Genomic DNA, 144,179 nt, shown 5'->3' on the forward strand with positions numbered 1-144,179 from the left:
CCAAATGCAACACATTGTATCCAGGAGTTGCTTCTTCCTGAACACAACTCCCTTTATTAGAGGGGTAAGAGGGGTTGGAAATTTAGGAGTTGTTTTTCATCCTCATAATGAGGTGAGAATAATTTATTGGCTTATATTGGGCATGGCCAGGAATGCTAAATATCTTGCAATACAAAGTAGAGAATTAAATTATCCATGTAAACCAAAACCCAAAGCAAACCAAATAAACACATGAAAAATATCTGAAATAATCTCCATCCTTAAAGCTGCCACCCACCAAGGAAACAACAGACATTTGCTTCAGATCTGATTCTGGCTTCTAAGCCTACACCCTGGCGCTCCTTCCAGGCATAGATAGTAAGATTGTAGCTTCTACTACCTTACAATTTAAGCACAGCCGCATGGTTTGTTTGGACCATTAAAATGTGAGTGGGACCTTTGCAACAGCAAGGGTGGACCTGAAGAGCATAATGTGAAGTGAAATAATCCAGTCAGAGAAAGACAAATAGCATATGATCTCACTAATATGTGGAATCTTATGAACAAAATAAACTGATGAACAAAATGGAACCAGAAACATGAACACATGGAACAGACTGTCAGGTGCCAGAGGGGACGGGCAGGGTTGGGGATAGCTGGATAAAGAAGAAGTGATTAGCTAAAGAACACATATGCATAACCCATAGACATGGACAATAGTCTGATGAGGATGTAGAGGTGAGTGAAGGTGGGCAAAGGAAGGAGGATACCTGTAATAATGTCAACAACAACAAAAAACTTTTAAGATAAAAACATATAAAGTTAAAGAAAAGAAATGTGAGTAGAAGTTAAGTAAATTGCAGTCAGAGAAAGCTTTAAAAACCTATGTACAATTTTCCAAGTTCCCCTTTGGCTGCATGTGTCAAGAAAAGGCTCTGACAGGATGCAATATACAGATGATGTATCTTAGAATTGTACACTTAAACCATATAACATTTTATTAACCAATGTCATCACAATACATTTAATTTAAACTTAAATAATTATTTAAAAATATAAGGCTCTGACATACTGGGTCTCTAAGAGAACACATGAAAAGCTTCTATCAAGACACACTGTGCCTAAGGCATGACCAAGAAACAAATGATTATTGTATTAACTCACTAGATTTCAAGGTTGTTACAGCATCAAATCCTAGCTTATCCTGGCTGATGCTTTCCCATTGTACAATAGGAGTCAAGCTGCCTTTTCAGAGGCTCTAACCCCCAATGTGACTATATTTGGGGACAGAGCCTTTAGAGAGGTAATTAAGGTCAAATAAGGTCATAAGGGTGGAGCCCTAATCCAATAGGACTGCTGTGATTTTAAGAGTTACCAGGGATGTGCATAAACAGGAAAGCCCACATGGTCATATGAAGGCACAGGATGAAGGCCACTATCTGTAAGCCAAAAAGAGGCCTCAGTAGAAATCACACCTGTCCACAACTTCATCTTGAACTTCCAGCCTCCAGAATTGGGGGAAAATAATTTTCTGTTGGTTAAGACACCCAGACTGTGGTATTTTGTTATGGCAACCCTAACAACTAAAACAATCTCAGTTCCACCTTTTTCACAGTGTTTGTTTGTGTGTGTGTGTGTGTGTGTGTGTGTGTGTGTGTGTGTGTGTGTGTGTTGTTTTGTTTTTTTTGTTTTGTTTTTTTCAGTTATACCCTCAGCTATCACAGACCAGTCTTTTCCTGATCTGACACTAAGCCCAAGGTAACCAGGGTCACTCTAGTCTCCTTGCATAGGAAAGGTCCTCCAACCTGGTTTGAATCCCAGCTCTCCAATGTGCTGGGTCTGTACTTTAACTTAGCTATTTCTTAAACTGATTGTGGGACCTTGGAAACATTACTTTATTTCTCTGTTCCTCACATTCTTCATCTTTAAAATGGAGATACTATTACTTCCTTCCTCATAATGTTATAGAGAGGATAAAATGAGATCATAAGAAAAACCACTTAGGGGAGAGATTTCTTTATAGTGAACATATAAATGAATATGAATTTTTATTTTTATAAACTCTAAATTGAAAGAAGGCTCACCATCACCATTTGCCAGAATCACACACAAAAAAAAATCTTGAAAATAGGCTAAGGATTGGGGTAAAGCAAGTGGGGAACTGAGAGGGGGCAGCTCTTAAAGTAAAGTGCTTTACTTTAGTTTTGGCCCTAATAAACCTGACAAAATTGTCTAACGTGGGTCTCATTTGCCAAGTTCTTTTTCCATTATTAGCCTCTATAGCAAGTGGATTTCCTGAGCACAGAGATATGGGCATTTTCAACACTGCCATTGTTAACAATGTGGTAGCAAGATTCTCATATACCTTACACTCAATCCCATTCAATGTATAAGGTAGGCTAAGACATTTCACTCCCCTAAACAACAATGAAGACAAATTAAAGTTCAGTAGGCAATTTACGCTAAAATCAAAGAGCTTGTAAGTGCCCTTAGAACTGCTTGAAAGAGACAGAGCATGCAGGGTTTGATAGCAAAATGTAACCAAATACTTTATTTGAATTTTATATCAAGAAGGTAAAGGCCACAGATGTGTTCTTTTTCCCACTAAAGGAAATAGCTTCTATCAGTTAGAAGATCAGCTCCAATAACTTCGGGGCTCTCTTTGGCTTTATTAGGTCTGTTGCCAGCGTGATGGGCTAAGAAGTTTCTTTTGAAGAAAAGTAATTACTGTACCAGAGCCCCTAGTCAAAGAGATGCAATTGCCTTTAAAAAATCCACTTGCTCAGCACAATGTAGGCTCCCTGTGCCTTTCCTAAGCTGGATCGATAGCTAGCAGATATATAGACCTCCATGGTGGCTAGAGCTTAAATCCTCCACTTATATTTTATTGTGATACTGAAATGAAAGAAAAACTGATATATGAAACCTACTTCCTAAAAGCTATATGAATGCTTTATCGCATTCACAAAGCAGGATATTGTATCATCAGGATATGAAGCAAAAAAAGTGTAGAAGATAATATTTGCTGAACACCTACTTTTGGCCAGGCACTACAATATGTGATATATCTGATTTTTATTATTTGAATTATATGTTGCTCATTGTTACCACAGAAGTATTGGTGGATAATGCCTGAACCATCCTCAGTGGGATACACAAAGATGAAAGAAAAGGAAAAAAAAAATGAATCATTGCAGAATAATTACTATATTTAGGGAAAGTTTCAAAAAATTGATATTTGCCTCAAACCTCTGTAATGTATTCCTTACAGCTGGTATGCATATATACATTTTTCTACCTAGATGCTCAGTGAACTATATATAGTTTAAATATGTTTCTTAAGTAAGCCCTTGAAGCCCCTTTGAACACCTCTTACCTATTTCAGAGAGATACTGAGACCAGATAGATGCATACAAGACCATGACTGAAATTTTCAGGCAGTATCTTTCACTGAGTGGTAATTGAAGAGTTTTATTTCTGACAGCTTCTCTCTAGAAAGTCCATATCCTAAAGTGAGGGAGACCTGAAATAATTATCTTTAAAATTGTTCTTGACTTAGCCAGTTTGGCTCAGTGTATAAAACATTGACCTGTATGTAGAATGAAGGATCTTGGGTTCAATTTAGATCAAGGGCACATGCCCAGGTTACCAGCTGGATCCCCAGTAGGGAGCGTGCAGGAGGCAGCTGATCAATGATTCTTTCTCTCTTTTCCTCTCCCTTCCTCTCTGAAATCATTTGTTTTTACAGAAGCACCACCATTTCCTCAGTGTTGGAAGATTTACAATGATTTGTAGTCCCGAATTTCCTTCCAGCCAACAAAGCAAGAACCTGTATTGAAAAATTAATGCAAAACAATTTGAAGACTTAACTCTCAGGATTCTGAAGTGGGAAACACAAATTAAAAGTCAAATGATATCTTCTCTGATGTTGTGCTGTGGCAGACTTTGATTTGAGGGGGGAAAACCCATCTGGCCTTAATAAAGATGTGAGCCTTCTGGGTTGTTGGGGTATATTGTTTCTTGTACATTTTTAGAGTGAGGGCTACGTTTTAGTGTTGTGGAACTAAACAATTTATTCTATTTTTTAAAATATATTAGTCTAATTGATTCCATAAGTCTTCATTAAAAATAAATGAGTAAGTGTTGAGTATCTCCTCAGAGACAGTGGGAGACATCCTATGCCCAGAGAGAATGAGATGGGCTGGCAGGAGAGAACCTTCATCCAACCCGCAGGTGAGACAAAGCTCCCCAGAGGATAGGGACCTGGGCCAGATTTTGAAAACAGGCAGCAATTACCAAGATGAAGAATGGAAAGAAGGACTTTGTGGGCAGAAGGAAAGTGAATGCAAATCCCATTACTGCACTCTGATCATGAAGCATTTCCATATACATCTTGTACTTTTTCAGATGTCTCCCAAGCTTCTCTCATGGGCAACCTTGTACACGCAAATGTTGATTTCCACCTGGATTCCCCATTGTGGGCAATGGCACTGTGAGTGAGTAACTCTCTCCATTCCAGAAAGCTTGAGCACAACTCACTTCTTCCCTCTTTGTTCATTACAATATTGAAGGAATCATCATAGTTCTCTATTCTATCTGCTGGGTATTTGTTGAAGCTGTTGCTTCCTCTTCATCTCTGGTAATATTGACTTGATGAACTGCATTTTTCTCTTTAGTCTGAACAATGGATGTAGCCAGTTTTTTTATTAAATAATTATCTGCATTTTAAATTCAGCAAGTATTGGCCGTTACCTGAAGGTATATTCTAAGTGTTGGTGATACAACAATAAATGTGACAGAACCAAAAACACCAGTGATATCATATCTGGTGGAAGAGAGAGACATTTGTCAGTTCTGATAGTTTTTGGTGGAGTCTTTAGGGTTCTCTATATACAGTTTCATGCCATCTGCAAATAATGATGGCTTTACTTCTTCCTTTCTAATTTGGATGCCTTTTGTTTCTTATTCTTGTCTGATTGCTATGGCTAGGACTTCCAGTACTATGTTGAATAAAAGTAGTGAAAGTGGACATCCCTGTCTTGTTCCCAATCTTAACGGAGTTGAGGGGATGGAGGGATTGAGTTAAAAAAGAAGAAAAATCTCATGGACATAAACAACAGTGTGGTTATTTTGGAGCGAGGGCATGAGTGGCGGTGGATGAGAGTATAGTGGATGAGGGTATAGTGGGATAAATGGCAATGAAAAAATAAAATTAAGAAGAGATCATTTTAATAAAGGTATGTTTAAAAATGGGCACAATGGGCATATGAGGAGCAGAGGGGATGACTGGCAAGCCTTCCTTATGGATTAAAACCCTGTGGTGAGACTTCAGGATGAAGAGGAAACACCACAGAGAAAAAATTCCAGAGAAAATAGAATTAGCAAAGGCCTGGATATAAGACTGAATCTTCTGTGTCATGCTAAGTAGCAACAATAACAGTAATTATATCAGTTACTGAGTGCCTATGATATTCCCACATGACTATACACATGTATATTTCATCACCATACTTACATTTTCAAAAAGGTGCTATTTCCATTTTACAGACTTATAAACAAAAACTCTTATATAAGTTCAGTTGCTGATGGATTCTGAGGCACTCAAATTCAAATATGACCTACCCTACACTAGCCCTCTTTCTCATGTCTACCTTTCACAAAAACTCTTCAACTTATTTTCAGATACTTTTGCTTCTAATTTCAATTACACCCACCACCAATGGGATTATTATGTCATTCTCCTGGCTTTCCATGGTCCAGTTAGCCTTTTGTAGAAGTTTAGCCTCCTTGGTGTGCCTTTCAGGATGGTTATATATTTCCTCCTATATCTCAATTTTTCTTAATTTCTTAAATTTCCCTGACCATATCTGTACACTGAATGTGCTGTTTCAGCTTGTTCAAATGCCTTCTCTTACCTTATATCTTCCATGATCCCTGGAAAATATGTATTTATACCCCTGCACCCCCAAAGGAAGCAAATCCCATGTTCATTTTATTCACAATGATATATCATTAAAAAATGATGATTCAATTTCAAATATGTAAGAATGATGATGAAAACATTGAAATGCGATATTTAACCAAAGATCATATAAGAAATGTGGCCTCCCATAAAGTCACTAAGGTAAGTGCAGGAGAGAGTATAATAGATGTATTTTCTTTTTACTGGTCCTCCAGGGAGGTATAGCCATCCTCACTGATATATGGCTGTCTCTGATTTTTCCATGCCTATGTTTTATAATCTAGGTACTTAGGAAGATAGCATGTATGGTCTAGCCAAAGGCACTGCACAAATCAAAGCATGACCCATCCATTTCTGCTCTGTCATGGGGAGATTGCAAAGGCTGTGCTTTTCATGTTTCCCATTATTAGGATAGTCTAATATCAGATTCAGCTGCATAGTGTCTATGCCTGAAGGTGGAGGAGGGAATTGAGATGTTCGAAGGTGTGAGTACATGGACAGCTGAGTCACAGGTGAAATGTCATTTATGCTCCTCAAGTGCCTATTTATGGAGGACTGATAAAGTTCCATGTTACCTAGAATAGAGACATAATACCAAGTGTCACACATAATAAAACTCATGATCTTGTTGGGGAGACACAACTTACTACCTGGAATATAAATAAGATACTTCATTCCACAGAAAATTGTATTAAAATAAGAAGTTTAAGATAGCTTATAAATAATGCAAAGAGCACTGGAATCAAGTTTGGGATCTTCCATAAAGTACCTCTATAATATACAAGTTACTTAAACTTTCCGACTTTTGGGTTCAGGGAAATATACCTGTAATGCCAATTTCACTGGGCTTTGGAAAGAATCCAACAAAAGTGCTAGACTATAAAAGAATACACAGATCTGTGATGCAAGATAATGCAGCAAGGAACAACATTTTAGTGGATCATGTACTCAGAAGTCTCTACAAGTGTTTTCTCCACTTAATTTCAAGTTGGGTTGTACTTATTAATCACTCGATTAAATGATTGTTATTTTATCCAACAATGGTTTATTTAGGAACTGTTATTTGCCAGCAATTGTGTACAATGTTGGGGATCCAATCCCATTTGTTATCCTCTTCATCAGAGAATCTTATACAAGTTCTGCAATTTTTTGGTAAGTATTGTGTCATTTAACATCACTTTTATAATCAGGAACTCCACTTTTCATTCTAACTGGTTGAAAGAAAAGACCCTATTCTACTTGGAGTATTTACCATGTCATAATTTAAATCATGCATCCTGTATTATAGAGTAAAAGAAGAGTGAAAGAAATGTCTATATAAGAAAACTGCAGCACCCTTATAATATGCATCTGAGCTTGCAGGAGCAATGGGCTAGACCTGGTACCAGACAAACCAATGTGTTAACCTTGGTTACTCTAGGCTGGGAGACATGGGGTGGGTGGGAGGTTGAATCACCTCAATAACTTAAATAAACTCATTTTTTAAAAAGTTTTGAGAACAGAATAATAATTTAGAAAAACAATGAACATTCAGTTTAGAAGAGTCTGTAGATTTGCCAGCTTTGGGATTTATAGACATGAGGCCTTGTTGCTATTGTTGGTAATCTATTTCTGCTAAGTTCTTAACATTGTTTTTAACAAATAGCATAAAGATAAATGGAAATTGGCTGAATATGAGATGGAAATTTGAGAAAACTGACCACCCTTTCAATGTTACTATTTCTCACTACTGTCCCATCTTCTTCTCTTGCCCAGAGACGTATCTAGTACATTGTATGAGATTACCTTGTTGCTTTCTCATTATTCCTCAGCACTGCGGCCTCATGTGGCCAGAGATGTCTTTGTTATTTACTCTTTCCTTCCTATATATAATTAGGAGTTATAAACTAGTAGGGGTTAGCCCTAGCCGGTTTGGCTCAGTACATAGAGTGTCGGCCTGCAGATCAAAGGGTCCTGAGTCTGATTTCTGTCAAGGTTTCATATTTTGGTTCTAGGCTCCTCCTTGGTCCAGCCCTGGTCAGGGTGAGTGCAGGAGGCATCCAATCAATGTGTTTCTCCCAGATCAATGTTTTTCTCTTTCTTTCCCTCACTCTTCCGCTCTCCCTAAAAATCAATGAAAAAAATATCTTTGGATGAGGATTAAAAACAAAACAACAATAAACAAACCTAGTAGGGATTCAAAAAAGTATGTGTTGTGGGAAGGCAGAAGTAAGAATGAGGAATGGTGGGAAGACACAAAATACCGAGCACAGTGCTTAGCATGTGCATAATCCTTACAGATGTCATCACCTCTGCATCCCTTTTTCACGCTCCAACCCTCTTCCCCCATTCCCTTAGTCCTAGGTATTGTTCACTTTCCTGATTCCTACACCACACCCCGGCAGCAGAGACAGCTATCCAACCATTTATCAATTCCTCACCTCCCAAGCTTGGTTTTTCTGGCTGCATGTCAGCCCCTGGTGGGAGACCCACAGCCTTTGGCTCTGCTTGCGGAGCGGCCAAAGAGCACATCTGGATTGAGCATTTCATGTTCAATTCAAACCTGGTTGCATTAATGCTCTGTCATACTCAATCTATACCAGGCAGCATGCAGCCCCCTGGATCTGGATGCTGTGGAAACAGACAAAGCCTGACATTGTTGAGGCTATACCAGCAGGGGGTATAACTCTTTGTAAAGCTGCATAATATGTCCCAAATATATTGCAGCTGTTGATAGGTTTTATTACATTTGCAGTTAGGGACAGTGTTCTATTTGAAGAAAGGATTTATTGTATTTACTTTTATTACTTTAGAGTTTGGGGGCTATTTTCATATTTGTCATGAACCTATTCCATTTTTGTTCATGGAGTTTATATCTCAAGCCCGCCACATGAGCAGCGGTGAATAATTTCACCTGTTGTCATTATACCTGCCGTCAATTCTCATTACCGCCGCACTAATACTTCACAGCCTTTGCAGGTGCTGCATAGGACATTAGAGGCTTGAATATTTTAAAGTCAGCAATGACGGGGCAGTGCAGCCAGCTGAGGAAAGGGCACAGACCTATGAAACGCTCAAAACTCTGGGCAGATGGAGGTAAATGTGCTGGAGTTGGCTGTGATAATGGGACTCGTTTTAGGGAGGACGCGCCCAAAGGACTTAAACCTCAGTAGGATGTGCTCAGGCTCACGAACCTACAACTGTCTTTATATCTTACTGCTTCAAATGTCTAACATTCTTCCACTGAGTAACTAAATGAAGGTAAGAACCAAAGATTGAATGTGTCACAAATTTATGTTTTCAAAGTGATTCCTTGCCTGGAATACCTTTAGCTTAAAAGGCTGAAAGATACTCAGATAAAACCACATTGTACATGATAATAGCCCAGTTCTTAGAATTAGAGGCAGAATTTGACAGCTCAGGCATCACTCTAGGTCCCTGTTCGGCAAACAGTGGCTCATGAGCCACAAGCAGCTCTTTGGCCTCTTTGAGTCTTTAGCAAAGGCCAGCTTAGGAGTACCCTAATTAAGTTAATAACAATGTACCTACCTATATAGTTTAAGTTTAAAAATTTTGGTTCTCAAAAGAAATTTCAATTATTGTACTGTTGATATTTGGTTCTGTTGCCTAATGAGTTTGCCAACCACTGCTCTAGGTTTTCATTGGTTATAGCCACTGTAGTCTGTTAATAAAAGGTCACTGTAACCCCTTTTTGAAGTTATATGGCTCATCATTGATGTTAATGGGACCAGTAAGAGAGGCAGTTTGGGCAGGGGGAGACCTGAAATAATTACAGTACAAGATGGTAGCAGCAACTGCAGAAGGAAAATTATAATAATCATAACAGCTTAAGTTTATCAAGTGTTTACTACTTAATAGCCATAGTTGTTAAGCACTTGTATTAAATTAATCATCATAACAACCCTATTAGATGTTTACATAATTAGCTCCATTTTACGGGCAAGAAACTGAATCTCAGATAAGCTAAGCAACTTGCAAAGGTCACAAAAGTAGGCTGCATAGAACTAGGTGTAAGTCCAGGTACTTTGACTTCAAAGTCTAAGGACTTAATCCCTGAGCCATATTAACTCCTAACACCCCAACTAGATCAAGGAAGACTGCCTCCTATTACTTAGCAAAATAAAATTTTATATCCTGCTTTTAATCTTTGTGAATTATTCTACGTTTACTGGACTTTCTCTTGATCTATAAATACTCCTATATAACCAATATTTTAAATTAAATACTTTCTTTCTAATTATACTAGAGGCACAGTGCATGAAATTCATGCAAGGGGGTGTGTGTCACTCAGCCCATCCTGCATCCTCTCCAATCGGGGACCCCTCAAGGGATGTCCAACTGTCCTCTCACAATCTAGGACTGCTGGCTCCCAACTGCTCACCTGCCTGCCTTCCAAATTGCCCCTAACCGCTTCTGCCTGCCAGCCTGATCACCCCCTAACCACTCCCATGCTAGCCTGATTGAAATCTAACTGTTCCCCTGCCAGCCCGTTTGCTCCCAACTTCTCTTCTCTGCTGGCCTGATCACCCCTAACTGCCCTCCCCTGCAAGGTTGATTGCCTTCAACTGCCCTCCCTTGCAGACCTGGTCCCTCTCAACTGCCCTCCCCTGCTGGCCATCTTGTGTTCACACAGGGGCAGGATCTTTGACCACATGGGGGCAGCCATATTGTGCGTTGAAGTGATGGTCAATTTTACTAGATAGGATAGAGGCCTGGTACATGGGTGGGGACAAGCTGGTTTGCCCTGAAGTGTGTCCCAGATCAGGGTGGAGGTACCCTAGGGGCTATTTTACTAGATAGGATAGAGGCCTGGTACATGGGTGGGGACAAGCTGGTTTGCCCTGAAGGGTGTCCCAGATCAGGGTGGAGGTACCCTAGGGGCTTGGGGCTGCCTGAGGGAGGGGTCTGTGGTGGTTTGTGGTTTTCAGGCCAGCCACTCCCCCCAGCGACCCAAGCGGAGGCCCTGGTATTTGGGATATATTTACTTTCTACAATTGAAACTTTGTAGCCTGGAGCGGAGCCAAACCTCCTGCTCGCTCAGTGGCAGCAGCTATTTCTATTTGGATTTGTTTACCTTCTATAATTGAAACTTTGTAGCCTTGAGTGGAGGCTTAGGCCAGCAAGGGCAGGTGGAAAGTTTGACTTCCTCTTTTGCTGGGGAAACACCTCCCTCCTGCTCTCTGTGGCTGTAGCCATCTTGGTTGGGTTTATTTGCAAACTTGCTCTGATTGGCTGGTGGGCGTGGCTTTGTGGAGCAGAGTGATGATTAATTTGCATATCACTTTTATTGGATAGATGAGAATCTATTAGTTTATAGAACTATATAATTTCCTCTCCATCTATTTGAATTATCTGGAATAAATGTAAAGTATAAAAGAAATCTATATCAGTCTTGTAACCATTCTGCACTTATAAGTAGAGACCAAAGAGCTTGCTTTCTCCTCTGCACCATCTGAGGACACAAGAAGATAGCCATTTGCACAAGAAGGGAGCTCTCACCAACAATCAACCATGCTGGTACTCTGATCTGGAACTTCCCAACCTCCATATGGTGAGAAATAAATGACAGCTATTGAAGCCATCCACTCTACAGTATTTAGTTATAGTAGCCTGGCAGATATAACAAAATGTGTATCTTAAGGCAATTAATCTCAAAGTTTAATGCATGTACACATCACCTGTGGTTCTTGCTAAAATGATTATTTTGATTCAATAAGTCAGGAGTGGGGCCTAAGAGTCAACATATCTAACACAATGTCATGGTGACCATGCTTTGAGTTTCAGGGTTCTAAGAATGGCAATTAGGGAAATAAAGTATCTGACTGCAATTTAGGATTCTTCATGGCTATTTTTGTGTCTTCCTCACCTTACGATCCTGAGCCCTTCTGCAGTGTCTGGCACATAACTATTTTAGGAAGAAATGGGTATATGAAAGACTGGCATTTGAAAGCCTTCCTTTATGATTAAAGTTACAAGTCAGGCACCTTTCCTACTAGAATGGCAATAGTATCCTCATCTGGGTTGGAATATGAAGAGGGAGTAGTATGGAAGGAAAGATTCATATGAGGTAATAGCTAGAGGGTAATGATAGATGATGAGTAAGGGTTCTAATGTCAGGTCAATGAAGGGTCTGGTATGGTCACAAGTGGGCATAGTGATGGGACATTAATATGACTCAGAGGCAATGGTTTCCTAATCTTCTCAGGCTAGTGACCTCAGAGCAAAACAATTCGGATTTCTGAAACCACTGCTCTGGTAGCTCATTTGAGAAGAGATTCTTAGCTGGACATGGAGTTGAATATCAGAATCTCAATATGAGCAACTTATTCTGAAAAGAAACTTTCACTTCCCCTCATTCTGGTATGTGAACATAGTCTTTACTAACACACACTTAAAAGCATTGGTTCAAAAACATGGGGTTTTTAAAAGATAGTGCTTTATAGGGTAGGTTCTGTTTATTATCATAAGCAATCAGTATATTCTAATCATCATCATCACCATCAAAATAAGTGGATGGAGAAAAACCATGCCAGCTGCATATTTATAAGAGCATCTCTTTCTCACTTTTATATTAGTATGCAATTAATGAACATTACTTTCTCAGCTTATTTAAGTTTTCAGTGCATATTTCTTCATCTAAGAAATGAAGTTCAGAATCACAATGTTATTTTCTTATAGAAGAGCAGTAATGTTCTCCTCCTCGTGTTTCTGGGTAAAGAAACTTCATCTGAAGATAGTGGCTCTGTCCCCACTCTTCCAATCCTTCCAGTAATGGGAAAAGTCAGCCCCTGACTGGAGTGGTTAGGAACAGAAGTTGAGCATTCCTGACTCAGTCTCTCCCTCTGTTGTTCTTGTGTACTCTCTGGGGTCTTCTTGCTCACATAGAGCTGTATCCTACTCTTTCATGGAGTAAATATTTTAGGAGGTGGGCCCTAACAGGTTAGGCAAAATCTTCAAGAATACAATACTGCCTGGGCAGGTGGCTTTTGCTGATCAATTCAGGAGTAAAGTAATAGCAAGCTCATGTCCTAGAGATACACAGCTGGGACTACCTTTACTTAATGCCAGTGGCCTTCATCAGGCATCTAGAAAGATTCAGGAACCTGGTAAAGGGCTGTGCATAAATTAATCAAGAGTCCAGAGACAAAACATAATTTTGAAAGGCATCATGGGGAATCAGAGAAGATTTAGCTAAAGGAACTAAGTTTTCCTCATCTCAGGACCCCTTACTTTTTATTAACACAATTTGTCCTAAGAAGAGGTAGATATACACTTCAAAGGGTAGGGTATGTATACACAGTCCATTGTCAGATTGGGGAATTGCCTAGACTGTTCAGGTGTTTGGCCAGTAGGAGGCAATAACATGTAGATTGAGATGCCCTGAACTGTCTGGCAGCATGTGCATCCTTTTCAGGTTTGGGAAAATGCCCTCAGCATTTCCAGATGATTCAGCCCTGCTAACATGCTGCAATTGGCTTCCAACATTTACTAGTACCTTAATGTCAATAAAGCAGATGCCCTGTATTTCCATATCTCTCTCCTGGATTTCACATTGTTCTGAACTAAGATTAGGAATCAGGTTATTATGAATTAAGGTCCCCCTGTTATGTGCATGCATTGGTTAGGAACCTTGAGAGAAGGCCAGAAGTAGCATTGGGGAACAAAAGACCATAGAGAGAGAATGGCTGATAGCTTTAGTCTTAAAGGCTTTAATAAGTGTGGCCTAAGTGGAAGTTTGTTCTTGGTGAGTCATTATGGTTTATGGCACCTTTGTTCACAGGCAAGTGACTTTATTGATATGGGGAGAGCTATTTTTAGCAGGCAGAGCTCATAGAAAAATGTAGATCTTTTGCAAACAAGCCTTGCAAGGACCTTTGCAAACTTAGACAGCTCTGCCTACTGGGCAGCATGTGTTGGCCTTGACGATATAAAGGTGCAGTTGGATCTTGAACTACAAGAGTGTGATTTGACCTCTGCTGACATCAGCGAGGCAGTGTAACACATTGCTAAGGTGGAAAAGCATGAGACTGAAAAGTTTGACTTGTAGTCACCTTCTAAGTGAGGAGAGAAAGGCAGAGACACTGGCTGGGAGTTCATGACTGGGAAAGGAGGCATGGTGGGCTCAGTCTTGGTTTGTCAGTTATTTGCCTGCAGCCCCCCAATTAACATCAAGTAGAATAACTCTACCTGGGTTGTTCACGGCTTCAGAGAGATCAAATGGAGAGGCAAATTTAGAATAGCCTGGCTTATGGATGGGTTAAAAGAGATTTTGCAAACTGAAGCTAAGGATCCACCGGGAGAAGGGTCATACATTCTACTAACAAATGAAAAGTGTTGAACAGAATTCAGGGAAGTGATAACAGCGATATTCTTATCCCTGTCTGACAAATTACTCTCTCCCTGCTGGTTATGAATTCAGGTGGAGCAAAAGGGGCATTATTTATTGAACTCCTAAAACATCAATAATGGAACATAACTTACATTTGTTTTCAAGTTTTCAGTTCATTTTTTCCAACTTCATTGTATCCTCACAACTGCACTCACTAACATATAATTGTGATGATGATTAAGGGGATAAAACAACAATGCAAATAACTTGATAGATTTCACAATATATGTTACAACCTGGGGCTATGGAACTGGCAGACACACTGAATGGGAGAGGAGAGAAGAAAAGTAGTTAAGATACCTGCTGGGCTGTAGTCTTAATTAATTACATAGCTATGATTAATTGAGATGGTAAATAACATAGCAGAACAAGGTTTCGGGGTAAGACAGAGCCTCTTCAAATCAGGTATTTACTTAGCTTTATTATATTTTCAAATTTGTAAAATTGGACTGATAAATGTTTTATCCTCCAAGTTTTACCATTCTATGGAAAACTGCAATGCATTATGAAAATACAAACTCTTACCCTACCTAGTTTGGCTCAGTGGATAGAACATCAGCCTGCAGACTGAAAGGTCCCAGGTTCAATTCCAATCAAGGGCACATTCCTGGGTTGTGGGCTTGATCCCCATTAGGGAACATTCAGGAGGTCAATGGTTCTCTCTCATCATTGATGTTTCTCTCTGAAATTAATAAAGATATATTTTTTAAAAAATACAAACTCTTATCTAAGGCACTTATCTAGGTAGTAAAAAGAAAATATAATTGATTTGTATTCCAAATTTTCTATAGATGTTGGGAATAAATTTTAAAAGCCCCATTTTTTAAATTTTGTGGAATTTTTCTTTGGCTCTCAAAAGCTTCAGAATGCAATGATTTAACAAAAATGGCAATAAAACCTTCTTTACTTCTCTTTTTAAAATAGGATGGATAGGATAGGATGTGTACCATGAAGAAAGGAAGTAACTATCATATACCAGACACAGGCCATTCATTTTACAAGTATTATTTTATATTTAATTACAAATCTTCACATAAACTTAGATCTCTTGTCATTATGCCCATTTGTCAGCTGAGATTCAGAGAACAATAACTGGGACAAGGGTACCATGTTAGTCTATAAGCAACTCCAGGATTTTATCTAAAGTTTGATAACAAGAAAATGCATTTAGTTTAACAAATAGGTCTTAAGAGCCCGCCATATGCCTAGTGTCAAGGCCTGGTTGTTTATCACAGCAAAGTTTCCCAGTTCTATAAGAGGAACAAAAATGAACTGGAGTTAAAAAATGGGAACAAGACCCTCGGCCATAATAAATATTCACCACAGCCTCTTACCTCCAGGAACATGAAATCTTGCTAATGCAGACAAAATCGTGTTTGGTAGTGATTCGGGACCCTAAATCTAGGAGTAGGGCTGTATGTTTTTTGTCCTTAGTTTAGCTGATAATTTTTCCTTCATTTTAGATAACCAACTTGCCCAGCAATTACCTACTTTGCTGAGTTTATTTATACAGCACAGTTGACAGCATGTGCGGAGAGGCTGTGAGGGGTGGGGAAGGTGAAAAACTTGTGTGCTTTGCAAGTTTCCTGTAGTCCTGGGTCAGGCATGGAGCAGAGTGATGATTCAGATGAATGAACCCACCCTCCTGCCTACAAATAGAACAACTTATAAACAAGTCATCATTTTCCAAAAGGTGCCTTTCAGTGCATTCCCCACACCTTGGGATAAGGGCAATGGAGTGTCTACAAGTATATGCAGAAGCGAGGTGTTGTTTAAGATGCCAGGTTCCTCAATTTAAGAAAGAGAGTAGAACTTCAGACCCCTTCTGATCAGGAAGTTGCTCCTCCTGGATGTATCCAAAATCCACTTACTTTTTCTGTGATTGTGCTATAAGTCATATTAAAGCAGATGATTCTGAGGATGTGAATTGTGACAAAAAGATTACAGTCTAAGCAATATAGTGGATGCTAATTAGATAACTATAGGTTTTATAATTAAAAGTTACCTTTTATTTCCAGAGTGTTTTTCCGCTTACAAACCACTTTCTCTCTTTTTAAAATATATTTTATTGATTTTCCACAGAGAGGAAGGGAAAGGAATAGGAAGTTGAAATATCCATGAGAGAGAAACATTGATCAGCTGCCTCCTGCACACCTCCTATTGGGAATGTGCCCACAACCCAGTTACATGCCCTTGACCAGAATCAAACCTGGGACCTTTCAGTCCACAGGCCGATGCTCTATCCACTGAGCCAAACAGGTTAGGGTGCAAACCACTTTCTTTTAAAATAGCATAGTGACCTTTGGTGGTAAATATATATATGGCAGATATTATCATTTCTATTACACAACTGGGAAAATGCTTGCAGATCTTGAAATCACACTTTCTGGGCTGTTTTAAAACAAAGTTAAAAGTTCTGCATTAGTCTCCAGTGAATATATTTGCTCTGAGGAGGAAATATTTATTCATATAAGTATATAAATAATTATCACTATAAGTAATATATAGGGCATCCCAAATATATATATATACATTTTAACAGCTGATTCCATTACATTTTGAAAATGAAATGTATACCTAAACCAGTTTGGCTCAGTGGTAGAGCGTCGGTCTGCGGACTGAAAGGTCCCAGGTTCGATTCCGGTCAGGGGCATGTACGTTGGTTGCGGGCACATCCCCGGTAGGGGGTGTGCAAGAGGCAGCTGAATGTTTCTCTCTCATCGACTTTTCTAGCTCTCTATCTCTCTCCCTTTCTCTCTGTACAAAATCAATTTATATATATATATATATATATGTATATATATATATATATATATATATATATATATATATATATGTGTGTGTGTGTATGTATGTATTTTAATATACATTGTCTTTATAATTATACAAAGTATGTATACATTTTGAGGACACCTCCATTATAACTATGTAAATATAATTATTATTTATATGTCCTAGTTTGCTCAGGGTGCCATAACAGAACACCATGAACTAGGTGGCGCAAATCACAGAAATTTATTTTCTCAGTCTGGAGGCTAAAAGTCTCAGATCAGGGTTCTGGCATGGGCAGTGGCTGAGGAGGGGTCTTTTCCTGGATAGTGGACCCTTCTCACTGCATCCTCCCATGGCCTTGCCTTGGTGCCTAGATGAGGGGGGGAGGAGCAGTCTCTTCTTAGAGGACATAAATCCTACCATGTCCAGGGCTTCTCTTTATAACCTTATTTAACCTGAATTACTTTCCAAAAGTCCTATCGCTGTTTACAGTTACATTTTGGGGGGGATTAGAGTTTCACTATATGGATTTGGGGAACACAATTCAGTCCATAGAACTAATACAGTTAATAACACTTATTTTTCAAGCATTCTTACAGTAGTTTTTTCAAGTCATCTAAGGGATAATAAAATATTGTATGGTAATATTACTCTACATTCATTTTTACCTTCTAAAAGCTACTTGATCATTTCTTATATTACTACCAAAGTGAAATCTTTTTTGGTTTGTTCAAATTATGAATATTTTTCTGTTTGTTTGTTTTGATTCAATTCTAAATGGTAGATGAGAAAAATGTTAATTTTCTTTTAAAATGTAGTTTCCTTATATTTTAATTAAATGTGAACTTTTAATTTCATGCTTATAGAAAATTGCATTAACCTTACGGTTTATGCTCAGGGACCAAAGTAAAAAACAAACAAACTGACTAATCCAAAATAAAAAGCATATTTTATTTATTCAAATGACTTGTATAGACAAAAACAGGAAAGGAAAATCATAAATGGACACAGCAGAATGATTAAATTCATTGGTACTAAAATGCATGTGAATTAAAAACAAAAAGCCCATTTAATATCTATCAAATGACTAAAAACCATAAATCCCCAATGATGATAAACTTAAAAATCACATACTACTATTTATATTATATATTAAGAAGACTTTCTTTTAAAGTCATAAAAATATTCATAACTTTGATCACAGAACTCTCTACTAGAAATATTTCATAACAATAATATTCAAACATTTTTCTATGTTAAGTAAAATATTTTTATGTAAAAATGAATGGAAATGCTGTACAATTTTATCTAAAAATTATGGAGTCATTTAGGTAATTCCAAAGACTATACTAAATGTAGGATAGTTTATAATATAATAAGTGAAAATCAAAATACAAAATTATGAATACACCCATTATAAGAAAGAAATATGTATATTGTCAAGAGCAAAAAGGCAACACTTGAGTGGGTGTATGTGAGTATGTACACACCCATACATGCTTGTGCACAGACACACAGCTACTGATTTTGGGTTTTTGGATGATGAGTCATCTAATTTAGTTTCAAAGAAAAGAAACCACTTTCATATCTCCTCCCAAATAGGTCAAATGAATATAAAGAAAAGAATAATGTAAACATTAGAATCAGATATAGTAGGCTCACAATAACATTTGCTAAATGAATGAATAAGTTAATGACTAAATGACTAATAAGTTAATTACTTACTAACTCTTCTTTATATTGCTCTTCCTATGGAGTATTCCTGTGAAGTGATTCTTCTATATATATATATATATATATATATATATATATATATATATATTTCATTGATTTTTTACAGAGAGGAAGGGAGAGGGACAGAGTTAGAAACATCAATGAGAGAGAGACATCCATCACCTGCTTCCTGCACACCCCCTATTGGGGATGTGCCCACAACCAAGGTACATGCCCTTGACCAGATTCGAACCTGGGACCTTTCAGTCTGCAGGCCGATGCTCTATCCACTAAGCCAAACCGGTTTTGGCTGTGAGGTGATTCTTAAAGTGTGGTCCTCAACCTGCAGCATTGATACCACCCAAGAATTTAATAGAAATGCAAATTATCAGCTCATTCCAGAAACTCCGAGAATGAGCCAGAAATCTCTGGTTTGACAAGTAGTCCAGGTGACTTTGATATATGTGATGCAAACTCAATTCGGGTAACCATTTACCTAGCCCAATTGATACTACTTAGACCATATATTCCACAGCCCCTATCCCAAGAAAACAAGAAATAGGAACTGAGTTCACAAAACATTCCCTAATGATATTATATGATGGTCAATGTGAGATTTAATTGTACACCCAAAAGCCCATCTTCTTTAAGTAGAGGTCCAATAGCACTTCAGTTAAAGGAAGGCATAATGTATAGCTTTAAAACATAAAAGATACGGAAAGCTAGTATGTATAGGAAAGCCCTCAAGCAAAGAAAAATAATTAAAGACTATACCTGAAAACAAGGTGTAAGTAATCTCCTAGGTCAACACTCTATCAAAGTGTAAGACAAATACTTCTCTAGCTTGTCAAAGGCCAACCAAGGGGGCCTCCTGGGAAGAAAATCTATACTTTGAAAACTTATAGAAAAAAATGAGTTTAGAAATCAACTTTGTCATTCATCATAAAATTCACACAAGGGAAACTTTATAAGTATTTCTTTTGTGAGAAAATTTTCAGAGAAATGTTTAAATCCCATTTCTCCAGAGAATTCATGTTGGGGAGGCCAATAAATGTGATCAGTGTGGGTAAGTATACTGCCAAAGATGATATCTTCACACTTACTCTTGGGTCCACACAGGAGAGAAGCTATATAAAGTAAAATCAGTATGAGGAGGAAAATGTAACTAGACATCTCATGCAAAAGCCACATAAGACACATTCCTAAAACACATGCAAGTTAGTTGTGGGTTGCCTGCTCCTAAAGGATTATTATGCTACTATGCCCCTTGGTTGCTGGTGATAACTGAGTAAATTCTATTCAACACAACAAAAATCAGAATTGTGGTTATTGGTTATTATGTTAAGGTCATTGTTAAAAGTCTATGAAGGATAGCCGAAACCGGTTTGGCTCAGTGGATAGTGTCGGTCTGTGGACTGAAGGGTCCCAGGTTCCATTCCGGTCAAGGGCATGTACATTGGTTGTGGGCACATCCCCAGAAGTGGGTATGCAGGAGGCAGCTGGTCGATGTTTCTCTCTCATTGACGTTTCTAGCTCTCTATCCCTCTTGCTTCCTCTCTGTGGAAATAAATTATATATATATATATATATATATATATATATATATATATATATATATACACACACACACACACACACACACACACACACACACACATATATATATATATATATATATATATATATATATATATATATATATTTTTTTTAAGTCTATGAAGGATAGAAAAAGCAAACAAAGAATAATGTCTATCCTTCTGAAAGGCTGCAATCAACCCACAGAGACAACTCAAAATGTAATCTTTTTTTTTTTTTTTTTTTTTTTAATAAAATAGGTGGTGTGTTTAAAAAGTGACAAAATACAAGGAAATGATGAATTATTTCCAATGAGTAAAATTAGAAGAGGGAGTTGAGTTTAACATGAATTTTGGAGATGGAATATGGGTAAGGTTTCAAAGGGTAAAGTGGCTTAGAGAAAACATACTTGGATGGGAAGGAAAAAAAATGGAGAAATAATAAGCAGGAATCTGGAGAGAGGAAAACATGGTATAGCCGGCAGACTAAGGCCCCCTCTCATGCATAGCCACATTCTAATCCCCAGAACATGTGACTATGTCAGTTTTCATAGCAAAAGGATTGTAGCTAGACGTAATGTCACTAGTCAATTATCTTTAAGATAGGGAAAGTATCCTAGATTATCTGAGGATCTCAATGTAATTATTAGAGATAGCCAGAGGAAGAAATAAGAAAAAAAGCAAGGTCAGAGTGGTGGAAGATGGTTTTGAAGATGGAGGAAAGAGGCCACAAGCCAAGGAATATAGGCTGCCTCTAAAAACTGAAAAAGCAAGAAAATGAATTCTCTCAGCCTCAAGAAGGAAACACAGATAGGTCAACACCTTGATTTTAGCTCGGTGAGACCTAACTGAAGTTCTGATCTCCAGAACTTATAAGATAAATTTGTTTAATTGTAAGCTACTAAATTTGAGGTTACTTGCTAGAGCAGTGATTTTTCAACATTTTTCATCTCATGGCACACATAAACTAAATATAGATGGCCAACAGACATATGAATACACGCTCAAAGTCACTGATCATCAAAGAGATGCAAATTAAAATGACAATAAGGTATCACCTCACACCTGTCAGAATGGGTATCGCCAACAAATCAATAAATGACAAGTGCTGGAGAATATGTGGAGAAAAAGGAACTCTTGTGCACTGCTAATAGGAATGCAGACTGGTGCAACCACTAGGGAAAATAGAGTGGAGTTTCCTCAAAAACTTAAATATGAAACTGCCATTTGTCCTAGTAATCTCACTTCTAGGAATATGTCCTAAGAATCCCAAAACACCAATCAGAAAGAATATAAGCACACCTATGTTCAGAGCAGAGCATTTTACAATAGCCACCAGCTAGAGGGGGACTGGGTCCCAGGATGATCCAGGGACCAAGAGCTGCTCTACTTATTGGAACAACTTCCGAGGACAGTCACGTGAGGAAGAGATATGACAACATGCCACTGACACTTTCTTCTCATAGTTGAACCTGCCCTGCCAAACACATAGTTTCTGGCACAAAATGTGAGGTTAATAAATGCAGTTGTTGACTTTCTTGAAACAAAGTCAAACTCTACTTCAGCAGATTTAAACATGATGGTGCACACACAACTCTTTCAACCATGGGATTCTAGCTTTTTAGAAACAACACATAAATTTAGATAGAAGACATATCTGTATTAAACGAATTAACAGGGTATGAAAAAGAACTAGCTCAAAGAGAAAGTGAAAAAAAAGCAAGCAGCAGCAAAAAAGATGGTTACCAATTCCCCAAATGAGAAACCTCCAGGAGCCTGCATCGTCACACTTTCACAAACATGAATTCCCACATCTAATATCACACATAGATGAAGGAAATGCCCCTGTTGTCATCTCACAGCCAGTAATAGTTCCCTACATGACCTGGGGGTACCACGTGGCCACATTTCTTTAGGATGACAAAGGAGGACCCAGTAGATGGTTTTTAGAGGAAGATTTTTTTTTCTGGACAAAAACTTTGTCTACTTTTATATCTTTTCAACTGAACTACAAATGTATCACCTCACAGCTCATTAGGCTCAGAAGGAATATGTTAGCTAATCATTCTCTAGCCTTAATGGTGCATGGAAATGGGCTGAGCTCAGCTCCAGGCAGGCTGACCTCGGAGGCCGAGCAGACAGGCCATGCAGCCATGTCCAGCATCTGCAGACCAAGACTCACATCACTGACAGCAGAGGGCAAGGAGGGCGGGGGGGGGGGGGCGAAGAATCGTTTTATGCTCCAATATTTCAAAATTTCCTCATTTTCAGGGTTGTAATCTAACATAGGATTAAAGTGAAAAATAACTGGGTATTTATTTGTCAGGTAGGAAAGTGATTAATCTGAACATTCTCTAACTCTAGGATAGAGAAAAGAAGGAAAGGTGAATACTTACCAGGTATCTAATTTCATTTCTTATTTTTATTTTTTTGTTAATCCTCACCCAAGGATATTTTTCTCCACTGATTTTTAGAGTGGAAGAGACAAAGAGACACATAGGTGTGAGAGAGACACATTGATTGGTTGCGTCCAGCACGTACACCAGGCCTGGGATTGAGCCTGCAATAGGACACGTGTCATTGACCTGAATTGAACTTGTCACACTTTAGTCTTGTCACCCTTTAGTCCCCAAGCTGGTGCTCTAACCACTGAATAAACCAGCTAGGGCTGACTGGGTGTTTATAAAAGATGATTTATGCAGCCAGCTTTGCCACCCTGCCTTAGTTTATAACTAGCATATTCCATTTCCCATCTTAGCCTCTCCATCTCTTTCACTGGGTGAATTCCAGTTTTTGCTTCCTGGCTTATTACAGGTGCTTGCTGGTTACTTTCACCGCTCTTAGCACCATGGCGACAGAATTTATTTGTCTAGTTCCTGAATTGGACTGTATGTTTTATATAAGCAGGAAATATGTTTCACAACTGTGTGCCTTACTCTCCTCTCAGAAAAGAAAATGTTAATTATAATACTATTACTAACCTTACAGGGTTGTCATCAAGGTTAAGTTGGTTTATACAAGCAAAGTGCTTTGAATTGCATTTGACATATGGAAAGTGTTCCATATATATTTGCCATCATTGTTTTTTATCGTTATTTTAAAAAGTTAAAATACAATCTTTGTCCATAAAGAGTTTCAGTCTATTTAGATTACTGAAAATGAAGTATTTGGTTCTTCAGTCACACTGGCCACATTCCACAGGTATAGAACAGAACAGATTTAGAAATAGCCATCTATCACAGAGATACTGCTGAATCATACTTAGTCTCTTGTCAATTTCCAAATTCCCTTTCTCTTTCACTAAAGAGAAGGGATCATATCAATTTCACCATCATATTTCTAGCACTAATACATTTTTTTTGATTGAAAAATTCTACAACAGTCAGCTTAGCCTATAAATTCTCGCCCATGTTCAAAAAGCAACCCAGCCTGGCCAGTGTTGCAGAGTGGTTGAGCCTCGACTCATGAACCAAGAGGTTACTGGTTCAGTTACTGGTCAGGGCACATGCTCAGGTTTCAGGCTCAATCCCAACTCCAGTAGGCGGTGTGCAGGAGGCAGGCGGTGATGTTTCTCTTTCATCGATATTTATCTCTAGCCCTCTCTCTTCCTCTCTAGAAAATAATAACAAATAAGTGTTAAAAATCAATAAAACATTATTAAATGTCTTTTAAAAGGGCAGCCCAAATGCTTTCACCAAGTTTCAGACTTATAAACTAAATTTCTGCTAGAAATCTCCAATACAATGTCCTACAAAACTTCACATTAAATATATTTACTAATAGTATTCCAGAATCATTCTTCTCACTATATATTGTTTGTGTTAGTGACATCAACACCCAAGCACAATCGAGAACTAGAATCCTTGAAATCATCTGTGGAAGAGAGAGCTAGCTGTCTCTTAGAACCTGTTTCCCATTTCTTTGCCTAGATACAAAACAATTATTTGTTCTGCCTGCTTTGTATTCTAATTTGCCTATGTAACTAGGAGGCCATGAAATATAAGTGGAAGTTATAAGTGTAATTTTCAGGCTGGAACTCTCAGAAAATATCTCTTCCTCCTGCATGCTCTATTTCCCTGCCAGGCAGCTGGACAGAAGGACTCCCAGGCACCCAGCAGGATGGAGCCACAGATGATGCATTTGAAGTCTATCAATCACCCACGAAGGAAAGATTCTCACCTGCCAGGAACATCTGCTTTGGAAAGTTGTGTGAGAAATAAAGCTCTATTTGGCCAAATTAGAGGAATTTTAGAGTTATTTGTTAGATAATCAAACATTGCTTTTGCTAATATGTCAACTCTTTCTTCATCTCTGGCTCTCATGTTTCAAATATAGTCAAATATAAAGTATATTTACCATTTATCAACTAAATATTTTTCATAATTATCAAGTATCTCCCAGAATCCTATGTCTCCTCCACTAAAATTCTTACTAGTTATTGTTTCTATCTCAAAAAACCTTTTTGCTTACTAAATGGAGGGAGTCAAAACCCAAATCAATCTTTCTAGTGATCTTGTATTTTTATCTTAAACTCTTGGTATCCCCACCAAACCAGATGCTTATTATTTTTATGTACCACCCAATATTCTCCCATCCATGCCATTGTTGATGTTTCCTCCACCAGAATTTCCACAGCTGCCTTTCAAAATCATACTCACCTCATAAAGCATTATTTGAATTCACTACTTCTATTATATATTGTCTTCTTACATTTTTCTATTTGTTGTACTTTACTCATGTCTTTGTGATTCCCCAAATTTCCTCCTTTAGTGCTCCAGGAGAAAATAAAAGATTATGTACACAGGGTGGAGCAAAAGTAGGTTTAGAGTTGTTTATATGGAAATAATACAAAATCCTACCTGATAAAAGAGTGATATGCAAATTAACCATCACTCTGCTACACCCACAAACCATGCCCACCAGCCAATCAGAGTGAGTATGCAAATTAACCAAAAGAAGATGGCTGCCACCACAGAGAGCAGGAGGTGGCTTGGGTTTCCCAGGCAATGGAGGAGCCAAACTCTCCACACACTCTGGCCAGCCCAAGCCTCCACTCAAGGATACATAGTTTCAATTATAAAAGGTAAGTCCCAAGAAAAATGGCAGCAGCCACAGAGATGGAAAGAGCAGGCTAGGGTTGCCCCCACTGATGGAGAAAGCCAAGTTTTCCGCCAGCCCTGGCCAGCCTAGGCCTCCCCACCAGACTACAAAGTTTCATTATGGAAGATGAATAAACCTCAACAGAAATAGCCGCTGCCAGGGAGCAAGCAGAAGGCTTGGCTTTGCTCCAGGCTACAAAGTTTCAATTGTAGAAAATAAATAAATCCCAGATACCAGGTTCTCCACTTGGGTCATGGGGGGGAGGGGGGGGGAGGGGAGGAGAGCCAGCCTGCAAACCACCACAGACCCCTCACTCAGGCCGCCCCAAGGGAACCCCCACATTGATCCAGGACACTCTTCAGGGCAAACCAGCTGACCCCCACCCATGCGCCAGGCCTCTATCCTATCTAATAAAAGAGTAATATGCAGATTGACCATCACTCCAACACACAGAATCAAGATAGCTGCCCCCATGTGGTCAAAGATCCTGCCTGCATGTGGACACAAGATGGCCACCACAAGATGGCCACCACAAGATGGCCATCAGGGAAGGGAAGTTGGGAGGGACCAGGCCTGCAAGGGAAGGCAGTTGGGGGTGATCAAGCCTGCAGGAGAGGGCAGTTAGGAGTGACTAGGCCGGCGGAGGAGGGAAATTGGGGGCAAACAGGTTGGCATGGGAGCAGTTAGACATCAATCAGGCTGGCATGGGAGTGGTTAGGGGGTGATCAGTCTGGCAGGCAGAGTGGTTAGGGGTTTGATTCTGGTCAAGGACATGATCTGTTAGATCCATAAGACATGGAAACTCCAGTTATGTTGCATTATAAAGTCACAAAGAAGCCTTTGATTTCAGTAGGTAATAGAGGAAAATTCAAAATATGTAAACGTTTCAGCTACATGGTAAAGAATAGAGAAGAGTGCACGGAGAAGAGGTGTTGTGGGAAGTAGGGAGGGAATTTAAGCCAAATGGAGACACTCTACAAAACAAAAACCCAGGAAAGAACTTGGGCTGTGAGGGAATTGACATTCTGAGAAATACAAGTAATGTGGCAAGTCAGAGGCCACAGAACGGAAGGGGACTCATAAGAGAAAAGAGAATAAGACAGCTTCTTAAGGGACATGAAGTTTTATTCTGAAAACATTATCTCACATAAATGTAATTACCTAGTTACATAAATAAAAGTGATATATTTTAAAAGCCGTTTATTAAATTCACTTTCTTCTGAAAATGTCTCCCAGTTGGAATATATGTTCTAAGGCATACATACTCACACTTTTATAATATTAACCACAAATGCTGACATATATATATTCTTTTAGTCTGAAGAACAATACTAAAATTGCTTTTTTGTTTGTTTTCAGGTACTGGTACAACTCTCTGCAAGGATGCCATGGTAACTACTTTTTTAAATAAACATTGAATATACTTCTCAAGGTTCACTTAGAAAATGAATTATTGTTGCATATTTTCTGATTACTAACTTTATAATAAAACTCTCACTGCTCCAGCTATGCATTTCTTTCTATTACCATCCTTTCTCTTAAAATACACTAACTCACACACAGAGAGACATATAATGCTCTTATTAACTACTGGAGGCCCGATGCACAAAATTCATGCTAGGGCCTTGGCCCCGGCCCCTGGCTGCCACCACCACAGATGGGGGTCTCTGCCACCTCTGCTGCAGCCCTCACCCACGATGGTTTTGTCTGGAAGGAAGGATGCCCAGTCTAATGAGCATATTATCCTTTTATTATATAGACTAGAGACCCAATGCATGAAATTTGTGCACTCGGGGTGGAGGGGTTCCCCAGCCTGGCCTGTGCCCTCTCACAGTGTGGAAGTCCCATGATCAACCTCTCCAAAAAGGTAGGCCCCACCCACCAATCCAGGGCTCCTGGATGGATTGCACCAAAGAGGTAGGCCAGAGCCGGGGGTCCCACCTCTATGCTGCATGGTGCCACAGGACTCCTGGCCTTGCCATGCAGAGCCAACAGGCCCTACCTCCACATCGCACAAAGCTGCAGGACCCGCCTCAGCACAACACACGTAGCATCAAGTCTCTGCCCACCCATGTACACCTTGCCACACATGCAGTCCCACCCACCCGCATGTGCCCATTGCGCACGCACCCTCCTGGTGATGGATTGTTACAGCATGAGAGCATGAAGACCACATAGGCTTTTATTAATATAGACTAGAGATCCAGTGCATGAAATTTGTGCATGGAGGGGAGTGTCCCTCAGCCTGGCCTGCACCCTCTCCAATCTGGAACCCCTGGAACCCCTTGAGGGATGTCCCATTCCTGGTTTAGGCCCAATCCCACCAGCAGTTGGACATCCCTCTCACAATCTGGGACTGCTGGCTCCTAACTGCTTGTCCGCCTGCCAGCCTGATCACCCCCTAACCACACCCCTGTTGGCCTGATTGATGCCTAACTGCTCCCCTGCTGGCCTGATCACCCCCAACTCCCCTCCCTTGCTGGCCTGATCTTGCCCCCAACTGCCCACCCCTTCCAAATGCCCTCCCCTTCCAGCCTGGTCATCCCTAACTGCCCTTCCTGCAAGCCTGGTCCTTCCCAATTGCCCTCCCCTGCTGGCCTGATCACCCACAACTGCCTGCCTCTGCGAGCCATCATGTGGTGACCATCTTGTGGTGACCATCTTGTGATGGCTATCTTTTGGCAGCCATCTTGTGGCAGGCATCTTGAGGCAGCCATCTTATGACAATGTCATGCAACTCCACCTAGGTTTTTGTTATATAGGATAAGAACATTATATCTATAACGGTAGTTGTTCAGATTTTTAACTAGCAAAAACATTTACTATACAAATAACTGCCTCCTCTCCCCTCCCACCTCAGCTCTCTGTTTAGTAAGACAAGAACTTTTGGTCAATGACAATGACAAACTACTGAAAGGAACTTTTAGAGGATAAATAATGCATTGAAGAACAATCCCTTACATATTTTCAGGAGTTCGCCATTTTTTTTGTATTTGTTTGTGTGTAATCCTACTATATTTTAATAAAATAGTTGTAAAGCTGACGATAATGTCCACTTTTAACATATAAAGGCACAATGACTCAAATAAGTTAAATGACATTCCCAAATTCACCAGATAAGTTAGTGGAGGTATTAGCCAATAGGACTTCTAATAAGTAGCTTACCTGTAATTTTCAATATCCGACTTAGCAACAGAGGTGAACATGTTAATAGACATCCCAATATGGACAGATACCATAGGAATCATTCTCCTTTGTTAACTATATGTTCATTCTTCAAAAATAATACATTATTTGTTTTTTTGTTGTTGTTGGTTTTTTTTGTTGTTTGTTTTATTTTTTTACTTTATTGGGCCATATAGTCTCTGGTATTATTTTTAGTTCAAGTAACAGAAAATAAGAACAGTCTTCTTGAACATTTTATTGTTGTAAAACTAAACTCAGGTTTTGATTTCTTGAAATCTTTATTGTAAATGATAGTATAATAGAAGTTCTGGATTCATCACATGATGTTATAGCTTTAGCTTAGTCCATAAAATGCTTTTCATCCTGAATAATTGTTTGAGTAGTAATTAATCATTCTTTTTTTTAATATTTTATTGATTTTTTTTACAGAGAGGAAGAGAGAGGGATAGAGAGTTAGAAACATCGATGAGAGAGAATCACCAATCAGCTGCCTCTTGCATACCCCCTACTGGAGATGTGCCCGCAACCAAGGTACATGCCCTTGACCGGAATTGAACCCGGGACCTTTCAGTCTGCAGGCTGACGCTCTATCCACTGAGCCAAACCGGTTTCGGCATAATTAATCATTCTTACTGTAAGGATCAAACTCCCAATACAGAAAGAGAGAGAGAGAGAGAGAGAGAGAGAGAGAGAGAGAGAGAGAGAGAGAGAGAGAGAGAGAGAGAGAGAGAGGAAGGGAAAAAAGCCTTTTTTTTTTTTTTTTCCTTTCTGCATTTTACTAATTAGCTTCTATTCTTAACCCTGGGATTGTGCAAATAATAATCAAAATAATATATATATATATATGAACTTCTCTTTATTTCAATAGTTTGAATCTTAGATTTACACAAAACTAATACACAGAGCCTTTAGACCTAATGAACCTGTTTCAATATTGCAGCGTCAACCTTATGTATACCAGTTTAGTAAACTGTATCATATTATGACTAAGAAGAAAGGTCTCTTTGGAGAGTATTGTTGGTGTCCAGTGTAGAAAATTAAACTTTAGAATCAGATAATCCTAGGTTAGTCTTATTCTCCACTTTGCATTGTGGATATTAAAAAACAAACGAACACTCAACTATTGAGATATTTGTTTTCTCATTTTTAAAAAGGGAAAGTAATGTCCATTTCTTAGTGTTGTGATGAGTATTAAATACTATATTAAGTATTAAGTAATATTAAATAAAATATTGATTAAATGTTAAATAATATTAAATAAAATATAAAATATAATAATTGGTATTTTATTTCACTTTACACGATTTATTTCCCAGATACAGGCAAATATAAGATGATGTATAGAACTTAATATTTTGTATAACTGTCCTTTCAAGATGTTTTATTGACATTACTATTTCCACACATTATAAAGTTTCATGTCTGTTTTTATTTGTGGTATCCTTTGTCAATTCTGTATCAGTCCATAATGGCTCTAAGTTGTGGAGAGCTTTGCCAATATGGAAAAGCTATCTTTGCTGACTAAAGCAACTTTCTTTAAAATAAACATAAACTTTGTGGCTACCCAAGATCCCTCTTTATGTATTTAGAAAGAGCTAACAATGTGGTAAGTTGAAAAGATTTAGGAGCAAGAACAATGTAAACAATATTTTCTGCATTTCAACAGTTAAGGAACTTAGAAGACTTATCTATTCCAGCATTTCAAGTGAGTCCTACTTCAAGATAATTTAAGATAGACTGACATATCTGGTCACTTGGATCTTTTAGTCAAATACAAATGTGTATTGGAGGTGTCACATTGAAATAAAGACAGTGGTGGATTTTATTTGCCCCACATCTCCTCACCCTTTATTTCAGTGAAGTACATTGCTTCCTCTGCGTAAATGACTGGACCTCCACCCAAACCAAGATCCACATGGTTCTGATTCTGGGGAGAAACCCTTATTCTCATTTTACCCCTGACAATAGGTTTAGAAACACTAGCAAAGCTTGGCAAATCACAATTTTTATAATTTTACCTTTCATCCATCTATCTATCATCTATCTATCTATCTATCTATCTATCTATCTATCATCATCATCTATATATCTGTCATCTATATATCCTGCATCCTTCTTTCCTCTGGATTCCCTAAGGTGATATGATGTAAGAATGGTACTCCCTAGGACCATACCTCATTTTTTCCTGAGTCACATAGGAAACCTACCTCTAATAGGTGAGAATGAAGCTAACAAAGAGGAAAGCAAACTTCATTCAAGTACTTGTTCTTTTAATCAATCAATCCTATATAACAAAAGCCTAATATGCTAAGTGTCTGGGCATCTGGTCGTCTGGTCATCCTATCAATCAATCAAAGCATAATATGCTAATGGCATGCTAAGGCTGCTCAACCAATCACTATGATGTGAACTGACCACAAGGAGCAGATGCTCCAACTGGAAGGTTAGCTTGCTTTTGGGGTTCTGCCAATTGGGACTGAGATGGGCTGGACACACCCTGGACCCCTCCCACAGTCCTCCCACCCCCAACCTCTTAGCTGGCCAACCTCCAGCATCCTTCCTTGGCCTTGATTGTGCACTGGTGGGGTCCAGAACCCCTCAGGGGGATCTTGGAAAGCTGGTTTGGGCCCAGTCCCACAGGCCAGGCCAAAGGACCCCAATGGTGCACAAATTCATGCACCAGGCCTCTAGTAATTTAATAAAAGAGACATAAAATACTAAGATCCAGTTCTAGGTTCTTGGAGTACATTAAAAGAAGTAAAAATCCATGGAGCTTACATTTTTGTAGAGGATGTAGCTAGAGAGAAAGAGGGAGAATTTAAGTAGAGGGACAGGAAAATATTCAATAAACACAACCAAAAGTAAGTTATACAATATATTACAAGGTAATAAATGTCACGTTAAAAAAAAAAAACTAGCCAGATTAAGGGTGTTCAAAGAAGTCTTGGTTCTGAATAGAATGGTCAGAGTATGACTCAGTAAGAAAATAAAATCTGAGAATTCAAGAAAGTAAAGACACTAACCATATGGATTTTTTGGGAGAAGTCTAGATGACAAGTGAAAAGGTCCAAAAGCATAAAGTGACCAGAAAACAGAACAGCAGTAGATCATGTTGGACTGTGAGCTGAAAGGTAGATAGGTAGATCATGTAGAACCTCAGCTACTGTACCACTCTCACAGCCTAAAGAAGACAAGTATGTGATCTAGACAGCTGATACAGAACAAAGCATTGGACAAAATTTAACATCCATTCATGTGTGAGGAAACCCCCAGCAAACTGGGAAGAAAAGGGAATGTCCTCAACTTAATCATGGAAATCTCACATTTATACAGCTCTCTTTCTGTTGCAGGTGCTTGGTGATGACTTAGGTCCACATGCTAAAGATTAATAAACTGAGTTTTAAAGAGGCTAAGAAACTTATTTACATACTGCTGGATTGAACCTGTCTGATAGCAGATCTCTATTTGATCCATTGAATAATAAATGGAATGATAATCCACATGATATTGGACACATGATAAGTTGTCATAGCTTGAAGTAAAACTCCCTAGGAGTAATATAATATTAAGTTTTATTACATAGGTTAGGTCATGGTGCTAACTCATGGGAAAATCCATTTTTAGCTGAGACTACAGTCTGAAAGAGTTTGTATCTTTTTTAAAAAGTTTCATGATGTTCTTCCTTTAGGCTCTGGCAATAAATAAATAACACATAAATAAAAAATTGCAGCCTGGAGTATTCAGGTGAAAGAGGATGACAACATATGTCTGCATTCCTTAATCAACAAGGCAAGTAAACTGCCAGCATTATGCATGGCCCATTCTCAGAAAGCAAAGCCCTTAGAAAACAACTACCATCTAATAAAGAAATAGTATTTAAATAATATAATTTGTTCTAGTGCATGAACAGAATGTATATTTCTGTTTTTTATAACAACAGTACCGAAGCAAGAAGCAGGCAATACAGAGCAGAAATTATGAAATTAACAGAAAAAGATAATCAGAATCAGTGGAGGAGAGAAGAGTTATTGAAGCCACAAAATAGATGTGTGTCTTAAAATACATTTTGTCAAAATTGTCATCAATACTTGTGCAAGAAATAATTATAAGTTTATAACAGAACTCCATTAATACATATATTTATTTTATGTAAACTACAATGTTCAAATTTATTATATAGCAAAATGTACTAATTTCTCCCATAACCACAGTGTCTTGATAAAGTAAGGTAATTCTACAAAATGCCATCAATTAATGAGGGACACTAGCAAGATAAATTGGTTAAGTCCATGGGCTGTGGAGATACCATTATCAGGACACAATTCCCAATGCAGTTATTTGTTCATTGGAAGCAACTTTTCTCTTCACTAGTGTGGGATTAAAATCAGTACCAATCCCACAGGGCTGTTGTGACAATAAATTAAGTATCCTACCTAATAAAAGAATAATATGCAAATTAACCACAACTCTGCTACACCCACAAGCCATGCCCACCAGCCATGCCCACAAGCCAATCAGAGCGAGTATGCAAATAAACTCAACCAAGATGGCTACAGCCACAGAGAGCAGGAGGGTGGCTTGGGTTTCCCGGGCAATGGAAAAATACATGGAGCTTACATTTTTGTCTCTCTCTCTCTCTCTCTCTCCTCTCCCTTCCCCCTTTCCCTCTCTTCCACTCTCTAAAAATCAGTGGGGAAAAAATATCCTGGGCTGAGGATTAACCAAAAAAAGAGAAAGACCTTTAAGTCAACTATCATCTTTGACTTCTATTTTAGATAATCTTTGGCTTATTTATAACAAGGATATAATAATGCCTGCCCTATAAAATTGTTGTAGAGATTAATTCAGAAAATCCCTTTCCTCTCTTTCCATTACATTTGAGGTGAAAGGAAAAAAAAAATTTAAAACAAGACAAAAGCTCAGTTGGTACATGAACACATTTTATCTGTTTATATAGAAGTCAAATCTTTGCATGTGACTCTGTCACTTTTTGCTTGTTTGTTTCCCGTTCCTGTCACATTAGACTCAACATTCTCCCACAGCCATTAAGCACAGTGCATTCCCCCAGAGCATTTCCTTCAAGCAACTACGGACATTTTAGGTTGTACAACATGTTTCATGCAAATCACATCCTGAAATGCTTTGCAAAGTGAAATAATTCACTTAGAGAATTCAATAACACATAACGGGGATGGGAAGAAGAAATTAGGAGATCTTGGCTAGACAGAGCTTTGAAAAACTGGTTGTTATTAAAAGAATGAACTCTGATGAAGCAAAGAATTAAAAGTGAACAAAGCAATTGATGCAGAATATGGAAAGTGCAGAGAGATGCAAGATTTTATTATAAATTTAATATTCTCATATGAATATGGGACAAAGCAATGTAAAACAGAATATTGTGAGCATTAAAATGGGAGGAGGAATTCCAGAGGCAGAAATGAAAGGGTCTATTGGACTTAAAGGAAAACAACATGAATTCATTACCTACCTCTCTGAGTCCTGGGCATGTTGTTGCTTGTAAGATACATTGGAGCAGTAAGGTATTTGTTTCCCCAAGAGGAAATGAATGGTGACAGCAGCAATCTCTGTAGTCCCTTGAGCTACTGTTATAATTCTTGGAAAAGTAGAGGATTTGGGTCAAAATAAACCTGACTATGAGCTTTCATTCCACTATGTATTATTAATTTATCTCTAGAAGAGGGATTTATCTCTTGATCTTTTCTCATCTACAAAATGTTGTTTATAGAAACACACACACACACACACACACACACACACACAAGTGCAGAGCAAAAGATCAAAGCATTTTGAATAGAGAAATAATCCCAAATATATATTACTTGTTAGCTGTTCGTGTGCCCTCTTTTCACTGGCTTCCTGGGGGCTGGCCATCCTGTGCTAATCTATTCTTGCATTTATTAAATCAATGAATGATTACTGAGTTCTTATGTTTATCCCAAGAACTGTTTTGTGCTTCAAATAGTGTTGCACAAGACACACAGTTCCTCCCCTCATGGAGAGCATAGTCTAATGGGGAAGAAAGAGATTACATAAGCAAATAAATAAATAATATAATTCCAGTGTGGAATTTCATAAATCCAATAAAGGAAACAAAAGGAAAGGAAAGGAAAGGAAAGGAAAGGAAAGGAAAGGAAAGGAAAGGAAAGGAAAGGAAAGGAAAGGAAAGGAAAGGAAAGGAAAGGAAAGGAAAGGAAAGGAAAGGAAAGGAAAGGAAAGGAGGGAAGGGAAGGGAAGGGAAGGGAAGGGAAGGGAAGGGAAAGGAAGGAGGGAGGAAAGAAAGAAAGAAAGAAAGAAAGAAAGAAAGAAAGAAAGAAAGAAAGAAAGAAAGAAAGAAAGAAAGAAAGAAGAAAGAAAGAAAAGGAAGAGAAAGAGAAATCATAAAGAAAATGCACGCACAAAATCACAGGAAACTAAAATGTATTGAGGGTTTAATATGAAGTTGAGTTCTACTTCCACATGGTGGCTGGGAATTTCTAATATATGACTTCAGATAAACAGATTCATAAGTGGGAATCAACAAACAATTCCAAACCATGCATCCAACAGCCTTGGAATCTACAAATACGTTATTCAAGGAACTACTGCTACTCTACCTTCCCCCCAACATCTTTAGCATGGAGCCTCCATATGCCAGATCTTCTCTCTCTCTCTCTCTCTCTCTCTCTCTCTCTCTCTCTCTCTCTCTCTCTCTCTCTCTCTTCTGCATGGAAGGAGGAAAGTCCATGTGAAGACATACCAAAAACCTCTACAACTCAAGGACAGTGACTTCATTAGAAGATAACCCTGCTGGCACGTGCATTTTGAACTTCTAGCTTCCAGAACCGTAACAAAATAAATTTCTGTTGCTTAAGTCACCCAATCTGGTATTTTGTTATGGCAGCCTGAGTAAACTAATACAGCCTGGTAAAGGGACAGGGGGTAATTAGTTTGTACATAATTCAATAGTCAAGTCACAGAGGGGCTGCTGCAATGTTATGCACCATTAGCCATCTGACCAATGAACCAGACTAATTGGGACGAGATAAATCTACACAATATTCCCAGATACAGAAGAATTATTCTTTTTTTAATATATTTTATTGCTTTTTTACAGAGAGGAAGAGAGAGAAAGATAGAGAGTTAGAAACATCGATGAGAGAGAGTCATGGATCAGCTGCCTCTTGCACGCCCCCTATCGGGGATGTGCCCGCAACCCAGGTACATGCCCTTGACCTGAATCGAATCCAGGACCCTTCAGTCCGCAGGCCAATGCTCAATGCTCTATCCACTGAGCCAAACCGGTTTCGGTCAGAAGAAGAATTATTCTGAGTAGCTTTCAGACCTCTCCTTATTTCATAAACTCAGACTCTTGTATATTTCTAGAAAACTTCTATGAAAAAATATGTATAGCTAAAGAAGGTAAAGAAAGGGATGAGTTGTCCAAGTTAAAGAGCCAATAAGTAGTAGACACCTCTTCCTTGCTTTTCCTACCTTCCTTGCCTGTGTGGTCCTGTTTACATCTCCTTGATGTTAGTTCTTAAGTTTCTGACGTTGGGTTGACATTGATCTCCAATATATCTTGCCCATAATGTAGGAATCTGTGCCCTTTCATTAGATTCTAAGATATAACCAGATTGGGGCTATCTCAGGGAAGCCCAAACACCTATTTTTCTGTCTGCTTTCACCTTAAAATAAACTAAGCAAGAGAAATTGAATTTTATTTCAAGCAGGAAGGCATCAAGGGGAAGAATTCAGACTTTGCTGAATGTGCTCAGTCTTTCCTTCTCCAAATAAGGAAACTGAGGCCAAAGTGGTTACTTTATATTTATGTGCATGTGTCTTACAGGAAAGGAAATGGTAAAGAAGTATGAAAATTGTGGTGTTCAATTTAGAAATCATACAGAAAATGCATGCACAAAATCACAGGGAACTGAAATGTATTGAGGATTTTCTACATAGCAAACAAAGTGTTTCACATTAGGGAAGATTTGGCCAAGCAAACAATTTCAGCCCAAGCCCAAATGTAAAAATAAATCACCGATTTAAAGCAATAATAATCCTAGGTGTTCTCCAGACATATCTACAGACCTCCCTTTCCTACCTCAATATCCTCACTCTCTCTCCCAGGCTTGTAACCACATTGCAATCTAAATTGACTGTTTGTTTTTGCAAATCTCATTTCATAAATTGCTATATTCAACGTTTGCCTCAATTTAAAGTACATGATATCTACACTTCCCTGCGCTTTCCAATTTTGCAATTCTTTCCAAAATAGCAATCACATGTTTTCAGGTAGGATGCATTTTCTTACAAACTCCTGTTGCTTATTGTCCTTTTTCCATTCGGGGCAATGCACAGGCAGAGCTTCTCTTATTACTTCTTTATTTGGGAGCTGAAACACTGACAGTGAATTTACTACTCAGCCAGCCAAGAATCCCCATGAGTATGAAAGAAAAGAAACAATTCTGGTGCAGAAACTCTCCTTCTTCCAGTAGCCTCTAGGGATGATTCCTATATTTTCTTTCCAGGAAACGGGTGGGGAAAGGGAGAAAGAGTAGCCTTCAACTTTGGGAAATTATAGCAAGAAGCCTGGCATTATAAATTTGTGTTTGTCCTGCTTCATGGAGAAAACCTGACCTCATGTAGCCCAAACCCTCACCTTCAGTGAACTCTAAAGTCAACCACTGTGTGAGTCACTCCAGGCAGCAGAAGTTGGTGGGATGTAATTTAGTGTTTCCCAGCAGGAAAGAAACCTAACCAGCTCTCTGTAGCAACACACCCACCTCCTAACAAAGAACTCAGTCAATCAAATGGTCAAAAAGTTGAGCCTTTAAAAAAAAATTTTTTTAACTAAATTGACTGTGTATATGTGTTTTCATTTGGCTAGAATCTTTCCAAGATTTCATTGTTAGCTGTGATCATTTAAAAACAAATGCTTTGCCGAAACCGGTTTGGCTCAGATAGAGCGTCGGCCTGCAGACTGAAAGGTCCCAGGTTCGATTCCGGTCAAGGGCATGTACCTTGGTTGCGGGCACATCCCCAGTAGAGGGTGTGCAAGAGGCAGCTGATTGATGTTTCTCTCTCATCAATGTTTCTAACTCTTTATTCCTCTCTCTTCCTCTCTGTAAAAAAATCAATAAAATCTATTTTAAAAAAATAAAATAAAAACAAATGCTTTAAGTAGATGAAGGAAAGAGAAATAGCATTCAAGGAAGTGCTACCAGGAGCTGGGCACTAATCTAGAATATTTCTATGCATGTTATCTAATTTCATCCTCATTAGAATATCCTCAGAAAGTTTAATAGCTTTTGTCTGTCTACTTAAAAGTTAACTCCCTAAACTGCTTAGTTGATAGCCTGCCACAATGGAAAAAAAAAAAAAAACTTCAAATAATCCTATATAAATATTATAATTGTTATCTGTACCTCATAGGTCACTTTTTTTTCTCTTCTTCTCAAAAGCTGGAAATTTGGTTGATTTAAAAAGTGTGAAAGCCTACAGTGGGAGCTAGGGGTGGGCTAAAAGAGGTCAATGGTGGGGAAAGAGGAACATATCTAATACTTTCAACAATAAAGATTAAAAAAAAAAACACTACAAAACATCAACAAAATAATAAAAAGTGTGTACTCTAGATCAGTGTTTGCCAGCTTGGGGTGATGTTGCACCCAATCACCACTGTCCCACCTCCACCAGGAATATCTAACAATGTCCAGAGACATTTTTGTTCTTCACAACTGTGAGGGGTACCACTGAGATGTGGTTGATAGAAGCCAGGGGTGCTGCTAGAGATTCTACACAGCATAGATGCCTCCACAATGAAGAGCTGTATGGCCCAAAATGCCAGTAGCGCCCAGACTGAGCAACTCCATCCTGGATATTTTCTTCTATCGTTTATTCATTTAACACACATGTAACATCAGGTATATTCTATGACCTAAGGAAACAAACCTAAGGCAGAGTCCTTGACCTCAAGGATCTCACACTCCAATGAGAAGGTGAAACAGAGACAACAGATAATTGTGGGGCCTCAGAAGTGCCAGGCACTGTGCTGGAGAGCAGGACCATAGCATAGGCCAATGCAGCAATGCAGGTACAGCCCTGGTCTCACAGTGTCCACTGTGCCAGAAGATAGATATAAAAAACAAATATGCTTTTGCATTGCTGGTGTGGCTCAGTGGTTGAGCATTGATCCATGCACCAAGAGATCACTGGTTTGATTCCTAGTCAAGGCACATGCCTGGGTTTCAGGCTCAATCTCAAGAGGGGGTGTGCAGGAGGCAGCCAATCAGTGTTTCTCTCTCATTGATTTTTCTCCCCCCCCCCCTCTCCCTCTCTCTCTTTCTCTTCTCCTTCTCCCTTCCTCTCATTCTAAAAAATTAAAATAAAAAGTAAAAATAAATTAGTGTTTCCAACGAGAGATGCAGGCAGTTGTAAGTCTATCTTACATAAGGATCAGAAAAGGTTACCCTGAGGAACTGACATTTGAAGAAAGTTCTTCAGGCTGAAGAGGGATTCACAGTCTTTGAGAAAGACATCACAGCATGTGTCAAGGTGCATGGTCTAAAAAAACTAAAGAGGTAGAGAACAGGAGGTTAAGTTGCTGAGTATAGGCAGGGGCCAGAGGCAGTGCTATGATAGATGATACATGAAGTGTTCTTAACTGGAACCATTTCAAAGAGGAATTATTATCAGAGCTGGGACTTGAAAGTTGGGTCTAGGCAAAAGAACCAGAGGGCAGAGGAGGCATGGCTTGCGGGAAGAAGGGTAAGGGGTTGAGATTTCTGAGCAGGTAACACACACACACACGTAAAAGGAATGGAATATGAGTGTCTCAATTAGCAGACCTTCTGCTTCCTCATGCTCCTTTGTGTTCTGTCTTGATATGGGAATGATTTAAAACGACTTCTCATTTCCCCATAATATACGTGTATGACTCCTCACAGGCCTTTTTAATAAGCTTTATGAACTTCAATGTCCCTTTTACCCCAGGCACAGGTAGACCTTGTTCTACCAGATGTCTAAATTTGATTGATGGGAGAGATCTTAGCAAGAACTTTTCCAATCCCCTCTGACCTCACTTTCTCTTTAGGTCCTTTATTACTGACTCTACTTCCTTAGTTTCAAACTCTATTGCAGTAAAAAGTCCCAATTCATTTCAGCCTTCATGCCTTTTCATCTCACTCAATTCCCTGCTTTGCAGAGCCCACTGGCTTTTTGATTGCTGGTGCTCCTACAACACTTTTGGTAAATCACTCAGCACCTGCCACACACAACCAGCTCCTCGCAAACAATAGGAGTGCATGACATTCAACTCACAGCATTGCAGCTCACACATTCCGAAGGCACTGGAGAGAAAAGCCCTCCAATTAATGATCTTCCTGTGTAATTGCTTTCCCTCGCTCACCCGATTTGCTTTTGATCATGGTCTGTTACAAATTCCCTCACCTGCTTACAGGTTGGCTGCTTACAGTGATGGCTGAAGGGACTAGGCTGAGTGGTTGGACACAGTGAGATGGTTTGCAGTGGATTTTAGACCGGTCTTTCCGCTATAGCTCCCCTATGCATTGAATCAGGACGACCTGAGGTCTTCTTCCTCCCACTTCTCACTGGGTTATGAATACAAGTAGTTCCCTTCTGTTCCTTTCTCTCTCTCTTTTAGAGACTTGTCTATTTTGATACCGATTGAATCACTACTCTCAATTTCAATGCCTCCTGTATGTCCAAAACCAAAGGTAAGACTAATCAGTCTGATGGCTGATTTCCCCAAGAATAACACAAGCTAGGATGTCAACTATTATAACTCATTCATCTGTCACAGCATCTTGGGGCTCTGCATGTGGCACATAGTAGGAATTCAGTAAATATTTATAACATAGCTACATGGATGAATATTTAATAATGGCATTAAACTTAGTTTAAGGATTCTTTTTTAAGGGAAGGGGAACGAGATGAAGATGTGGATACCAAAGACATATGTACAGAAAGAAAATGGGTTAGAGACAGCATCAGAGGCCAGAGGTTCTGATTTAATAAGGCTAGGTGGGCACCTGATTCTACAGTGTGTTAGTGCCTGCATGACCTTACCATGGATAGTAGCAGCTGGCTCTTAAAATTATTTGAAAACAGTTGTATAAATGAAAAAGGCTGGTCCTAAAAAAAATTATGGTGACTCAAGTTCAGCTTCCCATTTTCTACTTGAGAATGAACTTTCCTGAGGTTCCCAATTCCACAGCCCCTGCCTATGCCAAATGAGATTGAAAGAATATCTACCTCCAAGGCTAAATAAAGGGGAGAGAAATGAGAAAGGGCATAATAAAGCAATTTAAAAACTGCAAAAGTAGCTACAGTTATTTAACAAAATAGGATGGGTTAGAGTTCATTTAAGATGCAATGAGTAAATGGATTTAAAAGACAGATTTAAATGATAAGGAATGAGAGCAAGAGTTGATTGCTTTTCTATTATTTTTATCTTATTTTGGGTGTTTCGAGAAAATCACTTTAGGTGGTCTTAATGAGTTCTGGAAGATATTAGCATTGGAAAGTAAATGACATGTCATAGTATAATTGAGATAATATTTATGAGAGCTCAACTGCTAGCATCTGAGCAGTATTATGCACTTAGTATCTACAGATTGATAGGGCATCCATACTACTAATGATTATAGAGGCCTTTGCAGAATGAAGCATGTGAGTAAGAACATGCCTTTGGAGTCCTAGTCACACTAATTTCTAAGATTTTGGGTTTTTCTTTGAATGAGAGTGTGATTATCCCTGAGTAACAACTCTCTCCTAAATAGCGACCTAAGGAAATGGAAGCAGATAAAGAAAAGGTAAACTGGCTGCTGGATAGTCACAAGGGGGAGCTGATACCTTATAGAAATGAACTGAATTCTCTACAAAAATACATTCAACAGTGGCTTGAAAGTCACATGGCAGCCACTAGGAATAATTCAATCCAATCAATTGATTTCTCTTTAACTAAGGCCATTTTGGATGCTTTCAATTATCCAGGTACTTAAAGGAGGTTGGGGAGGAGTGTGAGAGGAATGCAAAAACGGGTAAATGGGGTCTTTGTCCTGCAGGGAAGTGCCTTCCCAAATATGACCAACAAACAGAGTGGGGGACTTAAGATATAGTAGCTCCCCCCTCCACATAACTGTGGAGATATGTTTTAAGACCCCCAGTGGATGCCTGAAACCAAACTCTATGTATACTGATTTGTCCTATACATACACACCTGTGATAAAGTTCAACTTGTAAATTAGGCACAGAAGGAGATTAACAACAATGTCTAATAATAAAAATAGAACAATTATAACAATCTACTGTAACAACCTACTATAATAAAAGTTATATAAATGTGGTCTCTCTCCATCTCTCAAAATATCTTATTACTAGAGGCTCAATGCACGAAATTCATGCAAAAATAGGCCTTCCTTCCCCCAGCTGCTGGCACAGGCTTCCCTTTGGCATCCAGGACCTGGGCTTTCTTCTGGCCACTAGCAGGCACTCAGGACCTAGGCTTCCCTCATAGCCCAGGCTCTGTGCAGATTGTCAAGAAGTAGGTGTAATTAGCATATTATGCTTTTATTATTATAGACTAGTGGCCAGATGCTGAAATTCATACACAGTGGTGGGGATTTCCTCAGCCTGGTCTGCACCCTCTCCAACCTGGGATCCCTCTCACAATCCAGAACCACTGGCTTCTAAGCACTCACCTGCCTGCTTGCCTGATGCCCCTAACTGTCTTCTGCAGGCCTAATGGCCCTAATTGCTCTCCCCTCCTTTCCTGATCCCCCTGACTACCTATCTGCTCTCCCGCTCTGGCCTGATCCCTTTAACTGCCTATCTGCACTCCCCTCCTGGCCTAAACCCCCCAATTGCCCATTTGTTTCCCCTTCCTCTCCATTCCTTCAGACCCCAGAGCAAGAGTGCTGAGAGCTCTCTGCCAAGGCCCCACCCCATCTTGAAGCCCCCCTCAGGCCAGACAGCACAGCGCTTCATAGGGCCCCACAGGTTGAGAACTGCTGGCGGGGTCGCCTAAGACCACCGGAAAACACAGATAGTTACATTACTATTCATAACAGTAGCAAAATTGCAGTTATGAAGTAGCAACAAAAATAATTTTATGGTTGGGGGTCACCACAACATAAGGAACTATATTAAAGGGTCACAGCATTAGAAAGGTTGAGAACCACTGCATTAGAGGGTATCTGAGGCATATAATTTATCTGATTTTCCACAGATTTCTAAAATTCTCACACTGAAGAAATTCTTTCACTCTCTATTACATCACCTATATATGGATCATAGAGATCTACACACAGTCCTCAACATTCAAGATCAGTCATCTGGATTTCCTTTGTCAAGTTACATAGACAACCACATATATTTTGTTGTTATTTTTGTTAATCCTCACTCAAGGATACTACAATATTTCCATTGATTTTTTTAGAGAGAGTAGAAGGGAGGGGGAGAGACAAAGAGAGAGAAATATTGATGCCAGAGAGGCACATTGATTCGTTGCCTACCGCATGTGTCCCAACCAGAGCCAGGGATTCAACCTGCAACCTAGATACAAGCCCATGACCAGAATCATACCTGAATCCCTTCAATCCAAGGGCCAATGCTCTAACCACTGAGAAAATTGGTCAGGGCTAAACAACCATATTTTTGAAGAGGCTAGTTCCTCTATATCTTGATGCCCAAAAAATAACTACCTTTCAGCACCCTACCCCATCCATCTATATTCATCATATTCTCTCCCCCACCCCCACCACAGTAGAGTAAGAGAAGACACAGAAGGTGGGGAAGGCTGCAGAAATAGTAAAGTGTACTTTACTAGTAAGAGGAACATTTCTGATTCTCCCTTTTTCTGAGGCTGACCTAGGAAATGCTTTCCTTGGGCCTCTGTCTGGGAGAAATTTCTCCTGCCCTCCTAGCACTCAAAAGGCACTGTATTTGTTTTTCTCTCTTAAGGCCATTGTGCTCAACTGTACCTTCTATTTCAGTGATTAGTCTATCTGTTGTCTTTCCTTAAGAAGATCTTAAACTCACTGCAGCCTGGAACATATTCAGGTTCATCTCAGTCCTCTCACAATGCCAAGCACTGTGTTTATGCAGGGCAGCAGCCACATGCATGCCTGTGCACAAAGTGAGAGAAGGGAATGGATGATGGTACGAGAGTCTGAGAAAGCTTCATCCCTGTTCACAGCTGAGCAAGGCCCATGCACCAAGCAGGGGTCTTGAAACTACGGCCCGCGGGCCACATGCGGCCCGCAGAGGAGTCTGATCCGGCCCGCCAGGTTTTTTGGGCAGTGAGCGCAGCCGAGGTGTTACAGTAGGAATTAGTAGTTCATATAGTCCGGCCCTCCAGCTCTCTGAGGGACCGTGATCTGACCCCCACTTTAAAAAGTTTGAGGACCCCTGCACCAAAGCATCTCTGAAGACTTCTGTGAGCTTGAGATCCCTGTAGCAACACATCTGCCTCCTCATATCCACTGCATAACAGTGCTGACATTGCCTTTTACAATGAAATGTCTCATCACATGACCTCCGGAACTAATTTGGCCAAGTTTGCAATTCTACATAACAGTTCACTAAAGCTTCATTATTATGCCGATAACCTAATAAAGATTTAAAAAAAAAAAAAAGAGTTGAGATCGACTGCAGCAGAACTTGAAGCTGTCAGTCACTTCAGATGAGTGATGCCATCATTAACCTCTAAGGTCACATTAGCTATTATTGAAGTGTCACATATCACTGTGTCCAGATTAAATTAGACAAACTATTACTTCACTATTATGCTAACAAATTTCAAGCTTATCTAAATTAATGTAGCACAGACTGGAGACTTCCTTAGCCAGTTTACTAATAGTGCACAGACTGAGGCTACTTAGATGTAATGTATGACATCTATTTCCTAGCTGGGAGAAAATATCAGCCGAAGGTCCTTCTGGTTATGGTAAAGTCGTGAAGGGATCTGGGATGAAATGACCAGTTGGCATTTAATTTAAAGGATTGTGTTGAAGGAGAGTTGATACCTATTGATTTTATCCTGAAATCTGTTTACTTTAATGTAAGAATTTTTCCAGGTATCATAAAATAAGTTTATACTTTATCTAAAGAGAATATACGACTTTTAAAGCATCAAAGTAAAAATGACTTGTGGCATAAAAGAAGCAGCTCACTGGATGTCTTAGTTTGAAAAGGCTCCCATCTGATAGATACACCCCTAGAAACAGAAACTGCACAGAAACAGAAACTGTACCTTCTCACTCTGTTCTTTCTAAAATGTGTGGGGGAAAAAAGTAGAATTTGTTGCACTACTGGCATAACTCAGTGGCTGAACATTGAACTATGAACTGGAAGTCACAGTTCAATTCCTAGTTGGGACACATGGCTGGGTTGCAGGTGTGGGGTGTGCAGGAGGTGGTGATCAATGATTCTCTTTCATCATTGATGTTTCTATCTCTCTCATCCTCTCTGAAATCAATAAAATATTTTTAAAGTAGAATTTGTTAAATCAAGTAATACATGTGCTATGGAGTGAGAGATAGGAAAAGTTTTGTGTTCCTAATTAAATATATTTAATAATACAGTTTCATTCTACTAGTTCATACAAATGGTATTTCTATTGTAATTGAACTTATATGAATGGCTTATCTTCAATGAATACCCAACCAATTCAGAATAATGAGAGCTGTGCCTTTGATGTTTCTACAAAATACTTATAATTGTATTTCATTTTAGCACAATTGAAATCCTTTGTTTTTCTCCCAATTGTTTTTATAAAATAATAAAGTAAAATATAAAAAAATGTAGTATTAAGACCACACAATTAAATATATTTCTTCTGAAGTTGCCAAAATAGAACTATGAGTGACAGCTAATGCCATCCTTAAATATTTTGAAATTTTCACTGGTTATTTGTGTTAGCAAGGTGGGAATTCAATATAGAAAGTCCAATTAGAGGTGTCAATCTCTAAGGAACAAAAGGAATAATTATTCAAGAGTTGAAGGTATTAAAGTTGAGGAAAACCTATGCTATGGTAGAGTAGTAATAAACTAAACAAAATATTATGGAAATTGAGGACACGCTTATCAAGCACTCTAAGGCCTTTGTCAGAGCTAGAAGGTAAAATGAATAGAAGGATTGTTACCTCCCTCCTCCTCTAAACAGTGTCCCAACCTACACTGAAGAAATGCAAATCCCAATGCCACGATTGAAAATCTAACATTTTATATGTATAGACAGATATAAAATACAAGGTGATGATAATGTTTAAAAGCAAAGTTGAGGCCACACACTGGCAAAAGTACAGATGAAAATGAACAATTCCAGGGGGCAAAAACGGATGCTTCCAGATGTCTAGATGTTGATGGATGTGGAGCCTTAGGCTGCTGCCCAGTAGCTTCCTGTGCCATTAGGATAGACAAGGTGATAGAGCATTAGGCCAAGTTCCTGCTTTCTCACTTCCTCACCAAGCAGAGCAGTTTTGCTTTTAGTTTTACATATTATATTTCCAAGTAAAATTCTAGTTGAAGACAATTATTCGAATAATCTGACTTTAATTTGTTTGTCTCGGCGGTTATTTGTGAGCCCCCTGGGATTTTCTGTAAGTCCCTGCAAATAGGGTTTATTGTCTTCCTTTTCAAACTTAGCATTTTCTATTTCTTTTTCTTTTTTCTTTTTTTTCCTTTTTTTTTGCCTTATTGCTATGATTAGTACCTCCAGTACAATGTTGACTAATCATGGCAATAGAGGGCATCCTTGTCTTATTTCTTATCTCAAGGAGAAAAAAATTAAGTCTTTCATTAACATGCATAATATAGGCTGTGGAATTTCATAGATACCCTTTATCATTGAGAAAGTTTCACAGTATTTTTAATTTGTTGATAATTTTTATTTTAAATGGATATTCGATTTTGCCATTTGTTTTTATTCAACAACTAGAGGCCCAGTGCATGAAATTCATGCATGGTGGAGGGGGGATGTCCCTCAGCCCAGCCTGCACCCTCTTGAAATCCAGCACCCCTTAGTCCTACTGCCAGCAGTTGGACATTTCTCTTGCAATCTGGGACAGCTGGCTCCTAACCACTCACCTGACTGCCTGCCTCATCATCCTAACCACTTGCCCGCCTGACTGATTGGCCCCTAGTACTTGCCTGCCTATCTGATTGCCCCTAACCATTCGCCTTTCTGCCTTCAAAGAGGGAGGCCTAGGCCAACCATCAACAGGCTGAGGCTGGTGGGCAGGGCCTCCCTTTGTGGGGTGTGATTGATTGCATGATCACCCTGGAGACGGAGGCCCAGGCCATTGGCCTGTGGAGCAATCAATCAGGGGCTCCACAATTGACCCAAAGCAGGAGGCCCAGGCCACCAACCTGCACCTGAGGGTTGCAGTGAATGGGAGAGGCCTTCCTATCAGGGGTGATCCATCATGGAGCCCAGGCTCAGTGGGCAGGGCCTACCTATTTGGGGCGATGGATTGTGAGGCTCCTGGAGGGCACAGGCCAGGCTGAGGGCCACCCTCCCCCACCCCAGGGGGGCATGATTTTTGTGCATCAGGCCTCCAGTTTTAAAATAATGATGCATTGGCTTGGTAATTTTCTCCATTGTTTTTCTGTTTTTTTTATTTTTTTATTTCTGCTCTTTATATTTGTTTGTCTTCTACTTTATTTGGATACATTTTTTTCCTAAGTTTTTCAGGTAAAATTTATGTCTTTAATTTTATATATTTCTCCTTTTCTAATATAAGCACTTAAGAATGCAGATTTCCCCCTAAGCACTACTTTATCTTCAACCTACAAATCTTGTCACATTGTTATTTTATTGCTATTGATTTTGAAGTGTTCAAATGCTATATTATCTGTTTTCTGCCAATCACTCTGATTTTTATCTGTTTCTTTTTCATTCATCTCTGATGATATTGGCCTATTTTCTGTTGTTGGATATGTCTTAAGAACGCCAATCTGATTTTAATGCTTTTGCAATAATTGCTCCCTTCCCCTGAAATCCTTTGTCCCAGACCTGTACATAGCTTGGTTTCTATTTTCACCTTCCTATAAAGTTCTTGCCTCTCCTGACATTCTAATGACAAAATATCATGTTATTCACTTTCATTTTTATTGTGGCATTTATTACTTGATATAATCTTGCTTGTTTAATAATGTGTTGATTTAATATCTGTTTTCCCAACTAGAATGTTTAGTCTATTAAAGAATTAAGCTTACATATTTTGCTCACTTGCATATCCACACAATGCTGGATAATATGGGATCTGTAAATATTTACATTTTTAAAGATGAGCAATATGATATTTGTAGTTAGGGTAGCCTTAATAAAATGCACAGTCAAGATTTGAATGCATGTCTGCCTAGCTCCAGAGACTGAATTCTTACCTAAGGGGCCAAAGGCAATTTCTAAATATCTCGCCTAGACTCCTTAATAATTGCCAGTGATAACTAGACAGGGTGCTGCTTGATGGGAGAGAAATATATAATATTAATATTAATATGTTCCACTTCATATGTTTGTGGAACATGCCATTGCATGGTAGGTGTGGAGATGGATGTCAACACACATAAAATGCCCTCATTTGCAACTCTTCATGGAATGCCATGTGAGCATGAGTGAGAAAGTCCTTGCACTGGCATAGTAAACAGATGTCAGCACATTACAAAACAGCTTATTCTTAACATTGTAATAACTGAGCTTCAGTAGCTACAAATCAAAGTAACTTATTTCTAAGTGGTGTATTATGAGCAAAGTGCAGACAAATGCCTCTCTTTGTGTATTGTTTTTATTATTAGAAGCTAGAGCGTGTATAAGGAACACATCAGAGGCTCGGCAGCGCAAATCCTCCGATCTCAGCCTCCCTGGTGAAACACAGAGCCACCTCTTCCTTTCAAAATTACATTCCCACTTAGTGTTTTGATAAAAGCTATTTTCTTACTTCTTTATCCTGAGTAAAGCCACACTTTTGGGGAAAATAGACACTGACCCTGAGAATAAGTTATTTAATTACTCTGTATTTGCCTTGGAGATTTAGTTTCCTAAACTTTTCCAGGTACCAAATGCAAAGTGTATTGCATAAGGAGAGGCTTTTTCCATTTCTTATCCTGCTGCTTGGAAACTGAGGGAAGTTAAAAAGAAGTCCTGTCATTTACTGGAGCTGAGTTTTGGTTACAGTCAAAACTTTTGACCTTTTCACTCCTAAGTACAAAGGAAATTGCAAGACAGATAACGTTCTTCCAAACCGGAGGTAAAACTAACATGGAATTAAATGATGGCCGGAGGCACAGGCTTAGGCAGCGGCTGCAGCAGGCAGAGCAAGAAGGATGCAAGAGGTCTGATCCCAGCTCAGCCTCTATGGCAGGGGCCGGGACGGGGGCGGGGGTGGGGTGGGGGGAGAAGCTTGGGCAAGACAATTCTCTCTGACTTCAACTCCCTCATTATAAAGTATCACTCCCCATAGTAAGGTATCCCTGAATGCTCTCTGGGAAGTAAAAATTGCAGAAATCAATGAGAGTGTTTCTCTAGTTAGAAACAATGACAGACATAGGTACATTTTACGATACTGGTGCCCCAATGACAATGGTGGAAGGCTTTGTATTGGAAGCTTTGTACCATGGGCCAAGGTCTGATTGGGGGGACATGCAACAGAGCATTTGACAATTTACCCTCAAACAAGTCCCAAGGTTTTAATGACACTCTGGTCTATCCAATGAGTCTCCTCACCCCTCTTTCCCTGTGTTGTTCTTATCTGATAAAACTCCAGTTCCCTAGGTCCGTGGAACCTGTACTTATGAAACTAAATTTGTCTCAAGAAAGCCATGCTTAGCAGCTTCACTTTAAATGCCTGAACTCTAAGGCCACACAGGCCAATTATGGAAACCCAGAAACTCTAGTACAAATGTATTCTCTTTACTGTTCTCCCAAATAACTACTTTATAACTTCTCTCTCCTCAGACTTCCAACACCTCCTCTTACCATCCCCAGTCCCAGCTTATGGCATAGGTTTCTTTCCACTGACGAAACAGAAACAGTCAGGAGATAAATCATCCATGTGCTCTGACTAAATTTCTGGCGTTCAGATGAATATGCTGTGGCAATCTATTGCACAGCATAGTAACGTGAGATAATAATACTGTTTTATGTACTTAGAAGTTGCTGAGAGTAGACCTTAAACATTCTTATTACAAAAATAAAGAAAAAAATGGAAACTATGTTAGCAGATGCAGATAACACTATGGTGGTAACCATTCACAGTATATAAGTGAATCAAATCAACACATTGTACACCAAAACTCATAGCGTGTTATATGTCAAAGAATATATGGATTATTTCCAGTATTGGGAGATGAGAAATAAAGCTGCTATAAACATTTGTGTATAGGTTTTTGGGTAATCTTGATTCCTTTTGTTTAGGGTAAATTCTAGGGTAAATAGTGAGTGCTGAGCGATAGGTATATATTTGTAAGCAATTTCCAAATCATTTTACAGAGTGGCTAAGAATGTGAGTTGTTCCACAGCCTAGCTGGCAATTGGTATTATTTATTCTATTTATTTTCTCTTGTAGCCATTCTAGTATTTGTGCCAGGGTACTTCAATGTTTTAATTTGCATTTTAATTTAATGCTATCTTTCCATATGCTTATTTGCCATCAATACATCATCTTTTGTGATGAGTCAGTTCAAATATTTCCTCCAAATTTATAGGATCATTAGTTGACTTATAGCTGAAATTTGAGAATTCTTTATATATTCTGGTTACAAGTCTTGTTGGATATTTACAAATACCTTCTTCTAGTTTGTAGGCTGTCTTTTCATTTTCTTAATGAAATATTTTACACACCAAAAGTTTTGAATTTTTACCAAGTGAAAATAATCAATATTATTGATAAGTTATACATTTGGTATAATATCCAAGAACTCTGCTTACCCCAAGGTCAAAAAGATTTCCTCTTATGTTTTATTCTAAAATACTAATACTTTTACATTTAGATCCATGATCCATCTTGAGTTTATGGCTATAGAAAGAACTATAGGTTGAGTTTCTTTTTTTCTTTCTTGCAAATAAATGATCAATTGTTTTGACATTAATTTTTGAAAGGTTATTCTTTCTCTTTTCAATAGTTTTTACACACCTTTGTAAAAACTCAATTGCCCATTTATGTAGAACTACTTTGGTATTCCTATTCTGTTCCATTTTCTAATTGTCAGTTCATTCATTTTTATCAACTTTATCTTCAGTACTTAAAGTACAACTAGGAGCACATTACATTAGCTAACAGAAATGTTTTTCTTATACTAACAGACCTCATTGGCATTTAAATGCCTGCTTAATGTTCTCTTAATTTGGTTACATAGCATAAATCCTCAAAGACATGAAAAGTCTTTTTAATCTCTGTAAATGCTATTGTATACAAATATAGTTTTCATCAAAGATAAATATTAACGTTTAAATTGCTGGAATAAGTGCCTGATATCTTATTCCAAATACAGTGCTTAAGTATTTGAAGAGTTCTGGATAATGAATCAAGCAGGGTGAAAACAAATGAAGTATTTTGAGCCAACTAGACCATATTTTCTTGAGTCATTAATTAAAACAGAAGATTTTTCTCTTTTAATCTTTTCTTGGCTAAGCCAATTTAACTCCCTCTGAAATTAGCTTCAGTTTTATGGGACAGTTAAATTTTTAGGGCATTGATTATCTGGCTTATGATTTATTTTGTAGGGAGGCTCCATAAACTCTCATTGGACAATCAGGAGTAGTTGCCTGTCCGTGAGCTATAGAAAGAGAAAATGTTCAAACTTTGTTTTCACCTGCAAATATTAGTTCCCAGTTTATAGTTTAGAACATTCTTGCTACATTGAGGCATAGGCAACCTCAGATGTCAGAGACAGGTCAAGAAATGGAAATGAAAGTAACAAAGCAATTAACTATTTAAAGATAGTTTGAAATAGCCCTAAGCCCATGTCTGCCATCTGCCTCCTGCCCAAGTTTTATGGTTCATACCCCTCAATATGATGCCTGGCACTGTGGTAAACACTAACATACATTCTCATTTAATCATTTCAACATCCATAGGAGATAGGCATGGCATACTAAATAGTACCTTCTTATGAGCCAAATGAAACAGAGAAAGGTTAAGTAACTTGACCAAGACTATACTGTAATAAAGCAGTAGAAACACAATCCAAACTCAAGTAATCTGTCTCCAGAGTCTGTTCTTTTTTTAAAATTTCTTTATTGATTAAGGTATCACATATTTGTCCTCATCCCCCCATTCTCATCCCAAACCCCTCCCACACATGTTCCCACCCCCCTGTTGTCCATGACCACTGGTGAGGCTTATATGCATGCATACAAGTCCTTTGGTTGATCTCTCCCCCTTACCCCTCGACTCCCCTACCTTCCCTCTGAGGTTTGACAGACTGATAGATGCTTCCTTGTTTCCGGGTCTATTCATTAGTCTATGTTATTCATTATTTCCCCTAGATAAGTGAGATCATGTGATACTAGAAATACACTTATAAGAACCAAAAATGAATCAAGCAATAATGATTATGCTGAGAGTCAAATTAATCAGTCTAGAGTGGGTTTCTTTCTGAGCCAACAGTTCTTTTGAGTCCCAATTTCAATGTCAAACAGTTCCTTATGTGTACATGTCTGTTCTTAACCTGATCTTTCAGTTTCTAGACAAGGGTATGAAGAAAATATAATCATGAATCAGTGATATTGTCATTCAGAACTTTTTATGGTAAACTATGTGTCTGATATATGACCTATGATTTCAAATTTTAATTGTTTTATCACAGACAATAATAGAAGATAAAATGAAATAAATAGGATATTTACATTATGTATGAAATATTGTATATACTAGCACCTATACCTAATTTAAAACTGTTTTATGCTCAGTGAATATTGATTCCTTCCTCCCTGCTGTCTGGATCCTTCTCATCCTTCAAGATCTCCCTTTCTTTTAGAATTTGAAACCTGATTTCTCTTCTCATATCCTAAAAAGAAAACTTTAGCATAGAATAATAAGCAAAACATTAAAGCCAAATACAGAATAGCTATGGAATGAGAGCTGAGAGATAAACTTGTGTGGTTAAAAGGAGAAGATAGAAATAATGTCTTCCCTCAATCATGTTTAACTATGGAGGACAAGATGATTGGAAAATTATAGTTAGGTATCAAGAGTATAGTGTCCAAATAACCTCACATCATAATGAATCAAGAATCTGTTGTGTGTGTATGTTTTTATTGAATTTATTAGGGTGACATTGGTTAATAAAATTTTATAGGTTTCAGGGAGAGGGTCTGTTAGATAAGGTATCATCCAGGAGATTTGTTTCTAGTATTGGAGAGCCCTAGACATTTGACCAGACTTCTAAGACAAAACTTGGTTTCCTGAAGAGGAAGAACAGAAAGAGAGAAAAGACACAGGGGCTCAGAAGAAATTCCTTTCAACCAATGTATTCTCTATATCTTTGAAAGAGACATAAAAAGAGAGAGGAATTTGAGGCTTAAATCTATCTAACAAAATAATTGAACATTTTGTTTATAGGTTTGTTTGTTGTTGTTTTTTTCACTGATTATCCTTGCTTAAGGGAAAGAAATAGAAATGTGGTCAGGACCAAACTCACCCATTCCATAAACACATTTTTTCACTCTCAGTGAGGAATGAGATTCACATAATGGGCTATTTATGGAAGCTGAAGTTCATACATTTAGAAACATATATTCTACCAGCGTGGAAATTATTCTGAAATAAATTAAACAGTGCCGATAAAATTACAATAAAATTGAAGCCTAGAGCCAGATAGAAAAATCTGAAAACCATAAAGAATCCAGTGAGGCAGTAAAAACACAGGCTGATGCAAATCAAGAGATGAAGGGAATTAGCTGCAACCTTGGTTGTAAATATTAAGCAATGGTGATAAATGAAATACATCTAGAAGGGATATATAATGCATTAGATTGCAAAATTAATTCTAGCCAGAAGCCTTAGGATTGGAGTGGCCCATTTACACAGCAGCCAGAACTCAATTATAAGAACAAGCTAAATATATTCAACTATGGCTCAAGTAGACTCAACAAGATATATGGAGCTGCTTGAATTTCTTGATACAATTTTCTAATATATTTAGACCATAGCAAAGATCACCAGCATGCAATAATACAAATCTCCTATAAACCTTTTATTAAAAGACAAAAAATCCAACAGATAGAACGCATGAAAGACATAAACAAAATTTTAGATTTATAAATTTAAAATATGTATAATTTTATGTACAAAATATACAAAATTAAAATATAATATGTTTGCTTGCAATAATAACAATTCTAAGATATATATTTGTATGATGCCTTTTATAATATTATTATTAATATGTATGTTGAGGGAATGTTACTTATATTATTTCTGTACCATCTGCTTTTCCTAGTACTTTCTATAGTTTATTTTTATGTGTCATCTCTGTGTTATTGGATGCATGCATATTAGTCACTCTTGCATCTTTATTATTAAATATGGCTTTATTATTATAAAGTATTCTTATTTGTCTCTTTTTATGTTTCTTGGCCTCAATTCAACTTTGTAAAAAATCATGACTCCTGTTTTTCCTTTTTAATTAGGAATTGCCACCATATCTGTGTCCAATATTTTATTGTTTTGGGTTGTATTTCCAGAATACAGCATACTGTGTGACTTTTTTTTGCTAACTGTGATGGATTACATGTTGTCAAATCAGCATCAATCTTGGATAAGTTCTCAGCAAAACTTTTCCATATCTCCCTCTGTATGTGATGGGTAAAAGTTTGCCTATGAGGGGAACTTGCATTAATTTAAAGGATCAAAATGAAAGAGAAGATATTATATATTCACTTGAGATTGTTCCAGCCAGACATAGTGGCTCTGAAGAAATTCCTTTCAACTTCTAAGAATTACCAGCTTCTCCTCTACAGGGTGACATATTTGGAGGGAAATTCTCAGAAACCCAAGAATTGCAACAACTCCCAGTTTTGAAAATCACCTACTTTGGTACTTTGAGACTTCATTGTTAATTTCCAGTTTTAAATATCTATTTGAAAAGCTGCCTCTCCAGCTTTTCAAATAGATATTTAAGCTCCTTATAAAACAACTCGTGGCCTGGTGCATATATTCATGTACATTGAAAAGAAATTAGAAGGTGGCCAGCGGGACTGGGCAAGAAGGGCCAGACATGCCCTGGAGCCAACCTCCCACAGTCCCCCGCAGTGGTTCGAAGGGTGTCAGTGGAGTGAGCAGGGTTGCTCTAGCAGGTAGGGTTCCTGAGCCTGGCCTGTGGGATCTAGCCAAACCGGCTCTCCAACATCCCCCAAGGGGTCCTGGAGTGTGAGAGGGTTCTCTGCAAAGTTGCTGTTGTACAGAGTGTGGAATGCAAAAGCAATTGTGCAGTAAACTAGATTCTGGGCCAACAGTGCCTCAGCAATAACATAACCCACAGCCAAAGGTGTAATCACATGGCCCTACAAGGAATCAGACTCCCTTCTCTCTGGTTCTGGGATGCATCACCTGAGAACCACGGCTGCCAAGTCACTGCAGCTCTACAGCTCCTGCATAGAGCACCTGAGCCCTGGTGGTCAGTGCACATCATACCTACTGGCCAGTCAGATGGTCACTTAGCCTTTTATATATATAGATTACACCTGAATATTTAGTGGCTTCTTTCTTCCTGACTATACATTGACTAATTTGGCCTCTTGAATTATGCAATATTTTCCACCTTATATTTACCCTTGATTATCTCTTTGCTGTAGTAGTCTATTTCTATCTCTCTTTCTGTTTCTCTCTCTTCCCTTTCATCCTTGTCCTCACTCTTGTTCCACCTGCATATTTTTAGTATTTATACAAATCCTTATTTTTGTAATGGTTTACATTTATATTAATTTTTTGTATAATACTATTAATTTAATCTTTTTTTTTTCTTTTTTGGTAGTTGATTTTTTACTGTAAGCTGTTTTTTTTCTTCTTGTCTTGCTACTTGGAGTTAATTTTGAGGTGATATAGTTCAACTCCCAGTTTATATCCATAAGGAATACTCTTTCTACTTTTCTTTTTCTTTCCACATTTTTCCTAAACTTATATTGCTTCTGTTGATAAAATTACATTCCGTGCTTACCTTAAATATATATGACTGTGACTTTAGGGGTTTTCTCTTATCTTCACATTCTTCTTTAGCATATCCCTTATGCATGACTCATGAAAAAATATTAACTGACATCATGCCTATTTATAACAGTGTGTCCATATTATGTAAAAATGTCTTTACATTTAAACATCAATTAGGCAAGATATGCCATTGTTGGCTTACGTTTTCTTTCTTACATTGTCTTCTGGCATAAAACGTTAATTCATTAAATTCTGATAACAGCCTCATGTTCTTTTTTAATAAACGACTCCATCTTTTGGGAATGATGCCTAAGGAATTTTTGTTTCTCTAAATTTTTTAATTGTGCAAGAAATTAATCTTTCTGGGTCAATTTTTGCAGTATTGTAGTATTACTTTGATATGCAGTTTTAAGTGTTTGTTATTTAAATAAAACTTGCTTGATTTTATTTACTAGTATTTGACCCACTCTATTGTCTTGCTATTATTCTTCTGTAGTACCATTATGCATACATTGCATCATCATTACCTATTTTTATATCATCCTCAAAAAATCCTTTTCTCTCTTTTTTTGTATCTTCTTTTTCCCCCCTTTCTTTCTTCCTTCCTTTCTTTCTTTCATTTTTGTTATTTCTATTACCTGTGTCCCTTATGACATTATCTGTGGCCTTAATTCTTATTTAAACTTTAGTTCTAAAATTATCTTTTTGTCTTTAATTTTTAATTATTTTATGATTTTTGTTACTTCTTTATTCATTTTCATATGTTGAATCAAGTGTCAAGATTTTCTAATTCTAATTTCTATTGATTCCTTAATTCCTTTTGGCTGCTTTGAAATAATAGCTTATAGACATCTCTTCTTGTGCATATTTTCCTGGAATGTCCTAAATGTCTACAAGTATGTTACTTAGTTCATTTTACTCTTTTCTTAAAGAAATTTAATGCAAGGTTCTATTGAAATATGTTTCAATTTTTTATTTCTAAGAGGAAAAAAATCCTAGACTCTTAGAAGAACAGGAAAGTCTAAAATATTATTTAACTACATGACTCTATAGCAATATTCTCTATTGTTTCCATATAAGATTTGAACATATGGCCTTGAATTTTCTGAGATGTATTGACTGCATTTTCTTTGCAGACCTTTATATGAACTATATCCATTTGTTGTACTTTAAGTCTATTTTTCTTTTCAGTGTAGATTCCGTACACAGCAATTTTATCTACATCTGATGCTTTATTCCAAAGTAATTTCCATTTTATTAATTGTAATAATTTTCAGTTATTAGACCACCTCAACATTGTCTGAAAGAGCTGCTCATGGTCAGAATTAATTTTCTTACCAAGTTAAGCCTCTATAGACACTCTCTAATTTGGTGTATTCAAGATTTGCCCATCATGTTTCCAAAACAATCGGGGCAATTACTGGGTTTTATTTATTCCCTCTTTCTTCCTTCTCTTGCACAGTTGTTGAAGCCATAGAGTTCTTTTGGCTGTTGTTTATTAGACTTCACATATGTGGGAATAGCTGTTCATATAATTTTGTGGATGTTGCTTGTGATACTTCTGACATGTTACCTTAGTGGCTATATCTATTTTTTTGGAGGGGTTCCTGTGCTATCTAAATTTTACACCATGAACTACTATGTAAACCGGATATTTATTTTTGTCACTACTACAACACATAAAATTTAATTAAAAGAGAAAGGAAATATGCCTATTAGAAAAATACTTCTCAAGTGCTATTTATCTTAAGATATATTTAGAACAATTAGTCCAAATTATACTATACTTGTTCACCTTTTAGTAGTACATACAATTGTGATCAATATAAGTTTAGTTTTGCTAAACTGTTTTTTAAAAATACATAGTAATTGTGAAGGATATGTAAATAAAGCTCAAAAATTGTATACACTTATTGTCCAAGAAGTAATTCAAGGTTCTGGGCTTATTCTGATGTTTACCTAACACATGGCTGAACAATCTATTAGCTCCTTTCTCTTTTGGATTTCCTAGATTTCATTAAAACAGCTTTCCTGTACACCAAAGAAGATGCAAACACATTTAATTTGCGTGACAGACCACAAGCTGGTCACATCCCTCTCCCCAAGAGATCAATTTATATGTTATGTAAAGTTTTCAAACTTGACAGGAATAATGAGTGATAAAATATTTATATTTTAATTAATCTATAACATTAATAATGTGAATTCTAACATAGACTAAAATAGTTAGTTGTATTAGTATTACGGGGAAAAAAAAACCCAAGTCTGCCATGATGTGGGTTAGTCGGTTGGGCACCATATCGTGCACCAAAAAGTCCCTATTTTATTTCCAGTCAGGGCACATGCCAGGATTGCAGGCTCAATCCTCAAAAGAGGACATGTGGGGACAGCCATGGATGTTTCTCTCTCTTCCTCTGCCTTCCACTCACTCTAAAATCAATTAAAACATATTTAAAAATAAAAATCAAATAAGACTATTAACTCAAAGAACAAATCCTTAAACTAGTTTAATGTGTGCTACTCTGTATAAGCCAATAAGCATTAAGTTGAAAGCATTTTTGTCCAAAACCTAAGCTTTACAATATAACCTGGAACTTGCTCATTTTTAATATTCAATTTTATAAATATAAAAATCTCCCCTCTACTCACAACAGAGTTCTTTATCTATAAGATAACATATGAGATTTATTATAGGTCAGCTGTGATTATGTACACTGTTCTGAATTAGAGTTCCAAGGTTATTTTTTAATTATTTGAAATTACTTCATATTCACAGAATACAGCTGGAAGCAGGTTATGTTGAATTCTAGGAAATGCTATTTTATTATCTTCCTGGTAGTTAATGAAAAGCAAGGTGAACCAAGTTTCAGTTTGCGTACTGTAAAACAAAATATGAAAACTCATATATCTTGGCTGTCAAAGACCTTTGTTGAAGAATCCTAGTGTTTAAAACTGGGAAGGCTGCTGAGGTTTTCCAATCTGGCATAAGTGGTCAGTTTTGGCATTTTCCAGAGGGAAATGCTGTACATAGGATTTGATGAAGGCTTTTTATATTGGGTTATTTCCCAAACAGTTAGAGAAGTCACAGTTCCATACTAATACAGAGAGGCAGAGAAAGAACAAGGAGAAAACAATAACTGTGTTTTGGACAATCAGGATAAACTCAGGAAATATAAACTGAACAAGATCTCATCAATCTGAACCACAAACATTTACTCAGGCCAAAACAGCATTTCTCTAACAAGAAACATGTACATTATCTTTGGAAGATCCCCTGGAATCTCAGAGCACAACCTTTCCCCACTCAACCATCTTCCCTGAATATATTATTTTAAATTAAGAAAATGATTATTATAGATGGGCTGAAAATAAGTAAGAGATATGCTTTGTTTTAAATCAGAAACATCTTAGGCATCACTGCATAAGATGTGATCCATGAGCTCAATAAGAAAACAGAAAACGAGTGACATTAAGGCAGACACTAGCAGCTGTGGAAACTCCTGCCTTGGAACATCATTCACCTTCTTCCCAGGGTCATGGGGAACATAAAATATTGAGCGGAGCTAAATAGAGTGCACATTGCTCTGGAACACAGATTGCAACTTATTTACAAACCCACTAAAACCACCTTGATATTACCAACCTAACCATCAATACTCAACTCATTTCAAGAAGCAGGCTTGACAAATGTCCCCAAATCTCAAGATATCTTTAATATCATCTTATCCTACTTTTGCCCCATTTTGTTGGTATAGAAAAGATATAATTTCGCCAAGCTAACAGAAATAAGAGCCAGAGCGTGACTGGCATATTAGCATACCAGTTTCCACCTTAACAATATTCTCTTGAAAACAATAGCACCAGGCTGGAGTTTTTACAAATATGTATCTCCAATCCGCTCCTCTGAGGCCTCAGTCTAGTATTTCCAATATCTTTATATATGAACAACATGCTCTCATAGCCAACATTTTTCAAAATCACATTCATTTTTCTTTTTCCCAAATAAAACTCTTTCTTCTATATTACCTTTCTAATGGATGACTCCAAAATCACTTAATCTTCCAGTAGAATATCACAGAAGTTATCCTAGACACGTCTCTTCCCTTGTCTCATATGATGATTAGTCTTCAATGCCTGCCCCTCCTCTTTCCCAAGTTTCACGTCAGTCTGTTAGCCCTGTCTCCAAAACCAAAGATGCTCCTGACTTCAAGCCAACATTACTTCTCAACTTTTAATTGAAAATAAATCCCTAACTACATTCATATATCTCTGACCCATCATCCACTCAGCCATGTAAGTGCTATTTCTAAAAAGTAAGTATTATTGCACCAATCCTGGGTCTGGAATTTTCTACGGGGCATCTCCTTACTATTCATCTACCAATTTCTTATTCTTCATTCAATTATTCTGAGAGAATATTATATATTATATGAAATGAGCCCATTACATGATGAGATCATTCTGTTATTTTCCCAAAAATCTTCTTTAAAATGTATATTTTTTTCAAAAAAATTAAATTAAATGTATTAATTAAGAAATAGAATAAAAAAACACAAATTAATTCTCTTTTTGAGCTGCTGACTCTTATCTCATTAATATGCTGGTTTCTGTTTGTTTATATTTTTGTATTATTTCATAAATTTTTAAAATATTTTAATCATATTTAAAATTATCCCCCAAACTATATACAAAGTGTCCATATATCTATTCTTTATTTTGAACTTGATACAATATTGTCATTGTAATATAAAATATAATGGTCATAACTCAATTACATTCTGTTGTGTTTTTCATATACTCATTCTTCTCAAATTGTACCAAATTTTATTTTCAGCTTTCCTATTCATTATCTACATAGATTTGCATATTTACTTAATTTTATTTTATAACCTATCAAGGCATTATTTTTCTGATTTTTCATGATATAAGTTAATATAATGTACCATCTTCTCCTATATTTTATTCACCATTATTTTTCTCATAAATATTGTTGACATTTATTTCTTTTTATTTATGTCAACTTAGTTCATTCAGTTAATACATACTTATTGAACACACTAGAGGCTCAGTGCACAAAATTCATGCATGGGGGTGGGGGGGTGGCTGGTGTCCCTCAGCCCAGACTGCACCCTCTCCAATCTGGGAACTCTCTCACAATCCAGGACTGCTGGCTCTGCCTGCCTGCCTAATTGCCTCTAACCGCTTCTGCCTGCCAGCCTGATCACCTCCTAACCACTCCCCTGCCAGCCTCATCAACGCCTAACTGCACCCCTGACAGCCCAATTACCCCTAATCACCTTCCCCTACCCAGCCTGGTCACTCCTAACTGTCCTCCCCTGCAGATCCGGTTGCCCCAAACTTCTCCCCACTGCTGGACCGGTAACCCCTAACTGTCCTACCTTGTCAGCCTGGTCATCCCTAACTGCCCTCCACTGCTGGCCTGGTTGCCCCTAACTGTCCTCCCCTACAGGCCTGCCCCCGCCCCCCCCCAAACTGTCCTCTTCTGCAGGCCTGGTTACCATCAACTGCCCTCTCTTGCAGGCCTGGGACCCCCCAACTGCCCTCCCCTGCTGGCCATCTTGTGGCAGCCATCTTGTGTCCACATGGGGGCAACCATCTTTGACCACATGGGAGAAGCCATCTTTGTGTGTTGGAATGATGGTCAATTTGCATATAACTATTTTATTAGATAGGCTACTACACAGTGATTACAAGCATTTCATTATTTTTCAAGTTGCTGCTAAATATTTTATATTTCACAGAACAACCTCCACTATACCAAGAAATTATCTAACTCAAAATGACAATAGTGCCACTATTGAAAACACTGCATCAAGGTCATCTATCTTCTGTATAAGTTTAATTGTTACAGTAAATAATTTTTCTACCTTAATGTTTTTTATCTTAAAACTTTTCACTTTCTGTTCTACTTTAGTTATTCATTTTCTAAGACAACTGCACAGTTAACAGCTGGGTTTTAAAATTTTATTCAAGTTTTACATAATGTTTTTTGAAACTCCTATCTTCCATTTTTTTCCTGTATTTTGTCTTAAATTTGCTGGAGGGCATTCTAGAAAATCACTATGGGAGGTGAGTGGCATAGTTTCTGAATATATGCATATCTAAATATGTGTTGAGGCTGCTATTAAATAGAAATAGCCGAGGCTGATTTTTTTTTTTTCTAAAAGAGTATCTTGAACCATATGTTAGTCAGAAAAGGAACAATCCTGAGGCTTGCAGCTACACCACCAGAGGGAGAGCCAGAGGGAGAAGAAAGACATGGCTGCCTTCCGGGGACTGAATGGGCTCTTTTACACAGTGAGTTTGGAGGAGAAAGTTGTACGTTGGCTATAAAGGGGACAGGAGAAGATGAAGCAAAGAGAGTTCTCATAGACCATGAGGAAGAAGTATTGCTTCCTTCCTCTTGGCTACGGACAACAGCCCAGAAAGTTCATGTGTAAGCAAGATGGCATGGTATCTGGTGATCAGCTATTCTCTCTAAGTAAGAGTTGAAATAGCCACCTAGGAGCTGACTCAAAGTTTCAACATACATTCAGAAATGTGAGCAGTCTTTTGTTGGTTTCAGCCAGTGGCCTTGTTAACTGATTAATTTCCCTTGTCTCTCTCTGCCATTCTCCATCATGTTACTTACTTGAGGACATCTCAGAACTTTTCTCTTATTATTGCACTTGCCCTTGATATTTTGGCATTGAATAGCTTTTTCCTTTGTAACCTAAAATTTTCCCCTCTTCCCCTCTCCCACCCCTAACCTAAAATTTTCCCCTCCTTCCCCTCTCCCAGTTTTTCCAATGAGAACACAGATGCCAATCTAATTCTCATTTCTTTGTAAGTGGCTAGCTCATTTTTGTCTCTGCATATTTTGGAATCTTTTAAAATATCTTTCTTGTTCTGAAATTTCCCAAGGGATGTATGTACCTGGGTGGGCATTTTCCATTCATCCTGCTCAGTCCTTCACGGACTCTTTTTGTACTGATGATTCACATCATAATTTGTCTCTAGGATTTTGTTTTATTCTTCCACTTTTCCTACATTTTAAGTGTTTTAAGGCAATCTATTAAATTCCTATAAGAAATTAAATACTTAAGCATATGAGTTCTGGAACCTGTGTCATGTGCTACCTGGAGTTGAATTTCAATTGTGCCCTTATTATCTGAGTGACATTCTGTTCGGGTCAGTTTACCTTAGTGGTCCCAGTTCCTCAATCTTTGAAATGGACACCACACTTCAACTACTTCACAAGGTAAATGTAAGGATCACACTTGCAAGCATTAAAGATAGTTTACCTGGCACATCACCTATTGAATGTTTTCTAACATTATTTCTCTATTTTCAGTTCACTCTATTGTCTCCATAGGTCAGTAAATATATTTCTGGACCAAAATGACATTTACATGACTTTTCTTCCAGATAAGGTCAGATAGCAACTAACAAAAATAATATATGAGATTTACTTATAAGTCTGTGTTTCTGTAAATGTCAGGCTGTCAACATACATCCACTTTCATTGCATCCACAGGTCCATTTTAATTATTTCTTCTTTGCAAATCTATTCCAAGGGATTGTGAAAAGGAAGCTTTGGGGGATGAATAGCTTCCTTAACAGATGCAGATGCGCTACCAGTTGTTACATGCATGACTGTACACACAGGCACAAAGAACAAAGACTCATACAATAATTCAACAAACTTCAAAACACCATCCCTTTTACATGTACTCAACCAACAAACATCAAATGAAGCATTCCTTTTCTCCTTTTGATATTCTCTCTCTTCCCCCCTCCCCCACCCCAGAATTCTCCCCACTTGGGAAAAAAGCATAGTCTTTGCATCAAAAGACTTAAGTGCCCATGTTATCTCTGTCACATATTACACACACAATCTTAAGTAACATACCCTCTGAGGACTTCTCCTTTCCTGTAATTTATGAAATGAGGTTAACCTAAATGGTGTAAATGAGATGTATACTATACACATGCACAAGTCAGTAAATAAGCAAGCTTATTTTTTTCTTTTCTAAACCATATTGCAAGTAAATTATTAGTGAAAGAATGAGATGACTAGAGTATTGTTTAACCTATACATAAACTTATCTAATTTGGTTCTGTCCCAGTAATTCATTAATAAGCATGATATAACCATATATTTTACTTATGCCCCTTTCTATTTCACTTTATACCCTACTAAAATTTTTTTCATGTTTCATTTTGTTGAATTTTAAGTGCTCGTGATAGGCAAGGCATATGAAATGTTTACGTTCGCATGTCTAAATTTCTATCACTTTTTACCTGTCAGGAATATTTATTTTTTCACAAAATTGGAGTATTGAAAACATAGGTTTCCTCTTAAAAGAACTACTTGTTTCTTTTCCTCATTGGGAATTTTTGATATTTTGGCACAAATATATGGAAAAATATATCATGTAGTTGGATGATTCCCAGAAGGAGAAATATTTGACAAGCTTGTTCTGTTAATAGTAATTAACTTAAAGTGCAAATTTTAAGATCACTTTCTATATAATAAAATCTTCTTGGCTAACCTCTAAGTATTAAATTATTATAATTTTAATGGAAAATTTCTGGCAAAATATTCACCACTGCCTTGTATAATATCCCAAGGAAGGATTTTCAATACCACCAAAGGGAGAAGGTTAAAATCCATTGAAAAGTGCCCTTCATTTTCCTGGAATGGCGCCTAGCTTTTGGAAAGCAATTTACAAAAGGCCTTTCTTTCTACTATAATCTTTTTTCCCTTCCTGATGACTCTTTTATTTTAGTGCTTACATGGAGAGCCAGATAGCCACTTAATGCAATGTTCTGGTGCATTAGGCAGTGTTCATGAAAGAATGACAAGATCTAAAATGTGGAGAATGGGAAGATTGGAAAGGACATGAAAAAATGGCACAGTATCATTGCCAATATTATTCATTAATAGCAGCTGCAACAGTCAGTCACTTTTGCAAAGGGAGGCATTGATCACCTTGTTTGCTAAGACAATTCCACTAAATAGCCACCAGATAAGTAGAATGTTCTCACTTCATTCTCTCCACTTTTTCTAACTTAACCTATTTTCAAAGAGCAGAGCATCACAAGTATTATAAAGATAAAATTCCTTAGTTGCTTTCTCTGAAAACTGCCAAATTCCAGATTTGTCATTGGTTCAACTAATTTTTATTTAAAGGTTGAAAGACAGAAAACATGTACAATTTTAGCTATTCATTACAGTGGTATATTCATTTCCCTGTTGCCACAAATGTATTGGCCTAAAACAACTCACATTTATTCTTATAGTTCTGGAGGTCAGAAGTCTAATATTAGGGTGTTAGCTGCATTCCTTTGGGAGGTTTGAGGAGGAGACTATGTATCATTGTTTGTTGTACCTTCTAAGAATGCCTACATTTCTTGGCTCATGGACATTTTCTCCATCTTAAAGTACAATCACTATAGCCTCGATTTCCATCATCCTCCTCATATGTATGAAATGCTAACTAATAATAATATTGTCAGCATTTCATACATCATCTCCCTCCACCACCCTCCACTTCCCTCTATTAAGGACATTTGTGATTATATTGGACCCACTGAGATAATCCACAGTCATCTTCATATTGTAAAACTCTCAATCACAACTGAAAGGTCTCTTTTGCCATATAAGATAACATAGGTTCAGAGATAAGGACATCTTTGGGGACCATTTTTCAGCTTCCCACAAATAGAAGTGAATATTTTTAGACTTCATAAGTTATTCAGACAAGGTTCAAAGATTACATATTTGACAGATTATCAGAACTGTTTATGTTGAAGTGTGAGAACTATGACACTACCTTTGGGATCTTCCTATAAAGAAAACTGCTAGTTAAAAATATCCTATATAATAAAAGCTTAATATGCTAAATGTCCAGTTGTCCAGTCAACTAGTCAAAGTGTAATATGCTAATGATATTCTAAGGCCACTCAACTACTTGCTATGACATGCACTGACCACCAGGGGGGCAGACAGTTGCCCCGTTGACCAGTCACTATGATGTGCACTAACCACCAGAGGGCAGATGCTCTGACCAGTAGGATAACTTGCTACTGGAATCTGACAGGATCAGTTCTGAGTGAGACAGGCCAGACATGTGTTGGAGCCATCCCACAGCCCCTCCCTGACTGGCCAACATCCCGCATCCTGAACCCTGACTGTGCACCACATCCCTCCTAGGCTGCCTCTTACCTCTAAGGGCCTGGTCTCTCACAATCTGGGATACCTCAGGGGATGTCAGAGAGCCAACTTTGGCATAATCCTACAGGCCAGGCCCAGGTGTACGAATTTGTGTACTGTGTCTCTAGTTAAGAAGATAAGTGCAATAACATTTAAGAATGAAAGAACAGATATAACTCCAAAATAAATTTTTTTTTAAAAAAAACAACACAAATGCTCACATCTGAAGTATAAACTTTTTAATATGATTCACATGATTACCACCTCAAAAGTATCTTTTCGTTGTTTGTTTTAGAAAATAGTTTTCACCCAAAGCCTAAGCTATTTAAAATAATTGATAGATCAGTTAGCTGTTAAATAAGATATATAGATTTTATATAGGAAATTTAGACATGTTATAACTACTTGAGAGTGTTAAGGTCCCTTTGGAGGAAATAAAGGCTTAGATGTTTCTGGATTCTACTTACAAATATTTAGAAGGTCAAATTTTATTACCAGTCTGTGTGCCTCAACTAATTATTCAGTCACACACACACATATTTTTTTTTTAATGTATTAAACTTGAAGTTAAAATTGGATATTGTGAGAAGTTCTGATTTCCAGGCAAGTGCTATGGGTTAAGTCCATTGAAATGAATTTTCCAGGTGAACTTAAGATGCAAAAGTCAAGGGAAAGAATTCACATTGAATAAGTTACCTAAAGGGTGTTTATCTTTAGTTTGCACAAACTACTATGCTGAATAAAGGTTCAAATTAATTTCATCATAAAATGGTAATCATGCTGACAATATTATTATTAGTTAGCATTTCATACATACACAAACATGCACATAGATCCATAGAATTTTTTAATCTACACATACAATATTGGACTTGGATATGAAAAGAATGCCATAGATAAATGCAACTCAAAGATATGATATGTAAAATTACATTGTAAATGCAAGAAGACCAGGGTAACAATTCTTATATTGTCTTTTCCCCTTTCTTAGATATATTTGAAAATAAAAGTCTTCGCAGTCTGCTCTGAAATCACCTGGAATTGATACACATCAATATAATGTATTGTGGACTTTAACAATACAGGAGGCTTTAGGAAAAACAGCATATTAGTTGAAAGATTTTAACATAAAAATATAGATTCAAGTCTAAGCTCTGTTCTTACTAGCCATGAATTCAAGAAAAATTACACTACTCTTGAGAGTCCAATTCCCCTTCCATATGAATGAGATGATAATATGTATCCCTTTGTTTCACTGAATTGATCTGAAAAGAGTCTTTAAGTCTTTTCTGACTGTAGCATGCTGTACAAATTCAACAATAGAAACTATTTACTGAGCAAGGCACCATGACAAACAGTATTCTCTAAACCACAAAGAACTCAATACGGTAGATATGACATTTCACTTAGAACAAAAAGCTGTGGATCAGGGAAGTAGACAGAATAACACAGAAGGAAAGGGAAGAACTTGGATGTTAAACAAAGTCTATGAAGCCTGCTCTATCCGCCATTCCCAGCTGCCTGTCAATGAGATAAAATACAACTTTAGGATGGAATCCAAGGCTTTCCTCTATATATAAACAAAATGCAAATCCATGTGAAGTATTAATTTGGGTCAGCCTGATTTCTGGAGGCAGAATTTGGTTATAAAATTCAGGTAGAAAGATGCACCTTTTTGCCTCCTAAATGATGAACCTACAACCATCCTATCATGATAAAGATTTTCATGAAAACAGTTAAAAGTACATTTTTATAAGATAGCATAGTTATTGTCTTTTTTAATTGTATATCATTTTTAAATTTATATATTGTAATTTTTAAAAATTAAGATCGGGATTCTCAACTTGGACCAAAAATCCACTTATTACATCACCTAATGTCAAATCTTTTATTTCTAGAAGAGTTTTATAACTTGACAATGTTCAGAAAAGAGAGACATGCACATTAGTTAGTCCTTATACTCTCATTGCAAAAGGCATGCATGCAAAGTTATAGAGTAACTTAGAGACACAGGGAACTTTTTTTTACCAGTGTGTGTGTCTCAACTAAGAATGACACTCCACACACCTACAACAGTTGAGTTCATTAGATTCCACATGGGAGTGGAATCACATGGTACTTGTCTTTCTCTGTCTGCCTTACTTCACTTAATATAATTCTCTCCAGGTCCATCCATGCTGTCACAAAGGGTGAGATTTCCTTCTTTTTTTATGGCTGAGTAGTATTACATGGTGTGAATGCATTATACTTAAACCTATATAATTTTACTAACCAATGCCATTCCAATAAATTCAATAAAGATGTAAAAAAAATAAATAAAAGGACTCTTAAGGTAAAGAAAAAAAATTGAGTTCATTTTACTATTTCATTTAATAACCCACACAGAATCTTCAGCATGAGCTATCATTTTGCTATGTATAAACCAGGCTTACCAATAAAAGTAAATCCAGCTGATGGTTCCCACAATATGATTAATACACAGAACTGTGCACATTATTTTTCCCTAAAAGGTTATTATCAGGTGTGTAGCTTCATGATACGCAGGCCTTCTCCTTTTACAGATTTTACTATTCTCTTCTCAAAGTGGATATTCTGCCCTCCCTCATTCATACTCAACCATGCTTGGAGCATTAATATTTTCTATCTCTCTCCAGCCTCTCTCTCTTTGCACTTCTCTTTTAAAGAAAGTCAAGAGAATAAATATTCCAATTGAAGATACAGATATCACCCAAAATCTCTCCTTCAAATCATAGCATACACCATGTATAAAAAGAAAGAATTGCAGACATTTTCTGCATGAGATGAGCCTCTGAGTGATCTGCTCTGCATGGAAATTTATTGTACCCAGTCTGTCAGCAAAAGTGACAAATTAATGCAGCTGGGAAAACGTGCTTCCTTATCTACTGACAATATATTCTAGAGGCCAGGCATGCATTCATTCATCTTTATTTCAAAGTTTTAACCATACAATTTTTTACAAGAAACTTTACTACTCTATAAGCATATTGGTGTATATGCAAATATATAAACATATAGATATATAATAGATAGACATAAATTTTAATTATATCCAAAGCAATTAAGTTTCATGTTAAGGCTATTCTGACAAGGTTTTAGTTAGAGAAAGAGAACTACCACAATATTAAAAGATATGTATCACTTCATATAACTGTCCCTCTGTGTTCTTTATTATGTCTTTTACTAGAGGCCCGGTGCACGAGATTCATGCATGGGTAGGGGTCCCTAGGCCTGGCCAGCAATCAGGGCCTATCTGGGCCTATCTGGACCTCCTGAATGCCTGCTGGGGCCTTCCTTCATTCCATGCTGCCCTCTGGTGGTCAGTGCACAGCATAGCAAGGGGTCGAATTCCTGAGGGGACAATGTGCATATTAGCATTTTATTATAATACGATAGTAAGCCAGTAAGTGTAAGTGTTTCCCTGAGTTCTGTGAGCCATTCTGAATCCAAGGAGGGGGTCATGGGAACTCTGGTTTATAGTCAATCAGAAGTACAGGTGACAACCTGGGACTTACAACTGACAATTGAATTGTGGATCTGAGCACTTCACTTGTGAGACCTGATGCTAGCTTCAGGTAGAGAGTGTCAGAATTCAATTGAACCATACATAGGACATCCAGTTGGTGTCACAGAGGATTAGTTGATGTGTGGAAAACCCACACCTCTGATGTCAGAAGCTTATTGAGCGTTTAAGTAAAGGCGAAATGCAGGATTGTTTTTCCATACTCTTCTAGGAACTTATAAAATAACTTTCATTATAAAACACTCACATTAATGGTATAAGCAATGTTTCTGAATAGTAAATAATACATGGCATAATGGTTGCAATGGTGATAACAATGTCTGCTTTAATGAAACAGCGATTGCATAGCATCTTAGTCGACCCATTAGTCCTAACTCCTACTTCTCTGTCCTCTCACATGGCACCCCAGGAATTCCAAACTATTCACATCTCCCTGACTGTCCCACTTCACTCTCAGTCATGGGCTACTGCACATCGGAGAATGTGCCTGGAACACTTTCCTGCCCCTTGCCCAAAGCTCTTTATTCTTGCCTAACTTTTCTTTACTGGGTTTAACTTTTCTCAATGCAGTTTAATGGTCACTTCCTTTTAGAAACCTTTCAGACCCTTTAAATTTGGGTTAGGAGGTTCTCTGTGGTTCCCCCATGGTAACTTCCAATTATCCCCATCTTGGCATACTCAGTAGGCTATGAGCCCCTTGGGGTCATGGAACTCTTTATCTCCATAACTCAGAACAAAGGCTGGTACATAGAAAGTGTTAAAAAAAAAATAATAACGATCCCCTAAAATGACTAAACACAATAAATAAAATAAAATAATCCAGAAGCAGCAGCAGTCTGGATCTTTGGGACACTGGATGTAATCAACATTCTCCCCTCAATTTTCCTTTTTGTTTGTTGTAGTTGTTCCTCTTCTTCCATTACATTTCTACTTTTTTCTTACTCTCCTTTCTACCTTCTACTTGAGTTTTTATTGCCATGTGTCTCTTGTCAAACACAGTCCTTGATTAAAGCATCTTGGAAGAACCGCTCTAACATTTAAATGGTCATAAAACCGTTAAAGTGATACCTAATACCATATGAAACTACTCTGAAGAGGCATGAAAATCATTTCCCCAGAACCCACGCCCCATCCCCACAACAGCAGCATACCGATCAGGGTTGAGATAATGTCATGTATTTGGAAAATGATAATTTTTAACTTCCTGGATGGAGTAATATTTTGGTGGTTTAAAACTACTTATAAAATAAATATTTTTCTAACTAATCTATTATTTTACTCTATTTTCTTTTCACCAACATACTTTCTGAATTGCATTTTCAACCCAGGGTTTACTAACCATGAAACATTAGGCATGTCATTTTGCCTCTCTGACTCCTAGCAATGACATGTGAATGCTAACACCCATACATCCATTTCTCCCATTACACCGAGGGGATGAAATTTTAAAAGACATGTAAGCTGTCTGTCTCTGTTTCTGGCATATTGAATATATACAATAAATTAATTCCATTCTCCATCCGCCTCACTTCCTATGTAGACAGAGCTGTGGTCCCCAGCTAAATGCCTGACTGAGATACAAACCCTATTTCTGAGTAAGCACATGGCTGATGATCACTGTGAACCATTTGTCAATTTAAAAATGAAGCATACTGCAAGAAAAACAAAAATAAATCGACTACTTATGTTTCTTTCCCCCCTCTCTATTTCCATAATGGTTATTTAAATCCAAATGAGGAAATTATGACATTCTCTTGGGATTGCCTCTGGTTATCCCGCAATATATGCACCTCCCTCTAGAATGTCAGTGTTGTGCATTGATGCTGCCATATTTTGCTCAAAGAGTTGAGCATTTTCCAAAACCCTGAAACTCATTTCCCCTATAAATTATTCTTATTAATGTTTCTATATGAAAATGCCTACACGTTGTACTTCTTTAGTGCAGGGGGCAATTTCAATATTTCAAAGACCCCTATAAATCAAGCACAGTGTTGTAAAAATGAAGCAATTTGGCTGGAAACGCAAAGACATGGTTCCTGCCTGACATTTGCATCAGAAAGTCAGCCAAGCTTCTGAGTGCATTAGTCCATGGAAACAAGAGTCCCCTTATGATAAACAAGCACTCTGGGAGATGGTATTATCACAAAGAGGATTATTTATGCTGGTTCAAGAAACAAGAAAAGGGGAGGGGGGATATTATTCCTTTCAGATCTTGAGGCTGCTGATCAAATAAAAATTTCAAAGTAAAATTTCTGAAAATTGGCTCTGAGGGTGTCTCTGGTTTTAGTAAAAAAAATGAAAATGAACAAACAAAAAATGCATACACAAAAACACCAACAAGTGGGCAGAGGGACCTGAGGATGATAGAAGATCAACAAATAAGAGGGGTAATGTTAATTCTCTTGAAACAGGATTTCAATTTTCTTAAATATTAGAAGGTACCCGAATTGCATTTCAGACCTCAGAGCAAATAAGATAATCTCTCTGGAGGAAACATTAAAACAGACTCACAGATATTCATACAGAAATGCATATTCATTTAGAAAGACAGATATCAAGTCCATAGACCCAAAAGCATACTTGCAAGAACATCCAAACATGATCATTCATGAAATTTGCACTCACAATCATTCTGATATGTCTGGGGATGAAAACCTGGGGGCAAGGGTTTAATCCAAATCCCTAATCTTTAAGAGCATAAATTTAAATGACAAAAATTAATATATTTGATTTTCCTATAACACGATTCAAGAAAATTCCAATCAGAATTTGCTCTAATGTCCTTTTATACAAGACAATGAAAATTTCTTATCCATATAAAGAAGACATGATTTTTTTTCACTTCTATCATAAACATATAAAGCAATTTGGACCTGCTATTAGAAAATAGAGGAAACCGTAAAGGGAGCAAATAATCAAATTTTATATACACCAGAATTGAAATTAAGCATAGTGACCACATTATATAACTTGGAAAAGCCTAAATCATTTTAGAAACCATAGAATATGGTAAAACCTACCAAACCATTGTCTGTCAGCCCTGGCTTTAAATCCCTATACCAACTGCCATATATATATATATATATATATATATATATATATATATATATATATATATATATATATATATATAAGCTATTTCACCCTGGAAAAGACATGGTTATGTGTATGCATGTCTCTACATCTTTAAATGAAGGTTACAAATATTCACCATTCAGATACACTAGTAGCTTCGTGCATGAAATTAGTGCATGGCAGGGGGTGGGGGAAAGAGGATTCTTTCAGCCTTTTCCAATCATCCCTTGGGGGATGTCCAACTGCTGGTTTAGGGATCGGGCCTAAGCCAGCAGTCGGACATCCCTCTCTTAATCTGAGACTATTGGCCCCTAACCTCTCACCTGCCTGCCTGCCTGATCACCCCTAACTGCCCTCCCCTACCAGCCTGATCTCACTCCCAACTGCCCTCCCCTGCCAACCTGGTCTCCCCCAACTGCCCTTCCCTGCCAGCCTGATCTTGTCCCCAACTGCTCTCCCCTGCTGGCCTGGTTGCCCCTAACAGCATCTGTCTCATCGCTCCCCCCAGCCCCCCATGGCTTTGTCCAGAGGGAAGTCAGACATCAGGAAGATGGCTAGTCAACACAGTTCAATTAGCTTAATTAGCATGTTACCCTTTTTATAGATAGGTTATATAGGATATGATTGCTTAAATTCAGGGCGGGGGGAGCCTTTTTCATCAGGAGGAAATGCTCTTGGCAGACAAAAATACATAACCCCTATATCTGGACTGAGAGCTAGCCATATGCACCATACTGCCAAACTGGTCATTAAAAAATTGAACCACTTTCTTACACCTTACACCAAATCGCTGTTGCCCTTAAAACTCCTCCTCAGCTCCCACCTTAGGTTCTGTCTTTTTCACCCAGATTTGGTTCTCATTGGTCAGTTTCTATGCCAGTCAGTGTCTCCAGGCCTATATCCAGGCCTGATCAGAGAGGTAGGGCTGATCAACAGCCTCCAAGGAGGCCCAGAGAGAAAGAGAGACAAGGCTGCTGGCCAGGCCCAGAGAAAAAGAGAGAGGCAAGGGCTGATCAACAGCTGCCATGAGGCTACAGAGGCTACGGATCAGACCCTGCTTCTCTCTCCAGGCCTCTCTCCTGGCCTGATCTGCAGGCCCCTTGGCAGTCAGTGCTGGGTCACCACAGCAATCCAGCACTGAATGCAGGTCTGACTTCTGGTTGGCAGAGCCTTCTGTCATTTTGGACATTACAGACACTAAGTTTTTATATATTAGTATAGTTTATCATCTTAGTGTAATGTCAGACACATATTAGGCACCCATTCAACATACATACCTTACATTAATATAATCATATAATAAAATATAATATAATATAATATAATATAATATAATATAATATAATATAATAAAATATAATATAATATAATAGTTACTGAAAATGATTTGTAGATTACATTTCATTGAACCTTTTTCTAAATAATATAATTCAAGCTATGTTAAATGAGCAATAAAATATGTTCTGAAGAGATTAAGAATCTGAAGGCAGAATTATATGTCCAAAATACCCTTTTGCTCTAAGCAGGTATGTTTATCAGTAAAATTCCTGGGTACTCAAGCAAAAGGGAGCCCTTGATGTGCAGCAATGTTAAAACAGATGAGCAGCTTGCACCGTGCAGGTGTGAGGTGCCCTTAGAGGAGCCAGCAGCTCTACAGAAACACACACATGCATTCCTCCTCACAGCGATAAACAAGAGCGACCTAATGTCAAGTGGAAAATCCAACCCATCAAGCAGTTGTCTTTATTACTTAGCACCACACAAATGAGTCTGATGGATGTTTTCTGATGACCTGGCCACCTGCTGTGGTGCCGTTGTGTGTGGGGACTCTTATTTGAAGCATTCTTCCATTCTGTGTCTCTGCAATTTTATGTCCTAAATTATATTCTTTAGGATAGGTACTACCTGCTTTTCTAAGACAAGAACCTGGCAAAATAACAAGGGATACTGGCTAAATGTAGGCAATCTAAGTACACTACCAGAAAACCATGGAGATAATAAAGAATTTAATGTTTAGAATATAATGAAAATATGAATAGAAAGCACTTAGAACATTGTAAGTTCTTAGGGAAGGTCAGATAATGTCTTTATATATGAGTGCTTGGAATAATACTATCAACTGTCATATTCAAATTTTAATGCCTGAAAGATGTATTTAAGATTATTTTTAAGTATTTGGGGTTGCTTAGAAACGTCTTCCCATGAGTGGGGGGAGTAAGGGCCGTGATTATGTACTGCTAAATAAGTCATCTTCAAGCATGGATATATTCCCTAGTATTCTAGTTGAAACTGGCCCTAAAGAATTTTTCCTCTCACCTAAATTTTCTTGTCATTTTCATAGAAAGAAAGCTCCCAAATCATTTTGTAAGCAATCCTTCCAAACGTGTATTTATTTACCCAGAACAACTGTTAAACAATTTCATGGTGTGTGGACATCTGACTGCAACATTTTGGCAAACTAATAGGCTTTGACCATTATTTTTGCTACTACATTTTTTTCTTATCTTGTCTCCCTAACATTTTCAGGGTTGACTTTGTTTTGCATGTAATTTTATATTACTTTTGTTTCCAGGATTGTTCTCTCAAACTATAAATTCAACTAAAGCTGATGTTTTAAAAGAATGGAGATTTCAACTATTCAAGGCATAGAGAAGAAAGGTTAAGACTTGTGTAATCAAGTAATTGAAAAAATAATCATGTTTTTAAATTTCTCCCTCACCTCCTAATGGCTTAACTCTAGTAACTACTTTCAATGATTTAATTTTCTTTCTGTTATGTCATCTCACACAAGATTGCCTCTAAAATTTAAGCTTGCCAATAGCTCATGCATACAGTAGCTGCCTATTTTATGATGGGTTGCAAGCAACACTAAGTAGCAGTTTTTTCCCCTTCTTTTTAGCCTGGTGCAGACTTGATTGTAATCATCCTTCCTCCTCAATCTACACATTTAGGTGACTTTTGACAAGTAATTTTCTCTCTTGAAATTTCAACTGTTTTATCCATTGAAGATAAACACTAAGGTCATCCATAGAGAATTATTGAATGGCATGCATATGATACAGGCTGATAATTACTCCCTAATATCCATTCTTCATCTCTTCCTTGAAATAATTGAGCCTCTACTGAACAAAATAAACTGAAGAACAAAATAGAACCAGAAGCATAAATACATGGACAAGACTAACAGATGTCAGAGGCGGATGGGATGGATGAGATGAAAGAAAGTAAAGAGAATAGCCAAATAACATATATGCATAACCAATGAACATAGACAACATTGTCTGTGAGCCAGAAGGAAAGGAGGGTGAAGTCTGGGTGGAACTGGGTAAAGGAGATGGAGGGGGGGACATCTGTAATAAGGTCAACAATAAAAATAAATACATAAATAAATAAATAAATAAATAAATAAATAAGCTGAGTACATAGCCTCTGGTTAAAGAATATATATATCCAAGACCCCCTACCAACTAGTTAAGATCCCGTGACTAAATTCTGGCTGGTGAATTGTGATGCCAGTGATATGTTAAACTCCTGGGTGATGTCCTTACAAGGAAGTTTTTTGTTCTCTCTGTCCTCTTCCTTCTTTCTCAAGGACTCAGACAAGGAAACACCCCAGGGAATGACAGAAAAACAAGAGAAAAGGAATGTGGGTACCTAACAATGTCATGGAATTGAGACTGTGACCTACTTATTTTAGTGAGATTTTACTTTAAGAAGGAAAGATCCTTTTTATCTTATTGAGACGGTCAAGCCAAATACAAAGTTATCCAATACATAAAGTATGCAATACAGATACCATAGGCAGCCACGATATTTCCCAAACACAGAAATTGCTTGCATATTAGTGTAACCATAATTCAGGGCAAGAATCTAAACTAAACTAAAAGTAACTAGGGTTCAATCTTTTTGTTGTTGGTGAATCTGTAATAACTATCCTATTTTATAGATGAAGACCCTAGAACTCAATAAAGGTTAAATAACTTTTCCACTAACACTATGAAAAAAAATTGCCAAATTAAATACAGAGAGGGAGAGGGGGAGGAGGGGTGGAGAGAGAGAGAAAGAGAGAGAGAGAGAGAGAGAGAGAGAGAGAGAGAGAGAGAGAGAGAGAGAGAGATACTTCTCAACAGAAAATGTTTTAAGTATTTATTATTGGGATACAGAGAGGCATATAAGTAGTTCATGTTGAAAAGAAGGGCTTTTTGTTTGGTCACTTGTCTGAGAACATGAACCAACTAAAATTGCTGAGAAGCTACTACGTGCTTCTTATTGTACTAGGCACAGACAGTAATACAATAGTTATAAAAATCATTACCTCTCGCCCTCACAAACAGATATTCTATGTAAAGGAAAGGAAAGAATATACACATGAATGCTCAATTGTATGTGTTTGGGAGAGGGACAAGAAAATAACTAAAAGCCACATTTTTTAAAAAAAACCTAAATGGTCTCAATACCAATTTTATCTAAATTAGATGAAGGTACATGATGAAGCACAATGATCTGCCATATGACGGCGTGAAAATTCTTCTCTACATAAGCATATTTATTTCTAGCTTCACTAGAATGATGTACTACCTATTCATAAAAATGGTCTAGTACAGAAAAAGCAATAGACCGTGAGCTGGAATTAGCATAGATTTCCAAAGAAACAAATCATACCAGAAAACATGACTCTTTTTGTAGTACCATTTGAAGATAACTCGATTAAGGAAGCATTGCAGAAGTATTGGATTATATTTGATTTATTCAGACCCAACTTGGTGTCTCAGGAAAACTTGCTTTCATATTAGGCAAAATTGCTATAGGTGTTGGATGAGCACTGTCAAATAGATTGCATACTAACTGAAAGGTCATAAAACAAAGAGTAATCATAAATTGCCTGGCATGTAGATGAAAATGCCCCAACTCCAAGGGTTTATGGAACAGACATAACCCAAAAGTGATGACTGTGCCAGATATTTTTATAAAACTAAAGACAGAAAATCGTAACTCTCTTGTAAATGGAAAGGCTGAAATGTCAAATAAAGCAATAGTCTGAAGGGCTATATCCTTTGCTTACCTAGTATTTGGGCTGTTTTTAAATATATCTATACTTAATGTACATGTAATATCATTTTCATGATTCATTTAACAAAATAGTGTGTTCACTCTATGGAAGGCATTAGAACTATGGAAAGAGAGGAGTTTACATTTATTTGGTGCCTAAAATGTGTCATGCAATGAGCTAAGAGCCATCCATAATGTATCCTATTTCAAGAAAAACTCTGTACAGTAGCTCTATGCTTAAGAGCTATGTCTCACAGGTCAGCTGTTAGCCTTTGGCTAAGTCATATAACTTCTATGCTCAATTTTCTCATAGGGTTGCTGAAAAGATTAAATATGTTAACTCATCTGAAGTGTTCAAATTATCATCATCTCAGTCTCCCTACAACTCTACGATGTAGGTAGCAAAGAGAGCATGTGCCTTAGCACCTGTCAGACCTGAAGTCAAAGCTTCTTATACTAGTTTCTGATCTGTGACCTGCAGCCAGTGTGTTCTACTCTTAACACGTCAGTTTTTTTTTTTTAAATAATTAATTAGAGGACCATACTTATTTTTTAAGATGACTTTAAGGATGAAAGGTAATGAACTCTATTTGCCTGTCACCATGCCTGGAGAAATAAAACTTCTCCTCGAGCCCTAACTGGTTTTACTCACTGGATGGAGCTTCAGCCTGGGGACTCAAAGAGTCCCAGGTTCGATTCTGGTCAAGGGCATATACCTTGGTTGCAGGCACATACCCAGTGGGGAGTGTGCAGAAGGCAGCTGAACAATGTTTCTAACCCTCTATCCCTCTCACTTTCTCTCAGTAAAAAATTAATAAAAAATGTTTAAAGTCTCATTAAAAAAATATATTCTCCTCGAATGGAGGCCATGTTATTGTTACAAAAATTGCATTGCCCTTGGTGCTCATGGATTCAACTTCTAATTCCAATGGTTCTGCAGAAGCTCTTTATATTTTTTAATAAAGAATTCTGATTATATGTTCATAATCTTTTATGATTAAAAGCATATACATCTATAATCCCAAGAAACGTATATCCCTAAACCTCCGAGCAGGTTTTTCTTCTATATTACCTTTTATGCTGCCCTACTTATTGGAGACATACCAGATGTTTTAAGGCTGAGGGGCCAGTCAAACTACTGTTTAATGTCAGACATGGTAAATTACTTACCCTACACAAATATGTTCTTAACATTTAGAAACAGTTTGCATGGCTGTTACAGTTTTCTTAAAAGTAAAAATATTAGAGATTCTACAGTTTTGATATATGGCTTTTATGAGATCAATTTAGAAATAATTTCTATTTTCATATTTTAGAATATTAACTTGTTTAGTTTGTAATCTATAATTCACTTCAAATATTATTTTATTCTAACAAATTTCATCTTCTTTTAAAATTGAATTAAAAGCATTTAACGCTTATTGAGGAGTTACTGTGTACTAGGCCCTGAGAATAAAAATGAAAAATTGACATACTCCTTGTTCTGTAAGAATTTAACATTTATTGGCAAATATAGATAGACATATTAGAAATTATAATTATCATCAGAACAAGGTCATTATATATTTGGTTCCATTTCTAAAAGTGTAACTTTCAATAGTTACTATTACAAAAATAATTGAGTCTATTGATTTTTGATTCAAGGTATAAAATTGTAACATTATATAAAAATTTACATAACTTAAGGCCTTTTTATAATTAGTTAGAACTACTCTGCATCTTCAAATCTTCTAATCTGTTTTTTTGTTTTGTTTTTTTGCTTTGTGTGTTCATTCCCTTGCATGCTTTTTTTCTATTTTACTTAATCAACCCCACCAGAGTGGTTTGTTCACTCTTAGAATATGCCAACAACATTTTCCCTTTACCATTGTTCTTTATAGTGAGAGAGCAGTGAACAAAGAAAGGGGCAGGACGAAAGGTAAAAAAAAGGACAGGTATCCTGTTTCCCTGAAAATAAGACAGTGTCTTATATTAATTTTTTCTCCCAAAGTTACGCTAAGTCTTATTTTCAAAGGATGTCTTATCTTTCCATGCGCTAGGTCTTATTTTCGGAGGATGTCTTATTTTCAGGAAAACACGGTAGTTGCCCTAGCTGGTTTGGCTCGATGGATAGAGCATTGCCCTATGGACTGAAAGATCATGGGTTTGATTCTGGGCAAGGACACATGCCTGGGCTGGTACTCTATCTCTAGGAGAGGACGTGCAGGAGGCAGCTGATCAATGATTCTCTCTCATTGTTGATGTTTCTATCTCTGTTTCCTCCCTTCCTCTCTGAAACCAATAAAGATATATTTTTTAAAAGGCAGGTAATAAGTAATTCTGACAGAGCATCCGCTAAAGGCATATGGTTAATTCAGAGTTCCTTTGGAGTAAAAGCTCCAAAATAATTTACCTAAATATTTAAAGAGAAGAGTAGAGTTGTGATTTATTACATGGGTACAGAAAGTTCTTAGGATCCAAGGATTAAGTAAAGGTATTTCCAGACTTTAAGAAAAGAAAAAAAAAAAAAACCTAAAAATGTGGCAACTGAAACAACAATCTTCACCTTTTAGGGGGCACATGATCTCTTTCATACTAAGTACCCAACTCATCTCTCTTCCAACAGGTGCCTTGCTAATTGTATTGCCTTGTTAGAGGCAATACATAATCAACAACTATAACTCTATTAACTGAACTCTCGGTTTTAGGGCCAGCCATTTAATGATTATTGCATCAATATCTCTAAGCTAAATTTCTCAAGGGGAAAATTTTCACATTCCTAGTAAAATGTTGGGCATAGTGATAAGATTGCAAAACAAGAGAAGGTGACAAAAAAGCAATGTTCATTGTAAAAAAAAAAAAAAGCTGCACAATAAATTATTCATTCATATTAATTTCTTCTTTCAGTAAGTGTAGAGTATCCACTATTAACCTAGCAGAGTGTGAATGCAGAGGATACCATCATAAACAGAAACATATACTCCCTGTTCTTAGGGAACTATTAGTTTACTGTTTAGAGGTGGGTCAGACTTGAATCAAGTAATCACACTAACATGAATAGATAGATATTAGAACACACTACAAAGAAGAAGTTCATAGCACTGGAGAAGCATCTTACACACTTGACCTTGTCAAGGAAGTCAGGAAAATATTATTGAACATGAAGCAATTGAGCTATATGAATGCATAGAAGGAACCCAACAGGGAGAGGAAGAAGGTCCCATTTACAAGGAAAAAAATCTATAAAATCCCTGTAGCAGGTTCAACCAAAGAAATATAAAAAGCCACTGGGCCTGGCCACAGAGTGTAAGCATGTGGGAAATAAAGGTATAGCTCATCTGAACTTAGCCTTGCTATACTTCGCAGACCAGGAAGAGTAGTACCTTTAACATTTAAAGTTTTTAAGGTGTAAGTTAACAATGACACTATCTAATTTATGCTTTGAAAACTTAACTCTGGCTGCAGTACTGAGAAGGAATTAGAAGGGATTGGAAGTGTCGGTGGTTAAATCTGAGGTGTCAACTTGGCTGGGATGTGGTGTCCACACCTACATGGTAGTCTAGGTGTTGCTCTGAGGGTATTTATAGATGTGATGAACATCTATAATAGATTGGTTTTAAGTAAAGGAGATTATCCTCCTCTGTGAGTATGGGTCTCACCTAATCAGTAGCAGACCATAAGAGGAAGAACTCAGGTTTCCTAAAGCATAAGGAATTTTTCCTCCAGACTTTTACATAGAAATACTGCCTAAATTCCTACCCTGATGGCCTTCCCCACAGATTTCAGAGGCAAGTCTTCAACATCAACACTGCTTGAGCTTCCAGCCTGCCACCTGGCCTTCTCTATGAATTTCAGACTTGCCAAGCCTACAATTGTGTGAGCCAATTACTTACAATAAGTAAATATATGTATATTTCTCTGAAAGAATCCTGACATTCTGATACAAGGGACTAAAACATAATTTTGTAATCAAACCAGCAAGTGTTTATAGTAGTTTAAAGATTCTTGGTGATAGATATTAAGAAAAATTGCCACCACTATCTCACTTTTGGCTCTTCATGCCAGTAAGCCAATTTTCAATAAAAGGAAAACAGAAAATCCTCATGGCTTAAGCTTTACCAATGAATAATAATAGGAGGCAGGAAGGGGCCAGCCAAAACGTTATTCTCCCTTCATCTTCTTCCATGCTGATGAGCTAATCCGAGGCACAGTGGTTCTGTAAATTCTGTCCAGAGACGACTCCTGTGACCAAGAGAGCACCTATCTTTTCTTTTCATGTTGTCACCAGCTTGGTAACAGGCCCCCTATTCCCACTTTGCCTCCTCCCATTCCTTGCTTTCTCTCCCACACTCTCACTGCCATGGGATTTGTCACTCACTAAAGTATTACCATGCAAGGAAGAAGAGTAAAATCAACACAACTAGTGAATTAGATGTGGAGGGAATTTAGGAATGAGTGGGTTAGGTAAAAACGTGACGTTTTCGGTTAAACCTAATGGGATTATAGTGGCACTCATCAAAGTGAGTTCTGTTTGATTTCAAAGATTCCTCCAAGATTTTCTAGCAAAGAAAAGATGTAGACAAGATGTTAGACTGTATCTGTCTGGAATTCAGAGAGAAAGTATGGTCTGGAGATATTTGTATACCATCTGGAGACAACCAATGACAGACAGCATTGGTGAGAAGAGGCAACCTGGGCAGAAAACAGAGAGGGAGAAAGGAAGGGGTTGAGGGGCAAGCTGAAAAGCTTTTCAACAATGACAGGTCCTGGGTCTTGTGTTATTCCTCCTTCAAATAGGCCATCATACACACACACACACACACACACACACACACACACACACAGTCCTCTCTCCCTGATTGCATGCTAAAGTAAAAGGGTGAAAACAGACCTTGTTAAGCAAACTTGTTCACACTAACCAACATAATCAAGTTTTCAATACAAAGTGGGGCAAAAGTAGGGTTATAGGTATGAACATGCAAAACACAGAGTTCATTCTTGTATTATTATTACTTATTAATTATTGCACTATTTTCCACATGAACAACTGTAAATCTACTTTTGCCTCACACTGCATATTGCTTTCCCCAAATATACTTCAGAGGTAAAAGTAAACTCAACAGTTTCCCCTTCCGTGAAGCCCTCCTGATTCCTCCTCTCTTACTTGAATGTGCATCCTTTGAGCATGTGTCTCTACTAGAATAGTTCAGGATTTCCTCTTTGCTTGTCCCAGTAGATTTTGTGCACCAGGAGGATAGCAATTATTCATGCCAATATTCCCACTATACATCTGGAATTTACTGGATGCTCAAAAACCATTATGATATAAAGAAGCAAATGAAATCTCAGAAGTGTGCTATTTATTTTACCACAGTTTTTATCGCCAGTTCCATCAAAGTATAGATATTTTGGCAGCCCTAAAATTCCGCTTCCAAGCTGCCCTTATAAAAGGCATTTCTAAGTATGAAAGGCCATAAACCTACATTCCACTTATGCATTTTTCATCCATAATGTGTTTCCATTAATGAAAACATTTTCATCATTATTTTTTGGATGCTTCCAAAAAAGTCATTTGCTTCTGATTTCAGTAATCCATCTCTTAAAGCAATGGGAGACTTCATATGGTGGCGCAGATACACCAGAAAGCCAGAACCTAGGGGATTGGCCATAATTATAAAAACGAAGGTGCTGCCCTAGCCAGTTTGGCTCAGTGGATAGAGCATCAGCCTGTGGACCAAAGGGTCTAGTGTTCCATTCCGGTCAAGGGCATCTACCTTGGTTGTAGGCTCCTCCCCAGCCCAGGCTCTGGTGAGGGCTTGTGCAGGAGGCAACCAATCGATGTGTCTATCTCAGATCAATATTTTTCTCTGTGTGTCTCTCCCCATCCCTCCCACTCTTTTTAAAAATCAATGGGAAAATATCCTAAGGTGAGGATTTAAAAAATAAAAAAAAAAGAAGAAGAAGAAGAAAAAGAAGATGCACTCTGAGCACCGTGTCAGCTCATCATTCTCCAAGAAGAAAAGCAGTTTGAAGGTTTTCATCCTGAGTATGGCCACCGAGGTCAGCAGTAAACAGTTTATAGAAATGCCCCAAAGGGACCTCCTCTAACAACTTTCCCTAAGCCTGTCAGGTTCTATGGATTCAAACTAAGAATTGTATGTTCTGTATTCCTCAAGGTTATTGAAAAATCCTTTTTTAAAAGTGCATCTGTGGTCATAAAAATATAACTGGAGAGAAAAGTGAAAGATGCATTTTCTAAGAAAAACAAATTAAAGAACTTCTTCCTTGGTTTTGCTGTTGTTGCCTTGCTTTGTTTTGTTTTGTTTTTGGATTTTTATTTTTTATTTTTAAGACAGAACCAGCTTTGATATGATGGGTGCACTGAACATGTCAGGCAAAATGTTATCAAAAGAAGTAGTTTGAAGCCACTCCTGGGGGAATACATACTGTACTTTGATGTCCGACTGTTCTTGCCTTACATGAAAGTATTTGGTTTAGACAAAAATTCACTTTGACCCAGAAATGACAAACACACAATTAATGTAAAAACAACAAATCTAGACCTTGGAATAGGGGACTTTGAACCCTATGATTAAGGTCAGTTCAAACAACCTGACCATGTATTGCTTTTTAAAGAAGCCCCAATTTGTAAACCAGGAATAAAATGGTTTCCCTAGGCCTTCTGAGAAAATAGCAAAACTGGAAGTTGTATCTTGAGTATTCTTTTGATCCCTGGAACTCGACTAAAATCCATTGCTTCTGCAAAGCCGCAAAGATAGATGCCCTCCTTGCTTGACTAAAATTTTTAAGCAATTAACTGAATATCTTGCTTGATTACAAATGTTAAGCAATTAGCTGAATCTCTCTCTCTCTCTCTCTCTCTCTCTCTCTCTCTCTCTCTCTCTCTCTCTCTCTTTATCTCTCTCTCTCTCAACAAAGCAATTGACAAGAAAATTAGAGCAAAATAATTCCTTTTAGAGACATGAAATAACTGGCTACCCAGGGCTATCTTTTCTTCCATATTTCTGTTTTGCCTGAAGCTAACTCCGACTATGAGCAAGGACCCCTATGCATGCTAAAGAAACCCCATCCTTTCTGATTATAATCAAACCAGCACATTTCATATGTAAGACCTGAGCAACCACTGGGTAACAAATATGAATCCCAGGCAAGTTTCCTATCTGACTTGATATCAATAGATTCCGGTGATGTGGTGCTGTAAACTCAGCCCTGTGGCTATGGCAAGGGAATTTGGCCCAAGGGGGGAGGGAGGGGCATTGGCCTAAAGGAAAATGCTGCAGAAAGAGAAGTTTTCTCCCTCTAGCCTCTCTGTTCTCTTCTTCAGAAGCAAATTCCTGTGGGCTCAGGTTCAGCCTAGAGGCTTTGTCTGAAAGGTGGAGGCACATCCTCTAAAGGGGGGAAGGAGGGAAATATACCACCCCCTTCCCCCAGGGTGCAGGGCAGGGGTGGGGGGCTCCAGGGGGAGATTAGGAACTAACTGGGGGGTGCAGAAGAGGGAAGCTCCATTTGTATGCACTGTCATTTGTTAAGTTCCAGCAGGCAGACCACCAGAGTGCAAACAGAAGCATGGGAGGTGGTGAGCCAGCAAGGGGACCTGGGGAAAGCGAGAAAGAAGTGGGGCGTGGGAACAGGTCTGGGGTTCCCAGCCATTGCATTCCTTCCTAAAGAAAAAGAATGAGCAGCCAGGAAAGGGGGTCAATGTACAAGGCAAGGAATCCCACTTAATGTTTGCTCGTTCTATGTTTTGGTTTTGAAATCCCTTTATGTCTCCACACAAAGGAGAGGGACAACCCATCCACATCAGGATACTTCCTGTACCTTTAACTCAGTGTAAACCATGACAGCTTCCTCTCAGGGCAGAGAAAAGTCCAAGACATTCCTAAGCCACAAGGCTCCATATATACTAAAAAGTTAAGAAGTAATGAAACTGGATTATGAGAATTAAATTCTAATTTCAAGGTTCACTTTTTTAAATGAAGAGAAAAAATTAGTATATCTTCCCATGTTATCTAAGCAAACCCCAATTGGGAGTGCATATGCAATTTCACTTGCAAATAATGCCCAAGAAGAGAAAAGGAGATGAGCAAATCAGGACACCTCCCTTCACCCCTTATTACCATAATGGCCCTATTCAGAGCCCTGAATCTGGGTACTGGAAAGTCTCACCATCTGAGTCAAAGAGAGTTCTTTATGGGGATTGGTTGGGTGGGAGTCATGCCAGGTAGCCTAGATGAGAAGTTGATGAGGGATGACCTTCTGATCCTGCTCAATGTCAGAAAAACCTGCTTCTAGGGCCTACTCATTACCCTCCAACTTAGGAAGTCACTTTCAGTAACCTTGCATCTCACAACATAGTGCTCCCTGATAGATCCTCCCTTCCCCCAACTGATGAATGGAGAATGACGTAAACTCCACCTGCAGTCTGAACATTCCTGAACACCTAACCAGGCACTTTATATGGACTGTACATTGAACCACCAATCAGCACCTGCCAAATACCCTAAGCCCCCAATTCTTAAGTCCCTAATCATGTGCCTTATATGAAACCACCAATCAGCATGTGCCAAGTACCTAAGCCCCATCTCTCCCCTTTCCTCCCCTCAAAAGGCGTGTTCACTCCAGCACATGTGCTATTTCTCCTTTGGAAGGCAGCCTGGCAGGGGTCTTCTCCTCCAATAAAGCCTTTGTCCTGATTCTCCAGCCCTCTGTTTCATCTTTCACTCCCTAGTGGATAGGACTGGTTACACTGGGGAAACTTGGAAACCATCCTCAAAAGTTGCCCTTCAGCCTGAAGAGTTGAATCAATTATAACAAAACTCACTCACATATGTAAATGCAGGCTCTATCGTGTGCCACAAAGGCAATATGAAAAATAGACATACCTGGCTTTATTGATTTTGTCCCAGGTACTGTGCTGATGTGGAGGCAGTTTGGAGCAGTTGTGAGTTCTGGAGACCAACTGCCTGGGTACCAAATTCCACACCATAACTTACTATTTCTATTCCATCACTTTGTGTCACCATTTTCTCAGCTGTAAAAGAGATAATTATAGCCCTTACTGATTTGGGTTGTTAGGAGAATGAAATGACTTAGTTCACGTGAAGGTATCTAGGAGAATGCCAGGTACATAATGAGCATTGACTAAGAATTAGCTATTACTGTGATATATCCACTCCTCTCCATAACATTAGGCAGTAACTGTTTTTGTTCCACTTTAAGAATTGAACTGAGACTTGGAGCAGTTAAAGAGCCTGTGTCATGTACAATGGCAGGTGGAAGTTCAAACTCAAGTTTGTCAGATTTGAACAATTACTACACTGATAACCATTTACTTTTTCACACTATGGATACCTTAATGACTGCAAAAACTGATGTTAAGATTTTTAAAACGCAATATAGAGCATTTTTCACTGTTTTTAGAAGACAAGAATACAGTAAGCTCAACAGTTTATTGCTTATTTTAGTTTCTATCCACTGGCTCCTTTTAAGTCTCCTGTCTCTTTATCTTTCTCTCTTCTGACTGTTTCTCTGTCTAATGATAAAATGATCTGACAAAAAACACAAAATTCAAATTATGTACTATTTCCTTAAATTGTTCCAGTTCATTTAACTCACCATGAGCATTCATTACAGCTAATTATTGTAACAGATTTTTTTATTATTCGTAAGTATTTTTTTATGTTGTAATGATCATAAATTTTAAAAATTCTGGTCATCCTGAGTCACCACCCATGCTCATCAGGGATTTTTTTTTTCTTCCCTTCCCCTCACAGAACATTTTGATGCTCATTATCATCAATATATCCATAGGTTGTTACTACTCATATCCCATAAAGCCCTTTTGGGGTATGCAGAGTGACTTCAGAAATGCAGCAATTCTCAGACCTAATGACAACCCGATGCTCTGCCTAATTTTAGAAAATCAAATTAACTACCTCTGATTAAATGTACAGCCAGCTTCACCATGTTAACTGTGTCAGGTTCAGGACTCCAGGCAGAGCAAGATGTGTCCTTAACTCATCACTATGCAGAAAATATATTTCTTTAAAAGATCATCCTTGGTGGACTAGGCAAATGTAAGCATTCCCTGGGAACAGATAAATGATGAGCAAAAAACTCTCCATTAAGCAGAGAAGTGCATTTACATGATCAGAGATTAGAATCAGAATGTAATTGGGTGCAAATCTCAGGCTGCGTGAAGCAAATCTTAATTCATTATTTTCTTTAGATCAACTTGGTTTTGGTTGTTGAGTGTCTCATTCCTTGTCTGGCTCATGGGAATTTCAGATGTTCTTTGGAAGTTCTTGGAGAGCTGAGGGCACCTGAAGGGCAAATTCTACCCCTTGAGGTTGTGCCAAGAATGGGGTCTTTTTCAGTGCTGACCTGTCACCAGCAGGGTGGTTCCTCTGCCATGTCTAGTGCAGAAGTCTCTGACTTGGTTGGGAGTCCTGGATGTAAGATCTATCTTGGGCAGTTTCTCTCAGGTGCTGCACATCCTCAGGTGCTGCCTTAAGGGGTACAAGCCCCCCTACAGCATCCACTTCTTGGTGCCCTTGTGTGTAGTAATTAACTGAGAGGCAATCTCTTCTCCATACTCTCATCTTAGGAAATGTCCTCCAGCTGCATGGCATTAATCTAAATGTTCATGAATCCTACATGTGGAGTCACAAGTGCTGAGCTGATCTCTGAGCTTCAGCCTCTATGCTTTCTCAATATTGCTTTGTATGCATCTAATAAACATTCACAACATTGTATGCCTAAACAAGAACACTGATTAGCTTCCCTAAACCTGTTCCTTTAAAGTGTCCACATTTCTGAAAATGGCACCCCATACACTCACTCATTAAGTTAGGTCCGAGAGTCATCCTTGGTCCCTTTCTTCCTTTTCCGCAGCTCAGCAACCTCTCAGCAAACCCTGGGAACAATGTCTCCATAATATGGCCTGCATCTCACAACCTGTGTCCATCATCACCATAGTCTAATCTCAATCATCTGACACCTGGACATCTAACATCTTGTCTCTCAGCCTTGGCCCTTGCCTCTCATACTCCATTCTCTCAGCAAAGGCAACCTGATCTTTCTAAAGCATAAAGCAGATCATGTCATACTTTGGTTTAAAACCTACCAGTTACTTTTCATTATATTAAAAACCCAAACAGTCCTGCCCCACAAAAACTACAGGATCTGGCCTGTGACTTCCTCACCTACCACTACGATGCTTCCCTCTTGCCCCTTCTTCCACAAGGCTTCAGGCCATGGTAGCCTTCTTCCTGTCCTTAAATCAAGGTTATTTATTGGGTTGTTGATATTTATTGCTCCAGGTGTTGAACACTCTGCAGGTATTTTTTTCATTTAACCCTCATGACAACTTTTAAACTAGCTATTATTATTATTATTATTGTTATATGACCAATGAGAAAATAAAATAGATGCTTAGAAACATGACAGGTCAGGGTGAGAGAAATAGGAGAAGAAAAATAATTAGAATGCAGTTTGGTGCGTACGGGTCCCGACAGGATTGCTTCTAGGTCAGGCACTCTTGGTCAGATGTGTTCGCCATACTGCAAAGTTTTCTGCCACACCTGGCCAGTCCTCCTGCCCACACTGGCTTCATAGCAGGTACTCTTCTAAATGCTGGGCATCTTGCACTCAGTCAGTTAGAAATTACTGCCAGTCAAATCGATCAGTAAAATAACTGGCTAAAGTGATGTGTTACGGAATGACTAAGTGTTCAGTAGCAGTTTCCTTTTGCTTCTCTGAATTGAGAGGTCATATCAGTCAGAAGAAATTGCCAGTCCCAAGTAAACAAAGCATAAATTGTTTCTCTGTGCTCTTTACATTAAAAATCACCCACCACAAAGCTCATTGCCATATTTGTTGCATTGTTAAAGTCTGATGTAAGACAGGCAGGGAGAAATCAACTTTATTTATGTGCCTCAGAATTTACAATGTGCCAGTCACTTCACTACTATTAAGTAGTTTAATCATATGAACAATCCTTGAGACACATTATTAACGCCATTTTACAAATGAAACTGGTTGGCTTAGAGGTTAAGTCACTAAGAGCAAAAAGATAGCTAGTGGGTGCTGGAGCCAGAATCATTCAACACCACTCAAGCTCTTAGTCACAGTAGTACACTCTTCAACCTCAGACTCAGTGCAGTCAGATCACACACCGCAGCTCATGGTGGACCCTTTGGACATTCCATAGGTCTGGAAATACCAACCAGCTGGAAGTCATTCAGTATAGAGGTGGCCAGGACAAAGAGATGATTCTGCAGAAGAGATCTGATAGGATTACAGCTAAATATTTACAGAATCATTCTCTGTTTTCCCAGCAGGCTAGTCTAGCTCAAATTATGCAAGATGGATGTGGTATTTTATTCATTTTTCTGTTTGCTTGCTTTTTCCTTCCTTCATTCAAAATTACTGTGATAATGACATAATAGTTAAGAGCCCAGTCATTGGAATGAAGCAGACTTAGGAGCAGGTAGTCTATGCTCCTATGTTTAAAAGCTGAAGTTGCCACAGTTTCTCTCTCCATCCATCCATCAAAGGACATTTAGGTTCTTTTGTTATCATGAGTACTGTGAATAATGAACAGGGTGTGCTTATAGCTCCCCCAGATACCAATTGCATTACTTTTGGATGTATACCCAGAAGTGGGATTGCTGCATCATGTGGTAGTTATAGCTTTAAATTTTTTTTTAGGAACTTCCATACTGTTTTCCATAATGGCTGTACCAATTTACATTCCCACCAATAGTGTATAAGGATCCCTTTTTCCCACATCCTTACCAATATTTGTTATTTCTTGTCTTTTTTATAACAGCCATACTAACAGGTGGGAGGTGACATCTCACTGTGGTTTTGATTTGCATTTTCCTAATGATTAGTGAAGTTTTCCTTTAAAAAAAAAAATAGCATCTATTATAGTGTGTTTATATGCTGATATAAACAACCCAGCAAAGAGGAAAAGATTAATAGTACAGGGAAATCAGGACAGGATTGTTGGAACTTTCTCTAAAGTAGAGGAGATGGGATGGGATCCAGTGCACAAGGGTGGGGTTGGCCTCAAAGAGAAATATGGATGTTCCATCCACAGTGATGGGAGGGAATGCAGAGTAAAATTGGCTCGCATCCAGAGGAAACAGAAGGGCTGAATCTTTCTTTCTGATTCCTTTTGATGTTTTCATAAAACAGAGAGAACATTTAATAACCAAGACATGGGGTGGGGAGTGAGTGTAAAAGGCTTAGGAAAGTGAGAAGGTATAAAATGGTCATCTTGGATAGAAGATAAATGGTCTAGAGCTGGTTCATCTAACTACCACCGGTGGGCCAAATCCACCCGACTGCTTGTTTTTGTAAACACGTTGGTTGGAGGACAGCCACATCCACTCATATGTGCACTATCTATGGCTGCTAGGTGACTGGATGGTAACAGAGACCGTATGGCCCCCAAAGCTTAAAATACTTTCTACCCGCCAACCCCTGGTCTAGAGAGTTGAGTTGGATTTTGAAAGAGTGTTAAGGGTCACACGATCTTGGTCATATATTTAAAGAGATTAATAAATATAAATGTGACTGTGTGTGGAGGTGGAGGGATGGGGAAATTGTTTCCAAACATCTTCAGCTGTAGAGTAGAAGAGAAAGACAGTTGCAATTAACCAGGGAGGGTGTTCAATCAGGCCAACAGAATAAAGGAAAAGAAATGGAGAGGGGTTGAGAGGGGATAAAAGGTTGAGTGATGGATTTTAAAATCAGTGCTAATTAAAAAGGGGGGGAAGAGAAACAGTAAGATGAAGAATCAGTGGATCTTAAGTCTTAGTGGGCTTCTGGAAATATTAAATCGAGGTATTCATGGGAATGAGCACTAAAAGCAGCAGAAGAAAGACAATTCTTGAAATGAAAATTATGGACCAGTTGCCATTTAGGTAATGAAAAAGAAAGTGAGCCGAGGCCAGTTTGGCTCAGTGAATAGAGCGTCGGCCTAAGGACTAAAAAGGTCCCAGGTTCGATTCAGGTCAAGGGCATGTACCTAGGTTGCGGGCACATCCCCAGTAGGAGGTGTGCAAGAGGCAGCTGATTGATGATTCTCTCTCATCAATGTTTCTAACTCTCTATCCGTCTCTCTTCCTCTCTGTGAAAATCAATAAAATATATTTAAAAAAAAAAGAAAAAAAAAGAAAAGAAAAAGAAAGTGAATCATTAAAGGGAGATAAGTATAAAATAACACAAATGTAATATTTGCTCTTCAGAAATAATATCCCATACAAATATAAGAGATTATTTTTAATCTTCTGGACCTGAATTTTGCACATAGTATAGCATTTCAATTTTGGGAGTACATTTGGAAAGCATAAGCAGTGAAGAACTTCCCTTGTTTGTCTAGTTTCCAAGAGATTGGTGAAATTGCATTAAGAAGAAGAAAAATGAAAAACAGGTAGGAGAAAGTATATGAGCTTTCAATGTATGTCTTATTAATATTCCATCTCTCCAGGGAAATGGCTGCAACTGAAAGACACTACCCAGGATTACTGTCCCTGGAATGGCTTAGATGACAGATAGAAAGCAGAAAGCAGATTTCACTATTTCCCCACACTGTTGATGAAATGAGGCACAGGCTGAGTTATGTGAGGTTTTTCAGGTCTTTCCAAACTAAACATAGTTTGTCAGTTTTCAAAATCATAAAGAATGAACCATCTTCCTACCCTCACCCCTGACCCCACTCACATAGCTTTTTCTTTTTTAATCATTGTGTCTCTTACATCAAACACTTAAAATGGGGAGATTGCTCATCTTAGCTGACTTAGTCCATGCTTGCCATCCTTCCTGATCCACCTTCAAAGTTATGAACACATTCCAAACTGATTAAATGGGTCACAGCCTCTTGGAGAGGCCAAAGCCAGCTGGTTCTAGTCAATTGTATTCCTTCCAATTGGCAAACGATAAATGGGGTGTGTGTTTTTTTCTCAGAAGGTTGACTCTGCAGTTGGTGATTGATGACTTGATATTATGCTTTTCAGGCTGGGGTAACATCTCACCCCAACCAGGATCCATGAATCTATCTAGATCTTGGGTTAGCCCACCTGCCTACCACAAAACACTGCATATTGAGTGTATTTGTAAATTCAGTTATAAGTTCAAAGAGACATTTACCAATTTACACACACACACACACACACACACACACACACACCAATATACTAGTTATGAAGAAATAGAGATGAGAAGGAGATAGTTGTCCACAGACATAACAGTCTACTGGGGTGATAGAAAAAAAAAACCCTATGTAATAAAGAGCTAATATGCTAATTAGACCAGAAGGCAGAACAACCTTTCTGAATGACTGAAGATGGGGAGGGGGCACAAGGCAGCCAGGGCTATGAGGGCCTAACCTTGCACCATTTTTGTTCATTGGGCTTCTAGTAGATAATAAAAAGTTAAGTTTAATAAGTAATAGATTGAATCATTCAAAAGGAAAATCAAAGAGAAACATCTAACTCAGCTAAGAACAGGGTTTCACAATCTCAGCTACTGACATTTTGAGCTAGAAGATTCCTTGTGGTAAGGGTTCCTGTATGTATTATAGAATGTCTACCATCATCACTGACTTCTACCCAGTAGATGCCAATAGCACCACCCAAAATTATGACAACCAAAAATATCTTCTGACATCATCAATTATCTTTAAAGGGGCAGAAAGACAAAATCACCCTCATCCCAGGACCACTGGACTAGAATATCAGAGAAGGTTGCAAAGGTAAGGTTATACCAGAACTGGATCTCTAAGTATAAGTAGTCCTTTCCTCAATAAATAGAATAAAAATTTTTCTAAAGAAAAGGAAACAGCATATGAAGAGATCGCGTACCCAGGGAACTGTAAGTACCTGCATTATAGACAAAGAACAGAATATATAAGAGTAGACCACAAAGATAGACTGGACGCATATTGATCAAAACATTTACAATAAGAATATATTTTGGCAGTTCCAAAACAAGGCATATTAACAAAATTACTTATGCAGTTATTGAAAATGTAGACATCTGATTTCAGTCTTACTAAATAAGAATTTTTAAGAGTAGGGCCCAGGAATGCATATATTTTTAAAGTTTTTTTATTTAAGGAATTATAAGTCTTGTTACTCAATGTTTGGGTTCCTGTTAGAAATGCAGAATTTCAGGCAAACCTACAAAATCAGAGTCTGCAATATCACAAGACCCCAAGTGATTCATATATATATATATATATATATATATATATATATATATATATATTTGATTTTTTTTTACAGAGAGGAAGAGAGAGGGACAGAGAGTTAGAAACACACACACACACAGACACACACACACACACAAACATATATATATATATATATATATATATATATATATATATTGATTTTTTTTACAGAGAGGAAGAGAGAGGGACAGAGAGTTAGAAACACACACACACACACACACACACACACACACACAGAGACACACACACACACACACAAACATATATATATATATATATATATATATATATAATTGATTTTTTTTACAGAGAGGAAGAGAGAGGGACAGAGAGTTAGAAACATCAATGAGAGCGAATCATTGATCAGCTGCCTCTTGCACACCCCTTACTGGGGATGTGCTCCCAACCAACGTACATGTCCCTTACTGGAATCAAACCTGGAACCCTTCAGTCCTCAGGTTGACACTCTATCCACTGAGCCAAACTGGTTTAGGCCCAAGTGATTCTTATACATGCTCTAGTCTACAGGAAGTATTTCAAAAATACAGAAGTAAATACCATTCACGACCACCAAAATATAGAGTAGGCATTTTAAGCACTGTTAAGATATAAAGGGAACTTAGATAAAAACAGGTACCACTGAATTACTCTTTTCAAGTTTGTCCCACATGGTAAATCAAAGATTTATTGTTACTAATATTAAATATGACCAGCTTCCATGAAATCATGTGGTAAAGCAAGGGAGAGGGTGCATGTCACCATTGATCATAAAATAACCTCTTATGACCCCCCCAATTCAATCCTGATGTAAATCTATATCTCTTACAATAAAATAAAATAAAATAAACCTCAATATTTTAGAGCCAATGAAAGACCTAGGGAATTTACTCAATGCTGAAATAATGAAAGGAAATGGTATTACTTTTAAAGAGTATTTCACTTTTGTCATTTCGGATTAATATAGTTTAATTCCAGGCTGAATTGGAAATGTAATTTACTTATAGACAATGGAGAGAAAGCTGACCATAGAAATTAATAATGACCATTTGGAGAACATTTGCAAATTGCCCAATACTGTACTAACATTTCACGTGAGTAATGATTTGTCACAGGAATTATTATTCCATTTCACAGAAGAAAAAAAACAGAAATGTTGAACAGGAATTGTGATTGCCTCAAAGCTAAAAAGCATTAGAGTCTGAGTGTAATCCTCCATCATCTGAATTCCTGCCCCCTGCTCCTGACCTCTGTAATTTAAACTTAATCGAAAGAAGACACATATCTAAGTCACAACCATACCACTCTGAAGGCTTAATCATTAAAGGTCAGAGTCTTTAAGACAGAATCAGTATTATCTATGGAAGCAACTTAAATGCCCATCAGTAGATAGCTGGATAAAGAAGAAGTGGTACTTATATACAATAGAATATGGCTCTATCATAAAAAAGAACCTATAGCTACTTGTAACAACATGGATGGACCTTCACATGCTAAGGAAGTCTGGCCTCTATGCTTTGAGCTATGCTGGAAGCAACTCAGAAACAGGTCAATTGTCCAAGTTGTTAGATGTCCATTAAGTGGCTCTGGGAAGGGCTGTGGGGGCAGGAGAGAGAAAGTCTCCTGGGAACACAAGATGTGAACACCTAACTAGAGATATCTTTAAAAAGACAAACCTCTTTCCAGATGTCTGGCCTGCTTCTTTAAATGCAGAGGCAGGGATGTGAAATAAGATGTTATTTTAAGGATCTCCCCTGCAAAGTAGAAATTGACATTTTCTTCCATTTTAATTGGTTACTCTCTTTGACAGCCATCAGAAGTATTATTCAGTGTTGCTACACTTCATATAGGGAGGTAAGGAAAAGCAAAATCTACAGGGGTCTTTCCTTTACAGCAGTAAAGGAGATAGAATTAAGACATTCATGAGGGAGCGTATAGGGTAGTGGTTAAGAGAACAGACTGAGGTTGGACTCGCTGGGTGTGAATCCTGACACCGCTACTTACTATTACCTTGAATGAGTTATTCTGTGCCTCATTTATAAAATGGAGATAATTAACAGAACTCATGGACTAAAGAATTCACGTAAAGTACCTTATTCAGCTACCATAACTGTAACTTCAAATTGACAAACAGGTCATAGCATGTGGTGCATCTGCTTGCAGAGTGATTTATAAGCCTGTCTCTGTACTAGACTGAACATTTGAGGGGATTAAATATGTCTTACTTGCATCTGAGACCTTAACTTATCACTGGTGCTCAGTAAATGTTCGAACAACATGTACATGTACTCCTGAGGCTGAGCAAAGTCACAATAGATGGAATTATTCTCCCAGAGAACTATCTGGATCAGGACTGTATCAGCTTGTGAACTATACCCACCATGATATATTCACACGTGATGTCAACTAATATCAGGATCAGAACAAACTGACCTGACCAAAAGTAGTCAAAACAACCGATGTCACTGTTTCCGGATGCTGTCAGCTGGACAAGCCAGCCCTGAGTGGAGGCATGAATTTCACTGCACAGTCAGGGCCATAAAAATGTGAAGCAGGACAAAAGGCAGCTGAGAATTAGCTAGAGGGAAATTATTCTCCCATGATTTCTCTAATTCAGCATTTCATAATGCCGAGTCTCTACTTGATAGTGTAGAGCTGTGCACATGCTGCCTTTATTTACTAAGGGTGCAGATGAGAAGTTGTGAGCTAATGGGAGAAAAATATAGATACCTGTGTTGAAATATAAACAATAACAAGGGTGAGATGTTCATCCTACTCATTACAATAGAAAATTGGATTATTCTAAGCTTCTTCCTTTCACCCTACTGAGTTTAAACATACATCTCAGGAGGTAGGTGTGTGTGTGTGTGTGTGGGTGTGTGCGCACACATGCGCGCGTGTTGAAAGCATTTACCATGAGATCTACCCGCTTAACCAATCTTGAAGGGCACCTAACTGCACGGTTAACTATGCTCACCATGTTGAACAGACCTTATTTAGCTACCATAACTGTAACTTCATAGCCATTGAATAACAAGTCCCCATGAAAAAAGGCAAAAACCAAGGGACACCTGGAAACTCTGCATTTGTTACCTGTCTCCTACCTTGATAGTGGTTAGGCCCCACAGGTGTTTGCAGATGTCCAACTCATCAAGTTGTGTACATTAAATACGGGTAGTCCTTTGAATGCCTATTACACCTCAATAAAACTATTTAAAATTAAATCAGTTAAAATTATTTTTTACTTTTTTTTTCCTGTTTGTTTTTATAAAGACTAAGAAGGGCCTGGCTGGTGTGGCTCAGTGGTTGAACATCAGCCTACAAACCAGGAGGTCACGAAATGATTCCCATCAAGGCATATGCCTGGGGTTTAGGCTCAATCCCCAGTGTGGAATAGCCAATTAATGATTCTTTCTCATCATTAATGCTTCTATCTCTCTTTCCCTCTCCCTTTCTCTCTGAAATTAATAAAAATATTTTTTAAGACTAAGAGGGGACACATTAAGTAGTAACCAAGGAGATCAATAAAAAGAAAAGAAAAGAAAACATAAGGTAACTGAATGCTGAAATCAGCAAAAAGGACAAATTCTTAGAAAGAAGCAAAGCAATAGAAAGTCGCCTTTGGGATATGGCCACGGATTGAATGAAGATCCCATAGCTCTGTGAAAAATCACTGCTTCAGGGTTTCCTTTGAAATTATGTTGACCCACCCTGCTGTTCAGCTCCGTGCGAACCTCCAGGTACAGCTCAGCAAGACATTAGCTATAACAAGATAAGGAGAGGAATCCCCAGAACTGCTTAGTGCAGACAAGTAAGACTACAATTAATAAGAAGCTGCAAGTGTATTACAGGGAACAAATGTGCTTAATGAGACTATTTGATAATTACCAGGATGTTGTAGGCACAAAGCAGGACACAGTGCAACCTATTTAGATGTTTGTTAATTTGGCAGGCGTGGGAAACAGGAGACTGTGTGCCTAGAGCTGCTGACGCTGAAACAACATATTGATGTCACTTCTCAGAAGAAACTCCAGCACTTTCCTTCAAAGCCTCTCCCTGAATACTAGAAATGAGTGGCTTGTGTCCCAAGTCTGTGAAGAGTCTAAAGCCATGGTCGGCAAACTGTGGCTCATGAGCCACATGCAGCTCTTTAGCCCCTTGAGTGTGGCTCTTCCGCAAAATACCATGGCCTGGGCGAGTCTATTTTGAAGAAGTAGCATTAGAAGAAGTTTACGTTTAAAAAATGTGGCTCTCCAAAGAAATTTTAATCATTGTACTGTTGATATTTGGCTCTGTTGACTAATGAGTTTGCCGATTACTGGTCTAAAGCATAGTTTGAATCATAAAAAGGGTATGGTTATGGTTCAGGAGACACCAAACACCAGGGCCAGCCACTGATTATTTTAGGCTTTACAGACCACACAGTCCCTGTCACTACTACCTAACTGCCTTATGGCACAAAAGCAGCCAAAACAAACATGTAAACAAATTGGTGTGGCTGTGCTGCCAAAAAGTCCACGTATAATCATGGAAATTTGAATTTCATTTAATGTTCACATGCTACAAATATTATTCTTTGAATTTTATCTGCAACTTAAAGATGTGACAATATTCTTATCTTCTAGGCCATTCAAAAACAGGTGGCAGGTTGGATTTGGTCAAGGTCTGCAAGTCTGCTGACTCCTAATGCACACTAACTCCAGTTAATGACAGAATTACAAGATCAATCTGTGTGTGTGTGTGTGTGTGTGTGTGTGTGTGTGTGGCCCCATAGGTGTTAGCTAGAGTTATTTTATTTTGCTTTTAGACCTAATTGGTTTGGACTACTTTTCCAAGAGGAGGAAAGCCAAAAGCCATAGTCTTCTCTTTCTCTCTCTCTACTTCCCTCTCTCTCCCCTTTTCTTTCTTTGAGTGCACATACCTATTTTCTCTCTGTCTATTATATCTATCACTGTCTCTCCCTGTTCTTCTACCTCCTCCAGCCAGCATTTATCATCTCTCATTTATACCCATCATCCCTCAGTTTCACTCCAATAACAATGCAGTACAATTTAGCAATATCATTTGCTGACCTATATTTGCTAATGTTTTAAACCGTGGAGAAAATTTAAAAAATATATCTTGCATCATGTGAAAATTATGTTAAATTCAAATTTCTATGACAATAAATAACATTTTTAATACAATCTAGGAATTATATTATAATAAATAAGCTTTTATATGTAGTGTGTGTGTGTTTTTTTTGGGGGGGGGGGTGTAATATTAGAATCAGACAGTCCTGCATTTAAGTTTGAGACCCACTAAATAAGGAGTACATATAAATCATTTCTAAGCAACATGCCTAAATTTTAAGGTAATTTAAAAACATTTTTAAGAATAATAAATTGAGTCTTGTTTTAATTAAATCACACACAGTAGAGCACAGCTAAGGATTTAGATAAAAATATGATAGAAGCACTTAGGATAATAGTTTCTCTCAAAATACATTTTAAAGTTTGAAAAAAAAAATCATGATTTTCCCATTAAACTATTTAGTTGATAACATAGCTTATTTTGTGTAGGCCATAATAAATAGTATTTGAGAGACTATTCTTCCTATACACACTGAGATAACTGGTAAACTCAGAAAATTCTGCTAAATAAAAAATTTTTGCAAGTCTATTTTTCTAGATTATGTTGTATAAATTTAAACTCAAATATTCTCACAGGTTCTTTATTTCTCCATTCAGAGTATATTTTCTTCAACAAATATTTTTATGCATTGTGACTCATCAAGTAATTTCTCTATTCACATTTTAATGTTTTGAAATTAGGTGCTGCAAAATTATGCCTCAGCAATTTAATTTCATTCTGTTATTAAGTATCAGTGTAAGCAAGGAACAATGACAACTTTATTGCATAGTCTTTCACCAACTTAAGGTGCTCCAAAGCACAAATAGGGAATTTAAAATTACATCCTACATATTATTTGAGCACACATTATTTAATTTGCTAAATTCCTATTTTGATTTTGTTTCAACTAATGTCAATGATTTCTCATTTGCAAGTTTTGTTTTCAATAATTATAATTCAATAAAACTGTCAATCTAAAGCTTTGTGGATTTCATTTACTTGATTAAAGTATTCCTACAGGTTTTTATTTTAAAAAAGCATGCGGAATTTATAAAATTCAATTAAAATAAATACATTTCAGAAACAATGAACTTCAATGTAGGTCACATTGGTGACTTTCACAAGAGCTGCTTTTAAGGTTCAAACTTTTCTGAAATCTCATTGGTGATGGATAGAAATGAGCAGTGTGTACACTGCTGATAAATTTTTAAATGTATTTGAAATTAGGATAAAAAAATATAACACAATTTACCATCTTAACCATTTTAAATATACAACTCAATAGTGATAAGTACATTCACATTGTTGTGCATGTGCCAATCTATAAAGTTCTTTCATTTCACAAAAATGAAAATCTATGCCTATTCAATAACAACTCCTTGTTTTCTCCTTCCCCAGGCCTGAGAACCAGCATTCTACCTCTGTTGTCATGAATTTTACAACTATATTTCAGATAAGTGGAATCATACAGTATTTCTCTTTTTAAAAATATATTTTTATAGATTTCAGAGAGGAAGGAAGAGGAAGAGAGAGATGGAAACATCAATAATGAGAGAGAATCATTGATTGGCTGCCTCCTGCACACCTCCTATTGAGAATCAAGCCCACAACCAGGGCATGTACCCTTAACAAACAGGAGACCCTTCAGTCCACAACCAGTTAGAACAGTATTTGTTTTGTGTGGTTTTTTTAAATAATGGATTTTTTCACTGAGCACAATGACCTCAAGGTTCATCTATGTTGAAGCATGCGTGAGAATTTCCTTTCTTTGTAAGACTGAATTATATAACATGTTTATATACACTGACAAAGATTCTTTCCTTGACCAAACTTTAGTCAGGCTCCTCTGAGCCCTCTTGTCAACTAGGCCTTCACCGTGGTCCCTGTCCTTGCTGGGCCTGCATAGCCCACTCTTGGCAAGAATAGCACAAATGACCCCCGGCCCTTGGAGCCATATGTAAAAACACAAATGAAAATCTTCCAATGTGATTTAATCTCAATTCACATCAATTTAATTGAGCAACATCATTGTCTAGATGCTATACACATTGCATTTTGAACCCTGCTTTACCATCTGGATGTTATAGTTCCTGAAACAGACAACAAAATTGAACTGGGTGTGTTCTGTTCTCTTGATTTCCCTAGCAACCATGAGCTCAGTACATTTTCAAAGTTTATGACTGTTGGTGTAATACTAATGGGAAGGACCTTGCTGAAGGACCCTTTAGTTCAAAAACGCCCCAAAAGGTGTAAATTTGTTCTTGAACATATTTGAAAGTCAAGATCAGGAGAAGGAGGATTAGAAAGAGGATTTGGGAAAAATCAACCAGAGGAAATGGGACTCCTCCCAATTACATTGAGAAGTGTTGGCATGACTAGCTCATACCTGAGCTTTGTAGAAAATCAGAGCCCAGAATCAGCTCAAAAACTCCCTCTTCCTTTCTGGCTCTCTCAGACCTGAGCCCATGCAACAAGCAACATGCTTTAAGAGACAAAAGCCAAATAGAGAGATTAAGTGTGTCATTCTTTTATAACAACTTGGGTTATAATAAAATCCTATATAATAAAAGTATAATATGCAAATCAACTGGACAGTGAAATGACCAGTCAGAAGGGGGGGTGGGGGGGCTGTGAGCAGGTTACACCAGGACAGCAAAGGTGGATATCAGTGGGCAGAGAAAGGGTAGGGGTGGCAGGGGCATGGAAGAGCCATGAGGGGGGCAGAGCCGGCCACTTTCCAACCAGTGCTATCCCCTGATCAGCCTGCCCAGTCGCCTCCTGCAGAGAAAGGACAGACTCCTCCGGGAGCAAGCCTAAGCCATCAGTTGGACATCCCCTGAGGACTCCCAGGCTGCAAGAGAGTGCAGGTTGGGCTGAAGGATCCCCTAAGTGCATGGATTTTCATGCACCAGGCCTCTAGTATAAAAATAAATGGCATGTGTGCCATCTATGGAGACTCCCATAGATTGCCTTGGAGCCATACAAAGAACCAAAATTTCTGCTCACACATTTCTGAACTAGCATTTATCAAAGCACCACCTTACCTACCTGTCTTGGGGCTCTTTCAGGGTCTACTGCTTTCCTACTCTTGTCGTTTTAAATCCATGTTACCAACCCCAATGGATTTTCCTTGGCTCATTCATGTAGTGTGTGGAGCCAGCACTGTTTGGCTTTAACTCTTATTCCCCGTTAAAGCTGAAATCTTTAAGAGGTGCCCGTGGACTTGGAGAGGGAAAAGAATATACTGGAGCTTTATGGTCACATAGGTTTCCATGACTCTGGCTGATGTGTACATACAGAAAATGGGAAAAGAGGAAAGAGGAAATGTTTGTCATGTTGTATTTCACAGTTTCCTTTTTCCTCCTGGCAAATAAGAACAAAGATACTTTATAAATCTTCGGACTTGCTCCAGGCTTTATATTTAATGGGTAAATGATATTCAGTCACTTTTAAAGCACTGCACAGCTGGAATAAAATAATGCATGTATTAGCAATTTGCATGCTCTATATGGAACTCGTGACATTTACACTGAGTATTTAAACAAATATAGGCATAAGGCTTGACACCCAGATAGACAGATACACTCATTGGTTTGAAAATGTCCCTGGTCCTTACAGTGAGCGGCATAAGTCTCTGCACAAGCCTGAAATCCTATTTGACTGAATTCTCTCATTGTAGCAAAGACAGTCTCACATCACTCTGCAGCCCTATTTTGGAGGCTTTGACATAATTTCTTTATCTTTCCTCTCTTCCCTCCATAGGTGAAAAATAGAAATCTTCAACTGTCATTTAATTTCTCTTAAAATCAAATTGAGCAAACATCATTGTTCTGGATGCTGTAGCATTTTGAATCCTGCTTGCAAAGAAAGCACAATATTTTAGAAAAGAAAATAAACAAATAGTTATTACAAGTTGAAAAGTGACCATAGAGCAGGTAGGTTTCTTGCAGTTGGCTATCTTCAGAGTCTTGGAAATTTCCACAGAGGAGTTATGCCTGAGTTGGATTTTGAAGGATGAATGGAAATTCCAACCCATCAGGAATCCATGAGCAGCTCAACATGGCTGTCAGATAACAAACATTGTTTTGAGGGGAAGGGATGGAGATTTGTTGGAGAGAAAACTGGACAGATAGATGAGGGAGAGATCAGGAAGCCCTAATATGTGACACTAAAAAGCTTGGACTTCACTCTGAAGAGAATTGAAGGCCTTGTCCCATTTTAATCAGAGGAAAATTTTGATCAGATTTTATTTTAAAAAGAAAGTTACATGATGCTAGATTAAATTGAGATAAGTCTGGAGACTGGGGGAATCACTCAAGATACTACTACATTGACGATTCAAGCAGAAAAGTATTCAGGGTTTGAAAGTGGGGATTGGAGATACGGAGGGTTGAGGGGGTAAACTAATGAGGAAACTAATTCTACCCTCTTGTGGAGGGTAGAATCCACAAGACCAGTCTACAAGTGATTGAAAATCGTGGCAAAAGGTGAGAGAGTTCAAGGGAGTAGCATGCATGTAAAAGAAAGAGTCAAGACCCAGCCAGTGTTGCTCAGTGGTTGATCATTAACCTATAAACTAAGAGGTGCCCAGTTTAATTCTCAGTCAGGGCACATGCACAGATTGCGGACTCAATCCTCATTAAGGGGCCTGCAGGAGGCAGCGATAGATGTACATATATCTCTCATCGCTGTTTCTCTCTATCACTCTTTCTTCCTCTCTCTCTAAAATCAATAAAAACATTTTTTAAAAGAGTCAAGAATAATTTCAAGATTTCAGAGACCTCTTATTTTCATTATTCTCCCTACAAACATTGTGCCCTTGCTACTCAAAGTTTGATCCACTATTTGCATGAAGAAATGGCATCACTAGGAAGTATATTAAAAATGCAAATCATGCCCTAACTGGTTTGGCTCAGAGGAGAGAGCATTGGTCTGTGGACTGAAAGATTCCAAGTTCAATTCCAGTCAAGGGCATGTACCTTGCTTGTGGGCACATCCCAAGTAAGGAGTATGCAGAAGGCAGCTGATTGGTGTTTCTCTCTCATTGATGTTCCTAACTCTCTATCCCTCTCCCTTCCTCTCTGTAAAAAAATCAATAAAATATATTTTTAAAAATGCAAATCACTGGGCTCCTTTACACAACATCTGTTGTCAATGTTGAAGAATCTTGCCCTCCAGTTCATCTGCAGGCACACTAAAATCTCAACAATACTATTTTATGTATTTAAACTAATATTCCATGCCTGCTTCCCAACAGAATTCTTCTGTTCTTCCAGCCATCTTTAATTTTTCTATCTCTAGTTCTGATTCTGCATAAAATCTAAACAGAAATAGCCTGTAAGAATGGTGTCAAAATTTGGAACTTGGGACTATTTTTCCAACACTAAATTGGAGGAGCATTCCATATGGCCTCAGTAATTTAATGACAGTGCTAAGATGTTTCACAATCCATTGAGTGCGGTTCCAATATGGTATGAGCCTGCTTGCTATTTCATTAGGCTAAAACACTTACAAAGAATGGACACCATGGTACTTGAACTTAGTGTCTATTTTCTCCCTGCAGTTCTCATTTCGATATTCCCAGAGATGGCAGTGTCCTGCTGTGATACCCTTCATCATCAATGCCTCTATTGTAAATAGCGCAGAGAAGAGAAGCTGAACTTGAAAGGCAACAGTGAAAGGATGGAAAACCTTGTTCCTAATTAGGCTCTTGAGTTTGAAAAACTCCATTCTTTTCATGAGAGGAAATACTTCAGCCTGAGCATCAGGAAAAAGAGATGGTATATAAGAACTAAGAACAGAAGATTGACAGACTAAAGAGAATGTCCAATTTGTTGCAGCTGAATAGAGGTTTTCAGGGTTCCGCCTTGGATTGTTTCACACTATCTACCATTCTCTCCCTCTTTTCTAGCCCACAATTGCAGTTTTTCAAGTTGTAACTTCCTCAATTCATGGCCTTCCTCTCAGTTTATTAATCTCTCTGTGTTCTGAATGAGATAAACATTTAAAGGACTATACCACTTTTTCCTTTTCAAAGCAACATCCTAGTAAAATGAAAATGAAGATTCCTTAAGAGAGAAAAGAAACAAAGGGGGAAAGCAAGGAAGGCAACCTTTAGAAGAAAGATAATGAAATCCCCTCGCTGGGCTCTTACACAAACTGGTAGGAGTGGGGCTGTGCTAAGATTGCAATAGACAATAAAGGCAGAGCAATAGCCTCCACTTAGGATTTTGGCAAGAAGAAAACAACTGTACCCTTTCTGCTCCTAAGGAGGAACAACAGGACCACCCAGGAGGGATAAGATGATGTGGGGCCCTTTCCTTCTTACACACACACACACACACACACACACACACACACACACACACGAGAGAGAGAGAGAGAGAGAGAGAGAGAGAGAGAGAGAGAGAGAGAGAGAGAGAGAGAGATTGCAAAAATACCTTCCAAATTATGTAAGTGGTACTATGCTGAGAGTGTTTCTAAACAGATCATTGGACCTTCTTCATTCAAGTGTGTTCGGTCTCCATCATAGCGGGTCCAAGAACTCTAAACTTACCCAGAAGATGCTGCCAAAGATTGACGCAGCTTGGGATAGCTTCTTTGAGAGTTATCTTCAGGATGCTATTTTCTTTGTCTTGTTCTGCAGTGTTTCAGTTGGTTGGTTGGTTTGTGTGGCAGGCTATATTTATGTAGTTTGATTTATTCTTGAAACTGGTCATTACGATAATGTGTGATGCAGAGCTCGTGGTTGAATTCCGAGTATCTGGTCCTGGGAGGGCCCTTCTAGAGCCAATCCTTGATTGTGTGGCATGCATGCAGAAGCAGAAAGTCAAGACTGAATTCACCAATGACTTCTGTGACCTGGATTTCTGTTTCAGTTCCAACCCCAGAGGTTTATTTGTGGGAGATTTAGTTCCAGTCTTCCCTTCCTTTCCAGGTATTCAGAGGCTGGCTAATCAGTCCTGAGTTTTAGGCAACTTGGGTTTTGAATAAGAGTTAGGATACTTCTAAGTACTTACAAGCCCAAGCTCTTTGGTAGCATTGCATTTCTGATTCACTGGTTTTGGGTTTTGTGTGGGTTTTTTTTTTTGTTTGTTTGTTTGTTTGTTTGTTTTGTTTGTTTGTTTGTGTTTTTTTATCTATCCCTATTGCTCTTGCATTCGCTGGAAATCTGTCCCAGATTCCAGAAACAGGTTGGCCATCATTCTCACTGGTAGAATATTTTTATTCTTCCCCCCTTTCTTTGTAAGTATTGGAGGCAGATAAAAGCTGTGAACATTCATACTTTTTATTTCCTAATGCTCATGTGTATATGTCTCCTGCTATTTTTATACAATAGAACATACTAAACATTTTTTCTGACTCCTCCTTTAGGTTAAGCAAAATACTAGTAAATGGGTATAATAGAAGTACTTTTGATTTTTTTCTTTTGTTTCATTTTCATGTGACCACAATCTCACCCCAAAAAATAGGGTATTTCTATAGGCAGATACAAATAAAACAGCTGCTTCACCTGTAGTGCTCCAGCTCAACTCCACTAGAGCTGAAAGAGTGACTTGGCCGCATCCTCTACTGGTGAGGGGCCTACTAATCCTCACCCTCACCACCCTGGGAAGAGAGAACCAAGACTCCCCTGAGCCTGAATGGAGTTTAGAAGGATAACCTGGCTGTTAATCTGATAGGCAAATAAGGACACTCTCAGAAGTCAAAGAGATGGATAAATTTACCAATATGCAATGTTCAGGTAAACATTAGAAGGTGTTGAGATGTGGTATGTGTACCAAATGCAACTCACAAATTCAAAAGACTGGTACAAACTGCAAAGACCAAGACTAAAATTCCATATAGTGTAGCCTGTGGTCACAGACCCAGAGAACAGACTTATGGCTGTCAGAGTGGAAGGCGGCTAGTGGAAAAGTTGAATGTATTGATAAGTATGGATTGGTAGTTACAAAATAGTCATGGGAATGTAAAGCACAGCATAGGGAATCTACTCAATGATATTGTAATGACTATATACAGTGCCAGGTGGATACTAAAAATATCAGGGGAAACAGTTGGTAAAGTATATGATTGTCCAACCACTATGCTGTATACCTGAAACTAACATAAAACAATATTGAATATAAAGTGTAATTAAAAAATAAAGTTAAAGTCCTTTAAAAAAAATAAGTGTAGTTTGTAGACCAATTCATTAGAATTACCTGGACTAAAAGCTAAAAATTGTAAACCCCTAGGCTCCACTCCAAACTAAATCAAGACACCCCCCCTACTAACACATCTTTGGGAGCAATTCTTATGATTTTGAAGTGTACAAATTTGAAAAACTAGTACATTATTCTTCTCAGTATTTTAAAAGGCTAAATGGGTCAATATATTGTTTTTCAATTTACTTTATAAATTGGATAAGCATTATTCTATCTTTATATAATATATTGTCTAAGTAGAGCAAATAGTCTATTAAGAAACTGTAAAAATAATATACATATACATATGTATGCACATATATTTCTTAAAGACACATTCTTAGAACTGTTTATAAGTGGAAGATCCTAATTATGTTCTTTTCTGGCAACCTTTTTTCAAATTAATAGATTAGTGGAATTCCACAGCTATTAAAATAGAATCAATTTCTTGTTCATTATCAATCAGACTTGTATGCTTTAAATTCAAAACCTTTTAGTTTTCCCAAGCCATATCCTCAATTTTTAATATAAAATCCCCCTCTACTAGATATTGATTTTCTCATGCCATTATTTAGACCAAATCTTTATTATACTATACCTGAAAAGCTTTTTAGATTCTTATAGACTAGAGTCTCCAAAATGCTACAACATTTCATCATTCCAATGAATTTGTAATAAGACCTATATTATACCCAATGTAACAAAGCAGGAAACCTTTATGGGATATAACAATAGGAATAAAGGAAGAAAAGTGTTCTTATTTATAGATGCTACAATTTTACACCTAGAAAACTCTGAAAGCATCACTGAAAAGCTATTACAACTAATAAGTGAACTCACTAATTTAACCAATTGCAAAGTAAATATACAGAACAATTAATAACTTTCCTCTAGCAGTGTGAAGATCCTGAGTGGTCCATTTCCCATCCCATGAGGGAGTGTAATATAGCTTTAGTAAAGCTATATATATATATATATATATATATATATATATATATACATACATACATACACACACACACACACACACACACACACATACTAGAGGCCTGGTGCACAAAATTAGTGCATGGATAGAGTTCGTAGCCCTGGCTGGGATCAGATCCAATTGAGACCTTCCTTCACTGGCTGCTGGCTGTCAGCTGCTGGCCAGGGCCCGCCTTCATTCCTCACCATCCCTTAGTGTTCAGTACACATCATAGCGGGTGGTTGAACTCCCAGTCAGTCGAACCCCTAAGGGGACAGTTTGCATTAATATTATTATACAGGATTTGTTCTAGGGGTCATTTCTAGATGCCATTTGATGCAAAAATTGTAGCGATAGTTTCACAAGTTAAGGAACTCAGATTTCAGAGAAAAAGGGAGAGATAGAGAGAGGGAGGTAGAAACATCAATGATGAGAGAGAATCATTGATCGGCTGCCTCCTGAATGCCCCATACTGGAGATGGACCCTGCAACCCAGGCATGTGCCCTTGATCAGAATGGGACCTGGGACCCTTCAGTCTGCAGTCCACTGAGCCAAACTGGCTAGGATAAAGCTACATTTATTACATTCAAATTTCAACTGCTGCTGTGACACAGATACCCAGGGCTCTTGACATGATTCACTCATTCCTGTCATTCTAGTCTTAGTTACTACCAGAGAAAGACCTTCAATAACCACCCAAATTTAAAGACTCTTTCTATGATGTTATATAATCCTATTTCATTTTATTTATTTTGATTTGTATCTGCAATAACATACATCCTAGAAGATGATCATTTCCCTTAAACTCCAGTGGTATCCTTTGAGGTTCTCCTTATTGCCTCAAATCAGTTTGGATGACAGGCTAATCTAGAAATGCCTTCTGAAGAGAAATAGCAAGATGATGACAATTGTATTTCATTCCCCAGAAAGAGAAGATGAAAATGTTCCACACTGTGGCTCTCCTCAGTGTGTTTGGTGATTAAATACATTTTGGAATGCTGATTTAAACCAAGAAAAATATGTTTAGTTGGTTTACTTTTGTTTGCTTGTGGGAATTCTCATAGCCTAAATTTTCTAGATACCTTGCAAATTTGGAAGAGGAAGTTTAGTATACATTATTTTCTAAATGTATTTTTCTGTGGAGCACTTTCATTCTATACTTTTTAAAAATATATTTTATTATCTTCCAGAATTAATGCCCCCATTTATTTTATTTTAGAAGTCAAGGAGCCATCAGAAGGACTCTCATCATTTTGCTCAGTCGTGAACATTGATACACACGACATGAAAGTTTGATGATAGCAAAGAAAGATAAAAGGTATAATTGTTGAGAGGAGATTATAGAGTTTTGCCAAATGTTGCACCCTGCACATTGTAGGCCAAGGAAGGCCAGGCACAGGCAGAGATATAGATTAGGAGAGCATCAAATAAATAGAGATGCATGCCCAATATAGCTATGTTTCTATTGGTATTTAATATACAACACTGTGAACTTTTCTTAGGCATGTAGGCATGGTGCCATATATCAATAAATAAATAAAAGTAATTTGACTCATCTGAAGATGATTAATGTTATATTAGCTTCTGTCATATTGGTCTTGTTGGATCAGGAAGCTAGGAGCAGAGCAAGGAATACTTTTGCTGTGGGTTGAATTGTGTCCTTCAAAAAGATATGTTCAATTCCTAACTCCTGATACCTGTGAATATAACCTTATTTGGCAAAAGGATCTTTAATGATGTGATTAGGCTTAGATGTGATCATACTGGATTAGGGTGGGTCCTGATTTAATAGGACTGGTATCTTTATAAGAAGAGTGAAATGTGAACACAGAGACACCTGGGAAAAAGCCATTTGATCATAGATGCGAAAATTGGAGTGATGGTTTGTTTCACAAGTCAAGGAACTCCAAGTATTGCCAGCAACCACGAGAAACTAGGGAGAAGCACAGAAGTATCCTTCCGTGGAGACCTCAGAGAGAGCAAGGCTCTGCCAACCCCTTGATTTTGGATTTCTGACCTCCAGAACCGTGGGAGAATAAATGTTTGTTATCACAAGCTACCAAATTAAGTCTACTTTGTTTTGGAAGCCCTAGCAACTGAACAACCTTGATTCTATTTAGAGGCACAATGGAGATCATAATTCTCAAGCTACCCCACAAATGGCCATGTATGGACTAGAGCTTTGCCTCTTATAAATATAAGATTAAAATTTCCAGACAATGAAATCATATTTTCTGCAATGGAACAAGCAAAAAGTGAAGGAGTAAGTAGCACAATATTTATAAGGGCAATTAATCTCTCCAAATTCATTGCCAATGTTTCTAATATTTGAGAGCTTATCATGAATGCAAAAAAAAAAAGGTGTGGATCAGTGAGAAATGGGTGTCAAGTACAACCACATTGTTATAACATTCTAAAACAATGGTGAACAACAGAAGTCAATAAAGAATGAAGTACTAAGCAATGTGGTTCCAATTCTTGGAAGGTCATGGAAAATGGAAATTAGTAACCAATGATATTCTCAAGGATATAATGTGACATATGGGGTTAGGGGTAGCCAGGCTATTGACCTGACTCAGTAGAGGGTACTTATGACAACAAATAGAAAATATTATCATTATAATTATTGTAGATATGATATCCTAGGAAACAGAGACTGAGACAGAGTTTGCAAGAATGAGATGTATTGATGAATCCTCTAGGGAACACACCTGTGAGGGTAAGAGGTGCAAGGTTGGGCTGAGGAAGATGAACTACAATGCCAACTGGGAGGGTCTTCAGCATTATCCACCCTTGAGAAAAAAGGACTAGGGTCTTTATATCCCTGCCTCACTCAACCAGTTGTTGGGTGTGGGCTGTCCCAGTGACGGGGACATAGCCTTAGGAAGGAGGCTCTTTTTGACTGAGGGCAATTACCAGAATGAGACACAGTTGACAACCTTTGGCTACCATCATTCTAAGCAGCTGAGGATGAGTATTTCAATCCTTCAGCAGGCAGCATCTGGATGACACCCTTTTTTCTTTCCACAGGAAAGAAGTTATAGGCAATACAAAAAAGTAATATATTTATAAATAAAATAAATTAATATCTTATCATAATACCTCTGCAAGTATGCCAATGTTTGTAGATGTCACTGAAGCTAAAGAATATAGCACTTATCTTCCTGATAGGGCAAAAAGGGAAAGAGGATGTGTCATAACTTTATTCATATCACAGAGGACAAGGCAAACTAACTCCTCAGAGGGAATAAAACTTTCTTTAGTAATACATCCTATCTAATAAAGAGGTAATATGCAAATTGACTACCACTCCAACACACAAGAAGGCTGCCCCCATGTGGTCAAAGATGGCTGCCCTCATATGGACATAAGGTGGCCACCACAAGATGGCCAGTAGGGGAGGCCAGTTGGGAGGGACCAGGCCTTCAAGGGAGGGAATTTGGGGGCATCAGGCCTGTAGGGAAGGGCAGTTAGGAGTGACTGACCAGGCCAGTTGGGAAGGACAGTTGGGGGGAACCAGGCCTGCAAGAGAGGGCAGTTAGGGGGACCAGGCCTGCAGGGGAGGTTATTTAGGGGGACCAGGCCTGCAGGGGAAGGCAGTTGGGAGTGACCAGGCCATCAGGGATGGCAGTTAGGGGCAATCAGGCTAGCAGGGGAGCAGTTAGGCATCAATCAAGCTGGCAAGGGAATGGTTAGGGGATGATCAAGCTGGCAGGCAGAAGCACTTAGGGGCAATCAGGCAGGCAGGGAGGCTAACCCTTGGGAGCCAGCAGTCCAAGATTGTGAGAGGAATTTCTGACTGCCCATTTAGGCCCCATCTCAAGGGGTCCCAGATTGGAGAGGGTATAGGCTGGGTTGAGGGACCACACACACACACACACACACACACACACACATACTGCACAAATTTTGTGCACCGGACCGGGCCTCTAGTTATAAAATAAGATTGGCACATAAAACTTACAAGGTAGAACAGATCAGGATAAAGGAATAATGCTCTCAATAGCATTTTCTTTATAACACATACAATAATAGATTTTACATAGAAATTTCTTGTAAATGCTGGGGGAGATGCGGTAACCAAGGTTGAAATAAGTGAAGATTTTCTTTCCTCCAAAGTACCAGATTAATTGGACCCAATATACAGAATTCTGGTGCCACAGTTAAGTTCTAAGTCTAGACCTTAAATTTGTAGAGGAGTATATCTCCCTCATGGCCTTTAGAGATTTAATGCTAAATAAATTTTCCTCTGGGCAAAAATTTCAATGGGAAGCAGGTTCTTGATCCTTTTCAACTCTATATCCCCAGCACCCAGTTCATGGGAAAGATTCAAATATTTGTTGAATGAATGGTTAATATTATTGTTGTCAGACTATTGAGCAGTGTGTGTGTATATGTGTGTGCGTTTTATGAGCAAGTATGGAATGTCAAGGGTGATTTCAATACATGTTAGAATCTAGAAAAGAAGAAGGCAGAGTAAGAGGAAATAATTTTCAATGGAGCAACATTATGGAAGGCCTTGAAAGCCGTCAAATAGGTTTATACTTGAAGCCATAAGAAACAGGGAGCCAGTGAGATTTCTTAAAAGGGCACAGGATAAAAGCATTGTCTAAAAGAAATTGTCTTGGCAGCAGAAAAGTGAAAAACAAATTTTTCCATCAAACAAGTTATTTCCAACAAGGGCTGTTTAACATTTTATTTTTAAACCAAATTTAGTCAAAGCAGTTGTTTTTGTGGACAAAATTATTTCAGAGGAGACTTTTCTTAATTACAAAAATTTTAATTTGAAAGCATAAATATGTAAAACATGGAAAAAATTATACCAAATCATCCCCAGAGGAATTGATTGTTAACATCCTTCTCACCTTTATTTCCCTTCTGTTTTACAAAGTTAAGCTCAGACCATAAAGACAATTATTTTTATCTCAGTATTTCTTTAATTTATAATGTGTGATTTTTATGGTATTGGAAACTCTTCTGAAACAGAATTTTATAATTTTAACCATGTAAAAATGTTTGTAATATTCACTTATATTAATCATCTATAATGTACTTAGCCATTTCTCTATTACTAGATAGATATTTAAGTTGCTTTTGTCCTTTAATTTTGAAATTTTGGTCCTTTTTTTTCTTCTTATACTTTATTGATTTTTTTACAGAGAAGAAGGGAGAGTGATAGAGAGCTATAAACATAGATGAGAGAAAAACATCGACCAGTTGCCTCCTGCACACCTCCTACCTGGGATGTGCCTGCAACCAAGGTACATGCCCTTGACTGGAATTGAACCTGAAACCTTTCAGTCCACAGGCCGATTCTCTATCCACTGAGCCAAACCGGTTTTGGCCAAATTTTGGTCCTTTAATAATTAATGCTCTATAAGCAGCCTGTGCATAAAGTTTTGTGAATATTTCAATTTATTTTCTTAACAAAATATTTCTGGGAGGAAACTACTAGTTCATAAAATATTAATATTTTATTATATATTTCTAAAATGTTTCCCAAAAAAGTTAGATCAAATGCTCTCTCCACTCATATAGCAGTACATCGGTATTATATACACTCCTCAGCATGAGCTATTTTATTGAAAAAGAAAAGTATTACCAATTGGACAGGCAATGGATTATCTTTTATCATGAATATAATTTAAATTTCTTTCATTTTCAAGGAGTTTGAACATTTTACTCAAATATTGGTTGTTGTTTTTTTACTTTATAATTCTCTTCTGTCTTTGTTATTTAATTCAAGATTTCAGTAACAATATCTGTGTTGTCATAGGTCTGTTATGAGTTTATAATATAATAATAAAGAAATTAATGTATTGTAGATGGTATTTGTTGCACATACTTATAGAGATAGGAATAATTTAGTTTTATATCTTAATTTTCTTTTTGTGATTTCTTCTTTTTTAAAAATTAAAATGCTTTTTCATTCCTAGATTTTATTTACTTTACTTTTTGGTATACACTTTTTAAAAAATCTATATTTTAAAATGTAACCCTTTCATCCGTCTGAAGTTTTTTTTATATTTGGTTGCTTTCTGGTACATTGAGCGAAATAATGTACCAGTCAGGGATCATGATTACAAACAAAGAAAAAGGTGATTTTGCCACCATCCCTAACAAAAGAGGGAGTTGAAGCATTGCCCACTTCCTCATGTACTAGTTTAAGATCTGAGTTATGAGCTAGCAGATATAATTTCTAAAGTCCAGCTCACAGGGTCCGATTTACCTGTAAAGGAAGTTGGGAAACATTTCTAAACTGTGACTTTGAAAAGGCAGAATTTACAATGTAGGAAGTTCTCCAAACAACACTTGGGTGTTCAAAAGATGCTGAGTCGCCAAAAAATGGCAAATGCTCCCTAAAGATAAGAAAATAACTCAGCCATTCTTTCAAATAACTTGCCAGTTGTACCAATATCAAGAACTCTTTCATTTCTCCATGGATGTGGAGAAATAAAAGGCATCAGTGTATACCTTCAATGTAACGTATTAAATTACTACATGTGGTAGAATGGATTTCTGGTTTGGGTACAATTTTTACTAGTACCCTAAACATTTGGGAAGTTTAATGTAAGAACTAAAAGTCAGCCAAGCCACACACACACACACACACACAATATGGCTCTTTATGTATTACAACATCAGTAACTTTTATCTATATTCAACATGCACTTTTAAAGTGCATCTCCAATATGAGGTTATTTAACATTTACACTTCCTCAAATAATTAAAGCTAACTGTGGTGCCCAAAGCCCATGCTCTTAACCATTGATATCAGTGTTACCTCCACTTTAAAAATTATGAAAGGAATTTAAACCAGGAATAACTAATGCTATAAATATATTGACTAATATCCACAGTTGAGAAATTCTATGAGTTGCCATCTTTCAATGTTGACAACAATATGTGTACTTTGGTGATACTTCTTTTTCCCCTAGGCAATTTATAGTCTGCTTCATTAGAGATATAGGATAATCTATCTCATGATTACAAAATCTCTTAACACATTCCTCCAATTTCAACCAACATCACAAAATCAGGATACCAGATGGCATCGGCCCTCAAGAAGCTCACTGATAGTTTTGTATAAAGTCGTACATATTAGCCTTGGGAGCCTAAGCCCAACATGTAAGTCCCTTTATGGTTCCAATTACAGTGGCAGTGTGGAGAAGAAAGTTCAAGGAAGAAATTAAAATTGCACATTCTATGGAATTTGAATGTAGCACATTAAAAGGCTAACTTTAATGCAGGAACTTATAAGCTGCACTGTATTACCTATGGAATAATAATTCTCATAAATAGCTACAAAATATAGTTTCCATTTATAGCATGCCTCAAGAGTCCGAGGCACCATCTTAGGTTCTTTTCAACCATAAAAAATAAGTGTCATTATTCCTAGTTTTAAAGATAAAGAAAAGATGGAACTTTTTTTCCCCATCCCATGTGCCCACCTTCAAATTCCATGCTTTCCCCAACATTTCAGAAGTCAAAGAGGCAAATGCTTTAACATCCTTTCATTTCCCTTCTCTTTCCCCATTTCTTTGATAATTATGGGTCCACTTTGGGCATCAACCATGTGATAATCAAATCAATGTGGAAGTCAGTCTTCTTTGGAGATTTCAGGGACCAGGAATGTAAGGTATTCTGACTTTTAAATATTGCCATAAGGCAATACTAAAATTCCACTTTTTATATGAATTATGTTATTATAAGTGAGTATGCCAGGAACTTACAAGTTTACTTAAAATGTAGAATGTAGTCAGAGAAAATAAAAATATTAGCAAAAAATGTTCTCAGAATTGCTATATTTTTCCAGAGAGCAGTTCCCAACTTTAATTAATTATATTTAATTACAAAGATAAAACTGAAAGGATAATTTTAGCAATGTGTCACTAGTAATGATTGCATGCACTGGAATGTGCTCATAGTTGCTCCAGTGGCTTCATTCTAAACTATAGCCCACAGTTCACATACAGCCAATAAGGAAAACACCTAGTTGAACCAATAAGCAGCAACCAATGGGGCAGCCAGAATATATTTCCTCCATTAGAAAACATCATAGGAATACACTGGAAAAAATGATATGGTGTGGAATTTCATTGATATAACAGGAGCCATGCCCATAACTGCTCTACTATTATAAGTCCCTTTTGTCCCTGGTCCCTGAAGTGGGTGAGCTTATTTTCAGGCTCATGGGCAATGTGATTGACATTGCTAAAAGATGCTGTCAAAGAAATATGGGAAAGAGAAAGTCTTAGAAACATGAAACTATAGGAAAGAGTATTGGACAAAAAAAAAAAAAAAGATTTTCAAAGAGAGGCCTTAGGCAAAGTATATAATCCTCCTAGTTATGTGGTTAGTCTTAAACTTCCATCTCAGAACTTTCAAACTACAACAGTATGTGTAGCAACAGATTCTGGGAAATAAACCCTCCATTAATCAATGGGATCTATGAAATTAAAAGTTTTTAAAATGATATGGATAATGCAAATTGTGAATCTGGAAAATTCCCAGCCTGATCATGGACATGTATCCAGGTGGTATGATGCTGCAGATATCACTTGGATCCAAGTCCTCAAAGCATAGAACTTGCCAATGTAAGTGCATTAAATGGGTTAGAACAAATAGGGCTTCTTCCTCTATGAAAATAGCAAGCTGAGCTGCACATTAACTGAATATCCATTTAGTATTCTTGTCAGTCACTGTGCTAGGCTGTGAGGATGGGGTGGTTGAGAAAATTACAAAGCCAATATTCTCAAGGATTAACAGTCTAGCAGGGATTACAAACAAATATGTAAATATAGTGAAGTTATAGTACAACCTAGTCAGAACTAGGTCCTCTAGACCTTGAAAAGCATATCATCCTCAATTACCACGTTTTTCCCAATTCTATGTCGCTGCCCTAAACCCATCCTATTTACAGTATAGTCTAAACAAGTCACATGTCAACAGGAAAACCCAAAGCAACATGAGAAATATCACATTTCATGTAGGGAAGTGAAGCAGAATTGTTTTTACACATTTCTATCTTCTTCAGTCAAGTTTTTTTTTTTTAAATGTGTATTGAGTCTATCATATCACCATGCTACATAATAAAGGGAATAGTAAACAATATAAATGCCAGAAATTCAAATGTACTAGAATCACATTGATGTTACTTTGAAAGAAAGAGGTGATGTTAGCAAGAGAACAAGCAGAACTGTGCAATTACAGGAAAAAAAAATGTCTAAGGAAAGACACAAAAGCACAGAATAGGCTGAACATATTTAGAAATCAAGGTTCTTTTCATAAAACAAAGTTTGGCCAGAGGTCAGGGAGGCTGTCTTTGCAGGACATGCCAGAACTTTCACTACGCTATTGATATTGCAGATTTTAAAAAAGGGGCCGCAGCATGAGAACTTTTCCATAAACATTTAGTAAAAATAAATAAAGTAAAAAATTGATGCTACTAGATTACCAAGAGCTACAACACTTTGGGAAAATCAAAATCACACTAGAAAGTCAAAGTTAAAATCATGCTAAAAATGCCATTAAGTAAAGGCATTTTAGAACCAATGAGATAGCCTTATTGCAACCTTCTTCTATTTTAAGGCACCAAATTAGAGCATAAATTCTTTCCTTGAAAAAACTTGGAACAAATTCCTTAGCCTGGGAGATTTTCCCCTCAAATATGAAGAAAAAATGTATTAGCTATTTTTGAGTTGTAGGAATGTAAAAAATGTATATTTTTGAGGAGTGGGGTCTTTTTTTTTTTTTTTTTGTCCTTGAATAACCCAAAAGTTCTTTGTTCTTCTGAATCAAATTTCCCAAGTAATTAGTGCATAATGAGAACCAGTTGTAACATTGACTTTATTTAGCTAAAGTAAATTTAAAAATACATAGGAAGGCAGATAATCTGAATTTTCTTTCTAAAGATGCTAACCTCCTGAATGTTGCTGAAAAATGTATAATGGGCTCATAAACATGCTTTGCTGATTCCCAGAGAGCCATAGGGATTAATTTTCTCTCCATGTTTAGTTCAATAACATATCTGAAGCGAATGGGAAATTCGAATCAAGAACCAGCAGCATAGAAACAAGAGGGTCTCCAAGAGTCTAGAAAGATTCTCACTTGTTAGCTAACTGGCCAAGCTCTAATTGCTAAGAGGAATGCTGAATCCGACTAGAATCCTATTCTAAAGGCAAAAGTCTCAGTCCTAATTTCATACAAAACAGGCAAATTATAGGCAATAAATGTTGGCTATTTTGCTATTGCTAACTGTGCCTAATCATACTTTTACTCCTCAGATTGATTCCTCTGAAGGATTATCTTCTCAAGGTAGTCATTGAAGTGATTTGTGGGGAAGGAATCCAATCTGCTTCCAATTTTATGTGTCACTTTCATGGAGGGAAGATATGACTAAAACATTGATGTACAGAATGTAGTGTACAGGACAGAAAGAGAGCAAGCCTTGGAGTTCAATGGAAGAGAAGAAACTAGCAAAATAAACATTTAGGCAAATGAACAAATATTCAAGTCATGTAAGAAACAGCAAAACTTAGTATGCAAATTGCGAAGTGAGAGATGTGCTTGGAAGAGGGTTGTCAGTGTTATTTATGACGGTAAAGATATTAAGAAATCAACTACTCTACACCAAGCACTGTCCCAGGAAGTTGTTCCAAAGGAAAACCTAGCAGATCCACATCATGTCTTCAGATTTATGGTTCAGAAAATCATTTCCTAGATAACAAAAAGCATCTGCTCTTGCTGAGACTGATTAACTATAGTAAGTCTTTGAAGGCTTTTAAAGAAATGAGAGACATATGATCTAATTTTTTTTTTTTTTTTAGTATTTGTATTGATTTTGGAGAGATAGGAAAGAAGAGGGGGATAGGTGATAGATAGATGATAGATGGTAGATGATAAATGATAGATAGATAGATAGATAGATAGATAGATAGATAGATAGATAGAGATAGATAGAAACATCAATGTGTGAGAGAAATATTGATTTTCTGCCCCCTGTACACGCCCTTACTGGGAATAAAGCTCACAACCCAGGCATGTGTCCTGACCTGAAATGGAACTGACAACCTTTTGGTGCACAGGATGACAGTCCATCCAATTGAGCCACACCAGTTAAGGTGAGAGATCTAAATTTTAGAAATATTAACTTGGGTGGGGAGAAGAGGGTTGTTTGGGGGGTGAAAGAAAGTGGTAGAATGGAGACATCAGAATCAACAATACAAGACTTACACCACTTGCTTAATTGTTTCCCATATCCACTTTAATCCTGTATTTCAAATTCTTAGGGTTTTCATCACCTAAGAGGAAAAACATGCTATGTACAGGTTTGAAATAAATGTTTTCCTGAGAATATCTGATAAACCTTGATCAAAATTGATATTCAAGGAAGAATTAAATTTAGAAATTCCTTAGAACTTCTGTTGCTTTGTTTTTGATAATTAAGTTCTAATACCTTCATACTGTAAAATGGTATGGATTTGATTCAGGGCAATGTTTACCCTGATCAATACAGAGTTTGCCTGTGATCAGAATCAGTGTGGGACATGATGTGTGTGTATGTCTGTTTCTGGAATTGAGTGGATGTACATTTTTTGTACATGGCCCTCTGTGCCTGTTTCCATGTACCTGATTTGTATATATCACAGATTCATTCTCAGCTTTATAAAACTATCTGTAACAATATCTATAAGACTTTTTATAATGAGTCTTTATCGATCCCTCTATCCTCAATTTTTACCATGTTCTAAAATTTCAACTACAAATGGCTCTATTTATTCTTATCTATAAATATTATTGTGAATAAATGATTTCACAGAAGAAGGGAGAGGGAGAGAGAAAGAAACATCAATGATGAGAAAGAATGGTTGATTGGCTGCCTCCTGCATGTCCCCCCACTGGGGATCAATCCTGCAGTCCAGGCATATGCACTGACAGGGAATCTAACTGTGACCTCCTGGTTCATTGGTTGATCTTCAACCATTGAGTCATGCCAGCAGGGCCTAAAGGACCTTTTATGTGCTATTAGAACATGTAGAATTTATAGACATGAGGGACCAATAAATTGCATGATAAAAAGGACCTAGGTTGAGATTCATTTAGAGAAAAATAGCTGGTAATGGTGCAGAGAATGAACTGAAAAGGAAAAACACTGGCATTCAGAAGAAGAGTTACCAGTGTATTAGTCAGGATGGGCTAAGCTATGCTGTGGTAACAAACTCTGGAATCTCAGAGCTTGTTCTCATCAACTCTGATCTTAGCCATCATGAAGCTACAGCATCTGGAACATTTGATCTCAATGGTGACTTGAGCAGGGGAATAATAAGCATGGAGAAATAAATTTTAATTTTCTTAGGATAAGAGAGATATACACTGCTGTCACTCAAAGTTCATTGGCCAGAACTGTCCTGTGCCTATAATCTCACCACAAGGGAGGGTGGAAAATGTGAGGAAGCTCCTATGTATAATTTTTTATTGCTCTCATAAAATACTAATTGTCAGTTAACTGTAGAATATATGGTGAATAGAAACCAGGGCGCTTAATTAAGAACTATTTATAGGGCACAATTGAAAAAAACCTATTACCTGGTACATGATTAGGCAGAGGATGAGCTGGGTAATGAGGGAAGTAAAAATCAAAGGGTTATTAAAAAATATGAAGAGGATTAAAATGAGAACCCAATTTCTCATTGCACACTTAGCTGGACAGTGGTACTATAAACTGGATAAGGAATACCGGCAGGTGTTTGTGATAGGGGAGTTGTAAAAAGCAAAGATCCAGCTTTGTCTGATGTGGGTGTAAAACTACCACTTAGAAATTCTACCTAGGCAAATGACAATACTCTTTAAGAGTCACTGGCGAGTGACTGGTAATTAAAAGGAAGTCTAAGTCCCTGGGGACTGCTGACAATGGGGCCAGCAGGAGCATGGTCATCAAGTAGGAGGTCCCAGGAAACACATGAACCCCCAAAACACCACCACAGGTTTGCTGCAGTTGTATAAAGCCTATTTGGTTGTAGTGGAATATTCTAAGAGGCAAGACTCTGATCTCAAATGACTGTGTGATATTTTATAGATGGTGACATATCCCGTGTGCAATGGATTATGTACATTGTACCACCATACACCACTAGGTCAGGTATATTATCCTGTCAAGCTGGTGTCAAAGAATAACCAGGTTTTTGCTGAAATGTGTTAGCAGTTTTCTGGTTAGTAAGTGAGAACATGCCATCGCAACAACTTTACCTAACTTGTGTTGAGGGAGCCCATTCAAGCAGTGTAATGACTGTGGATTTTTCTTAAATTATGAACTATCCTTAATCTAATTGTGTCATAATTGATGAATTTTTAATGTTGTTTTGAGTCTAATCTCCAAACTCAGTCCTCTAACTCTGTAATGCCATGAGCCCCTACATATTAGAAAATTAGGGATGTGGCACAGATCCACGGAATGGAGCCTTAAGTAAGAGAATTCAGGACAAACCACACCTGAGTGTGCTACCAAGGTGTGGAACAACAACAACAACCAAAAAAATCAGGGTGTCCATACAGTAAGAAAAGAACTAGGAGTGAGTGGCTTCATGGAGGCCAAAGTAGCTAAAGGAGCGAGCTGTCAATGGGGTGGATGCATACAGCATCTTGTCCTGAGTCCACTGTTGGGAGAGATTGTTGGCAGCCTTGCTCAGCATTGTTCTGATGGAATGTAGGCGTAGGACAGTGTCTAAGCCAGAGGGAAGGGAAGTGAACTATGACTATAGCAAATTTTAGGAGAAGTTTGGCTGTGTTGTGCAGAATGCAGAGATGAAATTCTCTCCATACATTTCCTCTATTCCATATCAATCAATTTGGAACACTACTGGTTCACTTTGTCTAGAAGCAAGGGAGGCAATGAGAGGAAGACATTAACATTTGGAGCAAAGAGGCACACACAGCACATGCATCTAGTTGGATAATGCACATATCTGTAGAGAGCTCTAATTTAATAAAATGGCTATGTTTAACAGAACGAAGAAAAAGGGTAGACTAATGTATTTTTACATTAGACTTATTCACAGTCCAAAATGGCACCACATTCTTTATGCATTTCCCTTGTCAAAAATACTAGACCTTCTATAAATATGCATTTAAAAGTTCACAAAAGAATTGTTCACAAGTAAATAAGTATGGAAATGGTCAAGTTTTGATTATGCCCCAAATCCGGATCCACTTAGCAGCTATTTCCTTTCTCCTGCAGTAATATCCCTTGGGTATGCATTTTCATGGAACTCATTTCATATTCTTTCTCTCAGTAAATAAAAATGTGACAATTATTTCTATCTTCCTACTAAGTCAGCATGCCAGCATCAGTGGTCAAGACTACTGGAGCATTCTGACTTCCCAATCATTTATTGTTTTCCCTTCTTTTTCTAATAAAATCTGGTGTTTACAAATCATTGATAGCATGGAAAAAGTGATATCATCTGCCCTATTTTCAACAACAAAAAAATTCTGTTAGCGAAGCAACAAGTTCAGAAACATGTTCTAAGTAATGGTCATGGAGACTGGCTTCTTTACTGGTAATAGCAACACATCTTATTTTTCTATTTAACATTGACAAAAAAACATCAGTACTACCCTTTAGATATCATGCTTTATGAAAGTATATATTTCCCATGGACACCACACTGACCTAGATATACTTTCATTTCTGGTCACTAACACAGCTTCATAGTGTTTTTATTTCTCTACCCATCACTGAACTCTCAGATTTGTATGGAGTTCTCTCCTTGGCTCTCTTTCCATTTTTTTTTTTTTGCCCTAATTGTTATTCATGGGTGACCTCACCTATTCCCAATGTTTCAAGTTCAGTCTAAGTGCTTATTCTTCTCCAAGAAATAGTTTACTCGCTTTCAAACTCCAGCCATGTACCTCCAACAATCACAATGTGAAAAAAATGTTATCTCCAAATCTGCTCCAAATAATATTTGATAAATTATGACACCATCATCTCAAGCTCAAAAACCAGAAACCTTAAAAGTATTTCTCTCTTCCAGCCCTCTGTCAGAACAAACACTGCATCAAATCTTGCTTTTGTTTCCAAGAAATGGTCTGTCCGATTTGGCTTATCCTCTTCACCTCCAATACAATCCCCATAATGAGTCTGAAACTTCCCTTCCAGGTGCAACAGCTACCTGTCCTCTATTTCCACAAGTCCTTCCTCTCTCCAGTCCATCGTGTACATTCTTACCAGAGATGCCCACATAAAATGAATATGCTCATGCACCCATTGATTCCAAATCATTTACAATATAAATTCCAAAGTTCTTTCTATGGCTTGAGATTTTTTATAGTCTATTCCAAAACTTTCTCCACACTCATCTGCCACCTGGAATTCTAACTTCTTGAAACCCCCCTTCTATTGTGTGAATCCATGGCCTTTATTCATATGTCTCCCTGTACCCAAAACATTACCTACTTTGTTTCACTAGAAAACTTCTTAACATTTTTTTTTCAAAATTTGTGACAGAAATTGCAAATGTTCAGCCTCACCTGTGTTTTTCCTTTCCTGCCTGGTACAATAATAGATGGGAGGCCATATGACCAATTTCCAGACAGAGAAATGTGGGCAGATTATAGGCCAACACTATCTGCATAATTCTCTGTGACTGATCTCTTTTCCTGATATGCTAACTAAGTGCACAGGATCCACTGAAGGCCTCTGAAGCTTCAGAATACGGTAGCAAGAAGCCTGACTCACTGGATGACTTAGAACATGTGCCACGGCTGAAGGAAGCCTGATTCTCTAAATGACTCCATAGAGCAAAGCTCCCTGCCAACCAGCACTGTGACTATAAAATAAGCAAGAAAAAAATTTATGCTCAGTCACTGAGATTGAGAGATTGTTTGTTACAGCAGCTCTTGTTGCTTACCTTAACTAATACAATGACCTAATGGAGGTTGTCACCCTCCAAATGCTTCAAAGTACTTCCATGCCCCTTATAAAACATAGCATCATAAATTTATTTTTCCTGCTAAAATTATATTTTCCAAATGAGATTTTCCCAGGGAGCATTGTCCAAGAGGAGATAGCAGGAGTGTTCTTTACAAAATGAGTTCACCCTAACTGGTTTGGCTCAGTGGATAGAGCATTGGCCTGCAGACTCAAGGGTCCCAGATTCGATTCCGGTCAAGGGCATGTACCTTGGTTGCAGGCACATCCCCAGCAAGGGGTGTACAGGAGGCAGCTGATCGATGATTCTCTCTCATCAATGTTTCTAACTCTCTATCCCTCGCCCTTCCTCTCTGTAAAATATGAATAAAATATATTTTAAAAATGAGTTCTACTAGCAAATACTTCTGGGAAAGAGTGGTTTAAACAACATTAAATAAGTACATGTGGCAGTGAGCATTTTTAATTACCGACTTCTGAGTCTTTAGCGTACTAGAGAGCTTTGGGAATCTCCAAGATGAGTTAGAGCATGCAGTATTTTCCAAACCTCTTTAATCAAGGAATCTTTCTCAAGGCACATTTATCAATAATTCTCTGATCAGGTTTACTAGAGATTTACAATATATGCTTAAGTGATGACTGTGGCCTCTATGAAGGCAGGGTCTGTATCATGTTTAGTTCTGTCTGCACAGCCAATAGCACCTTGCTGAGCATGCTAAGAAGTTCAATTATGTGTCCATATGTGATTGTTTTCCAAGGGTAACCTTTGTTTTCACACCAAACCAACCTTTAAGAAAGATTTAGTCCTGGCTGTGGTTGATCATCAACCCATGCATCAAGATCGCCTGTTTGGTTCCCATTCAGGGCACAAGCGGGCAAATAGGAGGCAGCGGATTGATGATGTTTCTCATAAATGTTTTATCTCTCTGTCACCCTCCCTTCCTCTCTCTCTAAAAAACAAAACAAACAAAACAAAAACAAACCTCTTATGAAAACATGTTTTAAAGAGAGGAAAATATTAGAAGGGAAAAAAAAGCTGGGGTATTTTTGCAAATCCTTAACTAATTGTTATTCTTACCATAAAACAAGGCAAAATCTAAATTTAAAAAATATGTCTTTCCTTGGGAACAACTCCTTTCCCTAAACAAAATACTCTACTGAAGAGCTCAGTGAAATGAGAAAAATCAAGAATAATATTCCATTGCTTTTAGTCCTTGAGATTCAAAAGAAAGGCGGATCATTTCTCTTCAGTGTGTAACCCAATAAAAGTATTCTTGATTCAATCAAGCATGTAGGGTGATAAAATTATTACTTAATCATCATGAATTATCTTTCCTTAATTAGAGAATCACCTTTATTATTACTCCTTTAAACAATGATTGCACGTCTTTTCTAAATAAACACCTAACAAAAATTCCTGAAAGTATATTAAATATTAAATGCCCTAGAATAGCTTCCTGCTATTTGTAATAAACAGGTACTTAGGAAAACATAAAGCAGATGAGATTGAAAGAGAAAGTCTATCTCAAATCCATTAAAAGACACTACCAAAAATTAAAACAATATGAGCCATGCCTACTTGTGCCAAGCACTGCATTAGGTGTCACCTCATTCTCAAAGTTATCTTGCAAAGATTCCTGTAGGTTAGGTGTCATTTCCATTATCTCTTTATGGACTAGAAAACTATATCTCTGAGATTATTTTATTGACTATGATATATGTAGATTTATAGTCTCACAATACTTATATCCTAAGTTTTTGTGAGATTTTCCAGAAATAAAGCCCTCTTTTCCTAGCTTTTCCTAGAGGTTTGTCAAAAACTCGTAGCTTCTAATTTTATAAAGAGAAAACAAAGTTGATTTTTAGTAAAATTGCATTTCTAGGGTGCATTATTCTACACTCTTCCTGTCAAGTGGCCTTCACTCTTATGTGTCGATGTGTCCCCTTCTGTTTCTTAGAAGGAATTGAGAGCCTACCCTAAACCTAGCATAATCCTATCTCAAGATGCTTAATTACAATCACAAAGAGCTTTTTTCCAAATAAGGTCAGTCATAGGTTCCAGGGGTAGGACATATCTTTTGGGGATCACCATTTATGATGCAGCCCTGAGCTCCAGAGCCCAGCCTCTGAGTCAGGTACACCTGGGTGCAAATCTGGTCTTCACTCCCCAACTGAATGGCCCAGAGCACTCCTCTCTCCTATAAGATGTAGGTAGTATCCTATAAGATGTAGGTAATACAAGCACCTTTGCCCTGGTGATTACACAATAGAGACAGCAAGTCCCTTGACAGAATGTCTAGAACAAGGTCCCCTGTTGTGACTAGCCTTTTCCCCAATAGCTTACATTATTGGAGATGGCAAAGCCATATGCAGGCAAGAACAGCTGGCCAGCATCCAGCCAGAGAAAACCAGAGACATGTTCAGCATAGGCCTCTGGCTCTGTATGAGCTGACTGTGTAAGATGGAATCTCAGTGCTGAAAGGAACCTTACTGATCAGCAAAGCCAATCCTCTTGATTCAACAGATAATAAAAATAATGTTCTGAGAGATATGTGTTTTATCTAGGACTACACAGAAAGTTGGTGGCACAACAGAAACCAGAGCCCGGGACTTCAAGTTCCCTAGGTACTTTTAATCCCTACTTCTGTGTATTATTTCCTGTTAAATGGACTACTGGGGGTAATTATCTCCATGGGCATCTAGAGAAATTTAACTCTTGAAAAAATAGATTCTTTTTTTCCATTTTAGAATGTTTTCTCCAAACTGACTCCCTCTAAAGTGATTAAGACTAGAAATTTTAATGATAATAGCACACAGTCTGGAGCAGATTCCATCAAATAAATGAAAATTCTCTTCCCTTCCCCTGAGCATCTGTAATAAAATAAACATGACCCTGTCCACCCACTGGCCCCGCCACTGTATAGAAAAAGCATATAATTGTGTGTTTTTTTTGTATATTATTAGAAAATCAGAAATTTTCAACTAACATTCTGCTGCTGCCTGTGTCATTATAAATTTAATAAGCATGGTATGCAAAGAGTCTGCTCCTGAGATTACCAAGGCAGGAGAGGGGAGAAGGGAAAGGAATTAGGGGAAGGAATTGGGGGATGAGGGAGAATAGAATAGACAGCAGAATAATAGTAATGGCCCCATTTTATGATTTGCCAGAATGTAGGTCTAAGCACCTCCTTTGATACAATGCTAATCTTGCTTTGGATTAATATTCCAGGGACTTGTCCCACTTCACTTTTCATTGTATAACTGCATTTGTGTTCATTGCTATTTGCTGGTAGAAATTCACCTAGCACTCAAGTCTCTATTTACATCTGATTTCAGTATAGTTATTTTGGGACTTATCTCCCATCTAGATAAAATATTCCTTGAGCACTAAAAGGAGAGCCTCTCCTACAATGGAAACTCCTGCGAGCAAAGCACATTTCATCTTACCCATCACTGTATCTGTAGAGTACAGCTTAGTGCTGGGCACTAGGTAAATTTCAAATAATTCATTGAGTGAGTTAATACTCCTCCCAATTTATTCTCACTTACTATTTATTAAGTTGGACATACAGAGGAGCTCACTTTTTAAGCATTAACTTTTGTGACTTTTACACAATGGGCTACAGATTATTAATATTCAAATATGTCTATTGACTAAGCGATAGAGTTTTGCAAAAAATTGTAAATGGGTTTTCCTACTTCTTTCAAATAGAAGTATGGTTAACCTCATCTTAAATTACCTTGATAGTTCAAAAGCCACTTCTAAAATAAGTCTAACATTCCAAGTTGGCAAATTTTATTTCCAGAGTCATGGATAGCAAAAAGGACCTATGTACTAAAAATTAATTATGACACTAGTTTGGCTGTCAGAAGTCATTTTGGGGCTCTGCCACAAGTGTTGTTAACATGGTTCGTCTAGCCTGACATGAGGAAGGCTCGGCCACTGTGGCCTACAGCTGGACCTTGGAGGGGATACACACTTCCGCTGGGCATCTAGGACAAACTGGGCTAGACAGCCACTGAGCTGATGGGCAAGGAGTCTGGGCATTGGTGCTGGATTTAAGTAAAGCAATTATTTTCCATTTTATAACGTTTTCTCCAAACTGACTCTACCTCTAAAGTGATTAAGACTAGAAATTTTAATGATAATAGCACACAGTCTGGAGCAGATTCCCTCAAATAAATGAAAATTCTCTCCCCTTCCCCTGAGCATCGGTAATAAAATAAACATGACCCTGTCCACCCACTGGCCCCGCCAAGGCAAAGCAACTGGAAGAAGCCCGGACTGCTCTTCAGGCCAGGATGACAGGATGTCCAAGTCACCTTCAGTTTAGTGGGTATGCTCATGAAACCAAGTTTAAAATAAATAATAATTAATTAATTAAAAGGGGAGAACTAAAGTAAGCCCAATAAATTTAATTTAAAAACCAGCCCAGCCAGTGTTGTTCAGCAATTGAACGTTAACCTATGAACCAAGAGGTCAGGGCACATGCCTGGGTTGCAGGCTTAATCCTCAGGAAGGGGCAGGTAGGAGGTATCTGGTCAATGATTCTCTATCATCATTGATGTTTCTATCTCTCTCTTCTTCTCCCTTCTTCTCTAAAATCAATAAAATAATTAATTTAAAAAATAAAATAACACACATCTTTTGGTATATAATAAAAAATATATTCATCTTGGATATCAGTATGTGCTCATATTGCTGGTTTAAACAATCTTCTGATCTAGACTTTTGATGTTTCTTCTTCACCTCCTGCACTGTGAACCCTACAGGGAAATTCAGTGTGAGTTTATTTGTTCTTGAAGCCACATCATGTCATACACGTACCATTGTTTTTTATCCTGTTCTCACCTTTACTTGCCCAGTTACCTCTGTCTTTATATAAAACTAGAGGCCCAGTGCACAAATTTGTGCATGGGTGGGGTCTAGAAGGCCCACCCAATCAGGGCCAATCGGGGCCAGGCCAGGCAGGGAGAGGGGCCACAGGAGGTTGGCCAACTGGCCCTACCCACAATTAGGGTGGGGAGGGTGTTTGGAAGCCATGCTGGTCAGGGAAGGGGCCACTGGAGATTGGCTGGCCACAGTGTGCATCATAGTGACCAGTTATTCTGGTCATTCTGGTCATTCCAGTCATTCATGTCACTTGGCTTTTATATATATATGTATAGATATCACGCAGATACAGATTTTCCCCAAGGTAATTAAAAGTCAAGACAATGGAACATATTCTAATATTTGTCCAGTGTCATCTTCAGCACCATTTAATGTCACACAGAGAGGCAGTTTCACCACAGGATCATTTGGCTTCCTGTCGGAGTCCATTGGGAAGAACTGCAATGCCCATAGCTCCTGTTCGCTTCCCAATGTATTCTTAGGTAGGAATTCTCTTCATAGTTTTTGATAATCAATAACTGCTGAATTGAAAATAGAAGCCTTCCTTAGTTCCCTTATTCCTTATTTCTGGAAATGTTTTCCAAAATTAATATAACTCTTTAATATGGATAAAATCCTATAGTCAATAAAATCCATAAATGTTGATGAGATACTATTGGAGTGAGAAACATTACTGGCCCTATTCATGATTCAGTGAATTCTAACTCTCATTGCTGTTACTGTTGTTATTTTACTCTGAAAACACTTCCTTCCAAAATAGCCTTTTAAATAATAATCCACCTATAATAATTTGAATTGAGGGAATATAGATATAGATGATAAATATAGATGTACAATAGATATAGACATAGACATAGACACAGACATTTACATAGACATATACATAGACATAGATAGACATAGACATAGACATAGACATAGACATAGACATAGACATAGACATAGACACAGACATAGATATAGATGTGTTGGAGTAATTATAAATATACTAAAGAAATCACATCAAATGTTTTATAAACCTTAAATTGACAGAAGAGAAGCTCACAAAAGAACTTGTTGAATGAATATGTTCAAAATATTCAGTGTAAGATCTATAAAATAAATGATAGAAGATAGATATTTGATAGATAGATAGATAGATGGATAGATAGATATAATAAAAAGAGGAAGAAAGAGATGAGTAATCAGGGTACTTTAGTTTCCTAGGGTTTCTGTAACAAATGACCACAAATTGAGTGGCTTAAAGAGTAAGAATTGATTGTCTCACAGCTCTGAAGGCTACAAGCCAGGGATCAAAGGTCACTTTCAGGCCTCTCTCCTAGCTTCCTGCCATAAGCTGGTCTTTGGTTTGTGGCAAAAAGCTCTAATCTTCACATACAGTGTGTCTCTGTGTCCAAATGTCCTCTTCTAATTAGGATATAGTCATGTTGTATTATGGGCCCATGCTACTGCAGGATGACATCATCTGAACTAAGGGCATCTATTAACACCCTACTTCCAAACAAGGTCACATTCTGAAGCAATAGGGGTTAGGACTTTAGCGCTGATGTAGTGAAGGTTAAGAAGTCAACATCTTGGAGGGTAAGGGCGGGGAGGACCACAATTCAATTCATAACACCGGGTAACATAATCACTAGAAGGAAGATGCCAACCTGGCAGGAATTTTGCAGGGAGAGCTTGCTCATCTAAGGTCCTCTCATTTCAGATAGCGTGAGCTGGTTTGAAAACTGAAGGTAATTTTGAGCCCAGGTTCTGTGTGGACACAATCTCTTGCTTTACTCATTTCAGTGATTTCAAAGCCAGCCAGACCAAATGAGGAAGTGCAGACACAGAGCACTCGGCCAAGTTCTGTGCTTGTCACCTGGACAATCTAACTGATGTTAAAAGGGCTGGATTTGATGGATGCCAAAGAGCAGTGGACAAATGAGCCTGCCCAGTGAAGACCTTGACAATTTGGGGAAAAAAGACATTATTTAGTCATGCCTCCTTCCTCCAGCGCTGATTTCAGGCTGCCCAACACTGTACCCGCTCAGCTCTTTGGGGTAAAGCACGTAGCAAGAGGTTGCGTGTTGTTTCAAACTGAAAGAGACACCGGCCTGCTTTTCCACCCTTCCTGAAATCAAGGTGGCTGTTTTCCAATATTAATAAAAAGTTCTGTTTCTGCAAAACTAACCTCAAACCCCTTTCCCTCTCCTGCGTTCCAAGGGTTCTGATGACAAACTTGGCATGCTACATCTTACAGATCCAAATCGAAGTTGAACACAAAAGAAAGCCCAGCGCCCTGCGGTAACACAGGGCAGGATTATTTTTGGACTGAAACCGCTTAACACAAGCACAGCTGCGAGGGCCCCGTCCTGCATCCAGAGGATCGCCTTTATATTCGAAACAGTATCCAAAAGGCACAGAGGCCGGGCTCAGTCAGCGTTATTAATATGAAATAAAGTTATGTCACACTTGCTTTTCAAAGATAGTAAATCCACCAACACCCGTAAAATTAAATAAATATTTGAAGTCTGCAGCTAACATCTACGAGAGAGCCAGGAAAAATGAAAATTTCAAATCTGGTTTAGGAGGAAAATAACATTGGCTTCATTCGTTTCCTCCCCGGCCATTAGAGATCAACTACGTATTGAATAAATGCTATTTATTAAATGACAAAACTGCCACCTACACTGTAATTGTGAAGGATGAATACATGGCCCTGTGAAAATGATGCAGGCAAAATGAGTTTGATTGTTTTTAAGCACCCAGTCTGATCATGTCACCTCACTGCTTAAATATTTTACTGATGCCCTGCTGAATTGGGGGTAGAATCTTAGTCTTTTCCCTAAACTGACACTTATCTCACTTCCTTAACCCTCCTCAGGAGCTCAGGACACCCATACTCCTCCCTTCTGAGCACTCTGTAGATATAGCACTAGTCCTACTTTCCTGAAACCTTGGGCATCTTCACTCCAGAGCTCCTGAAACTAATAATGGGAGGGGGGTTCTTTGTAGTCACCTGTGTTGCAGCTATTATCATATACTAGAGTCCTGGTGCACGAAATTCATGCATGGGGGTTAGGGGTGGGTCCCCCAGCCCGGCCTGCACCCTTTCCAAGCTGGGACCCTTCAGGGGATATCTGACTGATGGTTTTCCCAGTGGGATCAGACCTAAAACAGCAGTGGGACATCCCTCTAACAATCTGAGACCACTGGCTCCTAACCGCTCTCCTGCCTACCTGACTGCTTGAGCCCAACTGCCCTCCCCCTGCCAGCCTGATTGCCCCTAACTGTCTCTGCCTTGGCCCCTTCCATCATGGCTTTATCCAGAAGGATGTCTGGAAGATGTACAATCTAATTAGCATATTACCCTTTTATTAGTATAGATTTTATACTGGCTGGTATACAAGTCTATGCCCCTCTCAAGCTGCAAGTTCCTTAAGAACAGAGACTCAGATACCTCGTGTTATTTAATCAATCAATGTTTGCTAAATAATTGTTTAATAAGTGTAAGTTATCATGAGATGTCCATGGATAATATATTACAAATGATATGATAATTAAATGTATTCCCCAAAATAACTAACATAGTTAAACTGTATGTATAGAAACTTGGGTTCAATATAAAAGAGAAACAATTGTTTTCTATGGACTGATGATTCTCTAGGAATTTTGCTCAGCTTTTAACATCATATTGTTTAAGCCCTTCCCCCACCCCGAAAAATTTCTCTATTCATTCTACACCTCCTAGGAAAAATATAAGCCAAAGGAATTTAAATTATCTGTTTTCCTCATATCTAGAAATAATATTCATTGATTTTTGTATCAGTTTTCTAGTCTCTCTTCCTCTCTCTCTCTCTTTCTCTCTTTAATGAGCATCAATATTTAGAAGACGTTGTGATGGACTGTATTGTGTCAATGCAATGTTTATATGATGATGAAAAACCCAGAAATAATTATTAATACAAAAAAAGGGGGGGAAAGGTTTTTTTCAGAGGCACAATGACTATCTTTCAATATCTCCAAGATCATCATGCAGAAGAGGAATTAAGCTCAAATCTCTCTGATTGAGAGAACTTTCTAAATATTTAAGCTTTGTGAAAATTGAAGCAAATTCCTCTTCAGAAACTGCGTTTCTTTTACTTGAAGGTAAATAAACTGAAGATAGTTGCCTATTTTTGAGAATATCAGAGAACTGAGACAGCCATCAGATTAACCCCGGAGATAACCTAGAGATGACCCCTGAAGTTTCAAACGTGAGATTTAATGGTTCTATGACAACGGATTTTTTAATTCACTGTCAAAATGATTTTAAATTAATTAGTCTTTTTTTTAGTCTGGGCAAGAAAAAACATAGCAAAGGAAGATAATTCATTTTACACAGGAGATATATATATATATATATATATATATATATATATATATATATATATATATATGGAGTGGCCAGATTGTTATGATCTCTGAATGCATAATAATCTGGACACTCAGTGTATATCCTATATAATAAAAGGCTAATAAGCAAATTGTCCCCATGACCAGCCAACCCCCCCATGTCTCCTCCCCCTGGCCAGGCTGGCCAGACCCACCCATGCAGGAATCCATGCACTGGGCCTCTAATACACACACACACACACACACACACACACACATACATTGAGTGGCCAGATTATTATGTGTTCAGAGATCATCATAATCTGGCCACTCAGTGTGTGTGTGTGTATATATATATATATATATATATATATATATATATATCTTCAGTACAAAGAGAAGAAATGCATTTATGTGTTCAACAAATGTCACAGAAAAAGAATGTTCATTAGAGCACTATTTGTAATAAATAGCCTCCATGTGGGAACAACCCAAACCCTCCTCAACAGAAAAATAAATAAAAGTATATATCCACCAATGAATATTTTACAAGCATGAGAATGAAAAAATTACCACTCTATGTGTAACAATATGGATGAATCTTACAGACCTCAAGTTGATCGAAAGCCACAAAAGAGTAAATAAAAGCAGGCAAAACTAACAAATCATGTTAGAAATGAGGTTTTGACTCAGAACCGGCTTAGAAGGCTACAGAGATGCTTTGCTTATCAATCTAAGTGCTGTTCACACAGATATGGACATACAGTGTGTGAATATTCTGTACATACATTATACTTCAATACCAAGGTGTAAAAATGGCTTCTATGTACATTAGTTTTCTATATTCATTACTATTTTTAAAAGCCAATATGACAAAGTCATTAAAATTACTGTACATTTTAAAGAATTGTCCCTAAAAGGATCTAGATAATACTAAAGTTTAAAATTTATCTAAAAACATGTGAACAAAAATATGTATTTTGGAGACAAACACTAGCAATGAACTCTGGTCACCTTGGTGTATTCATGCTGCAATTTATATGCAGTGACAATAATTATAGCTCTCTTTCAGGTTGGTTAGCATGCTGCTTGAAATATATGTGGGTTTATTTGTCATGGGAACTCTGGTAGAAATTAAATCGCCTAGAATTTTTCCAGCATTTTCCTTATGGATAAAAGTAAATAGTCATATTATTGTTCTCCCACAAAGCCTTCCACTTATTCAGTAAAGCGGGCATATTGATTTATCAGGCCACAGCCACAGTCATTCAGATCATCTCTCTGCAAACAAAGAGCTCCACTGCCAGGTTATATTTTACAAAGCCAACAAAATAGATCTGGAGATTACTTCTGGAAAAAATTACAGTACCATGTAATTGACAAAAATATTATTTTTCAAGTACTGGCAGCTTTGTTGTATGGCAGAGGTCAGAGAATGTTTTCTGAAAATGCCCAGATAGTGAAGATCTAGGCTTTGCATGCCATGTGGTCTCTGTCACAGGTATTCGGTGCTGCTCTTATAATGAGGAAGCAGCCACAGGCAATACATAAACAAATGAGTGTGACTGTGCTCCAATAAAGCTTTATTGACAAAAACCATGATTGCGCCAGATTTGAAGTGTGGGCTACTGTCTTCAAACCCAGTACTAGGGGAATGAAAATGTGTTTTCATTTGTTTATATTTTGTCTTCCCTTTTCCCATGTGGCTATGAAAACAGTAAAGTAGCAATTGTCATCCTTCAGTGTTCCAAACTGGGATAACCAGATTTCTGGATGTCTTTAAACTCCTTTCAATATTAAAGTTTGATGTAAATAATCCATTTGTCTAGCATTCATGGCTAACAGAAATGTACCTTAGGCTTTTCACTAGAATTCCCCAAAGTTCTTCCTTTTAAAATAGTTTTCAGTCTCTTTTCCTAATTAACTGCAAAGCCCTCCTTGATGCCCTAGGCGAGGTCAACCCCCCTCACATAATTCCCAGTATTTCTCCTTGATGTCACTTATCACACTGGTAAGCATCTTAGAATTGTTTGTGAATATCCCAGATTCTGAAGCCAGACAGCCAAGAATTAAATCTCAGCTTTAAATTGATTAGCTCTGTAGACTTTGACAAGTTGTTAACTTCTCTGTGCCCATGTCCTCATTTTTAAAATGGAGATACAAATAGTAACCTAATACACAAGGTTGTTGTGGGGATTATATAATTAAATACGTGTAAAAAACTTCAACAATACCTGCACGTAATAAAAATTCTTTTTTGTAATACTTAATAAACAATTAAAGTTCATAAATAATTGGATATTCATCCATTCACTTATTCAAAAATATATGCATGGGGCAACAACTATATACCATATATCCTCCATAATATGGGCTCCATAAATACAGAATTAGCACAAATTTAGTTAATTAAATTAGCTATCTGATATTTGTATTCTAAACACTTACAACTTCATCTACATAGGATTTCTCAACCTCAGCACTGCTGACACTGCAAGCTAGATCATTCTTTGTGAGGGTGCTGGCCTGTGTTTTGTATGTCTATAGCATCCCTGTTCTCAACCCACCAGATGCCAGTAGCACAACCCTTTCCACTCTTCCCCACCATATGTGAGAGCCAAAAACATTTCTGCACATTGCCAGGTCTCTTCTGGGTGCAAAAGCACACTGCTGATTGAAAACAAACTGTATAGTACTTAGTAAATAGGTTCAACACGTATTAGCTGCTACTATACTTAATCAATTAACTTTGGAGAGTAAAAGGAAAGATTTCTCATAGGAGTAACTCTTGCGCTGAGTCATTTTTTACAAAATCCCATATGTAAACAGCATGCAATACAATGTTTTGCAAACATTAAGTCAATCGACATTAATTTCTCTCTTTCCTCCACAATCCTTAAAATTGACTTAAACCCCAAGTGTAGTCCTTCTCAGAATACCTTATTTTTTATTGCTAATGATTTCATTTCTATCTTTAATTTGATTTGATTTAATTTAATTTAATTTAATGTGTACCTTTTCCTTTCTAGTCTATTAGCAAACTCTGTAAACCTCAGTGATAATCTTACTGAGGTCACTTACTTCGAGAAATGGATTTTATACTGAATAAGAAATAGAATAAAGCCATCCTGAATGTAATATTCTTTTGCCCTATCCTCCTACAAGAAAAGAAAAGAAAAGTTATTTCAACAGAAAACCTTTTTATGTTTGTTTGTTTGTTTGTTTGTTTCAATTAATTTTTGTTGTACATCTTCCTAAAAATGTACCAAACTTTTGCTTTGCCTTAGTAACTGCAAGCTGACAGTCATAACAGAATTTGTCTGTAATGACAAGATCATTCTGGCGCTAGAGGCATTACTGTTCTGGGCATTGTGTCTTTGTCCTGTAGCTGTGGTGCTGAGCACAGAAAATAACCTGAATGAAGCTTTCCCATTAAAAACCATCATTATTGGTTTGTTGTCTTGTCACTGGCTTCATCTTCAAGTGCTAAAAAAACATATCTTCTCTTGAAATTTTCATATTATTTGTGCCAGCCTCCGATATGATATTACAGTGAAATATTATGCTCTAAGGTATATCTTAGGGGCATCAAATGAAAGTAAATATTAAACTCTGGCAAAGCATAAAGGAAATTAATAAAGTGATAGTTTGTGGGAGAATTATCATCTCCCAGCCTGTTGAAGTCAGACCTGGTTTTCATTTGGATTGGTCAATGATGTATGAATGTGAGCAGGATTAAGGTATCTAACTCTAAAGAGACACTTTTGAACCAACATGTGCTTCATACCGCTGTCCTCTTTCCCCTCTGCCAAAAGACACAGAATACTGCAAATAGAAACCATTCCATTACTCTGCATCTTAGAGTAAAAATGGCATGAAACAAGCAACTTGAGGTGGACTTACAGCAAGAATGAGAAATAAGCTTCCAATGTTGTGTTTGTTACCTTGCATAACCTAGTAAATACTGACTGATACATGTAATAATAAATTCATTTAATGAACAGCTTTACACTCTTTCTACTTAAACCAGGCACAAGAGTAGACTCATAAATAGAGAAATAGAAGCAATGCCTGTTGCTAAAGGTGCTTACAGTAGAGTGGGATGAAATATCTACTAACTGGAGAATTGGGTAACTTGAAAATTGCCATCCAACTCTACTCCAGCTCTGAGTTCTAAAACTGGCTGCTTCTCTAAGTAAGACAGAACAGAGAGGATGAAGCATTATGTGAGACATAAGAAAACCTTGGATGCTGGGCAGTTCCATGAACCTAACTCTCAAGGTAGTTACCTTTAAAAAAAAAAAATTGGGGAGTGGGGTGGGGTGGGCAGCCACAGTCCATGCCAGGAACATGAATACACATAGGAGCAGAACTGTAGTGGGTAAGTCCTGAGGAATTGTCAGGAAGTGGACTTCTCTCTCAAGTTCAGCAGGGAAGAACATTCTGCAGCCAATACTTTGCCAGCTCAGCTCTGAAGACAAGATTCCCAGCAATCTTTGCTGTGGACTCCACCACCCAAGACTGTTCTCCAGGGTAATCAAGCACTGCTGTGGGCCACAGGGCCTGGGCGGCCGGGGAAAGGAACACCGCAGGAACACAAAGACCACTTTATGATTTGGCTGTGGCCTGGGCTTGCTTTTCTAAGGAGTCTGATGTATGGACATGAAGCAATTGAAAGCAGCGGGATTTGAGTCTGATGGCCGTTCTCTTCTCCCCTAACAGGAGTAGGCAGCATTTTATGGGCCTCATAAAAGGGTTTATGAGGCTTTGATGGGAAGTTGGCAGACCCTGCTGCCTACAGTGACCTGATGAAAAACAGCTCTTCTCTGCACCTACATGAAGGCTTTATGGCTGTGGCTGTTTACGCAAAGCCCAGGCAGAGTGGGGCCGGGGGAGTCAAAGAGATGGGCCTCCAACATGGAGGTGGAGGGAAGAAACTAAGCTCGCACATGTCACAATCAGGAAAGGCATCAGCTGTACCGAGATCCCAGGGAGGCAGAGAAGAGTCATCCACTGACACACTTAGTGATGCTTTCCTCCACTTTTTCCAAGTACTCACACTCTGCCTCGCACTCAGGTCACTTCCCACCAAGAGATGGGGCTTTGAAGACATGGGGCTGACTTCATGTTCTACCTACCTCCCCATGACTTGCTAGCTGTGTGACTTTGGGTAATGCATTTAACCTCTCTGATGCTGTGACCTATTCTAGCTTAATAATGACCACAAGAGATTATTTTGATTTCTCTATCTACTACTTGAAATAATGCCATTTAACCAAGCCATCAGGCTCAGTAGTGGAGCGTTGACCTATGAACCAGGAGATCACTGTTTGATTCCCTGTCAGGGAACACACCCCAGATGCTGGCTCCTTCCCCAGTCTGGGGCAAAAAGGAGGCAGCCAATCAATGATTCTCTCTTATCATTAATAGCTCTCTCTCCCTTCTTCTATGAAATCAATAAAAATGTACTTAAAAAACACAATGCCATTTAGAAATAATGCCCATTCACTAGAAGATCTAGGTTTATGACTCAGTTGTACCATGGTAGGCAGAACATTTTAATTTTCCTCACTGACAACATGGAAGGGATGGATGTGGAATGGAGGAACAAATTAAGATATTGTATGTGAACATGGTTTGGAAATTTTAAGGTGAAATACAAACTATAAAGGGATCATGCAAATTATAAAAAATACATTATTGAATAATAATATGAAAACATTAATATAGTGTGTGCCATGTTTCCATCTCTTCTAAATACTTCTCATTTGGAAATGCAAAATGCTCATCTCATGGCAAAGAGCTACCTACTTTATCATCTCCATTCTGTAAAATGGAGGAAACTGAGGCAGTTACAGAACTTGTCAAAGGCAGAGCACATATTAAAACTCAGGTAATCTGACTCTTCTGTCCTTCATACAAACATTTTTATAATACCTGTAAATATTTTCAAATTTAGATATACATTTTCAAATTGTCAGACATGCAGATTTGTGTTTTTTCTTAATGAATTAGATGGTTGGTTCTATGTGTTTGTTAAGTGTAGCTATAGCTAATTCCACAGAAAACATGTGCCTAGTTGGATTTCTATATCTTTCATTTATCTATTCCACAAATATTAATTGAGTGCTATGATGTGGTAGGCACTATGGTAGACACTATTGGGAGAACACTGGAAAATTTCTCAAAATATTTATTAATATTTCTCCATCTACTACTTAAGAGACCATTTAGTTACTTCTTCACACAACCTGATCTACTCAAACTGCTCCTAACACAATCATTCAATATATGATAGTCTCAAATATCTTATTCTAATGTTTGTGTCTGTTGTGTGTGTTTTCATCATACCAACTTCATTCAAAGTCTTTGTTTATCTCCTTTTATTTAAAATATCCTTCTCCCTCAGCTGGTAGAGTGACACTTTTCCCCCAGGAAGAGTCATTTTCATTGACTCATTTTACTCCTCAAGCCATTCTGCATGGAACAATCAATGACCCCCCTCTGTCTCATAATAAAACTCAATGCCCTAGCATTCAGTATTTTCAAGATCAAATCTAATACTACTTCTCTGACTTTACCCCTCATTACCACCTTTGTGCATGAAATCCTCCAACATTCTTCATTCTTTATCATTTCTTCTCTCTCTCTCTCTCTCTCTCTCTCTCTCTCTCTCTCTCTCTCTCTCTCTCTCTCTCTCTCTCTCTCCCTTTCTTTACCTAGTTTGTCCTCAGAATTGACTATCTCCTCCATTTAGTATTTGTTCCAAGGCATCCTTCTCACTTAGGCTGAGCCCCAGCTAAAAGCAATGTTTCCTTATCTATATCCAATGGTAATTCACATGCCTCTATTAAGACACTTACTGCATTTTACCCTGAACTACAGCCAGTTCTATGGTTGCCTTTTAGCAGCAAGGAAGCTGTGAATACTTTCAGGGAATGGACTAAGTCTGCATCATTCCATTCATTCGCAAGCCTGGCATAGATTTGTACTTATGCTAGCTATTCAATGTGTTATCCAGTGTGTGGATGGATGAATGATCACATCCTCATATAACTAATAAGATAATATTTATATTAATGTATAATTTTATGACATTATAATAAGACTTGATTAAAATGTTGGCTTGTTATCTGCTGCAAACATTTTCATTATTCTTAATGTCTACCAGTAGTAAAATTACAAAATAAAATCTTTTGTGTTTGTTTGTTTATTAATAATAATTTCTGGCTGCACTGGATTGGAACTCTGGGATTCTCCATCCATTGGCCATACCACTGAATGTCTCAAGTGCCTCTATTTCCTGCTCTGAACTGTGAAGTGAAGGTAAACTGAGACCCTCTCTTTGTCACTCTGGAAATGTCTAGGTCCACCTTGTAGCCTTCCATGGGCAGTTTAGATCCCACATATGATGTTTCTTCAAACAAGAAAAAGTTAAGAAAGAAATCCCATTGCATACCATCAACAGAGTCATTTGCCATGGTGGCTGGGAATGAAGCAGGGCTTACACTTACTAGTGGGCTGTTTTAGAAGAAATTCTGAAAAGGTCATTTATGAAAGAAGAAAATGACAGCTACCAATAGTCCCTGTCAAGTCTACATTTCTAGAATTCTGTTATGAGATCTTGAATTATACTGAGTAGTTGTTCTCAGGAGATACACACATAGACACACACACATATCCACATATATACATATGTATTATACATATTCACATGCATAAATACATATATATATATGTGCCTATAAGCACATATATCCATCTATATATGTATTTATGCACATATGTACAAATATATATATGCACACATATACACCTATTTGTATGTATATGTATTATGAAATATGTAAGAAATGAAAGTTGTAAAGGAGTAAAATGAATGAATAAAAAAGACAAAGAGATATGGTAGAAGTGGAGCTAACACCATTCAGTTGAAATAATTTTTTTTTCTTTTATGGACTGAGAAGACAAAGGAAATGGGCCCATTGGAAGATATTTATCACTATTCTTCTGCTGAAGTTATTATCCCATCCTCTCACCATGGAGCATAGAGCTCACATGTGATGGATTAGCAACAAGTATATTTTCTATCATGTCCATTATCTTGTCAGATTCTTCTCTAACCCCTAAATTCTTCCTAAGTAAAGCAGCCTTTTTTTTTTTTCTTTCATAAAGGCATTGGCCGGGAAAGGATATTAGCATGTGACTTACCTGCACTTACTTGTCAACTCAATGTGACAAGAGAACAAGAATGAGTGGGATAGATATTCCATGACTTAGCACAATTGGAGCACAGGTACCTTGTTTTCTTGGGGTGCTGGAGGGAAGAACTGCCACAACTATGATAAAAAAAATAAGTTATGAGCATTACAAGTGAGAATATATTCAACTAACTTTGTCAGGGGGAAAAAAGCAAGGAAAGAAAAGCTTGATTTCTTTAGACAGAGTTATTGTTGAAGGAATGACCCTGAGACTGCTGGTATTTGAATATCTGTCATAGGCTAGCCTTTCCCAAATGCCACTTCGTGGGTTCCTCACAACTCTTAAGGCAAATAAACCCCTTTCCCCTCTTTTTAACAGATGGAGCCACAGAAGACTGAGTCCCAGGTAATTGGCCTCAGGTTAGTAATTGATAGACATAAAATGAGCCCAGTATATCTGTGCCAAGTACAATGCTCTGGGCTTCATGGTAGTATTCCTTACTTTATCTGATGCTTTGCCTTTCAATGTTAAAGTTATCTACTTATTTTGCACATTACAAGTAAAAGATAACAAGGTTGAGGAATTATAAATTTAATTTCATAGATAGGCAAACTAAGCCTCAAAAAGTTTAAATTGTTTGCCCAAATTGATTTGTTAAATGTAGTACAGGGTGGGGCAAAAGTAGGTTTACAGTGGTGAGTACTCCAAATACAGGGTGAGTGCTGGTATCATTATTTATTAACCATTGTATCATTTTCCATATGAACAACTGTAAACCTATTTTTGTCCCACCCTGTATTTAGCTTCTGATTGTAAAGCTACCCTGTTTCCCCGAAAATAGGATAGTGTCTTATATTAATTTTTTTCTCCCAAAGTTGTGCTAGGTTTTATTTTCAGGGGATGTCTTATCTTTCCATGCGCTGTGTCTTATTTTCGGAGGATGTCTTATTTTCGAGGAAACACAGTAGTTCTTCTTGCCTGAGAGCATATGCATTTTGTCAAACCTCCATATTCAGACAAAGCAATGCATGTTTCAATTCCTTTACCACGTGGTCTGTTTTAAAATAACAGATTAGAATTAGACACACACACACACACACACACACACACAGACACACACTATAGAGTTACTTTAATATATATTATATATTGCAATGTGTCATTTTCATTAATATTAAGATCTCTAGTCAAACTGTTACACTGTAGAAAAACTGAATAAAAAAATGTCATAAATTCCTCCAGCCGAAGGAAATTGCATAAATACAAAAAAATTACTAATAGCTGTTCTCTGTAATAGCAAAGAGAGGCATGAGCTCATCTTTGCTTGATTGAACTAAAACAGCATTTTAACAGGATAACCTTCATTTGACATTTAGCTAACTACTATTTCACGGAATCATGTTTCATTATCAAATGAGACCCAATCTTAGCTGTGATTGCAGCACTACTTATTACAAAAGTGTTTCTTATTTTATTCGCCCAATCAATAGCTTCCAACTCTTATTCTAGGATTTGTTTTACTGCTTCCCAGTTGAAGGAGTAAAGAAGAGACAAAGAACTTCCCAAAAGGCATGATCCTGAGAAACAATACTATTCCAAAGAGCAGCAATACTTAGGTTAGCACATCTTTTTTATGTATAACCACCATTTGAAGATAGCTATTGGCTTTCCTTAAATTAAAGAAGAAATTGATGTCAAATGCGTCCAATGATTTTTCCAAGGTTGCATAGCTAGTATATGGCCAAAATGAGAGTCAACACTCAAATCTAGTCTTATCCTGTCCACTGTATAATTTGACTTATTTGAAACCTAGAAAATGCTAAGAGAAGTTTCCATATATCAGGTAAAACCTGAGGTCTAGGATGTTCCTTTAGTAACTCAAAGGATGTTCCTTTAGTAACTTAAAAATCCATTATTCTTTTAATCTTAGCTCATCAGAGGTGGGAGAAACTACAGAGAAATTTCAGTGAAGAAACATTATCTTGTTCTGTTATGAACCAGAAAGCATACTGGGTCTGAGATATACAAAGATGATTAAGACACAACCCCATGGCTCTAAATGACTGATCACAATGCTATCAATATGCACAACAAAAGGAAATAAAGTGTTATAATTGCTGGGGCAGAAGTATGTGCAGGGTAGAAATTGAAACAAAGGCAAAAATACTTAATTTTATCACTGGGCATAGAGAATGGAGGGATTCACAGAGGAGGTAACACTTTAGTTGAAATTTTTAAAGTGTATATGTTCCTTAAAATGGCAGGGAGGAGAAAAGGGTGTGACTGTTTAGAGAACTGGCATAACTAAAGGCTTTGGTGACATTGGGGAACTACAAATAGTTCCTCATGACTTGGGATTTCCTGTATGTGCTAAGAGGAAAAATCACAGAGAGAGAGAGAGAGAGAGAGAGAGAGAGAGAGAGAGAGAGAGAGAGAGAGAGAGAGAGAGAGAGAGAGAGAGAGGAAGGAAGGAAGGAAGGAAGGAAGGAAGGAAGGAAGGAAGGAAGGAAGGAAGGAAGGAAGGAAGGAAGGAAGGAAGGAAGGAAGGAAGAAAGGAAGAAAGG

The 144,179-nt window shown here is 37.8% G+C and overlaps 1 long non-coding RNA gene across 1 annotated transcript; it reads right to left on the bottom strand.

Moving 5' to 3' along the window:
* Window positions 1-14,874: 14,874 nt before the first annotated feature.
* Window positions 14,875-105,780, bottom strand: LOC311629134. The gene is made up of 3 exons (XR_014796153.1): window positions 105,635-105,780; window positions 86,609-86,757; window positions 14,875-15,012 (listed from the first exon to the last, which is right to left on the bottom strand). It is a non-coding gene; the product is annotated as an uncharacterized lncRNA (long non-coding RNA).
* Between the last annotated feature and the right edge of the window lie 38,399 nt (window positions 105,781-144,179).

The sequence above is a fragment of the Pipistrellus hanaki genome, assembly GCF_964339955.1.
Source record: "Pipistrellus hanaki genome assembly, chromosome: 1".
Classification (NCBI taxonomy): Eukaryota; Metazoa; Chordata; class Mammalia; order Chiroptera; family Vespertilionidae; genus Pipistrellus; species Pipistrellus hanaki.